Source organism: Chenopodium album, chromosome 16 (assembly GCF_948465745.1).
Source record: "Chenopodium album chromosome 16, dcCheAlbu1.1, whole genome shotgun sequence".
NCBI classification, from domain to species: Eukaryota; Viridiplantae; Streptophyta; class Magnoliopsida; order Caryophyllales; family Amaranthaceae; genus Chenopodium; species Chenopodium album.
The window spans coordinates 48,988,497-49,101,860 of NC_137849.1; the positions used below are offsets into that span (position 1 = coordinate 48,988,497).

Here is a 113,364-nt window from a genome sequence, read left to right on the forward strand (position 1 = left end):
TTCCACATTGTTTATGAGTTTGGACATGACCCTTTTTAATTTTCATATTCATTATATTTTTTTGTCTTAATTATTATATGATTTTATGCTTGAAAAATTTTACTTGGGTCATTTTTTTAATTAAAGTACAAAATTCGATTCAAGTGGAGTACTCCCTCAGTTTTTTTTTTCCCCCGACAAGCTAGCATGTCTTTCACATATGTCGAGATGTATGTTTGATCATTTATATTTTCTATTCTGTATTAAACTGTTGGCGAAAAAAAATTATGAAATTGATCTTATGAAAATGTACATTATGACTAATCCAACTCTATATCCTACAACAACGCTAAGTTTTTTATTTTATAAAATATAAAACAAATTAATAAGTCAAAAATTAATATGTGAACAGTCCAAAAGTCATATTGTGTCACTTAAACGAGAGTAGAATATAATTATTATTATTATAAACTATGTATTTCAAATAATAAGAAAAAATTAATGTACTTTGAGCATTGGAGTGTCCACATTAAACAAAATTAAAATGTTTTACACCTCAAAATACAAAATAATTAGATTGGCTTTTGGATGCAAGTGAGAACTAAAATGTCCTTATCAATAAGGGCACTAAGCTTTCGGAAGCTATATACATTGTGTGCATATACAAAGCATAGGAAGCTAGGAGATGCCACTTTACCGAATGATTGATATGGACATTTCAAACTATCTTATAGTAATAATTTGATTTTTTATAGGATGCTTTTCTAAAGTTCATGTGATTTATGGGTGGAATTCCACTTGAATGAAAGTAATTTAAATTGAACGGGTTAAAGCTATCTTTTTGTGTAAAGCAAGTTTAATTTGATTTCAGAAGAAATAATAACCTTTGATCACTTTGGTTTACTTTTTATTTGTTGGTTAATTATGTCCTTTATACCACTACTACATCTCTTCTTGAAACGATTTCCTTAAATAATGCTTGAAAGTATAAATATAAATTGTGTTGGTTTAATATTATTGTTATTAATACCGTTTTCAAGTGGAATTGATTTTAATAGCGATTTATATGTAAGGAAAAACCACTAATAGTGCTAGCACAAAGAAATTGTTTGTTTTAAACATAATTTGAGGAAATTGTTTCTCTTCCACTATTGCTTATCATGGCCTCATGGGTGTTGGATGCTATTCGCATTTATGGCATGTACTTCTACATTTTTGAGGCAATTGTTCTTGATTCTGAAATAAGCTTTGGGCAAGTTCAGCAATAACTTGTGTAGTTGCTAAACGTAGCCTGTGTCCTGTGATCCTGCTATGCTGTATAACTTTGTAGTATTTGATATGATGTTCTTGTTTGATTTAATACATATACATTTGAAGATCCGATCCAAACCCAATTTCCTTGGATACTATGATAAGGAATGCATTTTCAAGTTATATCGTAGTGTACTAGTTTCTTTTACCAATTGATCGCTTTAATACCATGGGGTAAATGTATCTGATCTTGAAATAGATAACACTAGAATATGAAAACATCCATCAGCAAGAAAATAAAAATTACTTATGATTTTCTTGAATGTTGAAAGATAGCTGTGTTTAACAACGGTTTGTTAAGAATATCTATCAAGCTATACATGAAATATTAATGGCAAATGAGATTTTGGCATCAACTTTATAGAATTATTAGCCTAAGAAGCATCACTCTGCGGCATGCCATATTGAAATATATGCTCCCTATCTTGAAAGAATAAGAAGGCATGAACTGTAAATAATAGCATTTATGTATATTTTCTTTATTGAAACAGAATAGCCAAAGGCATATAAGTGTGGGCAGTGACAGAGCTAGGATTTTTACAATATATATATATATATTTTTTAATACAAGGCATTGTACTATCTGAAATCCTATATTTAATCAAGACTTAATTTTCTTATATAAAAAAAATTAAGATACATCTACGTATCATAGAATAATTGTGAAATAATGTTCTTAATATCAAGATTTAAAATTACTTAACAATAATAGGGCACTATACACATTTGAACACTTCGTCCGTCGTCTTTACTTAATTCATGTAACATTTCGAACCTAATTAATTGAGGTAGTGTGGGTAACAGATCATTTTCGTTGAAAATGAGTTACAACAATTGGGGTTTTAGGGGGTATGATGTTTTCATGTGATTGACTAAAAAAAAATTCAAACAAAATTATCTAAGGTAGTGTGGGTTTTTAGGGGGGATTCAATTACATTCATGAGTTGAGTTGAGCTTTAAGATGGATGAAGCATCTAATTTGTGGAAGAGAGAGAAAAGGGGGAAAAATTGGGGAAAAAAATAAAGGAAAATTTGTCAAAAATAATAAACCTTTGAGCGGTCCGCCAAAAATAAGTCAACCTTTTGATTATTTCTAAATAATACAACCTTTTGATGGTATCTGCGTTAAACGAGTTGTGACCGGTTAGTGACCTAATAAACAGGTTAGATGAGACACGTGTCATAATCTTATTGGTTTGACAATTTAAATTAATTTTTTTTATTTAATAATGTTTTTAATTTAATTTAAGATAATATTATTTTTATTATATTTATTTTAAAAAACCCACCAACCTCCACCTCTACCACCAGCCACCCCCTTCCCCTTCCCCGGTGACCTGCCGACCTTGACCCATGGCGCCGGCGCAGGGGCCGGCCCACCTCCGCATTGTGTCGCCCCTTCTCTTTTCCCCGCAAAACCATCATCCCCGAAATTCTCTTCCCCCACAAATCACCTAAAACCCATCCCTCACCGTCAAAAAACCCTAACCGGACCTCCTTAGGATTTCGCTTAGGGTTTTTCGAGAGTGGGGGTAGGTTTAAGGTGGTTTACTAGGGGAGGGAGGGTTTCGGTGGAAGGTGGTTTTGTGGGGAAAAGAGAAGGGCGACGCGTGGGGTGGGGATCAGCGTCGGCGCCGAGGGAGGGGAGATCGGGCCGTGGTCGACGCTGGGGGCTGGGTTGGCAGTTCGCTGGGGAAAGGGAAGGTGGCCGGGGAAGGGGACGGGGTGGCTGGTGGTGGAGTTGTTTTTTTTTAAAAAAAAAATTTAATTATTTTAATTAAAGTTTTAATTAACATCTCGGTAATTTTTATTTCTGGGTCAAAATAAGTGGAAAATTGGCCAAAATCAAAAGCTATATAATACACGATTTCAGGTTAGTTTTTGACATTTTTTCAAAAAAATGAACTGAATGTGTTGGATGATTCCTGGGGGCATCTAAGGAGGTTTGAAACCATAAGACACCGATAAAGATTTCCATAAAGTACCAAGAATGAGTTTTGACTCTATTCATGAAATTCATGAAATATAGTGATGTCATAAAATAGACTCGACACTCATTCTTGGTAATTTATGGACATTTTTATCGGTGTCTTATGGTTTCAAACCTCCTTAGATGCCCCCAGGAGTCATCCAACACATTCAGTTCATTTTTTGAAAAAATGTCAAAAACTAACCCGAAATCGTGTATTATACCCTTCAATTTTGGCCAATTTTCCACTTATTTTGACCCGGAAATAAAAATTATCGAGATGTTTACCATGGTCCCTAATACCCTCTGGGAGTCTATTTGGGTGGGTGCAACCATCCAATATGCCTTTAAATGGTCAATTTACCCGTTCGCAACTTGCACCGATTTCGTGAACTCAAGCCTATCACAGACATTTCTGACAACATATAATGGTCATATATAGTTCCAAACGGCATTATATGACCCTGAAATGTATTCCCTAAGATCTCAAGACTTTTTGCCACCGGGCCCCATAACCTCAAAAATTCCTTAAAAAGCGTTGATAATAGCCTTCAATTTTGGAATTTTTTGACCTTTTTTCGCCCGGAAATAAAAATTGCCGAGATGTTTACCATGGTCCCTAATATCCTCCGTGAGCCATTTGGGTGGGTAAAACCATCCAATATGCTTTTAAACGGTCAATTTACCCGATTACAACTTGCACTGATTTCATAAAATCAAGCTACACCACGGACATTTATGACAACATATAATGGTCATATATGGTTCCAAACGTCATATATGACCCCGAGATGTATCCTTTAGCATCTCAAGACTATCCGATACTAGGTCCCGAAACCTTCAAAATTGATAAAAACGTGGATAATAGCCTTCAATTTTGACTTTTTTTGGGCCGAAAAAAAAAATTGCCGAGATGATTACCATGGACCCTAATATCCTCCGGGAGTCCATTTGAGTGGGTGGAACCATCCAATTTGCCTTTAAGCATCCAATTTCACCATTTTCATACACGCCTCTTGTATTGGATATAAGCTTCCACAGGGCCTTTACGTAGCCGAATTACGGTCATATATGGGGTCGAAACAATATTATATGACCCTGTGATGCATCCCGTAGTGTTCCGTGAATTTCCGACGCCAAGTCTGGACACCTCCTAAATTGCTCCTATCTCGTGTATTGCCTTCATATTAGACTTCCGTATATCATTTTTTCACCCAGCGAGATTATGCATCCAAGTACTTCCATGGGTTCCCAAAAGGCCTTGGGAGTCATAAATAGTGCCCGAGACTATCTCATTTATCCTTAATCATCATGTCTTAAGGAGCCTTGGGAGTCGTAACTAGTGCTCGGAACCCGGTATGTTTTGTCCTTGGGTGCACATGTCTTGTGCACATGCCACACGGCCCTTGTACCATCCAACATCCCAACACTTAGGCTTTGTGACTTGTCTTAATCCCATACTTAGCATTTTTTAGCAATCGAGATGCATCGCGAACCTCGTTTTCCAAAATATAGGTGTTTTTAGGGAATAAGATGGGGGGGGGGGGGAGGGAGACGAATCGAAATGACATAGGGCTGAATCTCAGTGGATCGTGGCAGCAAGACCACTCTGCCATTTGCAATACCCCGTCGCGTATTTAAGTCGTTTGCAAAGAATTCAACCCGCCGCTCGGTAGAAATTATATTTCAAGGCGGATTTCGCGGCGCATACACCACGCGAGCTTAGCCTACAACACGTGCCCTTGGGGGCCGAAACCCCTACTATATGACGGCAATCGGGCGGCGGGTGTATGCGTCGCTTCTGACCTGGATTGTGACTTAGAGTTAATTACATTATTAAACAAATTTATTGAAAAAAAGGTTAACCGGTTATTAAGATTGCAGGTAAATTATCTTGTTTAAAGCGGATACCCTCAAAAGGTTATACTCATTATTTAGAAATAATTAAAAAGTTGGCTTGTTTTTGACGGGTCACTCAAAGGTTGTATTATTTTTGACAATTTTTCCAAAAATTAACAAAAGTATAAATAAATGAAACATACGTAGTATGTCTTGCACATGTCTATAAGTGACCTGAAAATTAAGATCAATGTTTGGAAATTTTTAGGTAATGGTCAACAATAATAACTACTTTTGAAGGAAATTGTGGACAAAAATAAAAATTACTCGTATACGATAATTTTAGACAAAAAGTTGTCAAATCCTAACAAAAATAAAACGCTTTTCCAAGGGCTAAGTGCGGTCTATAAGTGGGGTCAAATTTAAATACTAAGCAGTTAGTAAGCACAGATTGACAAAATATGTTGATCTGATTCTGATAGATCAATTGGGGCAGCCTCGAGTTTGGTTCACCCATTCATAACTGTGGCGGCTCTCTCAACGTTCTCCGTTGAAGCGCAGTTGACCTTCTCTGTTGAATCTTGAATCTAATACTTGTATCCCCCCATTGAAGCAGCTTCAGAGGTAAGTTGTTTGTTTTTGTTATCATCATGTCAATTTCACTATCTAGGGTTTTATCTAATTTAATTGTCAGTGATTTAACTGTAGTTAGGGTTCGAAAGTCTCAACTTTTGTTTCTAAATTCTAAGATAACCAAAATTATGAGCCTAATTTGATTATTGAATCAAATATCCCTAAAATTATATGATTTTTCGAATCAAATTTGGCTGCTAATGTATTGCACAACCCTTTAATGTTAGGGTTCAACTATGAAATTACACCTCTTTTCCCTGCCTCTGATTCGAAATTACCCTAAAATTATAGTGATCTTTTTGATAAATGCTTATTTTGTATGTCGAAAAATTTATATATTTCTTAACCAATCAATAGATGCAGAATAGAGAAGATGAGGGGGCAATAAAATTATGTGCGAAGAGGATGTGTTGTTTGAGCAAGAATGAAGGCTTAGACCGGATCTCATGGTTGCCGGAACACATCATCCATGAGATACTTGATAATCTTTCCTCGAGAGATGCAGCTCGAACTTGTATATTGTCCAAAACCTGGAAAAGTTTTACCAATTCGTATCCTATTCTACATTTAGATCATAATTTATTTGGGTTGAAATGTCTAATAGCTGCTGGAAACAGCAGGCACGAACCTAATATTCGTGAAATAAGGGAGGAATTCATGAGTTTTGTCAAGTATCACTTGTCCAAAGTGTTACATCATAAATTAGCTCTGCGAAGATTATCATTGAATGTGGCAATAGAAGATTCCAAGAGCTTCTCCCGTGTGGATAAATTGATGGATTTGGTCTGTAAATTAAGTAAGGTCGAGGAGCTGTGCATATTTGTACAAACTAATGACTATAGAAGGACGAATGGAACTATTAGGTATGACGTACATTGCAATGTTCCCTCTATAGGGAAGGAGGCATTTGCTGAGGATGTTGTATGTTACAATATTCCCTTGTCTGTTTTGCCTTTAAATGGATTGCGTTTCCTCTTTGTACATGGATGCAAATTTGGCAACCATTTCAGGTTCAGGAGCAACATTTCTTCTCTGCAACATTTGTCCTTGCTGCGTGTTGCATTGGACGAGGAAGCTGTAATTAATTTGACACGTTATTGTCCTGGTATTGAAATTTTGGAGTTTGATCAATGCACATTTTGGAATGAATCTCTTGAGCTTTCTGTATTTCCTAGGCTAAAGAAAGTTTCTATCCTTAATTGTCATGGCAATCTCAATATTATTTCCATTGATAAGGATGGTCTTGAGAGTTTTAAATGCAATTTCAATACTCGTTGTGAGTTCATTGCAACTGCTTGTCGTAGAATCAGAGAACTCATCGTGTCAGATTGCATGATTTGGCCACCCAATCTGTTTGTAGAGCTTACAACTACTTTTCCACTCATTGAGGACATGGAAGTTTTCTTTTTTTGCGGATTGAGATTTACAGAGAGGTTTAAAGTTGTTAGTAATCATCTGAGGAAATTATCGATTCCCTTTCCAATGGAAGTTCAAGTGAACCACATGAGTTTCGATTGTCCAAATCTAGAGTTTTAAAGCTTGAAGTTAATGGATTAAAGGAGGTTTACCTCAATTGCCCCAACTTAAGACAATTTCTCTATATTGGGTATGCAATCCCAGCGCTTCCTTTGTTTAACACATCAGCTGCTTTAAAGGTTATACATTATCATGTTACTCTAAACACCACCTATTTCAATAGTTTATGGTTCATGCACTTAAGAGGACTAATTAAACAGATGGCCCAAGTTGGACGCACAATTCATTTGAACCTTGGTTTTAGCCCAAAGATGGTGGGTACTGTTTTTTTTTTTTTTAAAACAAAAAATATTATTTATTTATTATGTGATTTTAATTTGAATTTGCATGCAAGGTTGAATTCAATTCCATTGGAATATGGAGCTTTCCTGGCTTCAATGCCGAGCGACGTTCACTTAACAATCTGGATTTCATTGGTTACAAAATTTATCTCCAAGAACTTGGCGGGATTTGTTGATGGCTTGATTTGGAGCACTTGTCCCACCACATTAACATTTGCTTGTACATGTGATGGATTCTTGAAGGTAATCTGAACTGTATTTACTTGACAACTTGAAATGTACATTGCACTTGATTGTACAGAAAGCTGATTAATATGTATTATCTTATTTTGAAGGAGTTTTGTGAAAAATTAGCTAAGAAGCCCCGAAATGAAAGTTGTGGGGAATTCTGCAACAAATGTTGGTGGCATTACATTGTAGATTTTGAAGTGGAGAGCTTTCCCCCAATTAATCCCACAATTAAAGATATAAAAGAGAATCTGCCAACGTTTGTAAAGATGTACCAAAAGTGTCCAACAAGGCCAACGTGTACTTTCAAATTGTACTGGCGCTGCAATGAGGCTCGCAAAATTGTCTCTAAGATGTGCAACAATTAAGAGTTGCTCGGCTTACTCCCCTTTAGTTAGGATGGTAATAATGCACATGCACTGAAGCATCCAATATTCACCAAGTGACTATCAGATTCGGCAGTTTTAACCTTTTTTTTTTATTTAAAATTAAGACTAGTATGGAGTATTTATTATTGTGCCTTTGTTATCTAAATTATAAAAAATTTCTATAATGGTTTAGTTTTATTAAATGCTCAAAACTAATTGTGAAATTTGTTAAAGTTTGGTACTTAGGGTTTAATTTTGTAGCGTTTTCAAATATTTGAATTTGTGAGTGTTTGAGGGTTGCATATTTTGTTGTAATTTGAGCCTATTTTGGTTATTTAGGGGTTTATGACATTTCAGCAAAACTTGCATTAGTTAGGGAAGAAGAGGTTGGTGATGAGGTCAATGAGAAGATATATGTTGCAATGAGCAAAAATTATAAAGCTTGTATGTCGAGTCCAGAATGGGTGGCTCGCAACTCGAAAGGGAAGAGACTATGCTTAGTTCACGTTCACCAGCCAGAACAGTTTATTTCCTTATGTGAGTGCCTAAGTTTACTTGTTGGTGTATTATACGTTGCCTGATTCCCAAATATCCCCTTTTCTACTTACTCTAATTTTATGTTACTTGAGCTCAGGAGTATGTGACGTGTTTTTAAAGAGTGAATGTGGAATGTGGATACTTTGAGTTCTAAGAAGAGTTTGAAATATAGGTTTACGTTGATGTTATTGTCTATACTTTGAGTTTAAAGGAGTGTTTAAGAAATGTAGGTTTATGTCTGCTCATTATAATGATTGTGTTAAGGGTTCCATTTTGCAAATTTTTGTTTATTGTGTGAAAATTATTAGGATTGTTTGTTTCTTACTTCATAATTCTCTTACGCTTTGTTTGGATAGCAAATTGGGAAGAAAAGGAAGGGGAGGGAAATAGGAGGAAGGGAAGGGAAAAGAAAGAGAGTGGGAGGTGAGCTCTATTTTCCTTCAAATCTCTCCAATTTTGGAGAGGTTTGGAGGGAAAATTGTCATTCTGTCATTCTGATTACTCTGATGCAAAGAAGGTGGGCTTGAATACAAGGAAATGGGTATGCTACTAAGTACACGCTAGTAGTTCTTTTTAAGGTCATTTTCTTCTGTAAAACTGATGCTCAATAAACTCTAGGTTTGTTAAGTATACAAAACACTTTACTTACACTAAGATGATATTCTGAGGGCTTATTTTCTACCAAGTGTTGAACAAGGCTTGACCATTGGACAAAGTAATGACTCTGTTATGTTGTAATTATTGTACAACCTTCTTTGCTGAGTAGGTGCTGTAAGAAAATACTCAAGAAGTGTTGTTCCTATGGTTATCTTTTATGAGACTGTATATTTGAGAAGAAAGATGACAAGTTGGTAGGGAGAAAGGGAATAGATTATGTTGGAATTTGCATGTTTCTCCTGTGTCAGAATATCTTTATTGCTCTAGTACTTTATGACATTATGTATGCGTAGGCCATTGTTTTTACATGGAAAAGATCTGTTCTTTGGTAGGTACTCGATGGGGAAGGAGGCCATGAACGCCGCAAACAAATATTACCATCTTATAAAGCACACAGGCTCAAATATTTGAGGCATATATATACATCAAAGGGATTCGAACAGCTTCCAATTGGAAGGTCACTAAAACCTGTTATTAAATTTCTGAAGGAGTGTAATGTACCGGTAAGTTAAAAATAATATTCCTTTTACTTGTTTGAGCTGATTGTTCGAAATCTCTTATATGTTTCTCTGCTTCAAATCTTATTTTAGTTTACTATTGTCAACTGTAACTTAAAAGATTTTATAGATAATGTGTTGTTCCCTTACTGTAAAGTTGCATCATTGCTCTTATAGCCAAAGAAAAAAAAAAAAAAAAAAAAGAACAAAAATGAATAATAACTGCCCTTTTGCTGATTTGATATTCTATATATTTGGCCTTAAAATCTCAAGTACAACAATGTCCTCCTTTATCCCCTGCTCTCTGACTCCTCTCGGTCCCCTTCTTTTGGGTGGGGGTTGTGTACTTGTGTGTGTGAGTGTGGTAGGTGCCTGGGTGCTGGGATGATAGGTGATGGTGTAGCTTGATTCTTTTACTCCTGCTTCCACCTCTGCTGGTTTCAGCTAGCTATAATTTAATATCTTAGAGTTATATTAGGCTTCAAATCTGTAAACAATAGAGCTAAAGGATTAATGTCGGATTTCTCATTGAGGTTGTACAGGATACCCTATGTTCAACTAAAGTTTTTGATCCTGTATGCCTATTGTTGCTTAAGAAATTTATTCATTAATGTCGTACAGGTCTTGAAACTTGAAGGTCAGGAAGCAGATGATGTTATTGCTACCCTTGCTAACCAAGTCATAGATAGAGGAAAGAGGGTGGTCATTGCTTCACCTGATAAAGATTTCAAACAATTAATCTCAGAAGATGTGCAACTTGTTCAACCATTGCCTGAGCTTGAAGCCTTGAAGGGTGGTCCTTTGATACACTGAAGCAGTATATCACTCAATATAACCGTGACCCACTGTCTGATCTAAGTCTACGTGAGTTTTCTGATCTTCCTCCCTTTATCTTCAGTCAACATGTGTTATTTTTGCTGTCTTTGCAATTTATGACTTTCCTGCTTTATCATTAAAGTGCAAAGAACTAAAGGGTCTTGCATGCGAAAAAAACTGATAGAGCCTTGCCCATGTGTAGGGTGTGTGTGATCCTCAAAAAATGGGATCCTATTAACATAGGTGAAGCCCAAAAATGAAATTCCCAGTAAGTCCCCTAAACTCAATAAAATCGCCAATTCTATAACAGCAGCAACAAGCTTATAAACAATTACAAACTACTTGAAGCAAATCACCAAAATGATGTAAAAACTTATCACAAGTAATCACCATGATCTCATGGTAGCGTGATAGCGTCTATTGTAGGAATCTTCATTAACCAGTTATGACTTTCCTGCATAGTTTCCCTGATTAATTTGCTATCTGTTTTGTATTCCTTTTGCATTTTTTAAAGCATATATGAAGCTTGGGAGGACGGGTTAGAAGGCTTTTATGCCTTTTCTTTGTCATCCAGTAGATTCTAAGGAGAAATGCTGTGAATATTATGGTAATGTAAACAAATTTTTTTCCCCTTGAGTTCAATATTTGCTTGCATTTAGGACATTAATATTGCAGAATAATCTACTGCTGTACAGGGGCAACAGGGCAATGAGGACCAGCACACTTGTTTCTAGAATGTTGTAGATGTATTTGGTATTGAAATTTTAAAAAATTTACACTTACTGAAAGAGAGCCACTATTAAACTATCATAAAGGAACATTGCTAGTAAATTTTCCTGGGTCTTTTTTTGTTTATTTATTTATTATTTTTTTTTTTTTAATTTTAAACGAAATATACACTATCAGAGCTTGTTTACTTTAGATTTGATTGACACAAGTAAAATCATCAAGTTGAATTTCATCACAACTTTTTTAGTTAAGTATTCTTCTGAGGTTGGCTTACTAAGATACAAATATTTTTATTAAGTAGTTTCAATTTTGCAGGATGCATTATTGGCGATGAAATTGATGGTGTTCCTGGAATCCAGAATCTGGTTTCAGGATTTGGTCGGAAGACTGCTCTTAAACTCGTTAAAAAACATGGATCTCTGGAAAATTTATTGAATGCAGCTGTTGTGGAGCACTGTAGGAAAGAAATATGTCCAAGAAGCCCTTACAAAATACATCTTTGAGCTCAGAAGGAACTACCAAGTTCTTTCCTTGAGAAGGTGAGTTGGCTCGCAACAATACTCTATAGTTTTGTATATCTTTTGATTGCTTTAGAAGTTAGATCTTAAAATTCATCAAGTGGCTTTATTCTAGGGGCATTGATGTGCATTTTAAAGAAGAGTGGTTATCCAAAAGGGACACAACAAATGATTCGGTTGACATAACAAATCTGAACAACTTGTTGAGAAGAAGCTAAATCTTCAATGCTCAGATGTGGGATCCTACTGATCAATATGGTAAACTAAAGTATGCAAATACATCCATTGTTAAGGTTTGTTACATTAATTGTTTGAATGGAGCATCCATTTTCTTTTAACAGGTCAAATGACCGGGACCTGATGAAGAGGTCAATTTTTATTTTTTTAAAAATTGCCACATGACTTATTATCATTGGTTGCAAAAAATATATGAAAGAAGAACAAAAAAAAAAAAAAAACTGAGAAAATTTAAAAAAAAAAAAAAAAAAACAGCCACCATTACCAACCCCTTACCCCCACCGGTCGGCCACCACGCCGGTGCCTAAAACCCCAACTCATCTCCCTCCTTGCGCCAGTGTTAGATCCCCTACCCACCTCCGCTCCTCCTTCCCCCTTCGCTGGTGCCCAGGCGCACCTCCGCCCTCCTCTCCCATCCCGATCTCTTCCCCCACTCACGCAATCCATAATCGCTGCAACAAATACACAGTACGCTTTCCAATCTAATTTTTTAACCACGCTGCAACAAAAAACGCTTCCCCTGTAATTCGCGCAGGTGTGTCGCATCCACCTGAGTGGACGAGAGAAAGGTTGAAGGAGAGTAGAGGAATTAAATTTGGTTAGAGATTGAGTCCGATCGAATTTTTTAACCCAAGGAGAAGGAGATTGGGGTGGTTGTGTGCGATGCAACGGGTGGTGACTAGGGGCGGGTGGAGGGGCGACGCTAGGGGTGGTGCAGGGGCGGTGGGTCGGCGCCGGCGAGGGAGGGAACTAGGCGGTCAAGGTGGTCCGATGAGGGAAAGGGGAGAGGCTGGTTTTTTTTTTCAATTTTTATTTTTTTGGACCAATCACGGCTTGACACGTGTCAAGTTACCTGTTACAATAGGTCATTGACTTTTGTTGACCGGTCATGATTTGATAGAAGAGAATGCCCCCAAAGTTGGGATTTTTCAAAATAATCAAAAATTGGGGTTAATGACCCAAAGTTGGGATTAATAATAACAATTTTTCCTTGAATTTATTAAAGTTGTGTTTTGCTTATGTTCTGACGTTCTGTCACTAAAGATCTTGATTCCTGCAGTTGAGAGGGGTGCTAGAGTATCTTACTATGCCATGCTTGCCATGTGTCTGTGCCAAGACCTGCTTGGGGTTATCCTAATGAAAAAGGATGATGCTTCATGATGGCATGAGAGAAGATAAACAGACTGGTGAGACCACAATCTTTTAACATATGTGCTAATGCAGTTGCAACAGAGTTTAACAGATCACTTTTACCTTCTGTGCAAACTAAATTGTTGCTCTATGCTTCTTGGAGATTCATTTTACCTCAAGTATCCATGTCAAATCCTTGGGATACCAACATGGCATGTATTTGTTTTCTTATGTTATAAATTTTAAAAAACTGAGTTTTATGCTTGCATGCTTCCCAAGTAGTAACATGGCAAATTTTGCTTCATTGACAACGTGATAAAAATAAAAGATTGATAATATGTTTATGATCTTACATTCTTACCAACCTTATTGTTTTCTTCACCATCATGCATTTAATATAGTATAATAGTATGTATATATATATATATTGTTTTTAAATCATTGTTGCTGTAGGTGTTGCCCGTTTTCTACAGCCAAAGACCAAGTAAATCTTTTGCAGCCCTCCTGTTTATGCAACGGCCAATGGGTCTAATCCTGATTTCAAGCTTACTTCATTGGCTAGATTTGTATCTAGCAGGGGTATTGCTCTTTTTGCTCAAAGTCGTCTTTGTGTATCCTCTTTGGCGTTTACGGTTCAGCTGTTTTAGTATTTCAGTATTTGTGCAGTTTTGAAGTTGGAAAACTTTTGTACGAGATTTGGATGGTGTAGTGGAAAAATATGTGGTAAAGATGATTGCTTGCGGCTCTCGTGGACATCAGAATTTCGTCATTGCAAATGTCATTTTTTGGGAGGGATTGGTCATGTTATTCAATTTTGGGTTCATTGCTTTTACAAATATGTTTGTGAAGGTTTCATTTTCATCTTTTCATCTCTTATTGGATGGAATTTGGACCTACCAATTTCTGGTTGAAGATAGTTAAAGAATGGCAAGGAAAGACAGGAGTACAGGACCCTCTATGATAGTTATAGAATTACTTCTCATGCATGGTTATAGATTTGGCAAAATGTGTGACCGCCCTAGCCGGATATTCGGACTTTCGGAGTAGATCCACATGAAATTTGAGGGTTAGCTGCTCTTTGGTTTGGGGCTGAACAAGTTTGATTTCAAACAAAACTTTGCAATTGGAAGCCCGTAATTACTTGTGAAAGTTATGTAAACTCAATATGACCCAAAATCAACTTAACCATTTTATACCATACTGACATACTGTACCTGAGATCTACGTAGTATTATGAACTTCCCTGGCCTAAAAATCCTAAAATGACTTGGTCAACTCGTTTTAGAAATCTATTTAAAAGTTCTCTACTAAGTTCAAGTTCAAGATTAAGTTCAAAATGTGGTCATAATAATTTGACTTTTCACTTGCTTGAAGAGTTTTGTACTCCTTTCGTTTTTTTTTTTTCTTTGCATCACTTGTAAGTGCGCGGAGTTTTAGAAGAATGAATTAATAATGTGAGTGGATGAATAATTTAATATAATAAAAGTAATGTGGGAACCATAAAAGTGAAAGTATGTGAGAGAGTAGTGGGGACCATGAGATAGAGAAATAATAAATTAATTTAAGTGAGGTTTAAATTAAGAAAGAGAAATACTCCTTCCATTTCATAATGTTAGTCTCATATCTAATCAATCACATAAAATAAAAAAAGAAATATATTTGAAATCTAACATTAAAGTACAACATAATTCATAATTAATTTACCTTATTTAACTTTTTTGATTTTTTATTAGGAAAGTACAAGTCATAATTGCATAATTTAAGGTAAAAATTTCTTACTTTGAGTCATGTCATCAATCCACAACCAGTTAATTCCAAAAATATCAAGTTATAAATGAAATATATTCAATATGGGTATATCTTTTTGAAATGCCAAAATAGTATATGGGACTAACATTATGAAACAGAGGGAGTAATAAAATATAGTATAAAGTTACTATATATAGAAGTGATGCAAATAAATAAAGCATCCATAAAAGTAAAGTGATGCAAAAAAAAAAAAAAAAAAAAAAAAAAAAAAAAAAAAAAAAAAAAAAAAACGGGAGGGAGTATCTGACTTTTCTCAAAGTTTGGCTGATTTATTTATTTTTTTTTATTTATTTATTTTTTTGATTAGTAGTTTGGCTAATTAATTAAACTAACATCGTACTTGTGTTACACTGCTACTACTAATTTCTCACCTATGTTTGGCAATTGGCTGGGTATGTTGTAGATATTTAAAAAGTCTTTCTTTAGTCTCCACTCTCCAATTGGATTGAGATGACCTAAGCAAGGAGATGATACAACAACTAACAAAAAGTACACCGTACTATATCAAATAATCCACCCAAAAAGGAAAAAAAAGAACAATTCCCACACTAATCATCAATGTGGAGTGGACTATGGACATATTACTAAACCAAAAAATCTTGGGTAGACCTGACCAGGTTGTCTTATGTGCCACAAAACTTATTGTGGACCAGGTTGTCTAACGTATCACAACGCATTTCAAGTCCAAAGCCCACACAAACAGCCTACATGCAAATAAACCCCTACTAAAACTCCAAACCCATCTTCTGCATATTCTTAAAAAAAAAAAAAAAATGCATTTTTTCAAAGAGAATGGATATTTGCTTTTTAGATACTTCATAATCGTATATTTCTACATAATTACCTTTTTATACTGTAAAACTGATTAATTTAATATAGTTATCTTTATCATTGCATAATAACCTTTATTTACTTTTATCTTTTTCTTAATATAAAGGTTTTTTTTATAATAAAATGGTGTTGATCTTATAGTATAAAATAGCAATCTACATTTTTTTAAAAAGGAAGATCAATTCATTAATAAGAAGTCATACGACATCTACAAAAGAGATCAGAAACGATAAATACAATGAAAATTGAATCAAATAACAATTCTAATTCTGTAGAACTACGATCGTGAGTGAGAATTGACATTGATGAATATCCTCGTCTCTTGAAACGCGGTCCTCTGTCCCCTTGTTCTATTAGGGGGCTTTGCGATTTTTGATAGTTTTTGAATTGAACAAAACCTGATTCAATTAATTGTAGTCGTTGATATGACAACTTATTCAACACCGCACGAACCACCACAAAAAGAATAGAACTTCTAATGACAAAGGAGAAATCATCTACACCGATCAAGTCCATCATAAGGATGGGATCTATTATTATAAGCAATTTAAAAGGGATTTTGGAGCTTACCATTGATCAAGGAACCAATGATAAGGAGGAAAAGGGGAGAAGGGAGAATATCGAAGGAAAACCCTAAAAAAAAAGTGAAAACCCCTAGCAAAACACTAGGAAAACACTCTTCCAATAAGAAACCTAGAGGGAAAACCATAGCTAAAAAGTAGGAAGCTTAATTGTATAATAATTCCTTATCATCAACTATTTGCCTCTAATTTAGCTTAATTGTATAATAATTACCTTTATTATTTAATTGAAACTATAATACAACTTTCATCATATACTTGTATTATTTAATTTGACTTATTTGAAAATATATGCGTGACACGGAACCAAAGTTAGTCTTTCACCATATTTCGTGTATCATTTTTGCTTTGTGCAGTGTCCTAGTAACTCCTAAGATATGGTCGTATGGATGCATGCCCTTATTCCTAATTAACACTTTTATAAGCATTTGTTTGACCTCGCTTAGGTTTGTAGAAATGATATTAATTCATATGCAAGGTTTTCTCCCCAATATATATACTTCGTATCATTATTATTTGAGCTTTTAATTTCATTCGCAAGTTTTTGTCCCCAATATACTTGGTATCATTATTATATCTTACCACATTTATTTTTTCCATTATAAACAAAAAAAATTACGAAAAGGGATAACCCCAGGAATGAGGATACTTACTAATCAAAAAAACTAATTTTTCTTAAAGTATAAGAATGAATATCAACTTTTTTTTATATTTTTTATTAAGATCAGAAACTGAAAAGTTATTTAGAAATTGACCATGAAAACAGGACCCAATAGTTCAATTTGCCAATGATTAAGAAAAGGCAATTGAAAAAGGGAAAACGTGACAGTTCAAATTCGCAAGTATAGGCTCAATAGTGTAATGCTTATGATGAGATACGATCAGTACGACTGTACGAGTATGATGTAAACTTCATTCAAACAGATAGCTTTTTTTTTATAAAGTAGCAAGAATGAAGAGGGTACGACAAACACCACCAAACCTTTTTATTAAGATGAGAAGAGAATTTAATAATGGCGAAACTGTGAAATACACTTGACTCTCATAAAATTACAGAAACCATGAACCAACTAGATGAACGCTGTTGAGGACAACCATGTGGCTCAGAGGAATCTGCAACCATTATGGAACGAACAAACAAGGATGAATATGCCACGACAAGCTGTCATATTACACCAGCACTCATCTGAAAGTTCCTGCACATTGTTTTTTCACAAGTTAATTCTATGATAATAGACGAGCATATATAGTTGGAAAGATTTAATTATTCAAACTGACATCTCAATCATCACACTTAGGTTGCCAATGATAAAAGAAAAGGTTGGTTCAGTGGGTAAATAGCTTATTCTAAGATGAAAATTTAGCAGAAATTCAGTACCATTATGTAAAGTATAAACCTTCTTCAAAAAAATATGTAAAGTAAAAACCAATAAAGCATTGCAGATACAAGCATCCATTAACCATAATATCTCTATTAATAGTCCAGTGCTCATTTAATATTGGTTCTGGGGTCGATCTTGCAAATGCGTTAATGTTGGTAATTCTAAAGTCGTAGCGGTGATCCGTTTGTGTACGCACAAACGGAACCCGGGCACGAACCTGAAAAAATAAATGAATAATTAGTGAATAAATTATACAAATAATAATTTAACATTATCATATTAAATGACTTTACCCTCCCATTTGCCATCTCAATTCTCGAGACAGTTTCAAGTATCTGTGGAAACAGTCTAAACTCAGCATATCGGGTGTAGCAATCCACCTGCAATGGAGTAATGATCTGCGGGTTCAAAGGGTCAAACCCAGTCCCTTTGAAAATTGAGCACACTGCAATGGGTTCAGAGGGACTGGGTTTGACCCTTTGAACCCGCAGATCATTACTCCATTGTAACCCGCAGAGGAGATGACAAGAGCAGCAACCCCATTGTTACAATGAGCACACTGCAATTGAATCAACTCATTAATCAAACAGTATTTAAAAAAGTACGATGTGTGATTATTAGAGAGTTAAATTCAACATAGACAGATTCAAATAGCCATTTTATCTCCCCATGATAATTACAAGATTTGAATTCAACATCCCTTGATTTACTTTGTGTCATGTTCATCATCCCTTTTTTTTTTTTTATTTACTTTGTGTCATGTTCATCAATCATCATCCCTTAATAGCACAAATTATGCCGGTGGATTTGGCGGAGATAAAGATGCATGATCGGATGAAGGCCTCTGGGTTTGCGTTGTTTCGGCAACCTCGATTGTTGGTGGTGCCAGTGTCGAGGGAGGTGTGGGAGAGGGTGTGTGAGCTGGGTGGTGGGTATGAACTAGAGGTGATCAAAATTAGCCCGACCCGATTTTGGGTAGGATTTTTCAGCCCGAAAATTTATTTTTTAGGGCGGGTTTGGGAATGCGTTTTTACGCATATTTAGTTGATTTTTTACGCCCTGCCCGAAAAGCCTGCACGACCCGGCCATTTTGAGCGTGTTTGGTCACAAAAATTCCGGCCTGAAAATTTACTTTTTTTGGGCGGGTTTGGGAATGCGTTTTTAGGCATATTTAGTTGATTTTTTTAGATCCGGCCCGAAATGACCCGAAGCCCACACGGCTCGTACATTTTGGGCGGGTTTGGCCACAAAAATTCCAGCCCGAAGCTTGGCCCGACCCGACCCGAAAAGTTTGCTTAATTTTTTTAGCTTCAGCCCGGCCCGTCCTATAATCACCTCTAGTATGAATTATGAAGGGAGGTACAGGGCATTTGGTTGGAGGGATAGGATCTTAGGAATAAGGGGATAAGAAGGGGAGATAAAGATAGGGAATTGATAAGTGGAACAAGGGAAAATAATTCTTATCCCATGTTTGGTAAGTATATGAAATAAATTAGGGGTAAGTAATAAAATTATAAAAATAACCTTATCAACTTCTACCTTTTCCCTTTATCCTTTCACTTTCATTAAGGGTAATTTAGTATTCTTAGTCCATTTCTTATTCCTTCCCCTTATACCACCCCCTTCATTAAATGGAGGGATAAGGGGGTGTTTTTATCCCTATCTTTAACCCCTTTTAATCCCTATCTCTCTAAACAAACATTACTTTTCTTTTATCCTCATCTTTTATCCTTCTCCCACCCTTTTTATCCCCTAAATAAACACCCTCGTAGTGGACTAGTGGTGGTGGAGACTGGAGAGGACGAGGTGTGAAGTTTGATCACCATGTGTTTGTGTTTTTGCCTCAATGAAAGAAAGTTAGTTTAGTAAACATTTTGGCTAAGCTTTGCTTTAAAATATTCAGAGGATGTTAAAGTTTGCTTTGAGGTTGTAGGGTAGGAGGAAATTCTCTATTTTGTATAGCATTATCACTAATTACTTGATTACTGAGTAGCTTTTCCAATGAAGCTTATTATTTACTCGTAGTCGAGTAGTTGCTTATGAAAATTTTAGAGTAGCATACTAATATGTGATTTATTCGTGCATCGATATGATGCCTTTATCTTTCTAACAAGTGTTTATGTATTTCTCACACGCTCACGTAAGGAAAATCATATTTAACGTATGTTATTGTTCTATAAATTGTTTGTTGAATATTCATAGGCATATGGAAGTTTAATCCAAATGAACTCACCCTAGCTTCATTTGTGGTATTTGTGGACTTGTAGTAAAATGTAGATAGTAAAAGTGAAAAAAACATCATGATTGGATCTGACAAACGAGTTATTCGAATCGGGTCAATTTCGGGTCATCAAATATTTGGGTCAGGTTTAGGTCGGATCGGGTCAGTTCGGGTTTCGGGTTAGAACTTCGGATTAAGTTCAGGTCGAGTCAATTCAGATCGGGTCAATTTGGGCGTTGGGGTGGTCGGGTGGTGGCTAGAATGTTGAAGGAATGAGTTATTTGTGTGGTGGGGGAAGGTTTTTAGGGGCGGTGATGGTCGAGGAAGAGGCGACGATGGTGGGCAAAGGGGCAGATGGGTGGTGGGGGGAAGGTAAAAGGATGATGGCTAGTGTGGATGTGTGGTGGGGGTGGTTAAAGAAAGGAAATGCCCTTTCCCTTTGTTTACTAACCCCAATCAAACGGCCCTTTATTTTACTCGTAACTTTAATTTGTCTTGCGTGTGTGTATCACTGCTTTCAACATCTCACTATCATTCCCACTCCTCCATTTTTTTTTTTCTCTCTCCTCTTCTGTAACAGTGCTGTTCAATCTGCAGCGTCAAACCCCCAAAACCAGTTTCCCTAAAACTACGAAATTTCTCACCTAATTTTTCCTAATATCTTCTATTTTATTTCGACAATATTTATTATTTCGAATTTCATTTTCTTCCTCCTAAAATTGTTATTACAGTATATAATTTTGAAATCCGATTTTCTGTAATTTAGATTACCATTTTAGGAAACCCATTCTTCCATCTCGATGATATTCTTTCCCTTATTAGAGTTTAATAATAATTTTAATAATTATAATAATTATCACTGAAATATTAAATTCGTCGAAATTTCTTAGCTATTTTAGTTTGAAGTTCTCCGATTATTATAATATTTCACATTTTGTTGCCATTTTTTTGAAGGTTGCAGATAATTTATGCCTTAATTGAGGTAAATTAATTGCTAGATCTTTGCTTAAATTTGCATCGTTGCGCTATGAATTTGTTCGATTGTTCAATTTTGCTGAATTGAGTGTTAATTTTTGCAAGGTGGAGTTTATATAAATTTTTTTTGGAAAAGGGTACTTTTTTTTTTCTTTACATTTCAATGCAATTTGATTAGACTGAATATATTTGAATGTTTACATTGGTCTGCATTAATAACAGTTTGTTTAGATGGGGTGGATTTGATGATGAGTTGTTCTATTGTGGACTTGGGATATTTTTAGTTCAGTAGATATTTGGATATATGCTATAATTAACAAAGAGTCTAAGACTAACTGGGTACTTAGAATTGAATCGTCTTTTCGGGTTATTTGTGTAATGTTTTAATAGAGATTCAGATACATGTATGACTCTTTAGACTGATTAAAGGATTGAGATTTTTGTTAGTTAGGGTTAACTAATGATGGGGAGGTAAAGTCTATCAAACATTCAAACTAATTGGCATAGACTTTTGTGGATAAACCTAAGTTTGTGAAGTTTATGGAAATTTTACAAGGGGATTACTCTTATAAGGTATTGCATTATCAGAAGATAATTGCTTTAATTATATAGTGATAAAATCAGTGGTGAAAGTAAACAAGATTTTATCGAAAAAGTCAAATGAGATCTATTAGGGAGTAGTGTAGTATGGCATGTTAATATCCTGTGGAGCATTGGATATTTTTTATACTTAAAACATGGTCTGTGATATATGAAGTAATTTTAATACTTAAGACCGATACAATTGATATGTTGACATTATACCAGTATTTTCAATTTTCCACTCGTTACATATACGTATATATGTGCATGCATGTTTAATTGTAAGTTTCCTTTTGTATTTCCCAAATGCTACAAGTAATTCTATTATCGATACACCTGTAACTAACGAGTTTAACTCAAAACTCATCACCATTTTTTTTTTCTGTCCAGCTGCTGTGTTTCAGATATTGCTTCAATTGGATATTAAGAGTGCTTGCTTTGTCCAATTAGCATAGCAGTATGTGGCTGTATCTATTTTAGTGAAATGAAGACCTCACCGGTGCGTTTATCTTAACTTACTGCTTGTTCTATATGATATTCCCTTTAGAATGGTGTTGAAAACATTTAAATGGGTTTTTGATCAGTACACATTAGTTGTGGTGCTACGCCTGGCACCACCAGAAAACATGATTTATGTGCTCTTCACTGGTCTTCAAGTAATGTGCTTGACTACCTTTATCCTTCCTCTCCCTTATCTGTGCATTGACGTATCAGCTGGACTTTATACTGTTTGTTTGGAAACAAAATATTGTTAATGTTTTATGTTTAGCATCAGAGCCCACCATCACCAAACTTTTTATACCTTTGTGGCTTTGCTTCTTGCGACCATGTGTCGTTGTCGTGCACTTAACTGGGTATGGATTTTTAGATAGCTTTTGAGTACCATGTTGTGTTTAATTATCCTTAAAGAGCTTCGACTAGCCAGCCTAGCCTTAATGTGTAGATTGTAGAATCAGATAATCTTTTTTCTTCATGTTCCTTGTTAGGTGTTTGGAAGAAACAGAAATGGGTGGGCAATGATAAGTGTCGAAGACATTCTTGCCTTTTATTCTGCCAATTAAATGCCTGTTAATATATGTTTTCCCTTTGTTATTATTCAATAATACTACTGATTAAAGTTAATATCTAGATTGTATGATCTTATCTCTATTCTCAACCATAAATTGGCTGGCGAAGAAGCTTTTTAGGCTCTATCCATGTAATGACGTGACTCCTTTGTTTTTTACGTCTTCATGTGAATGTTCAGGGATCATGTTTAAATTTGTGCTTATATGGCATGCACTATTTGCACATTAGGCATCCTTTTTTATTTTTATTTTTCATGTAGACTTTAGTGAGGACTTTTAGCAATCTTAGCATTAGTAGTCATATGTCCCTTTTATGTTCTTCTTTTAATTTGGCTAATGAATCCATGCAGGATTCTCAAAATACTCCTGAAAGACAGTCGACCAACCAAGCTTCACTTGATTCCCAAAGTGAGCAACAGAATAACAACAATCAAGAAGCTCCAGCCCCTGACTCAGGCTCAGCTGCTGTTTCAAGTAACGATGGGCGCAAAGTCTCTCGAGAAGATATTGAGCTTGTGAGGCAATCTGGTTTTTTTAACTTCTAATTTCCTGCACTTTTGATTATATACCTTGCTTAACTAGCATATGTAAGCATGTTATTCAATGCAGGTACAAAATCTAATTGAACGATGCTTACAACTGTATATGAATAGAGATGAGGTGGTTAAGACCCTCTTAAATCGTGCAAGGATTGATCCTGGATTTACTACCTTAGGTAGGATCTGCAAGCTATTGCAAATTTTGGATGTACTAAATGTGCATCGTGAAAAGAAATTCATCCATAGTAAAATATGATTGCTAATTACCTGACCAATTGGACTCGACTCATGGGCACGAAAAAATGGTGACAGATATGACGTTTGTTTTTTTTTTTTTTTTTTTTTCTTCTGGATGTTATATTTGATGATTTATTTACATGATGATTATTGATACTTTTTCTGTCAAAAAATGTGCGGGTAATGCTGTTTGAGACCAACAGCCTTATGTTAAGCTCCCTAATTTTTACAGAGAAAAATTAACGCACAAATTTTTAGCTTATCTGCCTATCTCTTCCCCCTCCTATTGCTTAGTGTGAAGTTCATCATGGTAGCTACAATTTTGTTTCTGGGAGATTCTTTTTGGTTTGGTTATGGAAAATAGGCTCTTTTTATATTGTAGTTCTGATCAAATTTTTTGTTCCATCTCATTTGAGTAGTATGGCAGAAGCTGGAGGAAGAAAATGCTGATTTTTTCAGGGCTTATTACATAAGGCTTAAATTGAAGAAGCAGATTGTTTTGTTCAATCATCTTCTCGAACATCAGTATCATCTGATGAAATATGCTGTACCTCCAAAAGTTCCATTGGCTCCTATCCAAAATGGAATTCATCCTATGCCTGGTAATTATTCTGTAACTCCAAAAGTTATGTGCAATCCGATTGCTTTGTTTTATTTAAAAAAATTGTAATTGCTGTGTGGCTGTCCCAATGCACGCTGTCAGGATGTTTTCTTTTTGGGACAAGATACAAATTTCTACTAAATGATGCCAATATCTACTCATAGAAGTGAGACCTGTTTCTCCTCTTTCTTATACCCTCGTAGTCTAAGACTTAAAATCTAATGTGGTATTAAGTTTGTGTCTCTGTCTCTCTGATTCCTTGCTGTTAAAGAGCTTCATATCTTGACTTCCTGGGTCCTCTTGATGTTTAATGTTTCTGAATATGTTTATGAGATATGTGGTTTCTTCCTTTTGACATCAATAACTTAGTAGCAGAAATGCTGAATTCTTGATGAATGCACCCTTATTCATATCCAGACTAGATTGGTACAGAAGTTATTTCTCCTTAGGCTATAGAAAACGTAGATAAGTACTGAAATGAGGCTCTACGTGGTGGTAGTCTCAGTGTGGGTGAAGCTTCAGGATAGTTTTTGTATGGGAATTTTCTTTGTGCTTTTTATAGCAATGGAATTAATCACTTTTCATACTTGAGAAGCAATAATATGAAGGGAATATCAATAAATCAATTACTTTATAGCTTCCCAATATTAATTTGCCTTTCAACCAATCGCATTTTCTCATCAGTTATGTGCTCGATTTTACGAGTATAGAAAGTTAATTGTTATGGGACATCCTAAATAAGAATATTTGGACAATTATTCAAGAATGGGGGTATTATTAATTTTTTCGACTTTTTTTTTTTTTTTTTATTTTTTTTTTATCTGTCATATTTTGGATTATTAACTTCAATCATCTGCACTGCAGTTAACAACATGCCTATGGGATACCCTGTCCTACAACCACCTCCGATTCCGGCCCCTGGTCAGCCTCATCTTGATTCTATGAACCATGGACTATCCAACTGCCATGTGGTCAATGGAGTCCCTGCACCCAGTAATTTTCAACCCATGAGAATGAATTCTGGGAATGAGTGAGTGTCTCTTCAATAATTACTATTTTGGTATCTTACCAATACTTCAGCACACTAGCTTTAATTCTCATTAGTCTCAGTTACTATGTGCAACTTTGGTAGACTGTTAAATTATGCCCAAAATCTGGTGAAAATCTCTGATTTATAGTTAAAATGTCAATTTCTAGCAGAGTACTAATTTTGGGTGTAGCAAGTTTTAAATCCAATTTTGAAAGTAAACTAGAAAGCTACACCATCTTGCATCAAGCACTTTGTAGAACTAGATTAATTAAATATATACTACATATTTAAGTCTTTTGTTGCTGTTATTTAATTTCCTTCTTAGTGGCAACTGGCCACTGGTGGGGGAGTATGAAGAATTCATTTTTGTACCCTCTTTTTTCTTTATTATAATTGGTGTGAGGTTTTGCTTACCATTGTTATTTACCCCCTAGTATGGTGATGGAAAGTACCTCAGCTGAAGCTGCACCAGTGATTCCGCCCAGTAGTGGCATGTCGTCCATGTCGGACATGCCCATCAGTCCAACTTCAGTGGCATCCAGCGGGCATTTTCCATTCACTGCTTCTGAGTTGCCTGGAATGGGAGTTGATACTTCAGCACTGGATACAGCATTTCAGTCTGACGTGGGAAGTTCAATTGGATTGCAGCTGCCATCTGATGGAGGTGCTGGAAATTCCAAAGATTCCCTTCGTTCTTTGGCTCAAATTCCCTGGAATTTCAGCCTTTCTGATCTAACAGCAGATTTATCGAACTTGGGAGGTTATTATCATCTGTTCTCTTTTTTTTTTTATTTTTTTATTTTTTTTATTTTTAGTTTTACATAATACTTCAGTGAGTTTAATGGTTATTGCGAATATACTTTGATTCATTGTTATACATCTGAAAGATACTTGGTTGTTGTAAACTGTGTACACTGTTCAGTGGCCAATTGCTCATTTAACTTCCAAATATATGTTAACATGCTTCCTTTCCCGGTATGCTTGTTGCTAACATTCTCTTTGAAATTCTTTAGATCTTGGACCATTGGGAAATTATCCTGGTTCGCCTTTTCTGCCTTCGGATTCTGATATCTTACTTGATTCACCAGATAATGAAGATATAGGTATCGAATCCCCCACACACCCCCTCCCCCCCCCCCCCCCCCCCCCCCTCTTTCTTCTTCTTCTTCTTCTTTTATTTTTTTTTTTTCACCAATGCTAATGCTTATATTGAGAGGAAAACAATTATTTACTTAGAAATAACTGCTTTTTTTTTTTATTTTTTTTTTTATTTTTTTTTTTTATGATTCAGTAGAGGAGTTCTTTGTAGATTCAGTTCCTGGACCAGGTCCTCAATCCGACGAGGAGAAGCCTTGAGTTAAGTTCTGATCTGTCCCTTTGCTTTTAGAGAGCTGTGCCTTTGGACCAGGAATAATAATCCAAAGATGGAAAAGAACGGCACTTATTTCCATCTGAGGCATTTTGGAGATGATCAGATTGCTTCCTGTAGGATGTAGGATCCCATTGCCTGTTGTCAGATGTTAACAAGAACTTAATGATGATTGTTCATTTGTTCTCTGTTGTGTCACTGTATGCCAATGACTATACTTTGAAAACTCATCTTGTAGATGTTATGTTAAATACCAAAGTCTTGATCCATTCTCTTCTGTTGTGTTCATGCTTTGTGTACTGGTTTAAATTCAGTCTTGATGAGAACCTTAGAAACAGGTACCCTTTTTAGATTGTTTTCCCAATCTCATCTTTAGCAAGATGAAGACCATGATACTTCCCTATCTTTTGGAATATTATACTCCTTGTCCACCATTTCAAGTAAGGGTTTCATCTTATGACTTGAGGTCATGGATTCGATTCCTATCCACTGTGGTTCTTGAGGTTGATGATTCCAACCTTCGCACATTTCCTATTAGAGATTCCGGTCTAGTAGAGTTCTTCTTTGTTAACATTAAAGGAATAAAAATACGACAATTTATCTAATCATGAATTGAATCGTTATGCAATATTTAACTTGTATTATCGTGTTCTGTGGAATTGTCACCATTAATTACCTTCTACGTACTCTGTATAAAAAAAAATCTTGTTTGGTTGGTAGAAATTTGGAGCTACTCAACATTATCTGACTTGGTCTTTTGCAAAAAAGGTTGACTTTTCAACAAACCAATCAAAATAAAAAAGAAATATATGCTTGACTTGTTTTCATAGTCATAAGTCAATGCTTATTTGTCACTGACGACTCACACTGTTTTCTCTCTCATTGATAGTATAAGTACATTATTGTACTAGTTGTAGACTTGTAGTTTGTCATTTTTTACATTTCAAAATAAAATCAACGAAATTTCCTTCCAATTTCCCAAAAACTACTCCTATTTTCTTTCATTTTCTCCTTTATTAATTCTTCTTTGTTTCTTCCATCAAAATAAAAAAAAATTGTTCAGTGTTTGGCTCATATACTTTTGTTTCAAATTTTGGTGCTAAATTCAGAGTGACTGGTGTTGAAATTCATCTTATACTTGGAAATCCACCAAACAGGCCCTTATAATACCAAGGTTTGATTAAACTCTCCTTTGTTAAGTGATCAATGGACACTTTAATTTTACTGCATTTTTTTTTTGGGGTTTAACATAATTTTTTCTTCTGCCGATTATACTCTGTTATACAAGTATAATAGTTATACCTTTTCTAGGTAATCATTTCACAGTAGGCGGAATAAAAGCGCAGTAATTTGTTTAATGTGGATACCAACTAGATTAGTTACGGATTATTAGAGTTTGATCAAACCCGTCTAAGTTATTATTCTGTAAAGGCTTTTATGGTTGTCTTACTACTCTCTGCATCTTGTTAAGCTGTCAATTTTCCTTTCAAAGTAGTCCCAATACCGTAAATGTTTACGACGGGATTACAACTTTACACTGATAATCCCAAACTCCCATTCCCACATTCTAAACGCCCCTCTTAGAAGGGGATTGAGTAATGTAATAGAAGTAGGAGTAATAATATAAAATTCTGTTCATATCATATCATCAACTTTTTATGATCTTAATTTACTTTTAATTTTTTTTTTTTTTTGACGAAATTTACTTTTAATTTACTAATAGTTATTTGTCAAATTGAATTTTTTTTTCCTTTTACTTTTGGAAAGCTAGTAACGGTCAAGTTCAGTGTTACCAAACGTCAATTTTCAAAGTTTTGAACTAAAAATAATGGAGAAATTATGTACATACTATGATACTACTTGTTCAATGATTCTAACTTGTAAGGTTGAAGTTTGAACTACTACTTTTTTGTTTCCTTTTTTCTTTCAACGTGGGAAACAGGCCAAAAGGGTCATAAAGTTGATAATCCTTTGAATATTCTTCAATTTCAAGTTTGTTTGACGTAGATTCTTCAGTTAATATTGCTGTGTTTTTATCCTCTTTGAAAATGGTGACTCTTGCAAATAATGGTAAATTATCCTGCTCACAACAGTCAAGAATCTTAAGCTTTTATTAATTTTATTGTAAGATTATTGATAAGACTTTCGTTAGATTAATTAAACTTTGTATAATTTCCCTTATATAATACTCCATACTTCTTACTAGAGTAACTGAAAATAAATTTTTTTATACGAAGTATATAAACAAGTCAAAGTTTAGGATGATTCATAGACTAACATTTTCTATTTGCACCTGAATTTATAGCATACTTGCTCAGTTAAAAGGAAAATCTTTAGCAAATATATTAAGGGTAGCTGAATGAAAGATATTATTTCCCCTTTTTTTATGGATTTTGGACTTGTAAAGTATAACAGTAACAAAAAAATTTAGAGCCTGAATCCCAAAATAGTACATGGGTCAAGATGTTAATATTGGTGGCCTATTGACTCTTAAATGCGGAAAAAAGGGATAAAATATTGTACAAGGTCGTTTTTAAAATCGTGATGATTATTTAGTCATTGAAATATTAACCAAAATTTGGAGATCAATTTTTTGGCAGGAGCTACTCTAGGGTGCCATCTTTGGTTTTCTATAAGCTACAAATAGTGCATTTGATCCTGGATAAGCATTTCAGATGTCAGTAAATTTGCAGCTTTCTGAACTTATGAGTAACAACCGAGACAGGGTTGTAAGGTGAATCTCAAAGTATCAAGTGTTGTTTTTGTTGTTGTTGTAGTAGTTCCGCATTTATTTTGAATAGTTACCTCTAGTCTTCAAAAAAAATAGTCACCAGAAAAATAGAACTAATGTCAATTATATTGGTGTTTAACATCAGCTAAAGTTGACTACATAGTTGGAATTTGTTTAATGTCTTTAAATTTTTATACATTATATATGCCTGCATGTGGCAGCTGTTCTAAATTTCCTTCTGTATCATGAACTTTCTCAGGTTTGAAGACCTTTATTCAGAAGGATCAACAAGTTCTGAGTATCCATTTTATCCGACTCAAACACCATCACCATCTCCAGAGAATAGAGCAGGCTTTGGCTCAGCCTTTGGTGTTATTCGTCGAGGATTTGAGAGAAGTTCTAATGGGATAAGAACCTTGAGAGGAAACCTGAGCTCTCAGGGTATCTATTACCAATCTGCAAAGAAGCCTGAACTTCAGGACACTATTCTTGATCCACAGGGGCCATTTCTGCAGAGGTGGAACAAGATATTTCTGATCTCATGTTTTTTCGCAATGGCCTGGGATCCATTATTTTTCTACATCCCTGTTATTGATGGCAAAAAAAATTGCCTCTATTTGGATGCAGATTTAGAAATCATAGCCTGTTTTCTTCGCACATCCACAGACTTGTTCTATCTTCTTCATATCATCTTACAGTTCCGTACTGGTTATGTCTCTCCTTCTTCTCGAGTGCTTGGAAGAGGTGTATTGATCAAGGATTATGCTTCTATAGCTAGAAGATACCTCTCTTCATACTTCTTTGTGGACATTCTAGCTGTGCTTCCCTTCCCCCAGGTACTTGGTAGTTCTCTAATAGTCTAATGTTTCCATTGTTTATAATATCACGCTCCTATATTTTGAATTGCAATATAAAAGAACAATGCAGACATCAATGAATCTGATGAGATGACCTATCTTGCATGATGCCAGTGCGTATTGGGAGAAGTTTATTATCATGCTTAGATTCCGGATACTTAAGAAGTTAAATAAATGTATTGCTGATGTGCTATTATAGGCCACAACTATTGATCAAAGAGATGATTAACTAATCCTGTTGTGTTATTCCAGATGGCAGTTTCAGTTGTCATTCCAAAGTTGATGAGTGGTGGTCCTTTAACTTCCAAGGGCCTGTTAAAATTAGTGATTTTTGCCCAATATGTACCACGGCTCATACGGATATATCCTTTATATAAGGAGGTAACTCGCACATCTGGTATTATCTTTGAAACAGCATGGTTTGCAGCTGCTTTGAATCTGTTCCTCTACATGCTAGCCAGCCATGTAAGTTCAAATGGATCCTTGATGTCTGTTAGACTGACTCATTCATGTCATTCAGTCAATAAAATCCTTTTTCTGCAGATATCTTTGTTAAACAAATTAGTATGCATGAGATTATAGATAATGAGAAAGATTTTGGAGATGGTGCAGTAAAGATGAATATTTGGAGCATTTAAAAAAAAAAAAATTTACATTTCCCCGGTTTTATTCACTTTTCAAAATATGGTTTCTGAATGCACGAGAAGCAACTCAAAATCTTAAAGGGTAATTTGGAAATTCTAAATCTCTGGATTAGTCTTTACTTTTATAGAATTATATTCAGGCTGCAACAGACAGTTCACACTTTTGCAGTTTGCAACCATGTTCAACGCAACATTTCCTAATACATTGTTTAGCTCATAAGTTTTGATTAGAAATTACCAATTCTTAGATCTTGTGTAAAACCACAGGTTACTGGAGCAGTTTGGTATTTGTTTGCCATAGATCGACAAAGCAAATGCTGGCACAGATCATGCATAGGAGAACGATGTCATAATTTGTCTTTATATTGCAAAATGCAAGACACAATTGTCGGAGCAAAAAACTTTGAATTTAACAGTTCTTACTGCAAGCCTGTAAATCCTGATGATATATCGGATGGTAGTGTGTTTAACTTTGGCTTGTTCTACGATGCTCTTCAATCAGAAGTGGTACAATCCAAACCATTTTTAAGGAAATTTTTCTACTGCTTTTGGTGGGGTCTCCGAAATCTTAGGTAAGCACTTGAATGATCATTAATATTATCTTGAAGCACATATCTCCTCACTTTTCGATTAAACTGACCTATTCTAGTCTCCTAAACTGTCAAGTAGACGATGGTTCTTATACTACTCTTCTACAGTTTAGTTATGATGCCAGAATAAAGGCAGTTGTGTATGTGCTTTCTGTTATTGCATAGGCCATATAGCTTAGCTTAGAGAGTCTAATAGGAAAAACACAGGCTGCTCCTTAAGGTTCTGACATAAGATAAATAGCTAAACTGTTTCGTAGAGTTTTATGGAAGAACCCTGTTACTTTGCTGTCATATTATCTAGCATTATACACAAAATTCCTGAGGGTGACTAGCTGTTACAGATGAAAAACTTTTTTTTTTATTCCTCTCAAGTCTCGACTGTTTTTTCTAGAGTTCCTTTTTTGCACCTGAACCACTTAGACCTGCCGGTCTATCTCTTGTGCTAGTACTTGGTCTTGGCAATGAAGACAGTTTCTTAGAGACTTAACAGTACAATCTAAAATGTTTAATATGCAAAGGCTAAATATTTGACTTACTATACTACATACTTTTCTTGCAGCTCTCTTGGTCAGAATCTCAATACAAGTACTTTCATCGGGGAGAACTTATTTGCAATCTTCATCTGTATTGCTGGACTGGTTCTGTTTTCATTTCTTATTGGGAATATGCAGGCAAGTCATTTATCAATTATCATGAATGTTTCGACTTCTCTATAATAGATATAAACAGTTTGCTGTACAAAGTATTTGAAGTATGTCACAGCATTAAGTTAGTCCAATTGGCAAGGGCTCTTCTTCATAAAATCATATTTGAGGCTTTTTTTTCCAACATTATTGATTAATAGAAAAAAGCGGTCCTAGTCTGTCCTGCAAACAATATAAGATGTTAGGAACTTAGGACGATGAACATTTGTCTGATCATCTTCATTTAGACTTCCTATAGCTTTTGGTTTCCTTCAGTAGATATGATCAAACACTAACATATCATTGACTAAAATGAATTCTTATCTTATCTCTTATAAGATGTATGCTCATCTGATTAAATTTTCTGCATGGAGTTGGTTTTAATTTAGATATCTAAATTTCTTCTGACTATGTTTTGAACAGAAATATCTACAATCAACAACTGTTAGAGAAGAGGAGATGAGAATAAGAAAGCGAGATGCAGAGCAGTGGATGTCCCATCGTATCCTTCCAGAGGACATGAGAGAGCGGGTTAGAAAGTACGAGCAATACAACTGGCAAGAAACACGAGGAGTTGATGAAGAGAGTGTAATTCGAAACCTTCCTAGGGACCTCAGGAGGGACATAAAGAGGCATCTCTGCTTGGCTTCTCTGATGAGAGTGAGTGCATCTCTGCTTAATTTGATTATTAAATTTCTTTCTTGAACTAGTTGTGACTCATCATCATGAAACATGCAAATATTATCCCTGTAGGTGCCAATGTTTGCAAAATTGGACGAGCAACTAAAAGATGCAATGTGTGATCGTCTCAAACCAATGCTTTATACTGAAAACAGCTTCATTGTACGCGAGGGTGATCCAGTTAATGAGATGCTCTTTATTATGAGAGGAAGCCTGTTGACTATGACCACAAATGGTGGAAGAACTGGTTTCTTTAATTCTGTTTCCCTCAAAGCCGGCGATTTCTGTGGAGAAGAGTTGCTCACATGGGCCTTAGATCCGCATTCCTCTTCCAATCTTCCCATTTCAACTAGGACTGCACAAACTGAGACAGAAGTTGAAGCCTTTGCACTGATGCCTGATGATCTCAAGTTTGTGGCTTCGCAATTTCGTAGGCTTCACAGTAAGCAGCTACGACACACCTTCAGGCAAGTCTCTCTCTCCCAGGCTGTCAGGCAATATATGATTGCTATAAATGCATAACCAGAAAATATTCTGTTGTATAAAGCTGAACTTGAGTCCTTTAAATCAGTGATCTGCAACAAATTTTGAAGTTCTGTCTAAATATAGTCTTAAATCCTGAGAAGAATATCATTTTTGAAGTTGTGCCAAAAACGTATGTAATCATCTGTGAATTGTGTCTATTGTGATGCATTCAGGTTTTATTCACTACAGTGGAAGACATGGGCAGCCTGTTTCATACAGGCAGCATGGCGGCGATACTACAGAAGGAAGCTCGAGAAATCTTTACAAGAGGCTGAAGAATATGCCCTTGCAAAGGAGGGTGGAAGCTCACCAAGCTTCGGTGTCACAATTTATGCATCAAGGTTTGCTGCCAATGCACTTCGTAACTTGCGACGTAATGCTCCCAGAAACAGCAGAATTCCTCCAAGGTCACCCCTGCTCAGCTTGCCAAAGCCAACTGAACCTGATTTCACGTCGATCTGACAATGGCTAGCCACTTAGACTTTCCGAGCCCTTTCCTTCCAAGCTCTTGGTTTCTTCCTACTTTTAACCTTGATGTTTAGATAATCTCTTCCTACTTTTAACCTTGATGTTTAGATAATCTCCAATCTACATATTCAACAGGTATAATTTGTAAATTGTTAGGATTAGAAAATGTCCAGTTTGCAGCATAAGTGGTGCTTGTGATTTTCATTTCAGTATTTGTGTAATTATTGTTAGTTTTAGTCCAAAGTGTCACAAGATCATGTCTCATACCAAATGCCAAGGGGTCAATCCATCTTTCAGTATTTGTGTGATTACGATTGATTATAAGGTTTTTTTTTAAGTGAATTTACTACGAAGCACTAGAGTTAAATTGTAAAAAAAAAACTCGTATGATCTGCATGATTATTCTCCCCATCAGTAACTCTATATATGCATTTTCAATAACCCCATTTGAATCTGTCACACCATCAACTAAATGAGCCTGATTTCACTTCTGTATATGATTAGCCTCTCAGCTCGGGAGCTCCCCTGCCTTGAAAGTTGTTGCTGCTTCGACCTTAAACTTTGATGTTTACGCTGTCATTTATGGAGTGTAAATTGTAAAATTATTGTGGTGAAATCTGTAACACAGGTGTATAGTATTTATAGAAGATGTCCCAAGTATCAGAAGGCTTTGTAGAAGATGTCCTATTAGCAGCATAATTGTTTCTCAATATAATTGTCATTGTCATTACAAATTGTTAATCAACTACATCCTGTAAGGCTGTTAGTCCAATGTCAAAAGACCCCATTTTTATTGTACCTTGAGGGTCGAGAGATAAGCTCATGCTTCATATTAAATGACATGGAAATAGTTGCGGAAGGACCTAAAGGTGTGGATTTGATTGCACATATGTATAAATTGCATATGCATGAAACGTTAGGAATTGTGAATTGACTGTTACTATTGGGTTAATTATAGGTATAATCAGCTAGTTTTATCAAACTTATAAACAGTTGTTACTTGTTGGAGGTGGGGCAAATCCGAGGCACAACACATTGAATGTGATCCAACTAGGTTATGTTATACCCCCTATGTGGTCTTGTAGCAATTGTTCTTGGAGATGGAGGTATAAATTTGACCATGATTCCATATTTACCTTAGCTAAGAGTCATTGTGTGCTACTATATAATTACACCCTTTTTTTCCCCAATGTTATAGGGTTACTCAATTCGAAATATTTTATCACACAAAAAGAAAAGGTGTAACCACTTAACCTATCCCACACGCTCTTTATTAAATTAAATTAATCATCCAACTATCCACTTCCTATTAAAACAAATAAATTTTTCTAAATCAGTATAAATGCAATGCATTAACAAAAAAAAAAAAAAAATAAATAAATAAAATAAAAAGAAATAAAAAAAAAAAATTTGAAAGTATACTGAAGTCTTTGCCGAGTCAACACCTGGCGGCTGTATTTCAAGGTTTTATACTTGTAGTAATTTTGGTTTTCAAAGATTTAACTTGAACAACTGCTTTTCTTTAAAAACCAAACTAAAAAGTGATCTAGCAAAACGATGAGCTCGCTGCCAAATCTTCCGCAATTTCTGATGTGAAGCGTCATTGTAACTTTTGTAAGCTACTCAATATATTCTCGCTTATTCCTGCAATTATTAATTCGTATGCTCTGTTTTGTTCTGTTTTGCTTTGTTTAATTAATTAATTTATTTATTCATTAGTTAATCAGTAGCATTTTTTTTCTCCTATTAAATAATTTAGTAACAACAATTAGAGAGATGATGAGAGAGAAGAGTAGTATTATTGAACTAATTCATCACATTGGACCGCAATTGAAATTTTGTTGAGTGAACCATTTATCTGCTACTGGGCGTGATTTGGATTGATAATCTGTTGTTGTACACAAAAACTACATTATAATTTATACTTCGTAATAAACTACATAATAACGAACTGATTTTTCCTGAAATATGTGATTTGAACCTTTTTTTTTTTCATGATTGGTTGTCTGATTTAACAAAAATTAACTTATATGTACAATAATTAATAATGAAAAAATATACTTGTATATCTAGTGGAGTATTGTTAGATTTGTAACAATGTGTATATAATTAATTTGTAATTTTTTGATATCCATCTATTCTAGTCAAACTTGGCGATGATACACACGTTAATGCACTAGTTTGACCTTAAATATAAATAAAAGATTATACATTTATATTAGGCACTGTTCTATTCACCTTATTTCCACTTATTTCAGGGTTGATAAGTTCAGATAAGAGTTAATAAGTTCAGATAAGATAAGTTCAGGAAAAATAAGTTCGGATAAGTTCAGATAAGTTGTGATAAGAGTTAATAAGAGCTACACAAGTTTAATTTATAACTAAAATAAGTTTTAATAAGGGTTAATAAGTTCAGATAAGCTAAGTTAAGTTAAGATAAGTTCGGATAAGTAAAAATCAGGTGAATAGAACGCACCCTTAGTAAAAAAAAATTTAAAAATTGATATTGTAAAACTTTACATTAACAATATATTTCATGATACGGTAATTTGAGTACCTTATAAAAAAAAAAATTGATGGTTAAATATAGTATAAAAATAGTGAAAAAAAGTTAAACGTGTCGTTTATGATATTCTCCTTTTGATTCCCACCTTATAATTATCCTAAAACTTTGTGCCCTCTTTACTGTTGCAATTATTACAAACCAAGTACTCTTATGAGTTGGTCAAATAAAGTGTATGGAGTACTGTACATCAAAAATTTTGAAATGCTTGTCATCTAATATGAACATTTACTTATGGGCTGGGTGGGCGGCTACTTGGAATTGGAGGAGAGATAGAACATGTGGGCGCTCAATTATTAGGTCTTATTAGTGTCCAACTACTACATTTTTCCTCTCTTTGTGTCTCTTACTACCTCCGTTTTTTATTAGTTGACACGTTTTGACTTTAGCACATTTACACACCTCCCTTTGACCATGTTAAGTGATTTATATGTGAAGAAAAATATAATCAAGTGGGATCTTGTTAGATTCGTCACAATGTATATTTCAAAATATTAACTTTTTATAATTGTTACTTATCGGTAATTAAAGATATTAATGATTGAATTTGTGCATTGGCAAATGTGACTAAAGAAACGTGTTAACTAAAAATAAACGGAGGAAGTATTTCTTAAAAAAGGATCCTACTACAGTACTACTCCTATATGTTGGTCACTTTGATACAGTAATTAATATATTCTTAGTCCTTACCTTCTTTTCTACTCTGTATTTAAAGATTGTCATATGTTCATTTTAGAGAATCATGAATCTTTTAATAAGCACATGACTATAAGTTTCGTAATGTCTAACATCATGAATTATCCTAGAGAATGTCATATGCTCGTAAATAATCACCATCATTATAATTGTGGGCTTATGGAATTTGGGTTACCTACAACATCCGAGATCAAACTAGGATGAGCTTTTTTTTAAAGAAAAGATTAATGATTAATGCTATTGTTCATAGTTTTTAAAATACATAGATAATAATTTTGAGCTTAATATTTGGCATTTCTACAATAGAGGGAGTATGTTAGGAGATTTAGGAGGAAGTTAGTTTCTTATTGTTGAAGTTCATAGTTTCCTATTTACGTAATAAGAGCTATGGTAGTTTTCTTATTCTAGTAGGACTGTAGGACTAGGTCTTGTTAGTCAAAATAAAGGTGGTTAGATTCATCAAATCAAGTTGATTTAGACAATAGAAATTTATAACATACAATTGGCTATAAAGTATAACACACTGTAGATGTAATTAAGTAGTTAATTAATTTGGGTGCAATAAACCACCATTATAATATTCTTGTGTGTCATTCTTTTTGTTTTTGCAGTATAGTTCCTGTTGCTACATTTGAAGCATACCATGATGTGCACCCCCATTGACTTTCCCTCTCCCTCACCCGCTAAAACTTTGTTTAAGGGTGGTCTTGGGAGTGGTCAAATGGTGGTATTGGTGGTCAAAAAGATAATATAGGGTTGATTTCGCAGTTATTAAGAAACTTAAATAAAAAAACTAAAAACATATTTGAAAGATAAATTTACATGGGGTTTGTAAAAAAGTAGAGAGATAAAGCATTAAAAATACGTGAAAAAACAAAATTTTATACGAGAAAGCTAATTTTGCACAAATATTGTTATGAATTGGTGGGTATTTTAATGCAAATGGGTCGATCATTTTAGGACTAAAATTAAGCCAAAAGGGTTGAAATTTTGGGGACACAGGGAGTAAATATAAACACCCTTTCATCATGTAACCGGTCATCTAGGATAAAATAAATACCCTCAAAAGTTCGGAATGTTAAAAAACATCACAAAGTTGAGATTAAATGTTAATCGGCCAAAGTTGAGAATTATAAAACCAATTTTTCCAATAGTATTTCTATTATCTATGTATTTAATGTTCATAATCTATGAGCTATATATTTATAATATTGAACCATTTGTTCATTCAGAAACAAGTGTGTAATGAGTATAATTTTCAAGTGGGCACTTGTTGGTACAATCAAGGCCTTAAGGGAGTGTAGTTAGTGACGAATGGAGACGCATATCTCTTTCCCTTAACCACATTTTTATGTAAGAGGTTGGAACAATTTTAATATATGGGAGTGGTATGATCATCCATTTTGGATAGAGGGTATAATGTTTCAATATTTTCTAGCTGATATTCTCAATTGTGTCTAGAATAACATACCGTTCTACAGTTACTGATAAATAATTTTACTAAATTGCTGAACTTGTAGATGGATATGTTGGCTGGAGCTTGCCACTTGTGCCATCTCTAGCTCAAGGCATACATATAGTGATCCTTATCAAGGATAAACTTCTAATCATGTCAAGCAGTTCGGAGCCTACTGAAATTGTTGTGATCGACAATGGAGACAAAGTAGAAAGGTGAATCTCAAAGTATTGAGCTGACTTTTCATATTTCTACAACGAATAAATTCATCAAATGACTAGCAAGATAGGTAGAAAATAATAATTCAAGTTGTATAGTAGTTTGATACCAGGTTGTTTTAATAAATGGTTAGATAAAACTCGTAAGAGTGACTACATGACCGCAATATATCTTATCTGTTAGCAGTTATTGTCCATACATGCGTGCACATTGCTATGATTCTGACTGAAAATTATGTCTTTCAGGAAACCGGTGCTGTCACCAGAAATAAAAAATACTCGTAAAGCGTTATTTGGCTCATCCAGAGGATCTTTGTGCTTTGGGTCGCCCTATCCTCAACCAGCAAGAATTCTGCATCCCAAGGATATTTTTGTTCAAAGATGGAATAAGATAATTCTAATCTCATGTGTTTTGGCTTTGGGCTGTGATCCATTATTCTTCTACATTCCAGTTATAGACGGAAAGAAAAAATGCATCAAGTTGGATGATAGTCTCAGAATCATTTCAAGTATTCTTCGCACATTTATGGATTTGTGCTATCTAGTTCATATAATCTTGCAGTTCTATACTGGGTTTGTCTCTGCATCTTCTCGAGTGATTGGGAAAATTAAATTAATCACGGACCGTGCTGCTATAGCTAAAAGATATCTATCTTCATACTTTATAATAGATTTATTAGCCATACTACCCCTTCCGCAGGTAACTTTCTAAAACACACTCACTAGAGATGACTTGGTCTTAGTATTTTAAGTAAATAAGTAATTCCTTCTTTCTCCCCTGCTTTCTTTCAGCTGGCAGTTTATGTTATCATTCCGAATCTTGCTGATGGTTCTTTGACGTCGGAGGGCTTGTTAAAACTAGTGATTTTCACCCAATATGTTCCAAGGGTCATTCGGATTTATCCTTTGTACAAGTATATGCAAAGGACCTCCGGCATGATCACTGATACCATATGGGCTGGAGCTGCTTTGTATTTGTTCCTCTACATGCTAGCAAGCCATGTAAGTACTAATTCTAGCTCTCTTCTTTTCACTGCTTTTGAGAACTTATTGGTACTTTTTAGAAATTTTTTCTTTTTCTTTTTAATAAGTGGCAAACAAGTCAATAATAATTTTTTAGACTCAGTTGCAACTTATATAGTTATATGAAGATTATGAACTCTTTAGAACTTATTGTCATTGTGAGTCTAAAGTTGGATAATCTACTTTGGAACTTAAAATTGATATTTGAGCTTATTTGCTCTCATGAGTCTCATCAATTGTTAGATCAATAAAATCTCTCTAATAAAATTGGGACTTACCTAAAATTTATTAAGTATTGGAAATGTGCATGAGATCAATAAAAATGCACACCAACTCGTTTATCATATATGGACCGTGTTGCTACTCTTGCTAGTGTTCAAGGCTACTTAACAGGAGATATGGGTTGGAATTGGATAATAAAACAGAAATATTGGAATGATGCTGTGAAAAAGAACTATAATTTGATGTATGAAACTTCCTTTGATTTTCTCTTTCATTACTTTGCATGAATATAGTTTCTGAAGCAAGAGGCCACTCTAAGCATAGGAAAGAACCATCTTGGTAACCTTTGCAGCATAATATTTGGTGCTTGTTTAGATACTTAGTCTGGCCATTTGGCTGTAAGAGTTTGTATTCGTGTCAAATCTGTCTTAGGCTAACTAGGCTTTTGCCGCTTTTCTAATAATTTTATCCCACCGTAAATTGAAACCGCAGGGGGTTGGAGCATATTGGTATTTGTTTGCTATTGATCGGCAGCGCAGATGCTGGCGCAAGTCATGTATGGGACCAGGATGCTATCATGTGTTTTCATATTGCAAAGATGAAAGCAGATTAAACTACTCCTTCAACAGTTCGTACTGCTCCCTTGAGGATCCAGACCAAATCATAGGTTCTACTTTCTTTAACTATGGGTTATTTTATGACGCTCTTCGATCAGAAGTGGTACAGTCTTCTCACATTTTATCAAAACTCTCATACTGCTTCTGGTGGGGCCTTCGGAGTCTTAGGTAAGCACTCAATCAATCCAATAGTTTTTGAGTATCATTCAATTAGTCTTGGGGGAAAAAGTATCTTGCTAGTCGATCACAAAGTCTCGTGGTGGTTTTTTTTTTATTATAAAAAAAGTATCTTACACATCAGCTATTGATACCTTACAATATAAGGCGCAAGAAGCCACTTGGAAAAAAAGCGCATAGGTGTGTGCCTTAATGCCTTTTGTAGTTCATTGAGCCTCGCAGAGCTAAGGCGCCAGCTGTGGAGCCTTATTGTGCCTTGTGCCTTGTGCCTAGGGGAGTCTGGGGCAAGCTTTTTTAAAACTAAGGATAAGTTAAGTTTACACAAGTGAAAATTAGGTGAATATAGCACTTCCTAAATTGCGTTGATGGTTATAACATCCAATGTTATCCTTTCTTAATTGTTCCATGTCTACTCTCTTGACTGCTCATTTAAGTGCTAGCGTTTTACTCGCTTGTTTACTAATTGGGGCTATTGGGCCGTCAATGTGATTAAACAAAGCGGATTTAAGCCAGCTTTAAAAATGTGTGTGACAAAAGTATTATCTCATTTAAGACAATTACAAAATTGAGCACTAACCAAAGCGAGTTGTACCAAACAGTAGATAATCACATCAGTTATTCAGCCATACCCAAATGTAATGCATACATGCAAATGCAACAACATGAGTATTTTATCACAAGGGTAACTGCTATAATTCTGAATTTTGGCTGTTTCTGATCACAAGTGTTAATGGCACTAGAGGCCTAGAGCCAATGTCGCGTGTTTGTTATCAGTCTATGTTCTTTGATATATATGTCAATCTCTTGTGTTTTGTAATTGATTTTAGGTGTTTTTTGCTTGTCCTTAGCTCAAGTTTAGGATATAGATACTTGAAATGCTAAGGCTATACTTTGTAAGTTATTTAATGTTCTATCATCTCTTGCAGCTCTTGTGGTCAAGATCTCAAAACAAGTAGTACTTCTTTCGGGGAGAACTCATTTGCTACGTTAATTTGTGTTGCTGGAATGAGTCTGTTTGCATTGCTGATTGGGAACATGCAGGCAAGTTTATCAACATGAATTTTTGACTATTAATTTGAAAAGTTCTTTAGGTTTTCAAACTATATGTTATTTGTTTCATAGGGGATCATTTTTTCCTCTTTTAATCCTTCTTTTAGGATTTATGATGTTTTGTTTTAGTCTTCTTTATACTTTAGTTTACCTATCATGTTGTTCAATTCAGGTGCACAAACCAATAATTGGAGCTTGGTCACTAATGAAGGATTAATAATTGTGTTGGTTTTGTTAAATAGAAATATCTGCAAATGATACTTTCAATAAGTGGCATTGAAGAAGAGAGAAGAGAGAGAAAGCAAGTTATAGAGCAATGGATGTCTCGTCGTCTATTGCCAGTTGATATAAGAGAGAAGATTAGAAGACATCATGAGTATGTTTGGCAAGAAACTAGAGGTGTTAATGAAGAAAGTGTCTTTGATACCCTTCCTAAGAACCTGAGAATGGACATAAAGAAGTATCTTGGCCTGGATCTTATTAAGAGAGTGAGTACATCTGCAATTTATCCTTATTCCCAAGTGTTTTATAATACAATCCAAGTTTTTTTTTTTTTTTTTTTTTTTCCTTTTCTGCTCAACTTTCACCTTATTAATTATAACAATCAAAGCGTTCTTATTAATTTTTCCTCAATCGTGTTTTACGTGGAGCCTTTTGCCTTGTAGGTGCCTTTGTTTGAAAACATTGACAAGCGACTGAGGATTGTAATGTGTGACCGTTTCAAACCAGTGCTTTATACTGCTAACAACATCATTTTAAGCGAGGGTGATCCAATTGATGAGATGCTCTTTGTTGTGAGAGGACGTCTATTGAGTATTAATTCAAATGGTGGAATGACTGGTTTCATTAATTCTGCTGTCCTCAAAGCTGGTGATTTCTGTGGAGACGAGTTGCTCACATGGGCCCTAGATCCACGCTCCTCTTCCAATAATCTGCCCATCTCAAGTTGGACTGTGCAAAGTGAGACAGAAGTTGAGGCCTTTGCACTAACGCCTGATGATCTGAAATTTGTGGCTTCGCAGATTCGTAGGCTTCACAGTAGGCAGCTACGCCACATCTTCAGGCAAGTCTCTCTACATGGTCTGACATAATATGATTGCTGAAGGTATTTAGGCAGCCTAAAGAGGTTTCAAGAAATTTTTCTAAGCGGAATGTATGCCCATGAAAATAAACTTTTATATATCTATAAGATTTAACTTGATTTGTCTTAAAGATAGTCATATGAAATTCTTCCAAATTCTCTCCTAAATGTATACATATAGACATGAAACGTAATTTTCACGTCTAATTTCGTGTGAAACTCATACCTGTGAATTTGATGTTTTCAGGTATTATTCACAGCAATGGAGGACATGGGCAGCCTGTTTCATACAAGCAGCATGGCGGCGGTACTACAGAAGGAAGCTTTGAAAGTCGTTACAAAAGACTGCAAAATACCCTCTTGCAGAAGGTGGAAGCTCACCAATTAATTTGTAACTTGCAACATAATACTACTCCCGGAAAAGCCAGATGTCTACCAATGTCATCCTCCTCAACTTGCAAATGATAACTAAGCCTGATTTCACATGGATCTCAAGATAATATTAGCAGTTTAGCACCAATATATTATTTGTAATAGTAAAGATGCAAAACAGTAATCCCTTTTATTATTTTTGTTAACCTCGACTATTGGGAAAAAACAATTAAACATTAATGTAATTTTTTTAATTAATAAAGTCCTCTAAACATCCATTGTTGTGTGTATAAACTTTCCTTCTTGGCAAAGCATTTGTACCTTCAACCAGCCAACATGATCAGTAGAAAATGGTAATGTCATAGTCTTATAGATAACTCTAGTCTGCTGTAGAACGCGGTCTTAAAGTATTAAATGCTTAACTTGGGGGTGAATATGTTGCAGTTTGTAGCTGTTGGTTGTTATATCTGGCTTTATAAGTGAATTCAATTAGCAAACCCGAGCCAGCTTGGATAATCTTTAGTCTTGTCAGGCAGTTTGCAGCTAGCTGCTCCAATGATTGACAATCAAGCTGGGGTTGTAAGGTGAAATTTAAAACACCTGCATCCTTTAATTTGGTTGCAGACTCCAAAATATTTGATGAATAAACATGAACAACTCTGTAAAGTCACAATTGAAAATATGCCATCTCATCAAAGTTCAGAATCAGATTGTTTGTGGCCATGTTTCAGTGTTGATCCGTAAGCAAATTAGTCGGTAAATATCAGTAATTGCAACAACTATATGGGATATATAATTATGCTACTCTGTAATAAAGATGTTTATATACAGTGTGAGTATAATTAGCGACAACAATTCTGCTCAATAAAAATTAGTTGAAGAGAACAAGGCCTTAGTTAAGATTGGTTGCTCAATCTTATGCAATATACTTGTTCAGCTAGTACAATATTTCCAGAATCTGACAGCACACGCCTACTGTTCTGAGCTATCATATAACCTTTTTTTTTTTTTTTTTGGGGAAAGAGAGCTATCATATGACTAATAGAGCATGATACACTATTTTCAGAATCTGACTGCACATGCCTATTGTTCTGAGCTATTATAGGCCTAATATGGTTCCAAACCAACTTTTATGACTATGGGGGATACCCCACACATTTATTCAATTTTGAAAAAATGTCCCAAAACTGTCCAAAACGTGGATTATAACCTTCATTTTTGACTATTTTTTTACTTTTCTGGACCTGGAAAAGAAAGTGGTTAAGGTGCTTTCCATGATCCTTTTGAGACCCTGAGAGGCTATTTGAATGGTTGGAACCATCAACTTTGCTCTTGAACAATCAATTTAGCCGGTTATGTATACAACTTCTTTCATTAACTCAAGGCTACAAGCCTACAACGGGCCTTTATGTGACCAAATAGCTGTCATATATGGTTTTAAACAACATAATAAGACCCGAGATTTTTTCCCTACCATCACTTGGTTTTTCAATGAGTCCTAAAGTCTCTAAAATTGGTGTAATTTCGTGTATTATAGCCTTTAAATTTGGCATTCACTGAATATTTATGGACCCGTGAAGGTTATCCATTGAGGTGCTTCCCGGGGCCTTAAAGGTCTATTTGGTGCCTGGAACCATCTCATTATAACTGGTAGTTGGACGCTGCTTGTCTTCATTTTAAGCAGCCTGCAGTGGTTTAAGAAAAAGAGCTCAATATAGGTTTACAAATTACAACATAGCCAAATGCAGTATCCTTGGAAAAAAGGCTTTGTTGTTTCAAGTCACCTGAAAAACCCTTGTCTAAACTTGTTTTTGTAGTGGATTGAGCTTGGCTAGTCCTTATCTGAACTTATGGACCCAAAAAGCCAACTGAGCCTGATTTCACTTCCGAAGAAAATTAGCCTCTTTCTCATTTCAAGTAAATGTTGCTTCAATTAGTAAAATTTTAGTTCTCAGTATTTATATATAGATCATCACAATGCATGTAATATGAGTGTAGTAGAATCGTATAGACAAGCAGCAGATAGAGTTTGCTTAAGTTCCTTCTGTATGTTTATATCAAGTGCAAAGTGAAGAATAGTCTACATGTACAAATCAAATCTTCTCACGTTAATCCATGTCAATCTACAATCTGTGTCACTGAAGGGAAGCAGTAAAATGTAATACTCCGATTTGAAGCAGTAGTAGATGTCCAATTTGCAGCAGAGTTGATGCTTTGATATGATTGTCATTATTGTTCAGTTCTTGGTATAATTTAATGTGTCAACAACATATCAACATCCTGTAAGAACAATTCATTAGGGACCAATTTAATGTTATGCTTTACAATACTTGAGCAATTGAGGCCTTTTTCTTCTTGAAAGTTGGGGGCAAGACTGCAAGAGATTGTGTTCCATGTCAAATGGCACAGGGTCAAGATGTACTGCTTTGATTAACTCAAAACCTTTCAACTACAAGAAAGGAAATGTATTGGATAATATCAATACAGGAGGAATCGATGAAAACAAAATTTTGCATTTAAACTCGGGACTTACTGTGATTTAGATGTTTAACCTTTGAACACTACTGTAAGCTCTAATGTCTACTTTCACAAGGATATATAGGCCTTAGTGTCTTTTGGCATTAACTTTTCAGGTAACTCAATATTACCTTGTGAATAGTGCTGTGCAAAAACTACCAAAATTCGCGTTCCAAGAGAGCAAAGTACCTTGTTCTCTTTGGCAATCTGGTTGAGTTTCTCAATGAAGTAGGCCTTTGCTCCAGGATTCTGACATAGTGAACTAAAATCACCTGCAATACCTTGTTCTTCAGCCCAAGATTCCAGAGCCTTCCTGTTGGGGTTGATAACGGCAACGAGGAAAGACTGGAAGCTGTTTCCATAAACCCATATCTGAAATAGACAGATGAACTCAGAACAAAGCAAACTATAATTCTATTGATCCTACAGAATTGGTTATTCTTATGTACAGCATATATAGATCAGACATACAGAATCCCCTGTATAGATAGTTGATGATCTAAGATATCAAAATGCTGTTGACTGTTGTAGTAACAAATAAATGGCCTGACTGTTGGAGTTTGGACTGAATTAATTGAACCCGGGATTAAATGGGTAGGCATTTTTAGCTAGAGCTGATCAGAAGTAATGGCCCTTACTTATACAGTTATCCCAAGAAGATTTTTGAGCTAATTCTAGGCTTTGTTATGCTTTTCTTACTCTTTTTATCTTTGCCGTTATCTTTATTTTGGTTAATAAGGAAATTTTGATAGCCAATTTACAAGGATTGCATATACTAAACTAATATCCCTGCAGGCTGCAGGTTATGGACCTTATGGTAATATAAATGTTTCTCCAATAAGAATGATTTAAGGAAGTGTTACACATTCGTCCCGTATTGTACTTTCAATTCATAATATCAACTTTTTATAAATTTTACTCTTATATAATTAATTAACTAATTATAGATAATTTATCATAAGCATAAAATTTGCTTTGAGATGCGTAATTTGATCTTATTGCAATATCACTAGAACTAACGGAAGAAGTATAACTTATGAGAATTAGCAAATGACATACAGTACCAAACAATAGTACTTCCTTTGATTTTTATTACATTTTTAACATTAAGGTCATTAACACTACAAGTCTACATATGATATGTATGTCTACTTTCAATGACATACAGTACCAAACAATAGTACTTTCTGTCTAAATATAGTCTTAAATCCTGAGAAGAATATCATTTTTGAAGTTGTGCCAAAAACGTATGTAATCATCTGTGAATTGTGTCTATTGTGATGCATTCAGGTTTTATTCACTACAGTGGAAGACATGGGCAGCCTGTTTCATACAGGCAGCATGGCGGCGATACTACAGAAGGAAGCTCGAGAAATCTTTACAAGAGGCTGAAGAATATGCCCTTGCAAAGGAGGGTGGAAGCTCACCAAGCTTCGGTGTCACAATTTATGCATCAAGGTTTGCTGCCAATGCACTTCGTAACTTGCGACGTAATGCTCCCAGAAACAGCAGAATTCCTCCAAGGTCACCCCTGCTCAGCTTGCCAAAGCCAACTGAACCTGATTTCACGTCGCTCTGACGATGATATGACGCTTCCCTTCCAAGTTATTGTTTCTTCCTACTCTTAACCTTGATGTTTAGATCATAAACAATCAACATATTTAACATGTATTATTTGTAAATTGTTAGGATTAGAAAATGTCCAGTTTGCAGCATAAGTGATGCTCCAATATCATTGTTATTTTTCATTTCAGTATGTGTGCAATTATTGTTACTTTAGTACTGTACAAAGTGTCATGAGATCATCATGTCTCATACCACCAACAAGGGGTCAATCCGTCTTTCAGTATTTGTAATTACGATTGGTTATAACATTTTTTTTTAGTGAATTTACTATGACGCATTCTAGTTAAATTGTAAATAACTCGTACGGTATGTATTATTAATTTCTACATAACTCTATATATGCATTGTCAATTACCTCTATTGAGTCTCTCACATCAGCCGTTTACTGCGTGATTGACACACACCAAAACACTGACCGACTGAATATCCCGGACTGATCATATAAACACTGATCGAGTAACTCCTGACCGACCAAGTAACCATGACTGATCGAGTGACGCCTGATCGACCGAATAACCCCTAACCAAATAAACCCAACCGCATAGTATGAAACTTTGTGCTTTCTTTTTTTTAAAAAAGCAAAAGCTTTTGTTGAAACATGAAAGTACTTTTCCTCAATTATTTGGAACAATATCAACACTCATCCACTCTTTAAAAAGTGAAAAAAATTTCAAGCTTGAAATTGGTCTCTATTTCTCTAACCATTAAATAATTAATTGCAGTCTTTGCAGAGTCAACCCTGTTTTATTATTATAAGGTAATACAGTATTTGGAGTCATCCTTAATTTGGTTTTCAAAACTTCAACTTCAATTACTGCTTTTTCTAACAATTTCTTTAAAAATTAAACTAAGTAGTGATCTTGCAAGTTGCAAAACGACGAGTTTGATGCCAAATCTTCCACAATTTCTGCACTGAAGCGTCATTGCACCTTTTGTAAGCTACTCAATATATTCTTGCAGAAATAACTTCTGCAACTATATGTTGTTTTTATTTATTTATTTATTGTAAACTATTATTCTTCTCTAAATAATTTTATATCACTCTTTAATTCTTTATTATATTCTTACTTGTTTAATTTAATATAGTCCCTAGATTGACCTAATTCATCACATTAGACCCCTTAATTTTAAATTTGTAGGGTGATTTTTTTTTTTATTTTTATAATCTAATTAATATTCTGCTGGTTGTGATTTGGATTGGAAATTTGTTGTTGACTCGGGCGTTGTTCATAAAATTGTGATTCATATACAATCATTCATGCATGCATGATGAAGATCAAAGTGAGATTATTGTTATTTTAAGTATTATTTTGTTTTAGTAAGCGATCCCAAAAAGTACTGTATGATAAGCTAGATTTAGAGAATTTTGTTGGAACATTTTCTTCAAATTGTTAGTGGTTAGTTTACTCCAAAATAATTAGTTTAAGAATAGCGGGTTAATGACTTAATGTTAGGCATTATATAATACTTATGGGATTATGTTCCTTACTTTTAGCTAGTTTTGCTATAATATTTTGCTATGTAGTACTTTTTTAATGAGTTGAATACAAATTAATGTTATTCTTTCCCCTTTCTTGTCTTTCACTTGGATTAAGTAATTTAATTTTTTTTAATGATTTAATTTGTTGCCTAATATGATAATTTTGGTAGGTGTGTGGGTGGTTCTGTGGCGGAGCCGCGGAGGAAAGTTTACACATTACTTTGCTTTCTGTGACTTTATTATTGAAAAAAGTGAACACATATCGTTTTTTGTTTTTAATTTTTTAATTTTTTGAAAACAAAAAACCAAAAACGGGATACAAGAAAAATGTATTTTCACTATTTTGTTATCAGTTTTCAAAATAATCATGATTTTAATAAGGTTTAACTAATTTTTTTATTTTACTTAACATATATCATATGATTCAAAAAAACAAAAAGCCACAACAATAGCAAATAGATGTACTTGTTTGCATTCTCTTAACTGTATGTTAATATCTTTGAACTCTATGGACTTTCCACAATCTTTAAACTACATAATAGTTTTTCCATAATCTATGAATTTAATGTTCATAACCTATGAGCTATATAGTCATAATTTTGAACTATTTGTTCATTTGAAATAAGGTGTTTAATACAATTTTCAAGTGGGCACTTTGTGGTACAAATTAAGGCCTTAGGGGAGTGTAGTTAGAGATGAGTGGGGCCACATTCTTCTTTCCTTTTAACAATGTGACATTTCTCAAGTGCTGTAACTGTAAATTTTAGAGAAAGCTGGAAAAAAAAAAAATTAAAATATGAGTAATGTGACAATCCATTTTGGAATAGAAGAATTATAGTGTTTCAAAAATTTCGAGTTTATATGCTCAATTGTGTCTAAAATTATATACTTTTGCTATAGTTTCTGATTATTAGTTTTACTAAATTGTAGATGGATATGTTAGCTGGAGCTTGCCACTCGTGCCATCTCTAGCTCAAGGCATACAGATAGTGATCTTTATCAAGGATAATCTTTTCATAATGTTGAGCAATTTGGAGCTTACTGAAATTGTGATCGACAATAGAGACAAAGTCAGAAGGTGAATCCCATAGTATCGAGCTGAGTGTTCATATTTATATGATGAATAAATCCATCAAATGACTAGCAAAATAGGTAGAAAATAATAATTCAAGCTGTATAGTAGTTTGATATCAGGCCTGCTTTATAAACGGTTAGTTAAGAATGACTATATGACTGCAATGTACATAATTTGTTAGTATCTATTGTCCATATATATGCTTACACATTGCTGTGATTGATTCTGAGTTAAAAACTGCCTTTCAGGGAACCAGTGTCGTCACCAGAGATAGAAAATAGAGTGTCATCTGGTTCATCCAGAGGATCTTTGTGCTTCGGGTTGCTCTATCATCAACCAGCGAAAGTTCTGGATCCCAAGGATATTTTTGTGCATAGATGGAACAAGATAATTCTAATCTCATGTGTTTTGGCTTTGGGCTGTGATCCACTATTCTTCTATGTCCCAGTTATAGATGGAGAGAAAGAAAGCATCAAGTTGGATGATATTCTTAAAAGAATTTCAAGTATTTTTCGCACATGTATGGATTTGTGCTATCTACTTCACATCATCTTGCAGTTCTTTATTGGATTTGTCCCTCCATCTCGTCGAGCATTTGGGGGAACTGCATTAATCAAGGACCATGCTGCTATAGCTAAAAGATATCTCTCGTCGTACTTTATAATAGATTTATTAGCCATACTACCCCTTCCGCAGGTAACTTTCTAAAAACACACTTACTCTGCCTCTTTTGTTTGCCCCATTAATGTTTGGTAACTTATTAAATTTTTGGTTGTGCGGAGTTGATGGGAAGCGATTGATGGAACCAAATGTTATGAATGAATGTGATAGTCCATTAGGATCATTGATCAGTATGGTTAGCATTTTAAGTAAATCCTTCTTCTTGCCCTGCTTTCTCTCAGCTGGCAGTTTATCATGCTATTCCAAAGCAGGCTGATTGTTTTTTGAAGGCGAAGGGCTTGTTAAAATTGGTGATTTTCACCCAATATGTTCCAAGGGCTATTCGGATTTATCCTTTGTACAAGTATTTTCATAGGACATCCGGCATGGTTACTGATACCATATGGGCTGGAGCTGCATTCTATTTATTTCTCTACATGCTAGCAAGCCATGTAAGTATTCACTCTAGTTCTCTTCTTTTCACTGCTTTTGAGAAATTATTGCAAGAACTCTTTAGAAAATATTGTCAGTTGTGTCTTAATTGGATAACCCATTTTGGAACTTCATATTGAAATATTTGAACTTATTTTGCTCACATCAGTTATTAGATCATTCAATCAATTTATTCTCTAATATAGTTGGAACTTACCTAGATTTTATTAAGGAATGGAAATGAGCATAAAATCAATAATGATGCACACCAACTCGTTTATCATGAAATCATGGATCATATTGCTACTCTTGCTAGTGTTCAAGGCTGCTTAACAGAAGATTTATATGGGTTAGAATTGGATAATATTGGAATATAGTTGGCTAACTAGACTTTTTTAACAAGTTTATTCCACCCATATAATTTGAAACCGCAGGTGGTTGGAGCATCTTGGTATCTGTTTGCTATTGATCAGCGGGAAAGATGCTGGCACAAGCCTTGTATGGAACATGGATGCAAAAGTCCGTACTGCTCCCTTGAGGATCCTAACCAAAACTATGGCTTATTCTTAGATGCTCTTCGATCACAAGTGGTAAATTCTACTCATACATTACCGAAACTCTCTTACTGCTTCTGGTGGGGCCTTCGGAGCCTTAGGTAAGCACATAATCAATCCAGTAGTTTTTGGGTATTATTGAATTTCGTCTAAGTGAGTTTCTAACACTTTAACTTTGACTACATTTATGTAATACTTTGTTAGTTTTTATTTTTGTGCTTGTTCATTAGCTCAAGTTTAGGTTACTTGAAATGCTAAGGTTATACTTTGTAAGTTCGTATATGTTTATCTAATATTATATCAACTTCTCTTGCATTGCAGCTCTTGTGGTCAAAATCTCAACACAAGTTTCTGGACTAAGTCTGTTAGCATTACTGATTGGGAACATGCAGGCAAGTTTCTCAACATGACTATTTGGTTACTTGTGTTGATTTTCTGAATTAGTGTTTTAACTTAAAAAATCATAAAGTACCTAAAATTTTGAAATGCTGAAACACCCAATTATTTTTAGACATCTGAGTGTTTCAACTTAATTATCTCTGTACCTAAAATGTCTTTACCTCTTTAGTTAGTTTCATGATTGAACCTTATTATAATGAAGGATTAGTAATTGTGTTGGATGCATCCTGTTGAATAGAAATATCTGCAAATGATGCTTTCAATTGGTGGCTTGGAAGAGGACAGAAGACAGAAAAAGCAAGCTGTAGAGCAATGGATGTCTCGTCGTTTGTTGCCAGGGGGTTTAAAAGAGAGGATTAGAAGGCATCATGAGTACGTTTGGCAAGAAACTAGAGGTGTTAGTGAAGAAAGTGTAATTGATTCCCTTCCTAGGGACCTTAGAATGGACATAAAGCGGCATCTTGGCTTGGATCTTGTTATGGGAGTTAGTACATCTGCCATTTATCCTTATTCCGAACAACTTACTTTTTTTAACAAAGTTTTTCCCCCTCAAACAGTCAATCATGATTTACTTTTGCGTTGTGTAGGTTCCAATGTTTGCAAAGTTGGACGAGAAACTAAAAGATGCAATGTGTGATCATCTGAAGCCAGTGCTATATACTAAAAACAGCTACATTGTACGCGAGGGTGATCCAGTTAACGAGATGCTCTTTATTATGAGAGGAAGCCTATTGTCTATGAGCACAAATGGGGGAAGAACTGGTTTCTTTGATTCTGTTTCCCTCAAAGCCGGTGATTTCTGTGGAGAAGAGTTGCTCACATGGGCCTTAGATCCATATTCCTTTTCCTGTCTTCCCATTTCAACTAGGACTGTACAAAGTCAGACAGAAGTTCAAGCTTTTGCATTTATGCCTGATGATCTCAAGTTTGTGGCTTCGCAATTTCGCAGGCTTCACAGCAAGCAGGTCCAACACACCTTTAGGCAAGTCTCTCTCTTTCCCTTGTTGTTATCAGACAATACATGATTGCTGGAGGCTAAAGATTTTAAGATACTCCAATATTTTAAGACAAGTATAATGCATGACCAGAAAACATTATGGTAGTCATATTTCAAACAACTACTATAAAATTTTCACTAAATGTAGTCATAATTTTCGAGATGACCATCAAATTTAATGTTTGTGTCTATTGTGATGCATTCAGGTTTTATTCACCACAGTGGAGGACATGGGCAGCCTGTTTCATACAGGCAGCATGGCGGCGATACTATACAAGGAAGCTTGAGAGATCTGTACCAGAGGCTGAAGAATACGCTCTTGCCAAGGAGGGTGGAAGCTCACCAGGCTTCGGTGTTGCAATGTATGCATCAAGGTTTGCTTCCAATGCACTTCATAACCTGCGACGTAGCACTCCCGGATATAACAGAATTCCTTCGAGCTCACCCCTCCTCTACTTGCCAAAGCCAAAGCCAGATGAACCTGATTTTGCATCGATTTGACGATGGTTAGCCACTTAGCCTTTCCGAACCCTTCCATTCAAGTCATTGTTGCTTCTTATTTGTAACCTTGTTTTTCATGTATAATTTGTAAAATGGTAGAGTTAAAAAATGTCCAGTTTGCTGCATAAGTGATGTTCTAAATTCTTCATTAATTTTCTTTCTGTTTTCGTACGAAGTGTCATTAGTTAAGAGATCATGCCTCATGCCAAATGACAAGGGGTCAAGCCATCATGTATTTCAGAATTTCTGTAATTACTACTAGTTAAGATTCTACAGTCTTTAACTTTGGCCTGTTCTATGATGCTCTCAATTAAGAAGTGTTACAAACTCACAATCCACTAAATTCTTTGAGAAACTCCTGTACTACTTTTGGTAGGGCCTTCATAATCTTAAGTATGCATTTCATCAATCCTTTATAAGTATAAGCTTGTCTTTTTTTTATTTTTTATTTAGCAGTTCAGTCCTTACCTATAATTCTGTACTGTCAAAGTAGACAAAATTTCTGAAGTTTGGTTATTTATATAAAGTGCTTTAATGCCTCAAGCACGGCCTCAAAATAATTTACTAATAGGACCCCAGGATGTCAAATTGGTGATTAAAATCATCTCTTGTATGAATTGTATCCCTTGACTGTCCCTACAACATAATAGTGTAATAGACATAATTGAACTAAACTCATTGCCTGGGCTTTATAGACCTATTGATAGACTTGATATGGTTCCAAAATAACTTTTATGATTCCAGGGGATACCCCACACATCCATTTCAATTTTGAAAAAAATTCCCAAAATTGGTCAAAAACGTGGATTATAGCCTTCATTTTTGGACAATTTTTTTACTTTTCCGGACCCGAAAAAGAAAGTGGTTAAGGTGCTTCCCATGATCCTTTCAAGACCTCGAGAGACCATTTGGGTGGTTGAAACCATCTATTTTGTCCTTGAACGATCAATTTAGCCAATTATATATACACCTCCTTTCATTAACTCAAGGCTACAACAGGCCTTAATATGATCAAATAGAGGTTATATATGATTCAAAACAATATAATATAACCTGAGATGTTTTCCCTACCATCACTTAATTTTTCATCCGCAAGGCCCAAAATCTCTAAAAATGGTTTAATTTTTTGTATTATAGCCTTCAAATTTGGCCTTAAATGAACATTTATCGACCCGTCAAGGTTATCCATTGAGGTGCTTTCCGGGGTTCCAAAAAGGCCCCAGAAGGTCTACTTGGGGCTTGGAACCATCTCATTCATGCCTTAGCCCACCCCCAATAATTGGATAAGACACACTTTTAGGCAAGTCTATGCCTGTTTCTTTCTTTCTCAAGGCCAGGCGTCAATAGAACCACACAATAACTGTGGTAGTTGGAGGCTGTTTGCCTTCATTTTAAGCAGCCTGCAGGTAATTTCATAAAAAGAGCTCTATATAGGTTTACAACATAGCCAAATGCAATCCTTGAAAAAAAGGCTTTATTGTTTCAAGTCACTTGAAAAACCCTTATCCAAACTTGTTTTTGTAGTGGATTGAATTTGGGTAGTTCTTATCTGAACTTATCCACCGTTATCCAAGCTTCTTGATCTTATCTTAGTGGCCCTTGTCTGAATCAACCCTAATGTAAACTTATTGGAACACTTTGAAAATTATTCTGGAGCTTGATGTCAGTCCTGAAAATAGTCTTGTCATCAACTGTGAATTTAAAGGATGGTTAATTATATTATTTTTTTTAACCTGTCAAAAAATTTTTAATAACCTATATATCATGATGCATTCAGAGGGTTCTATTCACAAGTTCACAACAGTGGAGAACATGGGAAGCACATTTCATACAGGCAACATGGCAGCAATACTACAAAATGAAGCTTAAGTAATCTTTGCAAGAGATTGAACAATAAACTTTGGCTGAGGGTGGAAAGTTCACAAAATTTAGGTGCCACCTTACTTGTGTCAAGGTTATCTGCCAATGCACTGCGTAAACTGCAACGTAAAAGTTTTTAAAATGCCAGAAGTTTGCTGAGGATTCCCTTAACCTGCAAATGCCAACTGAGCCTGATTTTCATTTCTGTAGAAAGTTAGCCTCTTTCTCTTTTCAAATAAATGTTGCTTCAATTTGTAAAATTATAGTAGTATTTATTGATAGATCATTTTGTATACGTAGAATCGTTTAGACAAGCAGATAGAGTTCGCTGGAGTTCCTTCTGTATATGTATATCAAATATTTCAAGTGCAAAGTGTGAAGCATAGTCTACATGTACAAATCAAATCTTTTCATGCATATCCATGTCAATTTACAGTCTGTCTCACTGAAGGAAGCATTAAAATGTAATAGATGGCCAATTTGCAGCAGAGTTGATGTTTTGATATGAATGTCATTACTCATTTCTTGTTCCGTTCTTGGTATAATGTGTCAACAACATCCTGTAAGAACAATTCCATTAGGGACCAATGATGTTATGCCTTGAAAACAGAAGATCCATATGACCATATGTATTAAGATGTACCAACCTTGTAATACTTGTGCAATTGAGGCCTTTTCTTCTTAAAAGTTGGGGTCAAGAGATCGCGTTCCATGTCAAATGGCACAGGGTCAAGATGTACTGCTTTGATTAACTCGAAACCTTTCAACTATAAGGAAGAAAATGAAATGGACTACGTCACTACAGGAGGAATTGATGAAAACAGAAAGTGCATTTGAACTCTGGACTTACTGTAATTGGATTTTTAACCTTTGAACACTACTGTAAGCTCTAATGTCTACTTTCACAAGGATATATAGGCCTTAGTGTCTTTTGGCATTAGCTATTCGGGTAGCTCAATATAAACTTGTGAATAGTGCTGTGCAAAAACTACCAAAATTCGCGTTCCAAGAGAGCAAAGTACCTTGTTCTCTTTGGCAATCTGGTTGAGTTTCTCAATGAAGTAGGCCTTTGCTCCAGGATTCTGACATAGTGAACTAAAATCACCTGCAATACCTTGTTCTTCAGCCCAGCATTCCAGAGCCTTCTTGTTGGGGTTGATAACAGCAACGAGAAAAGACTGGAAGCTGTTTCCATAAACCCATATCTGAAATAGACAGATGAATTCAGAACAAAGCAAGCTATAAATCTAATGATCCTGCAGAACTGATCCTACAGAATTGTTTATTCTTGTGTACAGCATAGATCAGACATACAGAATCGATTTCTGAGGCAAGACTGTATGTATTCTCCAAGTTTTCAACAGAAACATATTCTCCTTGCGAGAGCTTGAAGATGTTTTTCTTGCGATCAATGATTTTCATGCACCCATCTGATTGCCACTCTCCAATATCCCCTGTACAGATAGTTGATGATCTAAAATATCAAAATACTGTTGTAGTATCTAATACATGTAGGCTTTTTTGGCCATTACCTATGATCTAAAATTTATCAGTCTAGACGAAGAAGAAGAAAAAGAAGTTGATCAGACTAACCTGTGTGAAACCAGCCGTCAATCATGACTTCGTCAGTGAGGTCTTCTCGTTTATAGTAACCTGTGAAGAGGGTATTTCCTCGAATGCATACCTCTCCACGCGGAGTGCTGGAAAGAGCATCATACCCCATTTCTGGAACTGATTCTAGGCAGACATCAACATTTGGTACAGGAGGTCCCACAGTTCCAATCATTGCCATATCATGAGGTTGTGCAATGAATGAAGCTGCACAGCTTTCAGTAAGACCTGTGTGATAATAGGGGATCCAGTCATTTTTATTTATTACGATGACTATTAGTTGTTATTATCAGTGAGAATGTCTATATAATCTTGAAGATACAGTATTTTTCCCTACAGGATTCTTTATAATTAATACATACATACATTGCAAATTTTCACTCCAAGATAATCCAGATAGAACTTGAAATTCTTCTAATGTATGCTAGTTCATTCTCAGTATCTACGCTATTAGGTCTATTGCTTGGAGAAGGGTTGAGTTTAGTGTTGATTTTTTCATACAGAGAAATGACTAGTAAACAGCATACCATATCCTTGAAGCACATGAGCACATGTGACCACGCGTAGGAAAGTTTCTACACTGGGAGCAAGAGGTGCTCCTCCTGAAAGAATTAAACGAAGTTTCCCTCCAAGACCCTCCTTGATCTGAGGCCACAACGATAACAAATATATTAAACAAGAGAGTTAAAAGTATAAACCTTTTTAAGAGGAGAAGCAATATCCATCAATCTGAAACTCTTATGACAGCTCATACTACCTTACTAAAAACGATCTTATCAAAAAGGGGGGAAGCTTCTTCGTGCTTATACCCTTTGTTCAAGTTTCCCAATTTGCTGCATAATTCAAAACATAGGTTATTTTACTTTCAATTAGAGAAAAATACAATTGTAGTATCCTTTCACAACCAATTACCTATGTTCACAGGTACCCCAAGAACATTTTTGAGCTAATTCTAGGCTATGTGGATGCATATGCTTTTCTTTACTCTTTTTATCTTTGCCATTATCTTTATTTTTGGTTATTAATGTAATTTTAATAGCCAATTTATAAGGATTGCATATACTCAACTAGAATCCCTGCAGGTTATGTTTATATAACTGTTTCTCCAATCTGAATTCTTTAAGGAAGTATTACAGATGCTTGATGTTGAAGAGGGTAATTCCTGCTTAAGCTTGTTTCTGGCTGAAAAATCTTCTCTAAAGTAATACTCCCTCTGTCCTTATGTAATGGGCCACATGTACTACTTAAAATTGTCTGACAGTATTATTAGGTCACTTTCTAAATTTAGTACGTTAAACTTTGAACTTCCCTATACTGCTCTTAATGATAACTTTAACTCTTTAAGTGATACTGTATGACACAGTGCTCTAGAAGAAAGGTCACCCTGGAATGGAAATGTACATCTATGCTTTTCTGGATTTGTATATAAATGAAAAGTCTCTCTTGTAAATAAATATTTTGTAAGCTTTAACTTACTAGGAGTAGGCGACATTGAATAATGTACGCTTCAGAGCCCCAGAAGATGAAATCTTTTCCATCAGACCTGATGTCACACAAAAATACAGTAGATGGGTCATCAGTAAAAAGCAGTGAGTGCAACAGAACAAAAGATCATAATAGCTGCTTCAGAGGCTACTGCTACTCCCATATGCACATTAAAACATTTCTGATGCTTACCTGAATAAATTCTTTCTAGCACACGCGGAACAGAACAAAGAAGTGTTGGTTTCAGATCCTTGATGTCTTCAGCAAGTAGTTTGACATCCTGAGTAAGCAATAGACCAAGTAAGTATGAAGAAAGATCTCATTTGTTGTAAAAATACCTCAAGGTTTTCACTTACCCCACGCCAATATCCTATTGAAGCACCAATTGAGATAAATAATTCCTCAACCACTCGATCAAAGATATGTGCTAGGGGAAGATATGAGAGGTATACATCATCCGGGCTAAGCTGTCAAATGTTCCAAAAAGAATCACAAGAAAAGAAAATAAATGTCATACTACAGCATAATACATTGTCCGGTTTTCACAAGCAGGAAGGACGACTCTGAACTTACCTCTTCATTTATGCTCTTCAAAGAGAAATTTATGCCAGATACAACAGTAACAACAGTTTCATTTGAAATCAATACTCCCTTGGGTTCACTCGTTGTACCACTAGTATACATTATTGTGCAAATGTCGGATTTATTTTTTTCAGGAAGTTCAAAATGTTGATTGTTTCCCTGTATGAGCATTTTCATGCAGATGAGTGTTAGAAATGTTACTTGGTACAAGTTAGAGAAGATTACCACCAAATTGGAAAAAAAAATTAATAATTTATGGGAAAAAGTACAGGAAACTGAGCATGACATACAAGTTGAAGAAACTCATCCCAAGAGTAGACTACCAAGCCTAATCTTTTATCATCTTCTTTATGGTCAATTTGAACCTTACCAAAGCTCACAAGTGCTGTGTTACATAAAGATTATGTTAGTCAAAAATGAAACTTCTTTCATTCATTGGTAATAAGGATACAAAAATTCAACTTACTTTTTAAGTATTTTTTTGTATTCGGCAATGTCTTGATAACCTATCCAAAATGAGCTATAGTTATAACAAATTCTGCCTTTAAAATCATAATGATAGAAAGAGTAATACTGATAAGAAGCTTAAACATATATGAACTTAGCCATCACACGTAGATCCTCATAAGTCATATAATTTAACTTTTATATGGAAAGAACATTGCAACTTTCCATGTAGCTCTGGAACTCTACGTTAGATTCACTTACCTCTGGCATCTTCTTTTCTTCGATAAAAGCAATAGACACCTCTGCGTGACATAAAATGAATTCTACTGCACCAGCACCTGTAGCAAAAACAGGTTAACAATTATACATTGTCCAACTAGCAACAACTCTATTCTAGTGACATCCTTCTAGATAGTACTGACTTCATACCTAAGGAATCATAAAGAGGGACGCAATACAATCCATGAGCATTACAAGCCTGCAAACATTTATAGCAGTAGACTTCAATATTATTTCTAATGTTATATAAAGATTACAAGCCTGCAAGTGTAATCGAATCTGATCTGTACCTGCATGCTGATCATCCACTTCGGGCAATTAGTACTGTAGATACCACATTTTTCTCCCTGCAAAATTGAAGTAAAATGAAAAAAAGGTTAGGAAAACGAGCCACTTCAATATAAAGAATGTCATTTGTTGGCTCTGAAACTGACTTAAACTGTAACCACTCTTACCACTACCAGAAAGAATGCTATGAAAGAACAATGAACCGCTCTGTACTATACCAAACACACAAGTTTTTGCTAATTACCCCCATGTTAAGGTTGTGTTTATATAAATGGAAAACCTCTTACAGGAAAATTAATTTTCTGATTTCTCCCTGTTCAGTTCATTGAAAAGGTGAAAATGATTTTGTTGGCTGGGTTGAGTTGAGGCTGACAAAATTATTCGCGAGAGGTGAAAGATCTTCCTTGTAAGGAAGGAAATCCAAATTGTCCTCCTCATCCCAGCCTTCTCCTCTACATTAACTCCAATTCATCTCCCTGACTCCCTTGTCTTTCATTTTAATATGATAACTAGTGTGCAGCCCGGACGTTACACCGGGTTACCACTTTAATTAAATTGTTTCTTTATGAAATATATTATTATTTTTTTGACAAAATGAAATATATTATCATCGATTATGTATGTTATGCATAAAGGTTAAAAATTATGTTACTAATTGATAAAGAGTATAGAAATATATTTTTAACACTCTATTGTTTGTGAAATGTTGATTTTATTCCTCTTATTTTTTTTTTTTTCAAACTGTTTATCTCATATTTCCTTTTTAATTGATGCATGTCATTTATAGTTATATTTATATGTATAAATGACATCAATGCTATGAGAGAGGAATGACGTGGCACTTAAATAGTTGGAATGATTTGTTAATTGGTAATGACGTGTCATTAAGTGATGATGTGACACAATGCTATGAGAGAGGAATGACGTGGCACTTAAACGATTTTAAGAACGCTTTTTAATATATAAGTATAGATTTTTCCAGAAAAAGCAGAAATTCATCCTTGAACAAGAAATAAATTATCATGTCAAGAAATACAGTAACTCACTTTACTGACTCCACAGCTGCGGATAGATGCTCCGACTTTTATAACAATGTCATAAACATCCTTGTATGTTAGCCAGTTATAGTTTCCTGCCTGTAAGTTATCCATGGTACCACATAAAAAAGCAAGCATGTCAACATGTAAGGATTAGACACACAAAACAGAAAAAGGGACAATTTGCAAGGCTTCCTTACTTTGCCATTCTCAGTTTCACGATATCCAAGCATTCGATTCTCAGGGAATTTCTCAACTGACATGCTGCAACCATGAAATATGAGCCAACTTATCAAATAACTTGCCATACACATACAGATTCTTACATAGTTTAGTAAAGTGAAGCACAAATCTCATATTTGACTATACTATAAGTCTATAAATGAAAGGAAACTCCTATGATCATACCGAAAAATATCCCAGCAAGTTTCCATTCCTGGTAAAAGAGGTGGGAAACCATCTTTAGCATTAACACTTCTGTAAACTGGTCCAACTGATGGCCTCCCGTGCTTCGCTTCTTTGCCCCCCTCTACCTCCACCACATACTTCTTCTCTGCCATTCCTTTTGCTGATCTTTTCTTTTTCTTTTGTCGAAAAATACTTCAGTTTTGATTTCAATATTTTCACTTCCCTCCATATAGATAATGCTCTTATAGAACATAGACAGCACAAGAAAAGTCCTTGGTAAGACTTTCAAGAAGTTAGAAGCTTTTGGTGACCAAATCAACCAAGTTTTTGTTAAAATACAATCTTGGGTGACAGAGCAATTATCATTTACTAATTTACTGCTTATGTGACATATTTGGATTCTTCTTAAGCTACTTTATTTCTCTATTTTTTTATAGATTATAATAAAATGTTTGATATACATTGGATTATTCTTAAGTTACGTGTAACCGGTTGTATGTTCTAATTTACAGGTATTATATGTGTATTTATTACATCATAAGCGAAGTCATATGTAGATTTCACACAATAAAACGAGGATGATTTATTTCTCTGTGATTGGTGGTGGGTGGTAGGTTAGATCAGCTACTTTGAACAACCAAAAAAATAATAATAACTTCCAATGAATCATTCTTAGTGAAATGTTTTCTGTAACCTGTCGTATTCTCTGGAGTAAAACCGTCGTAGAAGTTAAGTTTCCAACAAGCATAAGCCCACAATCTCTTATGAACGAAGTGTGAATAATGCAACACTCGCAATTAAAGAATACCAAGAAAACAACAAATACATTATATTAGCATAAAGCCATAAATAGTCTGCTATTTAGTCTTCAATGCATATATCTACACAGCACACAAACATAATCTCTGCAGTTTCCTTTTATTACAAGTATTTTTTGCTTACGGTTGCATATAACATTACCCTTACAAATGATAGCATATAGTAATTTAAAAAGGTGGAGCCGGAAACTTATCCGAACATGGTAGCTCACACCTCACAATTCTACAATAATACTAGTATAATATTTCAATTAACCTTTTTACTGAAATGGTTTTTACAACTTGTCTTGTACTTGGATACTTTTTAAAGCCATGGTACAAGTAAAGTTTACAACTTCATAACCTCACAAGAAAATATATCTTAGTCATAGACCCACTGAGGCACCAATCCAAAGCAAGTCAAAAAAAATCTACAAGCAATAGAGAGGGACAGAAGAGGGGGCGGGGAGGTGAAGAAAACAGGAGTATATAGAAGTAAGAATCAAGGTACAAAATTGATTAAGCCTATCATACATGTTCTTAACATGGAATTAGAGCAAGGGCTTCAACGACAATGTTGTGCTGTAATGTTGCTTACAAAGATATTGAACTAGATTCTGATAGAATGAAAAACCTGACAACAAAAACAGTTGAGGCTTCTGTAGCATGATAGGTTACAATTTACTACTGCTTTTTCTTCCTTCCCTTGTTTCCCTTTAGTTGTTCTTCAAGATATCTGATCCTTCGTTTCATAAGTGCATGTGAAGATGTCCTTCTGTCAGCAACTTTTGATGTCTCAAAGGGATTAGATTCCGATGGAGTGTCTTGTTGTTGAGTTGCTGAAACTGATGGGAATGCTGACTGGGACTGTGATGTGGGTGTTGTGATGTGGGTGTACTAGGTGGAGAGAAAGGTGCTTCGGTTAGATCCAAGAACTTTCTCACTTCTGGATGCCTAATAGCTGCAAGAAGGAAAAATTGTCACAAAATTCACAATGTGAAACCCACATCTTCAATTCTTAATGAGAAAAGTGAAATCTTGCAGAACAGCCCAGCTAGCTTGCCAGATGCTGTTTCTAGAAAGGGATTATAAAAAGGTTTTCGAAGATAAAATTACTTCAAGAATTCCTACCAAAGCAAACAATTTTCCAGAATTCTCTATAGAGCTTTAAGGCTAAAGTGGATACAAACACTACAATAAACTTTTAGGTGGTCATGATAAACCAAAGGCTATCTCTTGTCAATGATCATACAAGTGGATGGCAAGAAAACTTTGTATAATGTATGCAGACTCCACATCCCAAAATCTCAGGTGCTTAATTTTGTTATTTGTCAGAAAAGCACCTCAATATGCATTAAGGGATATGGATGACTGAGACTCATGGTAAAAGGACTGCCATAGCTGCCCACCTGAGAGGTAAAGAAAGACAATGTTCAATACTCCATATCAAGGAAAATATCTAATAGAAATACAAAATCTCATAATACGGTGAGGCCTCAAAACATGCAAACCAAATTACAGATTTTAACAGTCTATTACCTAAGTTTTCAGATCATAATTAACTGGCCATCTTATACTCCCTCTTTTTTTTTTTTTTTTAATTGTTTTTTTTTTTTTTTTTTTTTTATATTTTTATGTGATGTACCCACTTCTATTTTATTCTAATTTTGGCAAACATGTTTTACATCATACCCCCATACTCCATATTAGTTATACCTTTCCATTCACTTTCTTTTACTTAATCCAAAATTTTCTTACACCTACCTGCCTTTATCTTTCTCAGTTTATTCACTTTTCTTACACCCACTCAACTTTCCGTGAAACATGAGTCCATAGCAAATGAGTATTAATTTTGTATTGCTTCCAAACCAAAGGCTCAAACCTCATCCCCCCCCCCCCCCCCCCCCTACACACACACACAGTGAGAGGAAAAACACAGCAAAAAATATCCTTTACAGTTGCACACAAACGGAAATGAAATTTGTAGGATAACCTTTTATTAAAATATCAAAGAAATCCTCAATTCAAACTATTCTCCACCCAAAAGAAAAGAATGTGCCCATTTCAGGTTCTTAACCCCCTTGATATTCTGGACATGATTACATAGCCTGATTCACTAGTCAAAGATATCTTCTCTCTACTCTAGCCCACCCAAAAATACGGAAGTTCCAATCTCAACACCTTGTTATATTGCACTAGAATGCAAATACTTCGAGAGCTTAAGCTATATTATTACATAGCTTTGTTATTTCAAAAGCACTAAGCGCTTGAAATGGAAATTATATCACTAAATCAAAGTAAACAGACAGACTGCCCCTGTCATCCCCATCAACAAACAAATTGTTACATAATAAACCAAAAGACTGATCTTTTAGGGTGGTTTAAATGTTTAATCTTAAAATAGACTTCAAACACAAAGAGCTGTTAAGGTCTACAAAATAAGAAAAATATAGAGATGAAAATAAAATAGCCGGATTTACAAAAAAATATAATGATAAAACAAGGAGATATACCAATTCAATCCAGTCAATGTCTGCATAGCATCAATCAAGTACTGCAGTGCAGCAATTGGGAAAGCAGAATCAGCAGCTGCAACAGCTACCTCATTGATGGCAGGAACTTGTGAGGACACTACTTCCACATTTTCACTAGTAAGAATGCTAGTAATGTTGTCACCATGAGGTTGAGCATTATGAAATCCTTCACCAGCTGCGCTTGAAATCTTTCTAGATAACGACGGTACAACACTTTCAGGTAATATGACAGCAGGGAACCGTTTATTCCATCCAAAATGTGCTCTAAAACCCCCATTACCACCAATGTTGCTTCCATTATGAATGTGTGACAAAACATTATTACTAATTCCACATCCAAGTTGACTGAGCGGGCTTGGATATGGTGATTGGGAGTTCTCATCACTTTTATCACCGCGATGAAAAATGTGGCTCAATGACGGGTGATAACATCTCTGGAAAAGGGTGCCTTGTTTTAGCTGTTTACTCAACATTCGTCGACAAGCCATCTGAATATGGAGCAAGGAGTGATTAGATAATATAACAAACACAATACATTGAAAAATTGCAGCAAATTAATCTCTGGAGTCATATATTGCACTCCCAACAACACCCTTTGAAATTTATTCCAAGGATAGTACATAAGTTTGATAGATTCACTGCTAAATTACAATTAAGCACTATATCATCTTCTCAAAAAACAAAGATCACTCACTTCCCACAAGAAATTCCGGCCATTCCACCACAAAAATAGGCCAAATTAAAGTTCAAAATGGCTGAACTACCAACTCAGTATATACTACTAAAAATCAAAAATATCAACTTTTTCATATTGCAATGCAAATAATTCCAGCAACATATTTAGTATGAAAATATAACTGAATATTTATACACCAAAACTCCTAAATTAATGTATAAAAAAATTGTCCGTACAAAAACAAAACCCTAAATTCCCATATACTAGTACTTGGAACACAAAAGCTCAAAACTAAGCTAAGTTTCAAACAGCAGCAAACAAATCACTTGCTTTGCAAAAATAAAAAAAACTAAGTCACATTTACATCAATTATCAACCAAATTAAATAACATAATTTACAAAGCAGAAGATTATCCTCTGACTAAAAGGGTTTATTCCAGAATTAAGTGTTTATTTAACAAAATTATGATGGAATTGAAGAATTAAACAGAGTATAGAATACTTACAGCAGAAAAGTGGAAGCAGAATTTGATGAGCTCAGTAGATAGAAGCAGAATTTCTTGCACACTTTTTTTTTTTAACTTCAAACTGAAAGCATGGCTGATTTTTAAAGGTCGAAAACATGGGAGGTGTACGTCAAGTAACCAAATGCAGAAATGTTAAAAACAACATTTGAAAAAGTGTATGATCAAGTATTCCGATATTCTTGTAGTCCAATAGTCCTCAGTGGTGTAAGAAGACTAAGAATAAGTCGAGGTGTCAATGGGTTATGGCCTATTGGGTAGGGTCTAGTTAGGGTTTGAGTTATGGTAAATTTCCTCGGTTTGGTTCAATTTCTAACACATTTCCAGGACTTTTTTTTTTTTTTTTTTTTTTTTGTGAGTGGATTAAGAAAGAACAGTGCTATATTATTTTTGATTAAAAAATAACATTTTGTAAGTATATAAAGAAAAATATCACATGGGTAATGATTTTTTCGAACTTGATCGACTTTAAAAGATAATAATCTAGTGAGATGATAGACAACAAAATTACTCTCTTGTTTAATAAGATATTAATATACGAGATTAGATCAGTTCACAATCTATATAATTATTTCACAAACATTTTTCAAATCTTAACCATGGGTAATAGCACTTCAAAACTTCATCCTTATAATTCTAAGCAAACTATATTTATTTTATTTTATTTTTTCAAATCTAATGACCAATAATTACCTTAAAAAATTTTAATTATTCCATTAACATTTCCAATATTTTCTAAGTATCGACCCCCACAATGTGTAAAATTGTTTTGTCACAAAGAATATAACCCGTGAGTTAGTACATACAATCTAGACTAAAAGAAAAATGAAGTAAACAAAACAGTTCGAATTTTTACAAGCTGGTCAAAATAAGTTTCCAACCTGATAAATTGATGATCATCTAAAGTCTTTATCTTCTTATATGCATATTTCTTCATACAATTATCATGAATTCATACATATAACAAGAATTAATCCGTACATTGGCACGAGATATATCATTTGCGAAGAAAAACAATCTTAGATATTGGAAAGCAAGTAATAAAGTTATTGGGTGCAGTCAACATTAAAATTAACAGGAGGGAAATCAATATTAGCTCCACATTCAGTAGGCAACTGATGAACTTTAGTAGGATCATATGCGGTATCGTCTAATCCTTGCTTAAGGCACTCACAAATCTCCGCCACGCCTGATCGGCCCTTGGCTAACCCGGCCACGTTGTGCACCCCGTTGCAGCATGCCTCTTCCGGAATGGACGATTCATCCCTTATGAAATCTGCACAGGGTGACAGTTCTGTTATTATGGTTCTGCATTTGGTTGACAGTCTTTGAAAGAATGCAGGATTTGAAGAGTAGTATTGTGGCAGATGTTGCAGGGACAAAATGGTAATAACAAGACCAAGACAGCAAGTTCTTAACTTTGGCATTGTCATTGTAACAAAATGATGTTAGTCCAACTTACAAAGTGCAATTTTTCATGTAACAAATGTTAAGTATATATAACTGTGAGGCAAGAGGTTTTCGATGCGTGTTGGTAAAAGATTTGTGTCATGCATTTGGCAATTGGTTAGAGCTAATAAGAAAAAATTGGTGTTGCCATCATGCCATGTACACATAGAATGATCAAGGCAAGCCTTTATTTTGGTTTTAGTGTGTGGCTTAGCACGTGCCATTCTTGGGTGCCGTTGGGGCTTATGGTTGCAATTAAGGTTGTGGAATAAAACGAATACTTCGTAGTAAGGTGGGGTGACCCATTAAATTTATTTAGTCACTTTTCCTTTATTTCTTTAATGTGGGACAACTAGTCTCAACTCACATGTGAGTTATTTTCCTAATAATTTCACGTGTTTTTTTTTTTTCATGCTTCACAGCTATTGAACTATAGCCATGGTAATCTAGGAGTTGAGAATATTTTTTTTTATTATCTTGGTTAAAATATTATCTTGGTCACGCCCATGATTTAACTCACTGCCGTCTACGAGAGATGATTAGTATAGTTTGATGTAAGACTTATCTGTCTTAGGTTGTTGCAATTTTAACGGATGATTTGATTAATGTATTTGTTCGATCCCTCGGGTTGGGGTTTGCTCTCACAAAAAGATCATGACATGGCTTAGACAAGCAAAATATGGCAACTTTTTAGCTTGGTTAAACACATTTGTCTCTTTAGTCCTTTCCTTCTTTGTATCAACCAATGTAGGTAAGTATGAGCCCTGAAAGACAGGTAAGGTTGATAGGTTTCAACTGCTTGCGTTTTTGCAAAGCCTAGTGTAAAAATGCCCCGAATTGAATTCTCTCTTTTAATTGATCAATCAAGTACAGAAGAGCACTGTCTTGGAATGATTCATTAGTCTGTTTCAATATTTTGCTGGCCTTTTACAAGCTAACCTCATTTTTTTATTACGTCGTATTATCATTGAAATACACTGGTATTATTTCCGTTTCATCTTTCACAAACTGTCTCAGGTAGCTAATAATTAGCATAAAAATAGTTTTGAGTAATGAATTGCAAGCAAAGATCGTATGAACCCACTAATATATAAGTAAGACAATAATATATCATCTGTTTCCAGTAATCCAGAAACTACAAAACAGAGAAAGATCATACATCATCTGTTTCCATTATTTGATCAATGTAGCATAATGATGCTTTATTTCATCTCATATATTTTCATACTAACATTATTGATGATCTCTCCTAACTGACCGAGCACTTATTTTTAGCGACAATTGCAAATCCTGCATAAAAAATCAGTGAATCAGAAACATACAGTATAAACTGTGTTCAAGACACTCAGAACACACTTAAGAACAAGTTTTAGCTGACTTACTCCAGTGTAAACACTAATTTAATTGTGTAGCTTAATTCTTTATTCCATGACCAAAATTAACCCTGCAGAGAATAGATACAGTAAGAAACTTCTGACAATAGCAAGAATCCATTAAAAATAACAGAAGGAAATGCAAAGGGATACTATTTGTGTTTTAGTAGGAAAGAAGATAAAGAGTCGTTACCTGGAGCAGTCAGTGGTATTGTTGATTGGAGGGAGAGTGATGTTGACCAAGCATAGCTTAGGCAGCTCAGCAACAAGTTTAGGATCATAATCAAATTGAGCCATATTCGCCTTCAAGCAATCGCAAATTTGCACTTCATCGGACTGGCTCTTGGCCATGCCTGCCACATTCCTAATCCCAGCGCAACAAAAATCTGAAGGCGAATCAGTGGTTTTTGAAATGAAAGGTAAGCAAGGGGCAGAATCTGATACAACATCCACGCATGAAGGAACACAAAGAGTTGATCTTGCAAATAGCAAGCTGAGTATAGCTATGTGACCAAGAAAACAAGAAATTTTGTTTGCCATCTCTAAATGTATGTAAGGTAGGTAGACGAAAATAGTGTATTGTACTATGTGTGTCTGCTTGGGAAGGTTACTGGATCGTGCTATAAATATACGTGCTTGGGGCTTGGAAGCTAAAAATTCTGCGCAGAAACTTACCACTCATAAGAGAGCTTCTTTTCACTACTTTGATTGTGGCAGAAATTATGGTCATGCATTTGACACATTCTTGTTTTTCCAGCAGAAAAAAGCAGCATTTTTACATTTGTGACTAAACAATCAAACTGCAGTTTCTTTTCCACCATATTATAGCCATTAAACTAGCAACAAGCTCAAGGAAACTTGAATGCCAATCCCACAAATCAGCAAATAACTGCAGTCATTTGAGATTTAACAGATAAAATAGCGACAAGTCAATATAGTAGTACTAAGACAAATAGAACTCTCTACACAGTCCTTACATGATCCCAGAGTTAAAAACAGAGCTTGAGGATGCCAATTTGCCAAATACTTGTGCATTTCTCATCTCTTCTTATAATAAATATTCACAAAGCGAGTTACAGAAAAGATGATCACCCCCTCCCCCCAAAAAAAAAAAAAATAAAATAAAATAAAATAAAATAAATCCTTTATTTGATACAATGTGAGATTATAAAAGCTGTACAAAATTATATAGAAAGCTAATTTGCTAATATACAAATATGTTGACAAACCACAAGAAATCCTAAAAAAAAGAAAAGAAAAGGAAAAAAAAAATCACAAGTATCTGCATCATTTCCCAGACGGGTTTCGAGATTCAGACTTGGATATGTTACTGCGCTTTACATATGAAGTGCCTGCAGCTGGAACATCAGCTTGGGAGGAAGCGGAGAGAGGTTGAAAGCTAGTGTTGCCAACAAACCAGTAGAGTGCCCATTTCAAGTTGCAAAGAGTGTACTTGAGAGCTTTGGTCCAGTTCTCTGGTTTGTTAAAACTTTGTGTGATTGAGTAGGCTTCCACTTTGTCATTCTCAATTCTGTGAAGTTGACATAGAGATTAAAAATCTAACTTAAAATGAAAATAAATATAAAAAATCTAGCCAATAGGACTATTTAAAAAGGGCCATAAGCATCAGTTTATGCACTGCACAACCTGGACCATGCACCTTCTTGGTCAAGGTGATACAATTTTAGTCTGGACTCTAAGGCAGGGCGCCTTCTTGGTCAAGGTGATACAATTTTAGTCTGGACTCTAAGGCAGGGAAATCCCTATTGCCTTGGTGCGCCTTCAACCTTCTTAATTTCTTATACATTGGTTAGCAAACACAGATTAAATCCCATTGTAACTAGAAAGAAAATGCAACCAAAGACTTGGAATAATTTATAACACCATAATGTTCAATTACAGTGGATGTGATACTTAGCATTTAAAAGTTTACTCAGCTAATGACCACAAGAATAAAAGTTCTACAGCTTCTACCCATCTATAAGTTTCCTGTTCCAGGTTCCAGGAGGAATCTAAACGAATACTATATAAACACTAACTCAAGCCTCTTGCAAACAAGCAACAAGCTACATGCCTGAATCTACGATTCCACCTCTCTTTAGCCTGGACTCCCGAGGTTATAAAAATCAACCAACTCCAGCCCTCATCCTTCAAAGCTTAGATTCTTTTCACGTGGAAATTTTCCAGATTTTTACAAATTATATAGAATGATAGTATGTGACAAAAGAGGCAAAAGATTTATTCCATGGGAACTGATCAGTTAGCAGTTTTAAGCACAAGCGACCACAGCAATAACTTTTAAATCTTTTGGTACAGGCCAATTGGCCATTATAATTCCAAGCATGTACAAGAGATATGAACAAAAAAAGCTAGTATTGAAATATTTCAAGCAGAAAATTATCATTACCTATATGGGAGCTTGAAACACTTATCAGGAGGTATGTTATTCTCCAGATCCTTCATCCGTGCAAATTCTGAAAAGTCCCTCAAGCATGTTAAGAACAGTGTCATCGCTTTGTCATACCGAGTGCTCCAGAACAAGTTTACGGGACCAAACCTATTCAAGGAAAATAGATTTAGACTTTAACAAGCTAAACATAAGAGTTGAAACTACGAGATCTATATATAAACTAAATTCACTCCAAGCTTCTCCAGCCACATACAGCTATTAAACAGCTGTTTCTATGGCAGCATCTACTAGTGCTTAGCATATGGTTAACGGGTTAGTGTGTTAATCCAGTTAGCCCCCCACTCAGACTCTTTCATCCCTGCCATTTCTTCACCTAGTACTTTACTGAAAATCTTTGGGAAACAACCTTTCTACTAGTTAATCTCTTATGATTAGGACTGTACACATTCAGCACAGGAACCAATTAAAATTCCCTTATATTAATGAGGATAAATCCAAGAGAACACACTGCTTTTGGTCATTATCACTTAATTTTGTTAATATACAAATTACTTTCAAAACTTGGTTCTCAATTCATCTGAACATAACAATCTCAATTCATCTGAACATAACAATGCAAGCTAGAAACAAGTACCATAAAATGTATATACCAAGTAGTACTGAATCTCAAAGAAATAGTGTAAAGAGGTAGTTTGCTGCTTACAAGTCATAAGTGTTGTTGCTTGTATCCATAATCCGAGGATAACTTCCCATAGGAAGTATTTTAATTCTGTAACTGTAAATCACAGGTTAAAGAAAACATGACTGCTATTATGCAAATCAAACAGAAACACTACAGAATAAATCCATATAAAAATAACTCATTAACAAGACAAGTGAAACTGAACATAATTTTTTTTTTCCCTACATATATGTTGGTTTTAGCATATGCTTGTTACATTGTTAAAAGTTCATAATACCATAAATATGAAAGTTATATCCCCATAATGCATTGTAAAACAAAGTGCCACACCAAAGACAGCTATAAATTACAGGAGGCAGAACTACAATTTGTCTATACAGAACATCTCATAAACAGCCTCTCTAAGTCTCTACTACTCTCTCAATCTGAAAATAATTGTCACATATATTCACTTTTTTATAGGTTCTACTAGCTTATGACTGGATTTTTCAAAACACCCCTATTTATAGTGAGTGTGGAACTGCGTCAATAAAGGGTCATTTAAGACATGTTGCATCCTGCAAACCCAAAGGGGGTCCACACTGAGAGTAGCTGGAACTAGCATACTACAAAATTAGCATAAGGAGGAGCAAGAAAGAAAATGGCAACGCAAATCACAGCTGGAATTTCCTATAACGACAATCAAAATGCAAATCTAACATCTATTCATCTCTTACCATTGACATTACCCACTTAATTTCATCTTTACTGAATACATCAACCAAAGTTCCTAGCTAATACAATTAGTACCTAGAGAAGGACAAGTGTTATTATAGCATACTATCCCAATGGCTAGGAGACTTCTAAAGGAATCAACAAATCTCAGAATCTCTCCTTTTGAAGGAAATCATCCCTGGTTCCTGTCTCAAATTACACATAACATTTGAAAGAAATATCACAAACAGCTAATGAAAAAACTTGTCAAAAAGGATACTGGAATTTTGGAGTAAAATATTGACACATTGTGTGGAGAAGAAGGCAAGCTTGGCCCCAAGCAGCATTTATCTCATCCCATTCAACCTAAAAAAGAACAAAACAATGAGTAACCACATTCAGCAACAAAAGAAGGAGCTATACATATAAAGATATCTGCAAGCTGAAATTTCATACCGGAACTTTAGGGAGTCGTCCAAGTCGAAAGTTATTGATTGTCCCAAATTCTCCATCATGCCATATAGGGAAAGCATCATTTAAGACATTGGTGCGCTTCAACAAATCCAGATGTGCCTGTGATACTTCAATCTTTGCCAATATAGCATCTCTTTCTTCCTATTTCCAAAAAACAAAAAAAAAGATTATAACCACAAGGCACAAGCTAATAGCTGCATACTCTTAAATCAGTAAAAGGATGAAACAACAAGTCTCAGACGCTCCTACAAACGTCTGAATACTGGTTAACGTAACACATGGATTGCAAAGATATGACCAATACAGACAATCTAGAAACAAACCATTCCAAATGAATGCTTTAAAGGTGTGATCACAAATATATGGAATTTTTACAAATAATGAAAAAAGCAGGCCAGATACAGATGCAGCATACCTGATGTGATATTAGTTGAAACTGGAAATTATTGAACTCATGCCAATACCTGAAACAAAAGTGTTCTGTGAAAAATCACTAGAAGACAAATACACACTTCATTGGAAATAAAAAAATAAACATTACTTATGCAATGTCTTTCTAACTAAGATTAGGCTACCTCTCCTCCAACTCTTTAAAACGGCTAGATTTCATCTCCAATTCTTTCAGTTCAGCATTTACTTTGGAGCACTGCTTCTCTGTTTCTTCAATTGCATCTTCAAGCTTCCTTTCTTCCTCCTCAACCTTGACCAGCATTGGGGAGATAATTAGTTGCAATACCAACACTCAGAATTATATTTGGGCTAGTTTGGTAGAAGAATTTCGTATCAACTATCAGCAACAAATTAAAATTGTACCCTAGATATCAGAAATGAAAACATCTCCTAGAAAATTTTAAACTAATATGATTAGCATCTCTTCATATATCGACTTTAACTTTTAATTGTATGAAAGAAAAATATATCTAACGCGAGAAAGTATCTTGCAGGGTGAGCACCTTTAATTTTTCCTTGAGAAAGTCAGCCTCACTAAGGACATCACGAGCTTCACCTTCCAAACGCTGAAGAGAGTCTTCATAAGCTTTTATATCTTTGTTGACATCTTCAACCTCCTTATCAAGCTTATCTGACAACACCCTCATGCACTCCAGGCACAATGGTTGCTCCACCTAGGAGACAGCAAAACAAGAGAACACTCATTGACCACAAAAAGAATAATAGCAAGAATATTGTTCTAAAGAATGTTCAAAATGCCAAGACCCATGGCTTACTTCTTCCAACAAGATAATTTTCCTAAATACTAAAAGCAACCGCCACAGTCAGGAGGGAATCCTGACATAAAACAGCCCCTGAAAACCCCACCCAATACATCCACATGACTGTGGAAGATGTTAAACACACCTGGGTCTGTGCGGTTGCAATTTCAAAAGCACGTTTGAGAACAGTTATAGTTGAGTGAAACCCAGAAGTCCCTGGGTTTAACTGGCCACTAGTACTGCCTTCAGCAGCTTGTGCATGTGTTCCACCATCTGCTTGGGATTCACTCCGGTATACAGATGCAGGCGCTGGAGGCAAAACCACAAATGATTCATCCATCATCTTTCCAGATGGAGGTGTTTCTGGCTGGACCCCACCACCACGGGGCCGAGGAAGGGCACCAGGCGACTGATTCTTTTCCTGTGGCAACACAACAAATGAATGGTCCATTTGTGATGAAGCCCATACACTGCCTGCCCCCTGAATTGATGACCCCTGTAACCCTGCAAGTTGTCTTAAACATCACATACCGCCACGATACTCAAATTACACCCTACTGAACAAAACCCCATATTGAAAAAATCCAATCCCATCCCATGCTCCCCTTCCAATATTGTTCAGATTGATCCTATATGAAAAAAGGGGCAAAACCCCTAAAAACCTTAAATTTCCCACATTATTCCTAAGGTAACAATTCGAATTACATCACAATTCACGAACCTTGTTCACTAACAACAACTAATCAAGCCAATTGCGTAAACAAACAGCTAAAAATAGCAACAATTGAGAACAATTTCAAAATTCTGCAATCACAAACAAAAATTAAATCAACAAAAACCCAAAAAAGGAAAGAAACCCTAACCGAAGGAATCGACGACGCCGACGATGGAGAGAGAATGACGACAATTCTGGCAAACCCATTTAGGAAGATTGGGGTCAGCCTCAAAGTTCCTCCCTTTATTATTATTACCTTGCTCCTTCTCCTTCATCTGATCAAAATTGAGAGAACTTAGGGTTGTACTGCTCGAGTATTGTCAGATGACAAGAGGATTGGGGAACAATCAATGATTTCTGAGCTCTACGCACTCAGATTGAAGGAGTTTCTCCTTCCGTTTTTTTCGAAGAAAATTTCCTACTCAGATTCCAAAACTGTACGTATTTAGATAGTCGGATTAATTAGAGTTAAGCATACATCAAGTACAGCTTTTCACAAAAAAAAAAAAAAAAAAAAAAAAAAAAAAAGCATACAAGTACCTCAACTCTTGAGTTTTTCACCGGTGAGGACCTCATATTTTTGTTTTCACCTTTAATGACCTAAGGTTAGCATTTTGGGCACTTAACTCACCATTAACTAAATATTGACTGTCAACCATAAGTTATATATTTTTTTTTTTTTCGAAAGAACCATATGTTACTTAAATTCACTAAATTATCAGAATTTAAACTACATTAACAAAAACCATATTTACTTATTTAGTGTAAAAATACACCGTAATTGTTAACAAAATTACATAATTGTTTTCACTTTTTATTTCCCAAAAAATTCTTACCCTGCTTTTGCAAAGAATCATCAACAAAATTAGCCAAAATTATAATCATCTTCTTCGACCTTCTTGATTAAGTTGCTGTGAGAAGATTAAATTGCTTAAGATTGATCAACCACATCAATTAATTTAAAGTTTTATGTCAAAAAATAAAAAAATAATAATAATAAAAAAGTTAAGGAATTTGATATGTACCTAACTTATGTTAATTGAAGATTAAGCCAGTCTTGCAGTTGTTCTCAATACCAATATGATTAAATTTTGGAGGAAGATAAGTTGCGTCAGTCTTGCATTTTGGGAGTAAGTATAATTAAATTTTGTTTTCTCCAAAAAAAAAATTTAAGTCAATTGCCATTTATATAAATTTTATAATAATAAAGTATTAAAGTTTAACTAAAAGGGACCCGTTAATTTAACTAGTGTGGTTAAGTTTCACTGGTAAAGTGTCAATAGGTCCTTAACGGTGAAAATAAAAATAAGAGGTCCTTAACGGAGAAAAAAGTAAAAGTTAAGGTCCTTCGTATATGCTTAACTCAGATTAATTAATGCGTGAAAGGTTAAGTGTTGCAACTACTTGTGCGGAGTATTTTACTAAGATAGTCAGGTTGCTTAATGCGTGAAAGGTTAAGTGTTACTCTGTACAATTACATGTGCAGAGTATTTAACTAGTACTCCGTATTAGACTAAAATAAGTGAGTCTTGCAATTTTAGTGAAACAAATGAATCACATAACTCTGGCAATACACTTGCCCAACATGACAATTTTTTAATTTATAGTTTAGTTTGCAAATCTATGAATTGTTTGTGGTAGAATATTATTCTCGTCAGACATAACCCTAACTAAAATACACATTTTGGAATAAAGATAATTGGTGTTTGTTGAATAATTAAGTGAGTTAGAGGGTACTTTTCCAAAAAAAAAAAAAAAAAAAAAAAAAAAAAACAAAATAGAGGATAATTAGAAGAATTAGGGGGAGATCAGAGGGTAATAAGTGAATTAGAGGTTTTTGTAATCTACCAAAAATATAAAGTTTTTTTTTTTGACAAAAAGTTACTATAAAACGTTGCTTCCAAATAACTTTTCCTATATTTTATTATCTTTTAAATTTTTATCTAGAGACGTACATTAACACAGACATAATCTAATATTATTATCGGAGGGATACATAATTAAACGCAGTACAAGCTGCTTCAATCCCTTTTTGGCTCTATGTTGTTCTCCTTGTACTAGTTCCCAACACGGTTGGCGGATCAAAAGTGAGATTGAGAGAAACCACAACAATCCTAATTATGGCGGAACCCAATTTCATCCAATTTTTCGTCAAACTTTTCGACAACAAAACCCTAACTCTTCAATTCCCAATTCATCCAACCCTAACACCTCAATTAATCAAGCACCAGATCGAATCCCTAACTAAAATCCCCACTGATTCCCAAAACCTAACCCTAAATGGAAGATTCCTCTCTAATTCAACTCCAATTTCACCCAAATCCCTTTCTCTCTCTACAATCTACCTCAATTTCTCTCTCCTCGGTGGGAAAGGGGGTTTCGGGTCCCTTCTTCGAGGGGCGGCGACGAAGGCGGGGCAGAAGAAGACGAACAATTTCGACGCGTGTCGAGATATGAGTGGGCGGAGGTTGAGGCATGTGAACGCGGAGAAGAGGTTGGAGGAGTGGAAAGCAGAGGAAGAGGAGAGGAAGTTGGAGAAAGTGGCGGATGATTATTTGAAGAAGATGGTGAAGAAAGGGAAAGTAGGGAAGAAAGAACAAGGAGCTGAGAAATATGTCGAGAAGTATCGGGAAGATTCTAAAAGGTGTGTTGAAGAGGTTGAGAGGTCTGTCAGAGAATCTATGGGAGAATTGATGAGTGCTGGGAATAAGAAAAGGAAATTGCTTGAGAAGTTGAAAGATGCTGATGCTAAAAGAGCTAAGATTTGGTCAGTGTTCTTGAAATATATTTCTGTTTTGTTAATTAAGTTGTTTTAATTGATGTGAATGATTTGATAAACTTGTTTTTTCAGGTTGATTGATTTTTAAAAAATTCATTAATGTGCTTCAATTGGTGTGATTGTTTTGTTAACTATGTTTCAGGTTGATTAATTTTAATGTATATTGTGTGTCTTGCTGATTAAATTGTTGGGTTTTAATGGGTGTTAGTTAATTCTCGATAGTTTTCTGCTAGTTTGTTTTAATTGTAGTTTATGTTAAAATTAGTGATTTGATGGATGAATGATCAAATGTTTATTTATTTCTGTATAACTGCAATTGTTTTGTGGAACTTACGGCGAATTCCAATTAGAATTGTTTTGTTATATTTGTGATTGTATCAGTGAATCTCATATCTGACTACTTTGAATCCCTTTGTGTATTTTTAGATGACCAGGTTTGTTTTGTATGGAGTATGGAGAACCTAGTACTTCGTTGTTATCGGTTGAATGCCTTTAGTTTTCTATATAGGTTAGCTTGGGTCTGCAGTATTTTTATATGGCTTTGAGTGCAGTCTATCACTGTTTGTTGAGATAAGGCAAAATGAAGTTTGTCGATTTATTGACAAGAAAGACTTAGGTGCTCTGTGCCTCAAGTTGATGTCTTGGATGTGAATTGTTTGCCTTATTTTCTCCTTTCCTTTGCTTATATTTTATTATGAAATTTGGATCTGGCTGAGCTAAACTCTTTGTTATTTTTACCTCTTCAGGATGGGGAAGAGAAAAGTGGGGGAAAGTGATAGTGATGACTCGGATGATGATGCAAAAAGTGATGATAGTGATGCAGAAAATGAGAAATCAGTTGTCACTGAAAATGGAAATCAGTCTGATTCAAGCAAGGATGCTAGCTCTGCTTCCGTTTCAGCTCTTCCATCAGATGGGGATAATCACAGTGGAGGCTCTTCTGAAACTGGATCTGAAGAAGAGAAGGATATGATTGCTGAAGGTACAACCGAATTTGCTGCTAAACCAAGTGGATGCAATAAGCAGGTGAATGGGAGTGGTACGGAGGAAACGTCATCCGGAGAAAAGATGTCTGCTTCAGAAGAAGTGGTTTCTACTTCTGCTAAGACTGTGGTTAAACAAGATCCTGTTGAACCTCAATTGGGATCCACAACTGTTACTGACCAGCTGCCTGGTACTAGCACTTTGATAGAGCCAGATGGTCTTGAACTTAATGTTGCATCTGAGTGCAAAGGAGTTTCTCCTGATGAGGGAAATAGTGGGGGCTTAAATGCAGTTGAGGTGCCTCTGAACTTAGATGATTTTAACTCAGCTGTCGAAATAGAGGTTACTTTTTGTCTCATTGTGTTTCTGATTATTTTGACTTCTAATCGTTTTCATTCATATTTCTGATTTGTTTGTAGATCTCATGATAGACTGGCTCTATTTTTCCCAAAAATATTAGATGCCTTGCACTACTTGTCACTACAAGATAGATAGTCATTGATTTTCTGTGATTTTATAGGATATTTGTTGACTCCTTTTCTATGAAAATCTGTCATACGTCCCAACATCCACTTATCGTACGTGCATCCTACATTGATTTCTAGAATTGTTAGTTATAGCTAGTGATTTTGAATCTCTGTATTGAAAGAAGGTGGTAGATGATTTTGAACTAATATATGTTTGATTTACATTTCAGGTTCTTGGTTTGGAAAGGTTGAAATCTGAGCTACAGACACGGGGATTGAAATGTGGAGGCACTCTGCAAGAGCGTGCTGCTAGGCTCTTTCTGCTGAAAACCACTCCTCTGGAGAAGATTCCTAAGAAACTGCTGGCTAAGAAATGAGATTAGGCTGTTTCTGGCGAATAAAGCTCTGACTGCCTTCTTTGTTCTCCAAAACCGCTACTGCTGTAATATAATCAGTTTGTGTTTACAAGTTTTGATATCATATACTCTGCATTAAGCATCCGAAGGCTCTACTTGCATAGAGTCTCACTGTAATTTCATCTTGATGTACTAACTGTATACGATGATAACCCTTGGTAAATTAAGGTGCTGATGTTTGAGCTTCATTATATAAATCGTGTCAGACTTCTATCCGTTGGTGTTACACTACTTATATAATCCAGTGTGCAGTATGATTTATGACTTTAAAGTATTCAATGCAATGTCTTATGCTCACATCTTGACGTACTGACATTCTATTTGATGTTTGATCATTCGCTGTTCTTAAGATTCTGTGATTATTATTATTTATTGATTTTTTTTTTAAATGAACTGGTGAAACAAGGTCATTAAATGTATTCAATACTCAACTATACCAAAAAAAAAAAAAATACTCAACTATACTGTACGTGTCTATAAGATGCTATCTTCTCGCTTTCAGTACATCATATGCTCAGTACTCCAAAGATGGGGGTGGGGGGAGGAGACTTGCAATCATCTGAATGAAGTATCGCATTAAAAAAAAAAAAAAAATCTAATCTATGTCTATGTTTGTTGATCTCTTTTCCGGCGAAGTACGGCAGAGAGGGCAAGTACCATTCATCTTCAGCCACTCGTCAATGCAATCAGCATGGAAGCAATGCTGACAATCAGGTATGCATCTCAGTGTTTCCTTAACACTAAAGTCTGACAAGCATATAGGACATGACCCATCACTGACGCCTGGAACTCGCCTGCTTTCTCCAAGCACCACCTTGGCATACGATTCAATGGTAGCTTGATCAAGCCCTATTGACATTGTAGTTTCTAAATGCTGTGCTGTCTCTGCTCTGTTTCCCCCTGTCCCTATCCTTCTATCTCGCCGATCCACCATGCATAAGAATATTCCTACTCCAACTGCACATGCGATGGCTGGGAATGCAATTGAAAAGGCAATTATTCTGAAAATTTTGAGGCCTTTGCTGTTGTGTGTTTGCTCGGGATCACCTGAAATTGGAGGAGGTTAGTTTCCTAGAATCTAGAACTGCCACAACCTTCTAGGTGATGAATTTAACAATTGCTTAGTACTATCCAGCAATCATATTCTCAATAAATATTTTGACATATTAATTGTTAAAATTTTCTTAAGGCGGCAATGAATTGTTTCTGATGCAACACCCTTAGAGGAGCCTTGTCGAAGGCATTGCGCGGGAACCATAAGGGAAGTTGATGTAGAACAGATATCTCCGGCAGTTTTGTGATTTAAGGTAAACTAATGGGATTTCTGGAGATATTTAGACTTTCAGTAGCTTTAACTAATTATCAACTTGAGAATATTTAAGGTTCCTTTGCCTTTTAAGTCAAGTATCCTAATTGAACACTATAATGCATCCACCAACCATGAATAATTATTAATTTTAACCACCTCTTCCCATCTTCAACTAATCATCCCATTTAGTCAACTTCTGTTATTTGCATTTTGTAAAGTGAGAAACTTCGATCTTGGACCATTTTTTCCAGGCATTATGAATTTCTGCCTAAGCAACCAATTACATTCCTCCCCTAAGTTAACCGTAAAACGGAAGCTAACTAAAATATTACGACTTGTTCGTATGGTGGCTGTCCTGTTATCTACAGCTTCTTTATTATGTGGAAGTGCATAAAAGAAGAAAAGTGAAATGATTTCGATTTAAGTAAAAGGATGATAAGGGGAAAGAGTGCTCTTTACCTGAATTGTTGAGACTTTTGAAGCAACCGATTTGCTGGTTGCCATTGCTCTGATACCCACAAACATCTCCGCGCTCCTCACAACCTAGGCAATCAGGTACATGCCAGGATATCCAGACATCTTCACTAAGATTAGAACTGAATCCACCATTTGCAGATATTGAAGCAGGAACTGGTAAAGTCTTAATTATCTTACAAGACCTCGACACATCATCTGTAAGATCATTGAGAGAAATCGCGATGGTTGATCTTGTTGAATTGCTGAGACAGTCAATTACCGCAAAATGGGCATTTGTGAAGTTTCTTGGGCAGCTAAGGAATGTATAGTCGACATAAAAATCAGCTTGGAAAGGTGATCCAGAGGGGTCGAAACCTTGTAAAAGTCTCCGCGGGAGACAGCTATCTGGGTCGTCTATTAGCATGGTCTGTGAATCATATCTTATATTACGGACTAAGAACTCTCCAGAATGAGGCAGAGTTATAGCAGGTTGACCATGGTCTGTGCAGTGGAGGTTGAAGCCGGGGTAGCTGCAGTTTTCGTTCTTCTGCTCATCGAGGTGGAATGGGAATCGGATAGGGGTAAGGGTGTTGTTAGTGCAGGTAGTTATGGGGCAATAGGAATAGGCCAATGGTGCCAAGGTAAAAAGGAGGAGGAAGACGAGGAAAGGAAAGAACTGCACGAAACCCATCGGTTGAATGTTGAGAGGTTTTTCAACTTTAAAAAGTATTCAGGGATTTTGAGGATCATATTGATTGAAGTAAAATTAGCCAAGGACAAAGTATTTAACTAATCATAGTATTAGTTAATTTATAATTTTTTGGTAAAAGTCAATACAGTGATGGCGTAATGGATATATAGATGGCGGTGATGTGCAAGCTTGTATGTCTTAGCTCCTTTTAAATACTTATGCATGAGTAATCTATATTCTGATCCTTCTATATTTAAAGATCTTCAATATTTGAGAATAGGTTGACCATATGTATTTATATCTCTATAATAAGATTTTAAGACAATTCGTACGAAAGGACATCGAAAAAACAGAAAGCGGTACAATTAGAAGGCAGCTTATAAACAAATATAAGGTCAAAACTGTAGAATATTGACAAAAATGTTCCTGGTTTATGCAGTTTGAATTCTCAAAACAGAATTTTTGGTGCTGGATCATCCTGCTGTACTGCAGTTGCAAATACTCTGATGCCGAAAGCTATAATCTCTAGGAGACATATCTAACTTTGATAAAATTCAAGGAAGAACTAAACTATAATGTAACTAATATGGTAGTATGATGCAGAAAGTAAGTGAAAGGAGAGAAACTGCTCGGCCACTTCATCTTAGAAGCGAGCATTCATAAAAAATTCTAGTAATCTCGAGTTTTACAGCACAACATCAATCTTCCTGCCTTGCCTTGCCGGCTTAGCCTAACACAACTGCTATCCAAAATTTCATTGCACGTATGACTATAATGAGAGTAATCTTTCATTGTTTAGTTTACTAATATATATAACCTAGTGCCTAGCTTCTTAATGGAAGCTGATAAATTGACTATGATCTTTCAAGCCACCGCTAATGAGTGGTGAGTAAAGCTGGTGGTGATTAGCCTCAAAACTGCAAGTAGAAATTGATCAGCAGCATTCAAAAAGAATTGTACAAGGTACTCCAGTCGTGGCCAAGCGGGAGTTTAAAGAAGCTGCTGAGAGACTCTTATCGCCATAATTTGGCCATCAGTTCCAGCTCTCATGACATGGAATTTGACATTAATTCCTGCAGAAAAGAAAGAGGAAGCAGTTGTAGTTTCGATTAATCAAGCCGAGGAAGTCAAGACATTTAGGGAATCACAGGAAGAAAGGAAACAATGAACTGTTCTAATGAGCATGCAAAAGTAAAGACTTTATACCATCATTTTGCTGCAGATTTGTATTGACTGCAACAGCATGAAGAGTGAGCTTAGCCTTTGGCTGCCAGTCATTCTGCTTTCCGATCCATGACTTTGCGTTAAAAATCTCTGCAAGATGCCAAGCTTCAATTCATTATATAAGAATTCCTAATGCTGATTGAAGAAATACTTTATGCTGCAGTGTTTTGTTGTCTTTTGCTTAATCTTCGAAGAATGCCTCAATATAGGTACAATTATGCAGGACAACAAAATTGTCTGAAACATGTTAATTAATATCCATATTCTCACCAGCACTGGAAGCATCTTTGAGGTGTTTCATGTCTAATATGGCACCAGAAGCTCCATCTACATGTTTTTTGGTTTCATGTGAGCCGATTTGTGAGTAATCCCAGCTTCCATCATGGTAACTCTCATTCATGAAAAGCTCAAAATGCCTTGCATCTAGTGTCTGCATTGTCCCTAAAATTGCCAAAATTTATCAAGATATCTTCACTAGAAGCTAAGTTTTATAGTTTTGGTTCAATGAGAGCATTTTTGGGTTGCTCACCATCACATGTATTAAGGTCACAGACTGGGCAACGTACGAGCTGCAGATCTGGGAAGTTGGGTAAGGCCAAGGATTAGCACATTTGGAAAATTAATTGGCATTATTTAGGAAGCAATATACATGACATGAAAAGAGTTTGATTTACCAGCAATCCAGATTCCAGTTTTGATATTGGTGAGCACACATAAGCCACGAGATTGCAGCATCTGTTCAAGAGTCTCCTTCTGAGGGATCTTTCGAGGAGGACTAGTCAGCTTCTCTGTCACAATTGCTGCTGATGATTCTAGGAAAAATGCACCAATCCGAATCCAATCTATATTTTCCAATAACATGAGATATTATAAGCAGCAGTTGAACTTTCAATCAATCTGAGATATTATAAGCAGCAGTTGAACTTTCAATCAATCTAAAAGGTTATTAACAACTCTATATGGACTACAAGAAACATTGTTCCATGATCCAGATAATCTACCTAATAGAATTTCAACATGCAATGCTTAGTACTTGATGTCATTCTGATGGGAATCTAGAGGAATACCTATGTGTTTCTCCTGCTGGCGAAACAAGTAAGAGTGACTCCCATCTGCAAGAAAATTGCAAGGTGAGGTGAGGCTTTCAACACCACACACACTTATTTTGACAGTATGCTACATTCTACATTTCTACTGTAAGACAAGCAGATGTTCAAGAAAACATCTCACCAAAAGCCGATGCATATAGTTTCTTCCACTTAAAAGACACATCTCCTGGATCAGGAACTGCTAGATCGCGTAAACAGGCAAATTTCCACACACATTCTTCCGATAAAGTCTTGTAGAACCATTTGCAGGTAGTGGCTAGCATCACCAGAGACCTTCCATCTAGGTACTTGGCTATCTCAATCCATACATCATCCTCAAACCTTGAAGCACAAAGTCAAAATTCAGTTTGAAATTTCAATTTGCAACCATTATTCAAAACTACAGAAACTTCAAATAAAATAGTCCTTGTCTATTTACACAAAATCATGATAATCAGAAAGTTAAAAATCAATTGTTGAACCGTTCAATTCCACAAACATAATCAAGATTTAAGAAAAGATAATTACACACAAAATGATTCCAACTACTGCATTTTCTTTGTGAGAGCTAAATCATGAAGTTAAGTTAGCTGGACTATTACATGTTATTTTTGAAATCAGTGGAATAACTTCCGACATCATAAGCGAAAATTAAAATGTGCATGACTTATCTCAATAACATCACTCAAACAATATCTTTGTACATTGTAAAATCAAGCTTAAATTAGTTTTAGTCATTTTGCATATAATCTAAAGCGAAATGTATGTGATGTAAATTCGAAGTGTATTCGACATGATAAGCGCAATTAAACATAACATAGCTCAATATGTATAGTATGATCTCCAAATATGTACTGGAACTTGAAATTTGACTCGATCAATCTTCACATATTACACACAAAAGCTTCTGAAGCAGAGTACCAGCATTCATACCAGCTAAACAGATATATGAATAAGCTCGAAATACATACTGTGATATTATATGAAATTCAAAATGTCAGATAAGAGTAAGATTTATTAATTCACTAAAAATTCTGGAACAAAACTTTTTTTTTTTTTGACAAGAGGAACAAAACTTGAATTACAAGGTAGTGATATCGAATTTTCTCAATTAGAACAGAGCTCGATTCTTACGAATTTTGAACTACATTGTTTTGTAGATCGATATTATCTATTGAAATTTTGAAAAAACATTTTAAATTATGAGAATCATGAATTGACAATTGATTCGATCAAAACTCGCTCGTTAATTCAGCTCTCTATTTATAAAATTTCATCTGCTAATTCCAGCTCAAATTTCAAATCATCAAATTCAAATTAGAGGTTGCATTTGCAGACTAGAATTTTAAAATTACGACTAAATTATACAGAAAAACGAATTGATAAGCCGATTTCTAAAAAAACAATTTCATCGTAAATCCAGCTCACTGATTTTCAAATCTAACGCTAAACTTCTCCGATCATCGGAAAATTGAGCTTGTTCATCAAATCATTAAAATCAGAACAATAATCGACGATTACAAGCTCAAAATCACTAAAAATCTTACAAATAACGGAATTGTAAGAGTTTTACTTATTTTTCCCTCGCAAAATCCAGCTCGCTATAATTCAAATTCAACGCAAAAACTAAATAAATTTTCGTAAATCTGAGCTCAATCTTCAAATTATGAAAAACAGAATAATGTTTACAAATAAGAAGCTCAGAATTTACAGAAATTATTACAGAGAAATGCAATTGTGAAGAGAGATACCAGGCGAAAGAAGCGCGAAGAGAGAAAACGAAGAGAGGCGAGGAGAGCTGCAGGAGCAGAAAGGCAGAGTTCTCTTCAACCGTTTCCCATTTTCTTCAGAATTGCAGTGCGATTTACAGTGTTTGATGAGAGAGAAAAATTTGAAGTGAAATGAATGTGATTGAATTGTGAAAAGTTTGAGAAGGAACTGCGTATTTATACAGAAAGACGCGGGAGTGAGAGAAGTGTCGTATTTTTTGAATTTGTTTTAAGGGAAGTGGGACCCTTAGCTCATTGCCAATATCAAAAACGACGCCGTTTCCTTTTTTTTTTTTTTTTTTTGTTCTTAAAATTTGCCCCTTTTTTGGCATTGAGCAATATGCTCAATTTTGATACAGTATTCATAATGTTTAAGCTATAGTCCATGGGGTGGTTTAGGTAAGAATGTCTTTGGAATAAAAACGCTCAAGATTGAGTATTTTGTATAGTTTTTAAGAGTGGGAAAAGTTCTTAATTTCCTTCTACATTTTGGATAAAAAAAAAAAATTGGATCCTCATGCCTAGGATGGACTATGACTTGCCCATTACGCACAAGTCGTGTCATTGCGACTACTAGTCCTTGCATCTATGGCATTCGATCATGAGATATAGCGCCTATGCCAACATTTGAAATATGCCATACTAAATGGTTATTTGCTTTGTAAAATCTTGATATCCAGTAATAACAATTTATAATGTAAGGTTGTCCAAAACTATTCCAATATTCCAAAAGATCTAATATCTAATCTGAAAGATAAATATGGTACATGGATCAATGTGTATTTCGTTTTGGGTAATCAATTCGAAAATGGGTAGTATTTTCACAATTTACGTACCTAAAACCGATGAACACCCTTTTACCCCCAACTTCAACAATAAGCAGGTGCCCCCTCAGAACTCATTAGTATTATCCTTGTACCAGTGCAATCTATCCTTGCACATTTCACACTTCATCAATGTTAAGATCAAATGGTTTTGACTACCAAAAAAATTAAAAGAAACAAAAAAAAATGAAGCAAAACAGAGTATATGGAAACCTATACTAGATATGATATTAGACTGGCAAAATTAATTCAGGTACAATTACCACATTTATACAAGATATGATACGAGTCTGGGATATTACAAAAGAATATTACTCATAAAAAATTAATAATTCTATATTTACATTCGAAGAATGAACTCGTATACAAAATCATCACCAGCAATAGCTATCTATGCCACAAGTTGGTAAATTTACAATAGTATTGTCACAAGAGATGAAGAAGAAGGGTGATGGAGCAAACTTCTTCGTTAGAACTTTAGTAGTGACGGTTCTTCCACAAGTTAGCACATGTGTCAGTTCAAGTAACTCTATCTATGCCTGTAAAACTTCGGGTATTTCTTCTAAGCTTGTAAATGGCAAAAATATTGGTGTTTAATTCATGAATTTGCGGCAGTTAGGAGCTCTGCAAAGGCAAGGGACTTTTGACTCATCACGTTCATCAGGATCAAACAAGTAATCATAACTGCAAAAGTAAAGAAGCCTATTAAATGAGAACTCTACTCATAGTTTCTCAAAATAGTATTCCGTAAAAAGTAACAAGGCAAAAATAAACAATCAAAACAAGTCAAAGCAAGAAAAACTGCATACGTGAGCTCATCACCAGCAGAGACATTAATCTTGGCAATAAGCACAATCCGGCTTTCCTGATTACCCACGCTCATAATCCTAGCATAGCAGTTGGGCATGCACTGTGAAAAACAAAATGATCTCATCAGGTTAAATATATTGTGTAATTCATGATTAAACAAATATTCTAATAAAGGGATGAAGGGGCAAATCAACTAATCATGAAGAATCACACAGCTCCGTACAAAAAGGGACATATGTTTGGCAACTGTTTTGACTGAGTTTTCAAGTAGAGCCAGCCCCAAACAATAAATGACAGTTCAGATTTATTTCAAATTCAGAGCCACATTCAATAATGTATGCATGTTATTGTTACTCAAAAGATTATCACATTCACTACCTGAAACTGTGTGAACAACCTTTAAATCAAATATAGGAACATTATATTCCAATTCCATAAACATATGGATCAGCAAAAATGAAAAGCTGCATAACTACAGCAGGATAGTAAAAATAAAAAAATAAAAAAAAAAAAGACCAGAACTTACAGAATGGTTGATTAGGCGAGCAATGTTACCCTTGTTTGTAGCATCAATTACTACATCCTCACTGATCTTAAACAGCTGCAAAAACAAAAGAAAATTACTACTACCATTACAAAATACAAACAATTAAAAATTAATGCACAGAATTTGAAATTGATTGCTAACTGATGTTTGGCCAGAAATGTTGCATGATATTCATTTGTAGACCAAAGCAACCAGTAATTTAAAGAGTATAACAAACTCAACAGAATCATTCAGGCAATTCAACAACTGTACCAAGATATTTTCATGCCAAATAGTGAACAGATACAGACATGCCACTCTTTAAGCCCTTCGATAGCACACAGCTTTCTGCCTTTTCTAAATGCCATAACCAGAGGTCCCGAAAGGTAAAAAGCAGGTAATTCACAAACATTGTGTTACAAAAGGCATGTAGCACTCTTTGCTATTTACTTAATCCTTGCATGAACTAAAAGCAAAAGGTATCGCTTTACAGGCTCATTTGCTATATAAGCCGAGGACAAGACAACAGATATAGCCTCTATGCTGATTCCACACATCGGCTTGTGTGATACAGCTGATATCAAACAGCAAGAGCAGGAAAAACTGATAAAAACGCCTTTCACTTACATAACAATCTTTTCCACTTCGGCGATATTGTGCCTCTCGTAAGTCAGCAACACTGCGCCTCACCTGTTCACCACGATACTCAAGGACCTGAAAAACAAGTTTCTCAATCAGCCAACACTTCACCACGATACTCAAGGACCTGAAAAACAAGTTTCTCAATCAGCCAACACTTTTAAAACTTTATCTTATATAAATAACATAAAAATCCTTCTGCTCAACGGTCCAGTTCTCCAGTATGAAGAAATAAAAATTAAAAGAAGGCCAACCAGACAGTTCAGACCCAACACCTCAGGACCGAGCCTATTTTTTGGTTCGTCAAAGCCTGAACCCAGGGCAGTCTAACCATTTATCAAGTAAAAGATAAATTGACTCCCAAGTCAGGAATCAAATATTTTATGTGAAGAAAGCCATGCCGAGCAGCCATGGCCTTGACCTAGCCCCTTTGAACTAGCACAACCTAAGTATACAAAGTTCATATAACCCCACTCTTACTAGCTCCCCAATTGCTTTCTCCATCTACTGTTTTCCATCAATAGCACTACCTAATTCCAGTCATTTCCAAACTCAATTCTATTAATACTACAATCAGTTTGTGTTTATCTGAACTTGACACCAACACCATATCTGACCCAATCCAAAGAAATATAATTGGAATTGATCTATTTTCATAACAAGCTAATTGACAATAGACCCAAAAATGACCTACGCTGTTGACCAACCCGAACCACGTAAATCCTCAGTTCCTAACCCATATATGACTCCTTAACAAACCTAACCCAAACTGACCCATTTAACACCTCCAGCTAAATTCCACATATATTTATCTTCATTCGCAAATTGAGGAGGATAACTATATTTCAGGATTTGGACTCATTGAAATGAAAACTTTTAATGCAGAGTGGTTAACATAAAATCTATAAATAAAAAGAAGCCCACACATAGGTCTAGGTCTGCCCAATTATGTCCCAGTCACATCCATCAATATTCCCCAAAATGGTTCCAGACAATACAGTAATAGAGGGGTTCTAAAATTAAGAAAAGAAGTATACATGAGAATATATAATAATTATCATCACAATACCATTTCTCCTTCTTGAATACTCCGACGTGCAAAAAGACCCCATCCATGAATTCCAGATTTGCCAAAACAAACCCTCTGATTCTCTGTACTCTGTTCCATTGAAATTATTATTAAGACATCCAAACATAAGCGCTAGCAATAAAAGGTAGAGAAGAGAAGCTTGCCTGCAATTGACGAAGGCGCTCCTTGAAAGAAGAGAACTGTTTTGAATTGTTACCCTCCTGTAGAGCATATTTAAAAAACATAGACTTTCATCAAGCTAGTTATGTAAACCAAAAATTTCCTTTAATCACAATACTAAAGCATAAGTGAAAATATGTACCATAACCATGGGCCAGCAGAGAGCATAAAATTACCTTGAAAGAATTCATACTGTCAATCTTAGTTATATCATGATGAATTGGCCCCATTAACCGATGGAATATTGGCTCTTCACCTGCTTTCTGGAAGAAAAAAAATGATAATATGATAAATGAGCAAGCGCGAGCACATATGATAATGATAGAGGTGACCTCAGTGATTGTAACATATGCAGTAGTACTGTAGAAAAGCCACAATTAATATACTTGAAGGTCTTGAACCAGTGACGAACAAACCAATATACCAGGAAATACAACAAGCAAGACAAGAATACCTTATTCTTGGACCTCGAATATATCCGGCATCTTGCAGAAGACAGGGGGTCAAATTGCTCTGAGTTTGAAGGCAATGGGTCAGGAAGTTCAACTCTTTTAGAAATGAGCCTTGAACCTTTGAAGTTTCTCCCTTGATTCTGGTCTTGAAGCAACATTCTGGAAGACAAAAAAGGCCTTTCTGGTGTTTGCACAACTAGGACAGCATCTGGATTAGGGTTCCTGAATCAGATACACCCAACAAGTAAACAACAGTAATAACATTGAAGTTTTTCAGGTATAAGCCACTTTGGGTCAATCAAAAACTGGGGTTCAGAGGGAAGGATGACAGATCTACATACCATACATAATGTTTCCAAGATAAAATTTCCCCAGTACACAACTGTTGGCATTAAAATGTTTTGTATGTACATATATAAATAGGAACAAAGAGAGAGAAGACAAGCCTGAAATGACAAAATTAATACTATATGCAAATAAAACTTCAAACAATCCAAAAACATTTTATATCAGTATAGCACCCTGAAACCTTTTTATTCACATTGAAAAGTTTCAAACAGACCCCAAGTCCCTCAAATGTATGTAGATCCAAGCTAGACTATGAGAAGAAAGAAAATGCTATGCTCTATGACACTCATTTGATCTTGTAACCTTTTTGCAAGTCAGCAGAGCAAGAATTCCAGATTTGGTATGCTTGCTATAAAACAAATGTTTACCAACACCCTCCACAAACAAAATGCTTCACCCACTAGGTTGAGACAGAAAAAAAGAAAAGGAATCCCCAGTAAACCATCAGGCGATAGATTCATGCAGAGACTAGAGACAGAAAAACTGAAAAGGAGTCACAATTAGCTAAAGAGAGCAAAAGCACCCTCAAACTTCTCCAAATCCCATATAACATTGATGCAAACACATCAACCATTGTGTCTTACAATCGATATTTAAGAAAATAGAACTGAATTTCTGGCCTGTTTAGTTATTTGGTTTAAGAATGATTGGCCAGAACAAACGGATATAACATATACTCGTGGTAATAGAGGAGCATATCAATGGTAAGCGACAGCTAGCAACCCCAACTATTAAAAAAAAAAAAAATGACATATAAACAGTAAACAAGACAATTGATTATATACTTGGAACATTATCAATTACTTAAAAGCCTAAAAATCATTCAACCCTCCCCTTTAAAAATACAGAAAACAAATTATAATATTTGATACCTGGCAACTGTTCATCAAGACTAAAAACCCAACTTCATTCCCCAGGAAATCTAGAAAGAAATATACAATCAACATGCTAGAGGTGACAGCATGACATAGGATACAAGGAATCATTTAATTTAGCTAAATAGATGAAAAGGCAGAGAGAGAAAGCACATATGTTACCTATGAAAAGCGCAGTATGATGCCTTTCTTGTTACTTGTACTCCTTTCTTCTCCATACAGTGTAACTGTAAGACAAATTTGTAGGGATGCAAAGGAGTAAGCTGTTTGAATCTGATCCACTATACACAGACTAAAAACAGTCTACGGGTACAGGAACACACAATGAAACTTCATAAATTAGTCCATAACTATATAAGCCTAACCAATTACTTGGCACAGAAACTCTGCTATACAGCAGATAGCTGCTTACTACCAATATGGATGATCAGCAAAGCAAAGTATACAGGACTCAGCATTGCACAAGTCAAGAAGCTCAAAATAAGCTACCATCATCACAAAAACACACATCCTTGCTCCCTAATCCTAAAAAGTACAAGTATCTTATACTTCGTTGCTGTCTTAGAAAAATGAAATAATTCTAAATAAATGCAGATAAGACTTGGTGGGGTGTTCTGGTGGGAATAAGAAAGAAATTGATGTCATGATGAGAGAATTTAGATAAAAATTCAGTTAGGAACAAATTTCCTTAGTATATTAAATCAAAAAGAGAATAAGGACGAGTGGTACAGATATAAAGGAAACCAAAAAAAAATAGGGGAAAGGGAGGGATAAAACCCATTTCGGGTCACATGACAGAAGATGCCTCATGAGCATGGAGCCTTCAGAAAGGGTTAAAAATCTCAACACAAGGAAAACAATTTGAGCAATATTCCCCATGAGCATGTAGCCTACAGAAAGGCTAAGAAAAATTCTCAACACAAGGAAAACAATTTGACCAATGAACATTAAGGGCTCCTAAAACAATTTTAACTTTCAACTACAAGCAATCAAAAAGTACTGTCAGTTAAGACTTTAAAATATTAACTGAAATATGTTCTTCCAAAACAACTAATATTATGAGAACTATATCTCTAAGGAAACACAAAAGTCAACATGCAATCACTGATTTGCAAAAAAATCGTATCAATCACATAAATTTGCAAATTTCAGCAGCCTCCATTTATGAATGTGGTGCTTGGTGCTCCAGAGACTGGTAGGAGAAAAACTCAACCATCATTCAATTCATCAATTCCCTTTTCCAAAATCAATTAATAGATTCAGTCCATAAATTTTAGTACACAATTCCTCACCAAACATAAAATAAACAGATACAAACTTACTTCCATGCAATATCCAGCTCTTGCTGCACATGTTGCGTGATAATAGGTAGGACATTTGCAACACTGAATGCAAGATCCATGAATCTGCTTACATATTACGCATTTCTGCCAACAACCAAAAGGCATGTAAGTTAGACGCATAGAATTCACCAATCTACAAATCTACAATATTGCCTATTACGATTAAACAAAAAAAAAAAAAAAAAAATATTAAAGCCTAGAGCCAAAACATAAAGAGCGTTTAGATACACATATTTATCATTTGAATAAAAAATAAAATCAAATATATAATAAATTAAAAATAATAGAAGGTTAAGGGAAAAAAATAGGAGAAAATAATACCTTCATAAATGAATTTGTAGGAAGCCTCAAAATCCCTATTGCTGGTTCCATATTTTCATCATCTAGGAAAGCAACTTCAGGTTGAAACCAAGCACATGTGACATGAACCCATAATGTGTCAATTTCAGTAGGCTTCAGAGCACCTCCTATAGAAAAGAAAGCCAAGAAAGAGATTAAAGTGTCAGGGCTCTGCAACAATTAATAATTTAATAAAACACATACAACATTGAAAAGCAAGACAAACGCACATTGGATGCACATATATAATAAAATGAAATAGAAAATTTTATAAGAGATCTTCTTGACTACAAAAAACATTATTATCCCTGCTAACAAAAATATTGCTTTCTAAATGATAAATGTATGTATAAGAGTAGCTAGGGTAGCTAACTGAGCCATTTTAGATGAGTTATCCAGTCTATAATACTTTTTCCATCAAGAGTTCCAGACCATAACTTAAATTCAAGTTGTGACCTCCTCCAAATTTTATAAGGTATAAAAGGAAGGCATCAGCAAAACATTAATCCCTGTTACACATATATCCTCCATCTAGACCACAGAATGTGCATTTACACAAGGACCAGATAAGAAAACCTACAAAATATTTCCCAAAGTGTTAAAAAAATTAAAAAAAAAAAAAATATATATATATATACTCCCTCCGTTACATATTACTCGCAATATTTTATGTCAATACCCCTTTGTAGCGAGTAATATGTAACGGAGGGAGTACATATAATAAAAAAATAAATAAATAAAAAAAATAATAAAAAAGGAATTCATCAAGGTAGCCAATGAGGTCTGCTAAATGAAACCAAGATTATATCTCCAATGGTGTGTCTTCTAGTCTACGTCTCACAAGCCCTAAAAAAATGTAACCAATTTCCCTTTCTTTATTCCCAACTCTAAGCCTACAACCTTTAAACGAATACCTTCATTCCTATTCTACTTTTTAAGGTGTTCACACACATCCATCTCATCATATGCATCTTTGTTACACTCATCTTTCTAATATAAACCATCCTAAATGCCCAACAATCTGTTCTATATACCAATGCTGGTCTTATAACTTCCATATACAGTTCTTCCTTTAACTTAAAATCACACATCACCCTAGTTGTTGTCCCCAGCTATAGCACCTGAGTCACACTTAAAATTACACATCACCCTACTTTTTGTACAATCAATCCAAGGTGATTAAACACTTATTCTTAGGCAAATCCTTACCATCCAATGCTCCTACATCCTCGTTTGACTTTGTCTTGGTACTAAACAAGCACTCCATGAACGTAGTTAGCTTTGTTCTGACTTAAACTAAGCCCTCAAAATTCTTAATTTTGCCTCCAACACTCTAATTAAACCCACCTGTAAATTCGTCCACTAGGACAATCAATATAATATCATCTGCAAACAACATACAAAATAGTATCTCGGCTTGGTTTGACCAAGTTAATTCATCTAATATTTTTGGAATAAAAAAGGAATTTAAGGACTCAATGCAGATCCCTCGTGTAAACCAATCATGATAGGGAACTCCTTCATTATCCCTCCAAAAACCTGTATATTGGTTTTCACATCTATATTGCTAACTAAGTATAATTAAAAGGATTTCCCTATCTCGACATTATCCAACAAAGCACATCTTTGGGCACATTTTCATGAGCCTTCTCTAAGTTAATGATATTCATGAGCAGATACTTCTTCCTTGTCTTATCCATAAATAAAATGCATACCTTTAACAGGACAAAGGCAACACTCCCTCTTCATGTCAGGAATTTCACATGCTCTGCAGACCCAAGATGTGAAATCTTGAACATTTCTGGCTCCATAACATTCTTGATGAACAGCTATTTGACACCTGACCAACAGTGGAAAATATTACATTTAAATAGCTAAACAGGAAATTGAGCGGCAAGATCATATGTAACCTAAGTAGGATATAAATATAACACCCACCTGTTGCAAATAATTATCTTATTATAGTCCCAGTCTTCAACCCAGCGACATACAGCACATCGTTCGGTTGTCCATTTCGCATATACTGGTTCATATATTTCTAGGCAAAAGAACAGCACATAAGCCTCATTGAAGAGCAGATAGTGCCATAGAAGCAATGAGGCATAATGCCGTAATATGAAATCAATGCATATGTTTGTTAAGAAAATTTCCTAGTCAAAGTAAGAGCCCCACCTTTCAACAAGCCAAATAGCTTTGACCGATCCAGCTTCTGATTATCACACACACTTGCTCCAGAATCTGTGAGCTGGGGAAAGAACAGGTTCCAGTGTTAATGCAGTTCAACCTTAAACAGGTGATGACCCTTTGAAGAAAAGATAACCCTCTGCTAATACAGCATCTTTTATGGTTCTTTGGTTCTACGGTAAAAATGCAAAGAAACACTAATGCCACAGGCCACAGCCTTACCGCATGCACACACAATTTTAAGGATAAAAATGTACGTTGAGAAAGATAAAATCCTGAAAATTTTACATCCAACAGAATAAAAGTACGACATACATTCAACATATTCTCCCCCACTAACATAGCAATATCTGAATAGAAACGGTATGATACGACAATTGCTCTAACTAGGAAGATTATAAAAGAAAATCCAACAGATTATAAAATAAAGAAACAAGGACAATCTGTTCCATAAGAGCATGTGACATCCAAATCATTTGCTTTAGTTTATGAGACTATGAGTAGACTAAAATGCACTAAACTTTGAAGCCCTGGTAAAAGCAGAACAGATACAACATACGAGTACAATACTGCTGTCTTTTTTCTTTTTTCTTTTGGGGGGGAGGACAGGGGGGGAGGAGCTAGAAATCCCTAAACCAAACACCAGAAGTTAACTGCTACGCATAACTTCATGACTTCATCACCTTAATGCACTGTCAGAATGAGTACCAAAAGGATACAGTTGAAAACCAACAACATTTGCTTATTATGGCATACTTGAATGTGCAGAAACAAATTACACACATACAAAGATCAGTAAATTGGTAACACATAATAAAAATAAAACACAGGGGCAAGTGATACTGATTGCATGACACAACTATGCTAGCTAAATCCAAGATAGTCCTAATGTTCTTTTGACATATTCAAATTAAAGCAGAAAGGACTGCCTTACCCACTGATGCAAGGGGATCATTGAGCCTTTGACTTTAACGCTATGCTTCCATTTCTTGGCTCTACAACCAGTGTGCTTTTCCCATTCACTTAATGACTGCTTCCTTGTCCCACATTTACCACACTTACACACAACCCTAAAAAGAAGAGCACAGGTAATCAAATTAATCACAGATTGTTCGCAAAATGTAAAAAAAGAATTTAAAAGAGCATAATATATAATTTTTGTAACATTCAGGACTTACAAGTGAAGGCTTGGGATATATGATGCTTCCATACCATTGCACAAAACAGTTACCTCATCGGATGGCACAGGTTGTCTGTATCATACAATAGTAACTCTTACCAAATTGTTTGAGCTCAAAGTAGGTTGTATAAATGCCAGAAACAACAATAATAGTAATAATAATATAAGTATTTACTATAAATCTATCATAAATTATTATAACAATATTAATAATGATGATAGCAATGAAAGTAAAGTAACAGTAACAACAAACAGAAGTAAACACGTACTTTGGCTTGACTTCAGGTAGAGCTACAGAGTATGATGGTTCAAATGCAAACTTTGGCTTGCAATCAGGGCAGTAATATTCCGCATCTTCCAAATCCTAAGATAGAAACAGAATGTACAAATAAATCCTCTAAGCACAGTCTTTACAAGCACCAGGTCTTGTCAATACAACAAAAACAAAGAGTGAACCAACCTTGAGATTTTTGCCACAGATTTCAGCACACTCAGCATGCACCCAAACATCACAGCCATCACAGCAAACCTATGCGAGAAAAAGCTTAGTGCCATATCAAGTGCATCTAAACAGAGAGGGGGGGGGGGGGGGGGCAAGCATCATGTATGATGTATCTAATCAGAATTGCAGAGCCTCACCCAGCTTCCACCATCAGAGTGGTGCCAGATTTTCTTGCACACACCACAATACTGCTTTGACTTCAGTAACTGCACCATAAGGGTATGTTAGCTCGGTGTTTAAGAATCAATTTACAGGCTTTGATATTTAACAGCATAAAAATAACAATCTTTAATAAATATAACATTTTCAATGAAGCAAAAAGGCCCAGTTCCAAAATTAAACCTTGACACAATGTTTACACAACGGCCGCCCTTCATGAGAGGCAAAGGATTTGTACGAAAGAACCAACCCACATCCACTGCAAGGGCGCGTATCTCTCTTCTTGTCATGAATATCCTGGACAACAATTTTAAAAAAGGAATTAAAACAAAAAAAAGGAAGCATATTAAGCAAGAGTGCAAACAAAATTTCATGCGCATCAAAGTCTTCTTTTACATTAGGAAAAAGGTGATTAGAAGAAACAAGAACACATCCAACTTATACTTTAGGATGAGAGTTTTAGTATTTAACAAATAACTTGGAAGCAAAGACTTGTCGGAATGCAAATTATAACCAAGTGCTACATAAACAACCACATCAACATTCACTCTCTCTCAAAACTAAAAATTATTTCAAATGAGCAAAAGAGGGTGTTGAGAAGAACATGCCTGGTGTTGAGAAAGGCATTCTTGCAACTGGTTGGAACCAGTAGTCTCGTGAAAGCCCTGAGGATTGACATCATAAAGAGATGGTTTTACCATTCCTAACTGCTCGTCTGTAAACCCTTGCTCGGCCAAAAGGGCCTCCTCAATGGCCATTCTGAAATCACTGGGCTTGCACTTATGCAAATCAGTCTGCCCCTGAAATCTGGATAAATACCATGAAAATCACAGTGAATCTTGTTGAGTCATACGGCAATTAAAATTGACTGTTAAGTCCAATAGATGTCTTCAATATCCTTAAATTAATGCCATTATAATCAGTGTAATTTAAACAGTTACCACCTTCGAAAGTCATTTTAAATTTATAATAACCTCTAAACAAATCAAATTCAAATTGATGCACGCCAAGTTGGGTTTGTGACTACACACTAAGCCAGTGTGCCCCTACGACTGAACATAAAACACAACATACAACTTGTACATGAATTTACGAAACAACAGCCATCTTCTTAGGATAGAAATCAGTTGAACCCAAACAGTCCAATAAACATGTCAAAAATAACTTACTTGTCCAGATAATCGATAAATGGGAAAATCATTCCTCCTTTAACCCATGAATAGTCCTGCTCATTACCAACAATCAACATCAAACAATAGTTTAGAAAACTATGCTAACATTCAGCTATGCAGTAATTCGAAATTCAAAATCTACAGAAATGCATATTTCAGTTCCCGTTATAAGGTAAAAGAGAAGCTCACCCTTTGTTTTCCATTCTTGGAATAACCAAAGTACATGACACAAGTAGCACCTGGAATACACGAACTCAAAACTGCCTCCGGTGCTTGCAACATTGGATCAATTACAATAGCAGGCCACGCAGGATACCTCTTCCCTGATTTTGCCCACACTATATCACCCAAAGCAAAGTCCTCAGGTCCATAGGCCACTTTCTTCTGTTTCGACTTCACCCTCGCCCCTCTCCCTGCACCCTTCTCACTCGAAAGTGATCGAGCCACGGGCACATACTCATTATTCGATACAAATGACGACGAATTCCACATATTTATTGAAGGTTTACTATACACAAAATCATCCATCATCCCATCTTCTTCATTGTCCTGGCAATAGGGATGATACTTATAACTTGGCAAGTTTAATTTCTCCTCTTTGAACTCTTTTTTAACCAAATATGTACTGAAATTCGAGCTTTCGGGTTTATTCTTCTTATTATCTCGTCTTTTCAAATAAATTTCGTGCAAACCTGACTCAATATCAGCAAATTTAGACTTACTATCCTTCTTTGATCCAACAACAGAGTCATTAAACCTCGAAGGCAATACCGGAACTCGCCCTCTCGACGTTTTTCGAGAGTACACTTTGCTATACCTTGAATCAGACTCAGTTTCTTCACCAAGTGATGAACCCTCGGTAAAAGATGAGCTCATTGGTGCATCATTCTCAAACTGAGCTACCCCATTATTCGAAGAATAACAATGTGCAGCAATTTTTCGCTTCTTAGGAGGCACAGAAACGCTGTAATCATCTTCTACAACAGCAGAATCATCAAAATCACATCGTTTCAGATCTGGCATTTCCGAATTTGACAGCTGTTTAACAATCATCTCTCCTCAAAACTCATCGAAATTCAAATTAAATTAGGATTCAACTCCAAAAACCTAATTTCTCCCACCAAAAACCTCGGAGAATCCCAAATTCGTTAATATTATCAACAATTTCTACAACAACAACCCACACTTTTCCAATTGCTCAAATACTGCGGAAAAACGTTAAATAGAAACCCTAATTAAAATCACCAAATCAATCCACAAAAAGCAGCCAAAAGCATGCAATTGAATTCTGAAACTTTCCAATAAAATCGGATAATTAGGAAATTAGGGAGAAGATTAGATGAAATAACTGATTTGAGATTTGAAAAAGAAGTAAATGAAATTGAAAGTGTGGAAATTGAGGATGAATAAGAATACCGGAAAAGTGAATTGGAGGAGAGAGAAAGATAACTGTGAAAGAAAAACAGGGAAAGAAAGAAAGAGAGAGAGGATCTGACTAGTGGTTGAGGCGGATAAAATGGGAAGCAGGAGAAACAAACGAGTGTTGTATTTTATTTAGGAGGTTTTATACGAATTGGTTAATTTAGGAATTAATAAGGTTTATTAATACGAGTAATTACAATAATTGGGGCGCGAGGGTTTTAGGGGCTGTTTGGCTCCAAAATAAATAGAGTGGGAGAAAATACGAAATTCGAAAGTCGAAATTTGTGGATAGGACCTGAAATTGGTATTCGGGTGGGTCGGTGGGTGGTAGTGGGGTTACCTGCTTTTTGACATGGGTTGGCTTGGTTGACAAGTTTCGGGTTCTTTTGGGGCTTCAAGGCTTTGGGTTTTTGTGTCCCTTTTTTAATTTTTGTGTACGTTAATTTATTGCATTACGGATTAATGTTTTTACGTTACAAAAAGTTATTAGTTTTTTAATAATAAATTTTATCTTATAAAAAACTTATAAGATAAAAATTATTATCTTATATAATATATAATCATGAATCTATAAGAAAAGAAATTACACATTAAAATAAAATTTAATCGACGGACAAATTAAAAAATTTAAATTTATTCTTTAAGGGGTTATAATAGTTACCCTCAAACCAGATTACAATAAATGTAATGTACAAGGTACAACCGCCTTACAAGCTTACACAAGACTTATTGAAGGTTAAAAAAGTAAAAAATTATCGGTTGGTGAAAAGTTGAATGGTCGTGTTAGCTAATTTTGACTACTGATTTGATTTATAAAAAAAGGGGGGGACTTGCTTGGTGAAAATTTGAACCGGTCGTTTTAGCTAATTTTCACTACCTCATACCCCATAGCATATTGATTTGATCAATTGATTGTATTAAGCCTATCATATAAGAGTGTTCAATAAATAGTTAAGTTCTTAAAACTATTTATGCAAAATGAACAATATTAATATTGACATATTTTATTGTGATGGCAGTTTTTTGGGTTAAATGAGTGTAGAATAGTTATTTCCCAATAAAGTATTTGAATAAGCCAATGAAAAAGTTTTTCTAAATAGTTTATTAAAATAAACTTATTTGGTGAAATAACCTCTTTTAATTTGCTCACCACCAAACACCCTAATTAGTTTATTGTAATAGTCAATCGGCTAACATTGATCAAATAAGCTAATTTTGCCTCAATAAGCTCTTTACTAAACACCTTCATCATCTTGCTATTATGTAACTTATCCCTCGTCTCTTCAACTAAAGTGTTTAAATACTTCTACACTATACAAAAACTCCATGTAATTGTAGATATCGTACAGTTTTATTTCCAAATTCAAATGCAAGGGTATAAAAATAAAAAGTTTGTGGTCTTATTTTTTTTTACTTTTTTCAAATTTAAATTCAAATAATTTAGATTAAATAAGATAAATTAACATACTATCTCCATTTCATATTATTTGCAACGATGTGATATAAAGCAGAGAGAAAAAATATCTAATCGTTGCAAATAATATGAAATGGAGGTAGTTTTTAAAATCAGGTGAATCACGGGATATATCTTAGAGAGAAATTTAGGAAGTATTCCGTATATGTTTATTGGGCCATAAAACCGTGAGACAGGCCAAGTACAACTCAAGATTATGGGCTTTTTCAATTAGACACACCGGAATTTTACCACGCGACGACGCCGTCTTCAACTAGGTCTAAAAATGTCGATCATAGATTCATAGTCTCTGTTAATTATCCAAAATCTGGTTATTTTTTCGACACTTCTCTTCTCACTTCTTTCGACACGCCTGCACGGTGAGAAAGATAAACTACGCTTCGTAATCTTATACTTTTTTGGTTATTAATTTTGGTTTTACTTTGATTTATTCCGTATTTTGCTGCATATATATATGTAATGTTATTTTTGCACTGAAATTTGCTGTTCTTTTGATTATTTTTATTTTCTTTTTGTTGGGAATTAACGTAGAGCTGCCCTTTATTTTCATATATGAATTTTAATGATGAAATTTGTGTATTATTGACCTCAATGTTTTAACTAGAGTTTTATACCGTCTAGAATTAATTGTCAAGTTGATAGTGTAATTTTGAACTAGTATCGTGTATTCGTGTCAACTAAATGCACACTGGGTAGTATCTCATTTCAAGTAGTGAGAATGTCTTTAGTTTGGGCAAAGTATAATGGGGAGTATAAGATTATTGTTCAGTCTGAACTCATTGTATAAAATGCAATTTGCTGGTGTTTTATTTGAGTAGGCATCTCCTTTATGAAGTAATTTTTTTTTGAAAAATCTTGTTTTATGATTCTTTCTTACAATTAATTAAGTCGCTTTTTATACGTAATAATTAGTAATGAAAACTTAGCAACTGTTGTTTAGCATTGAGTGTAAACTCTAGCTCTAAATTAGCATTGTGATTTTAACTTTTTTTTTTTATTTTTTTTGGTCAAAGTACTGAAGTGCATAGCTTGATATCACGTGTCTTACACTTTTCATTAATAATGGTTTCATATGCTTATAATCTGGCATCAGCTACATCACGTTTCTTGCATACGAGTTTCAGCATTTAAGTCTCGTGTTACAGGAAATCATGTCGGTCATTTGTCAAATTATTCATCATCATATCAAGAGGATAAACAGTTAATTTTCTAGATTCTTTTTATCTTACTCACATTCTTAATTTTTGTTTGAATTGCATAGTGCACTAAGCTTGGTGTATCTATATCTGCAATGTGTCTTACAGATATTTCTAAGCATTCATGTTTTGTTGGGATTTGGAGTGCTGCAAATGTGGTTTAGATGCTCTAATTGTTCTCAGTATTATGCTAAATGCAACAGAATAATTTTCTTTTCTTTTTATAATTATGTTGGGGTTAAGATGTGGCTGAAAGTTGGTCATCTCAAACTTCATGAAAGGGGAATGGATATGATGGTAATATGTAAAAGGTCTGAGCAGGATATATTGTCTAGGGTGTTACTCAATTTGAAGAGGGCCCCTGTCCTTGTATAAGTTGCATTGTGACATTCGCAACCTCTTCTATATCAATTTGTGCCAGGCATCAGCTTGGAATTTTGGGTCGAATTAAAAGGCGTGGGCTGCATTCTAGAATTGAATGATAGTCTAGACTTCTCCCTACATTATACCCTACTCTATGTCCTGCACTTGATCACAAAATTTTGATCTGATCCTTCCCTGCTATGCTCATGATTGGAGATCACGGCCACAACTTTTTTAATAGGATTGTATTTCCCTTTTCTTAAAAACATATCTGAAATCACGCACTTTTACCTCCCCACTCACTGCACACACACACACACACACACACACATTTTACATTTGTCGATTTGGGCGTTGATTAATGATTGCTGACCTTTTTAGCTTAGCCGTCCCTAGACAGGTCAATAAATATTAGAAATTATTGCATGTGTTCATTGCTAATTTGCTACTGCATCCTGGAGGGTTTCAGGATTGTGTTGTACGGTTGTTACCCATTGAAGCCAAGTTGAAAGGCAGCCTTTGTTTTACTTTTGGCTTGCTGAGTTGCTGATGAATTTCTGATGTACTAGTAGTGAAATTTGATCCATTGGTTTGGTTTTTGAGACTGTGCTACTGATTACCTTGAACTATTAAAAGGTGCAATTGCCTTTTTTTCTATGTGTTTCATTCTAATCATTTCTTGCCTTTAACAGCACTCTACTAATCTATTGAGTTTGAAGACAGTGTAAAAATGCACCTCTGGCTATTGAATGCATCACAGGCTCACAGCAGAAGTGTTAGAGTAAGTTCTTGAGTTTTTTTGAGTGTTTGAATATGATTGAGTTGCATGAATAGAGGCCTTAGGTCTTTGCAAGATGTTATACAAAAGGTGTTCGTGTATTGATGTACGGATTGTGAGAAGTTGAACTAGGCTCTGTTATACAAAACTGTTGTCTGTTTTTTTGCTCCCAATGACCTTGTTTGGAAAATGTGTATTTAGTCTATTTTTTCCTAGGCTTCTTTCTTTGTACAAATATTGCTTTCATGTGAAATTGGCCTCTGGCCAGTGGGCTTGGGAGAGTTTATAAGGGTCAGGCAAGGGGGGGGAGGGGGTTGCAGGTTGGAACCTTGGCTTGGACTGATTTAGCAACCAGCTGAGCCGGTTTAGATGGACCTAGTGCTATTAACAGAAACTCCCTTAAAATTCTGCGGCTAATTGTTTTTGGAAACTCTTGTGAAGTCCAAAGGTGTGAATTATGTTTGTACCAGGGAACACTAGGTCATCTATTCAATTTTCTTCATGCTAGATTACTGAAGTATAATATTGATACTTTGGTAAGCTTACTTGTTGAAGATTTATGATCATGCCCTGTTCCCTAGTACAAGTATAGTATCATAGTGACACTCTGGTAACTCACCATCTTAAAGTTTGTTGATTTTGCCCTTTCTAGTTAAGTACTACGTATAATTTAGATACGTAGTAGAAAAAATATTGTTAGGGTGATTTTTATATATACAAATCAACACACTAATAAGATACAATCCATCTAAAAGGTTGTAGGTGGTAGTAATTAATGTTAATTACGGAAGACTATTGAGTGACTACAAAAAAATTGGTAGTCATTGTAATAGATTAAAGCCCATTCATTTATTATAATAATTTGGGCTGTGTTTAGGATGACTTCATACAAAAAAATTCTTTGATAAAAAATAAAAAAATAAAAAAAAAAAAGAATATAAATTTCCCTATGTTGGTTTCAGCTATTAACTTCCTTGCATCCTTCAATGAAAAAGAAGGGAAATTGTAACCAACGCAAGAGATTTTTAATTTTTTTTTTTTTTTTTTAAAATGCCTGAGTTTATTTTTTAAAGTAAAAAGTCATCTCAAACTACAATTCATATTATTTGGATATAAATGGTTGAAATTAATCTATTGAAATGGCTACAATTTTTTTGTAATCACTGTAAATTTGTCTGTTAATTACATACTCATTTAATAACGCTACTCAATATTATTTTTGAGTTTAGAGAGTGATCATGTAGTATAGGGCTGCGTAAAGAAGATTGGAGTACATAATAATCTGTACTTGGATTGGAAGTTGCATATTAATGAAAACTCGTATACAATTACACACAAATTCATTAATGTTGCAACCATTATCTTTTATCAAACAAGCCGTTATAGTTTACCTTTTAGATGTCTTTTTGTTGGTGACATTCTAGACCCTTGAAGATGATGCTGACATTACTGAGGGCCCTAAAACTTGAGGTGTAGGGCTGTATATGTAATTTTTTTCCTCTTCATTTTTTGCCTTGTATAAATTACTTGAACAACATTTGCCACAAAAAGGATAATGCAAGTCCAATCAACATACAAATTCTTTGATTATCTACATACTCTATAATAGACACATTTTTTTCAGATCAATTTATCATCACAATATTTTATACAAAATAATATTGTTAGTATATCACCACGACATATTATTAATTTATTATTATTATTATCATATAAACTATGGTCCAATATTTAGAGCATGGTTGTCTCTAAATCAATGACAGAAATTATACAAACGGCAGTTCTATTATTTATGTGATGATTTCTTTTGGAATTTGTATTGTCATTTTGTCACCAATTGCAGCACTGCTGTGTTAACGCCTAAAGTACACCCATTCATACTGCTATCGGATGTGTGGTCTGAATTTAGCACTGACGTATATATACTCATTCCCATAAATGTCTAAAACTTCTTGTACTTAATTCCAAGTATTCTGCTAAAAATATTACTGTACCCGATATTAACCAAAAAGTATTTATGATCTTGGATACTCCCTCTGATTCTTTTTGCTCTTCCTACTATGACTTTTTTTTGGTCTTGCAACAGGATATCAAAGAGGAAGGACAAAAGGATCGGATCGAATGCAATTTTTTTTTTGTTCGAAACTAGAACTTAGTCGGATGGTTTGATTGATATACTCGATCCAAAACTCATCTGACTGGTTGAACTATTCGACGGATCATATTTAAGCAGGTTAATCATCTTTCATATTATATAAACGAAATCATAAGCTTTAACCGCCCCACTAGTTTAATTAGTGCTTAAGATGGTTATTCATTAGTGCTTAATATAGAAGAAAGTTTGACTTGTAGTATAAATAGCCTAATAGGTGCATAGCACACTAATTATACAGCAATTAAGCATTCTAATTAGTGTATAGAGTGATTGAGTTGATGATTAAGTTGCATAAGCAGATAGGTCATATCAATGAAATTGTGCGCATGCATGATGTTATATTCTCAGCTGGATAAAAAAGTTATTTCCTTTGCTGTCAGTATCCTATGATTTTAATTGTATTTTTTAATCTAATGCAAGTAGTTAGTAGTATAAGTCTATGATTTGTCACCCAAATTATGAAATTATGAAATTATGTAATTTAGCCCTAGGGCAACATAATGCTTGTTTTAAATCTTTAATTTCGATTTTAAATTATTACTTTTTTAGTCTGTCTTAAACTATTTTAAAACGGATGAAGTACACCAGTAGCGGTTACTCCGTATTAACGTTCCTATAACACCCTTTTACTTGTTGAGACTCGATCTTTGGACTAAACCTAGATCGCGGAGTAGCTCAAGCTGCTATGTGAGCTACCATTTTCCTTGTATCCCATTTGAAGTTCATTGCACCATATATCGATGGAGATGTAATAACTATATCTAAACGACTGGTCATAAAGACAATTATCAAATTCTAGGAAAATGAAGCTTAGCTTGAATGAATTGTATTTAACAGATTAGGTTGTGTGTTGAAATCATACTGATGGATTAGGAAACTTTTAAACCTTCTAGTTCCACCACAACTTCCCATTTGTTCCTTCAATTTTGATGAAAGATTGGGCAATTGTCAAATAATTGATTCTTAGTATAGTTAAAGCTATCGTAGTGTTTACAATTAAGAATCATAACACCTACAGTTTGAATGGTATGATAAGATTGATTAATTTTCATGTGCTAAGCTCAACTTGTAAGAAATCTGATCAAGTGAGCTCAACTTCTAAGCGTGTTGAGCTGAATACAACAAATAATCTTATAAATTAGCAAATAAACTATAAGAAACTTAACATATAAGCGAAAAAATATATTTTCTTGGTTGGAACACTCAAACTAGAGTTCATTAAGTTTAAGATTGATATGGGAAAAGTCGACTATATTAGAACTTTAAGAGTAATCACATATGTAAGAAATCATATTTCTTCCTTCAAAATGAAAATTAAATTAGCACCAAATTGTTGTTTGATATATTTTTTCCCCCTAATTTAGTGTAAATCTACGTTGAAATGAATACGTGTGTCATGTTTGAATTTTGGTCAGAAAGATAGATTGTGTTTAAATTTGCAACTCCATAAACTCGATGTCAATAGTCAGATTGCACGCTTTGTCATCGTTTAAAAGCTAGGCAACAATTTGTGCAACCAGGCCAGTTGCTTCGGTCTTTTGCTAATCCAAATGATGCTCAAAACAAGAGAAAATGACTTCTTTTTGGATGTTCATCAAGTCTACGTGTTTAGGATATTTGTAAGTTATAACCACGCAATTCCAAATTTAAGTTTTGTATCATTCTACATGATTCTAAATCAATCTTAAATTATTATTATTTTTGTTAGGTTTTTATCTCACGTTATTGGGACGTTTTGTGTTCTTCTCCGAATGATAATGCACCCATCATATTGAGTGGACTAAATTATTTTTTTTATAAGGATAATTAACAAGTAATATGTCAAGATTAAATCGTCTATCTATTACTCATGTATGCTAGCAAAAATGACAATGAACATATAAGGGGTGTACTAGGTAAGTACGTAGTTCCTTGGTAAATTAGGATATATAGATGAGTCCATGACTCTATGACGTCTAGGTGCTACTCTTTTTCTGAATTTATATTCAAATTGTAAAATTAATCAAAGAAATTACAGTAAGGTATGTAGTTTAATATTATATTAAATAACTCATGTAGACATATCTTTTTCAAGGGGTAGACAATGGTTGATTGTCTACCGTTTAATTTTGTAACTTGAGATGGACCACTATCTAATTCGACATTTTCAGATGACAAATTGACAATTTGATCAAAATCACCTAATAAGAGAAGTTTTGTGTCTTAAATTTGTAAAAATTGGTATTACTACTATTTTTATTCTCAAGATAACTAAGATAATTGTCATGTCTAGTGTGTGTTGTTTTTTTCCTTGCTTGGTGTTTGCGTTGATTAGATGTGATTATGTGAAATTATATATATATGCTGTTGAGAAATTACAATTCTCATGAAGTTTTACTTCATAAGAATAAATTTTGGTTAGCATGAACAATATAATAAGCTGACTTTATTTTTTTGGATGAAGTAACTCACATATGTTTACATCTTGTGAAAATTATCTTTACAGGTCGATCAAACAAGTGCTAGATAGGTTTTCTTTGGCAAAATTAATGGCATTGGGTAACTTTTTGCGGTCGAATAGCGGGTATTTGTTAAAATAGCAATTAGCTGGTAATTAGTAGTGGGTTGATGTTAAATGCATAGTGTTAATAAAGTAAACCAACTTTGTCAAAAGCTACCCACTAGATTTCAAACGCTAATATTATTAACCCCAAACTCTAATATTATTAACGTTTGACAAAAGCTACCAAAACGCTAATACTACCGTTGATCGTACATGAATAGCTACCTTACTAAGGGCATATTCGGCAAAATATAACTGTGAAGGTAGCTGTAGCTGTGGAGGTAGCTGTGAGTTGTGTATGTAGCTGTTAGTTGTCAACAAGCTGTTAGCTGTGAAGATAAATAATTTAGATATGATTGTTCGGTAAAGTAGCGGTTGACTAGCTGTTACATATAAAACTCAACATTTTATTTTTAAAATTATATATTGAATTTTCAACAGTTACCTCAAAAGCTACCTCCAATTTCAAAAGCTAATCTTTCTGACTTTTCATAAAAGTTACCTTCACCACTAAAAGCTACTCTAAGTCTCTAACCACTACTTTGCCAAACACTTACATTTTTTGTCAAGTAGTGATTTGACTTGGTCAAACCACTAAAAGCTATCTAAAAACTACTCAAAAGCTAGCGTCGAACACGCCCTAAGAACACTTATTTTTCCTATTAGTGTTTTGACTTGGTCCAAACGCTAACCGCTGCCTAAAACACTACCTCCAAATAGGGTCATAGTTTTATTGATAAAGACAGCTTAATTTTAGCAATCAACACAATTTGAAAAATATATTTCAATAGTCACATATTCACGCTTACAAGCATAAAGATACATACTCACCCATTTGTTTTTATGTTTCGCCCTCAAACCAATTACTAGTCTCATTATGTAATAACCCTAAGATTTGTAACAAAGTATTCAGTCTCCTAAATTAAACACTTAGGGGTCGTTTGGTTCGCACGAGGGAATCGGAATAGAATGAACAAAGGGAAAGGAGAAGAATGGAATGAAAATACCCTATTTTTGCTTTGTTGTTTGTTTTTAAAACAAAGGAATCATTCCCACCACCACACCACCACCACACATTTCATCTTTCTCGGCCACCAAACCCCTCATCGGCCCTCCCTCGCCGGCTATCCCCCTCCCCTCGCCGTGCCGCCGCTAGCCGCATGAGCCTCGACCACCCCTACCCCGCAAAAACCACCCCTAGCCCCGCAAAACCCTAGCCCCGATCGATCTCCCTCTCCCCCGAAACCGTCGCCTGGCCCTCCCACCACCCTCGAAACCCTAGCGCTAGGGTTTCGAGGGTGGTGGGAGGGCCAGGCGACGGTTTCGGGGGAGAGGGAGATCGATCGGGGCTAGGGTTTTGCGGGGCTAGGGGTGGTTTTTTCGGGGGGTGCAGCGGTGGTCGGGGGAGGTGCAGCGGTGGTTGGGGGAGGCTCGGCGGTGGTCAGGGTAGGGGCGGCGGTGGTCTGGGCTGGTTTTCCGGTGGTGTTGGTAGGTGTGAAGGTGGTGATGTGGTGGTGTGAAGGTGGGTAGGGAAAGGGAAAGGGAAAGTCTAGGGGGGTGGGGAATGGAGTTGGAAGGATTTGGGGTAATGAGGAGGGTAAAGGGAATGAATAAAAGTGCTAAACAAACATCAACAAAGGGAATCGAGCCAGTTGATTCCCATTCCCTTTCCTGATTACCCCCAACCAAACGGCCCCTTAATATTTTTCTTATTATGAAAGTTAAATAGAAGACAAATCCCCTTAATACTATAAGTACCAAAGAGATAAGGTCTTCCTTAAGAGTTAAAAACGTTATGCATAAAATACAACTCTTATATGTTATATTCCATATGTAGTAGTATAATCTAAAGTATTTATTTTTTAAAAAAAAAAATGGTCCACCAAATATAGAAGGCAAGATTTTATGGGTTTATCTAAATGTTGTATAGTAGAAGAAACTTCCAAAGAGCTACTCCACTTGAGATGGTGAAGAAGAAGAACGTGAATTGGATGAAAGTGACATTTTATGGGTCAGCCACTCTTTTGCAACGGTAGCTTTTGGAGCATCATTATACTTGCCTGTAACCTTTTTCTTTTTTTTTTCTTTTGTTGCGGCAGGCCAAAAGGCCCAAAACTCCTTCTATGTTACTTTTAACCATTCAATATTTCAATTTACTAGTATTAAATATCTTACTATTATTTAAATTTAATAAATATCTGACTTGTACTTATAATTATTATTGTTATAAATAGTATAATGATTTCATTGTAATTTTGCTCTTCAACAACAAACAACAATAATTAATGTAACCAATTAACCGCTAATAAAAGAGCATAGATCTTAACTTAGGGTTTGAGTAACATTTAATTTCAACGTATTGGTCTAATCAACACACATAAACTACCCTGGTGGTTGTTGAATACGCCAAATACCGTTGATAATAACTCGAAGATTCTCTCTAACACGTGTTAGTGACGGAGATATATGACATGAGAATAAACAATATTAAAGTCACATGATGAAGTGAGTAAATTATTCTGAATGTCGATATTGAACTAGCTCAATCTACTTTTCACTTTACTATATTGATGACAAATATTTTCGAGTATTAATTATATTTAAAAAAAAAACGCACGAATATATCTAACGGATAAAGTAGATTATATTAAAGATTCGACGTTACAAAAGCTAATAAAATCTAGGTTTTAACTTTCCTATATTATATTGATGGCAACTGTTTTAAATTATTGATTTTATTGTGAAACGTACTGATATATATATATATATATCTGACATGGATAAACTAAACGGCATTAAATATTAAAGTGTTAAAAGCTAGTGAATCATTCAAATATGTCGTCGTTGAAAAATCCAAACATACTGCTAGCTTAACGAAGTTTTTTTTACGGCTCTTTTAAGTTACATAAATGTTAATGAATTATTTGATGTGTTGTTATTAAACACGACAAATGTACCATTAACTCTCCAATATATATATATATATATAAATGATGAAATCACTTTTAGGGTATGAACTATGAAGCCATTCTCTAACATAAATCTAGTAGTGTAGAAAGAAAGATAACTAACATTATATTGGTAAAAATAGATTGTCGAAATTGCATATAAGCTAATGAATTATTAGGCACATAGTTGAATCCTCAAACTAGTTGATTTAAATAATAGAGTTTTAAGTTTTAACACCAATACACCATACTATAGAGTCTGGACTCTATTAATAACAATATTATTCCAGATTTATTACTTATTCTCCATGATAATAATATGACGCTCTATGATGTCAAGAAAAAAAAAATATTAATAATAATATGATGCTCTAGCAAATTATTATTAATTGTCACCCTAAAATAGATTTAATTATTTATTAGTACTTGTATTAAATAACAAAGAAACGTGAATCTATATTTGGAAGCTGTATGTATAATCTACACTATATATTAAAAGGCGTTCTTAAATAAGTTTAGGTTCCACGTGACATCTTCCTCAATTAATCAAATACTTATTTCATTTTATTTGTTTTAAAAAAATGGATTGGACAAGGTTTAAACTCAAGACCTCAAGTTTCAAAACTATATTCCCTGCCACTAAGCTATACTATATCATATGCCATTTTATTAAAATTAAATATAATTAAGAATTTTAATCATGAAATTAATATAGTAACTTGGGCACCGCCCGAGCCCTAAAAACTAGTTCTATATCAAAACAATGATTTAGTGGAAGACGAGCATTATGTATGTTGCCTAATGCTTTTAGTTCTTCCCTATTTGTTTATTGTTGATCTGTTTGACTTATGATTGATGAAATTCTCTTTCATTGAAAAAGGTGTGAAATTATTGTAGCTTTTTTTTTTTTTTAATGATTTCTTTTGGACGAGGATTTTTCCTGGTGAACAGAAAAGGAAAATAACATCAGATCAAGTAAGATTTTTCACCATTTAAAATGATTGATGCAGTCTCACCATTTAAAATGATAAATGCATTCTCCAGGATTGTAAAGTATGCATTTAATGTATTTTTAAGTTGTAAATACACATTTAATACAAATTGTATTTTATATTCTATAAATGCATGGTAAAATCATACACCAAGCACCGTACTGAACTAAAATTAAGCTGAAGTGAACATGCCCTAAATGATATGACTTTCAACTTAATTATTGTTGACTATGAGTTGAAACTATCCTAAAATGCATTTTAGTGCATGAGAGGTGCCACATGGCTCGCAATCTTTCTTAGTGATACCATCCAAACTACACACAAACACATGGCGATCAGTCAACCACACTCTAAATTTTACCTATTTCATCATTCCTTACTAACCAATAATATCAAATGAGCTTATTGCTTAATCTACCCTAATTCTAACAGCTAAAAAATTAATTCGTATCACTTATGGTTTATTAGTCCGTATCACCTTTCGATTTTTATTTTACTTCGTATCACTTTTGGTTTAGTTCACCGTCACTCTTTGTGTATCACCCCGTATCACTTTGATCTTTTATTTTACTCTGTATCACACTTTTGGTTTTTTATTTTACTCCGTATCAGATCACTTTTGATTTATTACTCCGTATCACTTTTGTTTTTTTTTTTTAAATTCTGATCCGTATCACTTTTGATTTAGTACTCCTTATCACTTCTTATTTATTACTCCGTATCATTAATATATACAAACAACCCCCCCAAAAAAAAAAAATCCAAATTTGCAAAAACAATAAAAATTAA

General features: G+C 34.9%; 13 protein-coding genes and 2 pseudogenes across 25 annotated transcripts; 7 read left to right on the plus strand and 8 right to left on the minus strand.

Moving 5' to 3' along the window:
* Positions 1-5,559: 5,559 nt before the first annotated feature.
* Positions 5,560-9,807, plus strand: LOC145586857 (F-box protein At1g60400-like). 7 transcript variants are annotated; one of them, XM_081643806.1, is made up of 6 exons: positions 5,560-5,722; positions 6,089-7,521; positions 7,602-7,791; positions 7,884-8,178; positions 8,484-8,681; positions 9,671-9,807. In XM_081643806.1, exon 2 carries the CDS (start codon positions 6,089-6,091, stop codon positions 7,265-7,267), a length of 1,179 nt encoding a protein of 392 aa, XP_081499932.1. In that variant the 5' UTR covers positions 5,560-5,722; the 3' UTR covers positions 7,268-7,521; positions 7,602-7,791; positions 7,884-8,178; positions 8,484-8,681; positions 9,671-9,807. The 7 variants fall into 7 exon arrangements, with proteins under 7 accessions (XP_081499932.1, XP_081499934.1, XP_081499933.1 ...); XM_081643808.1 differs by having other exon boundaries at positions 6,089-7,386; positions 7,468-7,521; positions 7,884-8,681; XM_081643807.1 differs by having other exon boundaries at positions 6,089-7,337; positions 7,431-7,521; positions 7,884-8,681.
* LOC145584484 (uncharacterized) lies at positions 7,645-14,464 on the plus strand (annotated as a pseudogene). The gene is made up of 11 exons (XR_014100359.1): positions 7,645-7,791; positions 7,884-7,947; positions 8,484-8,588; positions 9,448-9,503; positions 9,671-9,841; positions 10,457-10,699; positions 11,696-11,919; positions 12,014-12,166; positions 13,196-13,322; positions 13,720-13,845; positions 13,933-14,464. The product of XR_014100359.1 is annotated as an uncharacterized LOC145584484 (transcript).
* A 6,118-nt stretch (positions 14,465-20,582) lies between these two features.
* On the plus strand, positions 20,583-26,776 carry LOC145586860 (uncharacterized). Of its 2 annotated transcripts, none has more exons than XM_081643815.1 (9): positions 20,583-21,072; positions 22,038-22,146; positions 23,065-23,229; positions 23,324-23,429; positions 23,910-24,092; positions 24,956-25,121; positions 25,556-25,881; positions 26,135-26,224; positions 26,416-26,776. In XM_081643815.1, exons 2-9 carry the CDS (start codon positions 22,132-22,134, stop codon positions 26,475-26,477), a joined length of 1,113 nt encoding a protein of 370 aa, XP_081499941.1. In that variant the 5' UTR covers positions 20,583-21,072; positions 22,038-22,131; the 3' UTR covers positions 26,478-26,776. The 2 variants fall into 2 exon arrangements, with proteins under 2 accessions (XP_081499941.1, XP_081499940.1); XM_081643814.1 differs by having other exon boundaries at positions 20,584-21,072; positions 26,413-26,776.
* A 136-nt stretch (positions 26,777-26,912) lies between these two features.
* LOC145586858 (cyclic nucleotide-gated ion channel 1-like) lies at positions 26,913-33,968 on the plus strand. 2 transcript variants are annotated; one of them, XM_081643812.1, is made up of 9 exons: positions 26,913-27,664; positions 29,091-29,224; positions 29,481-30,057; positions 30,331-30,543; positions 30,990-31,294; positions 31,872-31,983; positions 32,419-32,655; positions 32,749-33,143; positions 33,375-33,968. In XM_081643812.1, exons 2-9 carry the CDS (start codon positions 29,166-29,168, stop codon positions 33,661-33,663), a joined length of 2,187 nt encoding a protein of 728 aa, XP_081499938.1. In that variant the 5' UTR covers positions 26,913-27,664; positions 29,091-29,165; the 3' UTR covers positions 33,664-33,968. The 2 variants fall into 2 exon arrangements, with proteins under 2 accessions (XP_081499938.1, XP_081499939.1); XM_081643813.1 differs by having other exon boundaries at positions 30,331-30,459.
* Positions 33,969-35,153: 1,185 nt separating this feature from the next.
* On the plus strand, positions 35,154-43,422 carry LOC145585783 (cyclic nucleotide-gated ion channel 1-like). Its single transcript, XM_081642495.1, has 9 exons — positions 35,154-35,283; positions 38,449-38,599; positions 38,849-39,302; positions 39,395-39,604; positions 40,340-40,632; positions 41,568-41,682; positions 41,934-42,179; positions 42,357-42,754; positions 43,020-43,422. The coding sequence occupies exons 2-9, from the start codon at positions 38,538-38,540 to the stop codon at positions 43,099-43,101; spliced, it is 1,860 nt and encodes a 619-aa protein (XP_081498621.1). The 5' UTR covers positions 35,154-35,283; positions 38,449-38,537; the 3' UTR covers positions 43,102-43,422.
* Positions 43,423-48,018: 4,596 nt separating this feature from the next.
* On the plus strand, positions 48,019-53,772 carry LOC145584485 (cyclic nucleotide-gated ion channel 1-like). The gene is made up of 9 exons (XM_081641319.1): positions 48,019-48,221; positions 49,698-49,845; positions 50,091-50,538; positions 50,745-50,954; positions 51,369-51,589; positions 51,810-51,912; positions 52,126-52,371; positions 52,475-52,869; positions 53,091-53,772. Exons 2-9 carry the CDS (start codon positions 49,787-49,789, stop codon positions 53,383-53,385), a joined length of 1,977 nt encoding a protein of 658 aa, XP_081497445.1. The 5' UTR covers positions 48,019-48,221; positions 49,698-49,786; the 3' UTR covers positions 53,386-53,772.
* A 1,730-nt stretch (positions 53,773-55,502) lies between these two features.
* LOC145585784 (long chain acyl-CoA synthetase 4-like) lies at positions 55,503-61,655 on the minus strand. Its single transcript, XM_081642496.1, has 19 exons — positions 61,383-61,655; positions 61,175-61,238; positions 60,984-61,073; positions 59,940-59,996; positions 59,800-59,848; positions 59,632-59,708; positions 59,390-59,429; positions 59,214-59,308; positions 58,915-59,082; positions 58,698-58,808; positions 58,534-58,621; positions 58,333-58,399; positions 57,614-57,689; positions 57,384-57,501; positions 56,839-57,084; positions 56,560-56,699; positions 56,268-56,450; positions 55,893-56,012; positions 55,503-55,805 (listed from the first exon to the last, which is right to left on the minus strand). The coding sequence occupies exons 1-19, from the start codon at positions 61,532-61,534 to the stop codon at positions 55,764-55,766; spliced, it is 1,983 nt and encodes a 660-aa protein (XP_081498622.1). The 5' UTR covers positions 61,535-61,655; the 3' UTR covers positions 55,503-55,763.
* A 1,099-nt stretch (positions 61,656-62,754) lies between these two features.
* Positions 62,755-65,195, minus strand: LOC145585785 (mitochondrial inner membrane protein OXA1-like). The gene is made up of 2 exons (XM_081642497.1): positions 64,693-65,195; positions 62,755-63,140 (listed from the first exon to the last, which is right to left on the minus strand). Exons 1-2 carry the CDS (start codon positions 65,184-65,186, stop codon positions 63,134-63,136), a joined length of 501 nt encoding a protein of 166 aa, XP_081498623.1. The 5' UTR covers positions 65,187-65,195; the 3' UTR covers positions 62,755-63,133.
* Positions 65,196-66,959: 1,764 nt separating this feature from the next.
* Positions 66,960-67,346, minus strand: LOC145584487 (non-specific lipid-transfer protein-like). Its single transcript, XM_081641321.1, has one exon. It carries the CDS (start codon positions 67,344-67,346, stop codon positions 66,960-66,962), a length of 387 nt encoding a protein of 128 aa, XP_081497447.1.
* Positions 67,347-68,775: 1,429 nt separating this feature from the next.
* On the minus strand, positions 68,776-69,275 carry LOC145584488 (non-specific lipid-transfer protein A-like). Its single transcript, XM_081641322.1, has 2 exons — positions 68,929-69,275; positions 68,776-68,806 (listed from the first exon to the last, which is right to left on the minus strand). Exons 1-2 carry the CDS (start codon positions 69,273-69,275, stop codon positions 68,776-68,778), a joined length of 378 nt encoding a protein of 125 aa, XP_081497448.1.
* Positions 69,276-69,750: 475 nt separating this feature from the next.
* On the minus strand, positions 69,751-75,386 carry LOC145585786 (beclin-1-like protein). The gene is made up of 10 exons (XM_081642498.1): positions 75,069-75,386; positions 74,351-74,709; positions 73,948-74,118; positions 73,570-73,694; positions 73,410-73,458; positions 72,977-73,135; positions 72,801-72,886; positions 71,849-71,920; positions 71,143-71,292; positions 69,751-70,266 (listed from the first exon to the last, which is right to left on the minus strand). The coding sequence occupies exons 1-10, from the start codon at positions 75,193-75,195 to the stop codon at positions 70,023-70,025; spliced, it is 1,542 nt and encodes a 513-aa protein (XP_081498624.1). The 5' UTR covers positions 75,196-75,386; the 3' UTR covers positions 69,751-70,022.
* Positions 75,387-76,929: 1,543 nt separating this feature from the next.
* LOC145586862 (uncharacterized) lies at positions 76,930-79,781 on the plus strand. Its single transcript, XM_081643820.1, has 3 exons — positions 76,930-77,687; positions 78,446-79,025; positions 79,381-79,781. Exons 1-3 carry the CDS (start codon positions 77,041-77,043, stop codon positions 79,525-79,527), a joined length of 1,374 nt encoding a protein of 457 aa, XP_081499946.1. The 5' UTR covers positions 76,930-77,040; the 3' UTR covers positions 79,528-79,781.
* Positions 79,782-80,012: 231 nt separating this feature from the next.
* LOC145586863 (putative RING-H2 finger protein ATL21A) lies at positions 80,013-82,166 on the minus strand. The gene is made up of 2 exons (XM_081643821.1): positions 81,335-82,166; positions 80,013-80,613 (listed from the first exon to the last, which is right to left on the minus strand). Exons 1-2 carry the CDS (start codon positions 82,020-82,022, stop codon positions 80,162-80,164), a joined length of 1,140 nt encoding a protein of 379 aa, XP_081499947.1. The 5' UTR covers positions 82,023-82,166; the 3' UTR covers positions 80,013-80,161.
* Positions 82,167-83,012: 846 nt separating this feature from the next.
* On the minus strand, positions 83,013-86,649 carry LOC145584489 (putative F-box protein At3g61730; annotated as a pseudogene).
* Positions 86,650-87,223: 574 nt separating this feature from the next.
* Positions 87,224-100,217, minus strand: LOC145586861 (histone-lysine N-methyltransferase ATX3-like). 4 transcript variants are annotated; one of them, XM_081643817.1, is made up of 23 exons: positions 98,895-100,217; positions 98,703-98,758; positions 98,142-98,340; positions 97,717-97,830; positions 97,512-97,580; positions 97,333-97,401; positions 97,142-97,236; positions 96,871-96,945; positions 96,627-96,762; positions 95,681-95,753; positions 95,447-95,546; positions 95,224-95,348; positions 93,491-93,636; positions 93,149-93,253; positions 91,989-92,053; positions 90,606-90,825; positions 90,328-90,414; positions 90,136-90,192; positions 89,972-90,054; positions 88,891-89,029; positions 88,264-88,338; positions 87,737-87,837; positions 87,224-87,611 (listed from the first exon to the last, which is right to left on the minus strand). In XM_081643817.1, the coding sequence occupies exons 1-23, from the start codon at positions 99,756-99,758 to the stop codon at positions 87,521-87,523; spliced, it is 3,144 nt and encodes a 1,047-aa protein (XP_081499943.1). In that variant the 5' UTR covers positions 99,759-100,217; the 3' UTR covers positions 87,224-87,520. The 4 variants fall into 4 exon arrangements, 3 of the variants coding, with proteins under 3 accessions (XP_081499943.1, XP_081499944.1, XP_081499945.1); XM_081643818.1 differs by having other exon boundaries at positions 88,891-88,977; positions 89,972-90,061; XR_014101030.1 differs by lacking the exons at positions 87,224-87,611; positions 87,737-87,837 and having other exon boundaries at positions 88,891-88,977.
* Between the last annotated feature and the right edge of the window lie 13,147 nt (positions 100,218-113,364).

Bases quoted from the DNA above. Each gene is read 5' to 3' on its own strand.
- LOC145586860 (XM_081643814.1), top strand. The intron at 24,093-24,955 runs GTAATTATTCTG...TCTGCACTGCAG, and splicing joins TGGAATTCATCCTATGCCTG to TTAACAACATGCCTATGGGA. The intron at 25,122-25,555 runs GTGAGTGTCTCT...TTTACCCCCTAG, and splicing joins AGAATGAATTCTGGGAATGA to TATGGTGATGGAAAGTACCT.
- LOC145584488 (XM_081641322.1), bottom strand. From the start codon at position 69,275: ATGGCAAACAAAATTTCTTGTTTTCTTGGTCACATAGCTATACTCAGC. The intron at 68,807-68,928 runs GTAACGACTCTT...TATTCTCTGCAG, and splicing joins AATACCACTGACTGCTCCAG to GGTTAATTTTGGTCATGGAA.
- LOC145584485 (XM_081641319.1), top strand. From the start codon at position 49,787: ATGTTGAGCAATTTGGAGCTTACTGAAATTGTGATCGACAATAGAGAC. The intron at 50,539-50,744 runs GTAACTTTCTAA...GCTTTCTCTCAG, and splicing joins CCATACTACCCCTTCCGCAG to CTGGCAGTTTATCATGCTAT. The intron at 51,913-52,125 runs GTGTTGATTTTC...CCTGTTGAATAG, and splicing joins ACATGACTATTTGGTTACTT to AAATATCTGCAAATGATGCT.
- LOC145585785 (XM_081642497.1), bottom strand. From the start codon at position 65,186: ATGTTGAGTAAACAGCTAAAACAAGGCACCCTTTTCCAGAGATGTTAT.
- LOC145586857 (XM_081643805.1), top strand. From the start codon at position 6,089: ATGCAGAATAGAGAAGATGAGGGGGCAATAAAATTATGTGCGAAGAGG.
- LOC145585786 (XM_081642498.1), bottom strand. From the start codon at position 75,195: ATGAAGGAGAAGGAGCAAGGTAATAATAATAAAGGGAGGAACTTTGAG. The intron at 73,695-73,947 runs GTGCTCACCCTG...ATGCTGGTCAAG, and splicing joins TTCTCAAGGAAAAATTAAAG to GTTGAGGAGGAAGAAAGGAA. The intron at 70,267-71,142 runs GTAATGATAATT...TCAACTTCACAG, and splicing joins TGTTTCAAGCTCCCATATAG to AATTGAGAATGACAAAGTGG.
- LOC145585783 (XM_081642495.1), top strand. From the start codon at position 38,538: ATGTCAAGCAGTTCGGAGCCTACTGAAATTGTTGTGATCGACAATGGA. The intron at 41,683-41,933 runs GCAAGTTTATCA...TTTGTTAAATAG, and splicing joins TGCTGATTGGGAACATGCAG to AAATATCTGCAAATGATACT. The intron at 42,755-43,019 runs GCAAGTCTCTCT...TGATGTTTTCAG, and splicing joins CAGCTACGCCACATCTTCAG to GTATTATTCACAGCAATGGA.
- LOC145586858 (XM_081643812.1), top strand. From the start codon at position 29,166: ATGTCAGTAAATTTGCAGCTTTCTGAACTTATGAGTAACAACCGAGAC. The intron at 31,295-31,871 runs GTAAGCACTTGA...CTTTTCTTGCAG, and splicing joins TGGGGTCTCCGAAATCTTAG to CTCTCTTGGTCAGAATCTCA. The intron at 33,144-33,374 runs GCAAGTCTCTCT...TGATGCATTCAG, and splicing joins CAGCTACGACACACCTTCAG to GTTTTATTCACTACAGTGGA.
- LOC145586862 (XM_081643820.1), top strand. From the start codon at position 77,041: ATGGCGGAACCCAATTTCATCCAATTTTTCGTCAAACTTTTCGACAAC. The intron at 77,688-78,445 runs GTCAGTGTTCTT...TTACCTCTTCAG, and splicing joins GCTAAAAGAGCTAAGATTTG to GATGGGGAAGAGAAAAGTGG. The intron at 79,026-79,380 runs GTTACTTTTTGT...TTTACATTTCAG, and splicing joins ACTCAGCTGTCGAAATAGAG to GTTCTTGGTTTGGAAAGGTT.
- LOC145586861 (XM_081643817.1), bottom strand. From the start codon at position 99,758: ATGATTGTTAAACAGCTGTCAAATTCGGAAATGCCAGATCTGAAACGA. The intron at 93,637-95,223 runs GTATGCATTTTA...TCTTTTCTATAG, and splicing joins TTGCCTTTGTCCTGTTAAAG to GAGGTGCTCTGAAGCCTACT. The intron at 93,254-93,490 runs GTATTATTTTCT...GGTTGTTGGCAG, and splicing joins CTACAAATTCATTTATGAAG to AAATGCGTAATATGTAAGCA.
- LOC145584487 (XM_081641321.1), bottom strand. From the start codon at position 67,346: ATGACAATGCCAAAGTTAAGAACTTGCTGTCTTGGTCTTGTTATTACC.
- LOC145586863 (XM_081643821.1), bottom strand. From the start codon at position 82,022: ATGGGTTTCGTGCAGTTCTTTCCTTTCCTCGTCTTCCTCCTCCTTTTT. The intron at 80,614-81,334 runs GTAAAGAGCACT...CTCCAATTTCAG, and splicing joins CAAAAGTCTCAACAATTCAG to GTGATCCCGAGCAAACACAC.
- LOC145585784 (XM_081642496.1), bottom strand. From the start codon at position 61,534: ATGGCAGAGAAGAAGTATGTGGTGGAGGTAGAGGGGGGCAAAGAAGCG. The intron at 58,400-58,533 runs GTAAGCATCAGA...GTGTGACATCAG, and splicing joins GCTAGAAAGAATTTATTCAG to GTCTGATGGAAAAGATTTCA. The intron at 56,451-56,559 runs GTATGTCTGATC...TGTCTATTTCAG, and splicing joins TTGCCTCAGAAATCGATTCT to ATATGGGTTTATGGAAACAG.